The 141,743-nt window shown below is 45.4% G+C and overlaps 6 protein-coding genes across 17 annotated transcripts in view; 2 read left to right on the top strand and 4 right to left on the bottom strand.

Moving 5' to 3' along the window:
* Nucleotides 1–8,377, top strand: part of TMPRSS9 (transmembrane serine protease 9) — a 14,871-nt gene extending 6,494 nt beyond the window's left edge. Inside the window, exons 9-18 of the mRNA XM_058821126.1 lie at nucleotides 838–1,029; nucleotides 1,813–1,842; nucleotides 1,884–2,137; nucleotides 3,542–3,813; nucleotides 4,464–4,600; nucleotides 5,100–5,457; nucleotides 6,301–6,472; nucleotides 6,785–7,050; nucleotides 7,599–7,735; nucleotides 8,210–8,377. Coding sequence (XP_058677109.1) covers nucleotides 838–1,029; nucleotides 1,813–1,842; nucleotides 1,884–2,137; nucleotides 3,542–3,813; nucleotides 4,464–4,600; nucleotides 5,100–5,457; nucleotides 6,301–6,472; nucleotides 6,785–7,050; nucleotides 7,599–7,735; nucleotides 8,210–8,371 — 1,980 coding nt within the window. The 3' untranslated portion in view covers nucleotides 8,372–8,377. The remainder of the gene's footprint in view (nucleotides 1–837; nucleotides 1,030–1,812; nucleotides 1,843–1,883; nucleotides 2,138–3,541; nucleotides 3,814–4,463; nucleotides 4,601–5,099; nucleotides 5,458–6,300; nucleotides 6,473–6,784; nucleotides 7,051–7,598; nucleotides 7,736–8,209) is intronic.
* Nucleotides 8,378–9,565: 1,188 nt separating this feature from the next.
* Nucleotides 9,566–11,240, bottom strand: TIMM13 (translocase of inner mitochondrial membrane 13). 2 transcript variants are annotated; one of them, XM_058821105.1, is made up of 3 exons: nucleotides 11,065–11,240; nucleotides 10,845–10,913; nucleotides 9,566–10,769 (listed from the first exon to the last, which is right to left on the bottom strand). In XM_058821105.1, the coding sequence occupies exons 1-3, from the start codon at nucleotides 11,188–11,190 to the stop codon at nucleotides 10,671–10,673; spliced, it is 294 nt and encodes a 97-aa protein (XP_058677088.1). In that variant the 5' UTR covers nucleotides 11,191–11,240; the 3' UTR covers nucleotides 9,566–10,670. The 2 variants fall into 2 exon arrangements, with proteins under 2 accessions (XP_058677088.1, XP_058677089.1); XM_058821106.1 differs by having other exon boundaries at nucleotides 9,566–10,766.
* A 1,345-nt stretch (nucleotides 11,241–12,585) lies between these two features.
* On the bottom strand, nucleotides 12,586–48,783 carry LMNB2 (lamin B2). Of its 2 annotated transcripts, none has more exons than XM_058820928.1 (12): nucleotides 48,547–48,783; nucleotides 40,514–40,650; nucleotides 29,644–29,800; nucleotides 28,839–28,964; nucleotides 26,407–26,577; nucleotides 23,178–23,303; nucleotides 22,744–22,964; nucleotides 21,885–22,176; nucleotides 21,293–21,400; nucleotides 20,356–20,475; nucleotides 18,851–18,952; nucleotides 12,586–17,758 (listed from the first exon to the last, which is right to left on the bottom strand). In XM_058820928.1, exons 1-12 carry the CDS (start codon nucleotides 48,781–48,783, stop codon nucleotides 17,717–17,719), a joined length of 1,839 nt encoding a protein of 612 aa, XP_058676911.1. In that variant the 3' UTR covers nucleotides 12,586–17,716. The 2 variants fall into 2 exon arrangements, with proteins under 2 accessions (XP_058676911.1, XP_058676912.1); XM_058820929.1 differs by having other exon boundaries at nucleotides 18,851–18,918; nucleotides 48,547–48,767.
* Nucleotides 48,784–68,064: 19,281 nt separating this feature from the next.
* On the top strand, nucleotides 68,065–69,792 carry RPL36 (ribosomal protein L36). Its single transcript, XM_058821195.1, has 3 exons — nucleotides 68,065–68,246; nucleotides 68,973–69,107; nucleotides 69,662–69,792. The coding sequence occupies exons 1-3, from the start codon at nucleotides 68,154–68,156 to the stop codon at nucleotides 69,749–69,751; spliced, it is 318 nt and encodes a 105-aa protein (XP_058677178.1). The 5' UTR covers nucleotides 68,065–68,153; the 3' UTR covers nucleotides 69,752–69,792.
* Nucleotides 69,793–74,200: 4,408 nt separating this feature from the next.
* LONP1 (lon peptidase 1, mitochondrial) lies at nucleotides 74,201–95,736 on the bottom strand. The gene is made up of 18 exons (XM_058820942.1): nucleotides 95,492–95,736; nucleotides 93,398–93,486; nucleotides 92,875–92,994; nucleotides 91,527–91,755; nucleotides 90,946–91,007; nucleotides 90,253–90,382; nucleotides 89,700–89,783; nucleotides 87,791–88,011; nucleotides 86,399–86,537; nucleotides 85,481–85,659; nucleotides 81,985–82,072; nucleotides 80,028–80,150; nucleotides 79,181–79,297; nucleotides 78,748–78,888; nucleotides 78,497–78,662; nucleotides 77,342–77,550; nucleotides 75,916–76,080; nucleotides 74,201–74,582 (listed from the first exon to the last, which is right to left on the bottom strand). Exons 3-18 carry the CDS (start codon nucleotides 92,949–92,951, stop codon nucleotides 74,418–74,420), a joined length of 2,295 nt encoding a protein of 764 aa, XP_058676925.1. The 5' UTR covers nucleotides 92,952–92,994; nucleotides 93,398–93,486; nucleotides 95,492–95,736; the 3' UTR covers nucleotides 74,201–74,417.
* Nucleotides 95,737–97,735: 1,999 nt separating this feature from the next.
* On the bottom strand, nucleotides 97,736–136,938 carry LOC131568799 (excitatory amino acid transporter 4-like). 10 transcript variants are annotated; one of them, XM_058820889.1, is made up of 14 exons: nucleotides 136,725–136,937; nucleotides 135,509–135,552; nucleotides 126,357–126,480; nucleotides 111,692–111,949; nucleotides 110,686–110,823; nucleotides 109,681–109,885; nucleotides 108,807–108,849; nucleotides 107,938–108,278; nucleotides 105,511–105,744; nucleotides 104,288–104,482; nucleotides 103,724–103,858; nucleotides 102,220–102,323; nucleotides 100,021–100,047; nucleotides 97,736–99,350 (listed from the first exon to the last, which is right to left on the bottom strand). In XM_058820889.1, exons 4-13 carry the CDS (start codon nucleotides 111,903–111,905, stop codon nucleotides 100,043–100,045), a joined length of 1,614 nt encoding a protein of 537 aa, XP_058676872.1. In that variant the 5' UTR covers nucleotides 111,906–111,949; nucleotides 126,357–126,480; nucleotides 135,509–135,552; nucleotides 136,725–136,937; the 3' UTR covers nucleotides 97,736–99,350; nucleotides 100,021–100,042. The 10 variants fall into 10 exon arrangements, with proteins under 10 accessions (XP_058676872.1, XP_058676871.1, XP_058676875.1 ...); XM_058820888.1 differs by lacking the exon at nucleotides 100,021–100,047; XM_058820892.1 differs by lacking the exon at nucleotides 100,021–100,047 and having other exon boundaries at nucleotides 104,414–104,482.
* Nucleotides 136,939–141,743: the final 4,805 nt, after the last annotated feature.

The following is a 141,743-nucleotide window of genomic DNA, read 5'->3' as shown; positions in this document are numbered from 1 at the left end:
AAACTAAAACATACACAACAGTTTTTGGTGAACAACAGAGTGGTTTTTTAGTTTTTTCCATCCTGCAAGTGGTGAGCTGGAGACAAGCCTGCCTTTGATAGTATGGAGCGAGGAGAACTGTGATGCCAGAGGAGGACTGTGATTTCCAGGTCTGTCTCTGTAGCTTGGCAGGAACATTCAAATCAACAGAAACCAGCTAAACAAATCTGCACTTTTCTGGTGGTAGTGCTTTGTATTTCTGCACCAAATACAGCACAAACACCAGAGAAGGGGCCAAGAATTGAAGATTCAAAGTTGGGTGATGAACACGATCCATCTGGTTATTAATTACTGATCGAGAGCAATCTCATCCCCAGAAGGCATTACCAGCTTCACAGACACCACATGTCCATCAGTGATGGTCACAGGGCCCCACAAGAACCAAGAACTGAACCACTTCTGACATGAAGAAAACCTGATGCAAACATTAATGTTGTCTCCCTGGGTTGTGTATCAGGCAATGAACACCCATCATATGGTTGTGTATGGGCTGCTAGGATTAACCTTTATGAGGTTTAACAAATTATTAAAGCAGTAGAAATGCTTAATCCTAGATTTTACAGATTGTGTCCTTTGTTCTTCTGGCATATAAAGGGCACGAGGCTTCTGTGTAATAGCAGGACAGCGTGCCCACATGGAGGAACACCCAAAGGCCAGCACCCAGATGCTCCACTCATCACTAGGCTGGAGCAAATGTAAAGGGACAGAGAGACTCCAGCTGGTAGAGGGATGCTGAGGGTGGACAGGGCAAGCTCAGTGCTTCCCCAGGGAGAGCTCACCATCTGCTTTCTCTTGCAGGGTGACTCTGGTGGGCCTCTGGTTTGCCAAGAACCATCTGGCAGGTTTTTTCTGGCGGGAATTGTGAGTTGGGGTATTGGATGTGCTGAAGCCAGGCGGCCTGGGGTTTACACACGTGTTACCAAACTCAGAGACTGGATCTTGGATGCTATTTCTGCCTTCCCTACCTCCATAGCCCGTACTGTTCCTCCAGTGCACTTGAGGACTAACAGTAACGTGGTCAGTGCTGAAGAGGTCAACACCACCACTGGAGCAACCCCGACCACCTTACCAGCCCCAGCTGCCAGCAGGCCAGGGGCTGCAGCAGGACCACAAGGTACGAGCACCCACAGTGGGTGCATCGTGGCAGGCACAGTGGCTGCTGTAGGTCCAAACATCAGGTTCATTCCTCCAGTAACCTAAGCTGACGTTTTGTAGGGTGAGCCACACAACTTTGCCAAAGTGCTAAGGTACAAAGCCACTATATGGCTGCCCTAGCTGAGTCCAGAGCAACCTGGCAAAGCCACTCAGTACTTCTGCAGTTCCATGTGCTCCTTTGCTTTTGTGACTGTGTAATCTTGCTGTGTAACTGGTCTGCTCTGGCAGGCCCAGAACAGGTCACTAAGGCACAGCAGCATCTGATAGTATTTATTCTGTTGATCATTTGCTTTTGCTTGCCACCTAAGGAGCTCCCAGCAGTTCATAACTGATAGGTGTCCCTTCACAGCAGCCATGCTCCCTGAAGGGAAGGAGGGCAAGTGTCTGTAGGATGACCTGTCCACTCCAAGGAATACTCCCAGCAGCTTTGCAAGGAAATGCAAATGAAGGGTGTTTTTCTAAATCTAGAATAATATTTTATCTGTAATGGCAAGGCTAAAAGGCATGGAGCTACTGATTACTCTGCCTTCATGAAAGGCCCAGGATTCACAACTTGCTGAGAGCAAGATGCAGAACAGCATTTTGTGTGAAAGTCCAGCTGTACATGGCCACCATCAGGCACTGCCACTATCAGCCAGCAGGGCTTGGGTAGATATCTCTCACCTCAGGCCTTACCTATCCCTGCTAAGCCCTACTGGTTAGAGAGTGAAGTCTTTTCTTGCTTATCTTCTGCTAGCAATACTCACAAGTCATGCTTTGACTTTTGTTCAGAGTGTGGAGGACGACCCGGGTTCTCTAAACCCAGCAAGATTGTGGGAGGAACAGATGCTTCCAGAGGAGAGATCCCTTGGCAAGTCAGCCTGAAAGAAGACTCCAGACATTTCTGTGGAGCCACCATCATTGGGGACCGCTGGCTGCTGTCAGCAGCTCACTGCTTCAATGAGTAAGAGCCCATCCCTGTCCCTGCTCCAGCTCAGCTGCCCACCAGCACAGAGCTGCACAGCCAAATCCACAGTGTGGCACTGGGGCCAAGAAATGGAAATCGAGAACACATGTTGGACATTAATTTTTGCTATAGCTTGACATTCATAGCAAAAAGGAGTTTGTGGGGAGGTTGGAATGAGGCAGAGAAAGGTTAAAGCAGCCTGATCAGGGAGAAAGGACAACATATCTAAGAGAGGTGGAAGAAAGTGCCACAAGAGAGTTTCTTTAATAAACTTAACCTTAAAAAATTGTCTGTAATATGTGAAATAGAGACACATGGTCAGTTGGTAAAGGGAAAATGGTCAGTTCAATCCTGCATAGTTCTGTTAAACTGCAAGAACCCAAGCCTAGGTTTATAAGTAGCCTGAAGAAGTGAGTAGCAAGAAGATAATGCTTGTCAAGATTAAATTCCTGAAAGCAGAAAAGGTGGGTTATTAATTCTGAAGGATTTTAAGACAACCTCATGCAATAAACAGCTGGGCAATAAAGGAGCAAGTGAAATGCAAGGTAGGCAAGTGTGAAATGAGGTACACAGCAAAACCAATAGTGCTGAATGAAGATGAGCCTCCATCAGCTATTGCAAAACAAGAGGTCAGAAACATGTGGATATTGCCCTGACAGCAGCAGTCCTGTGGCAGAGGCAGTTAATGAGCACAGGAATGCAGTAAAAAACATGGGAGATGAGTGGGATGTTGTTGGTAATGCACAGCACACCGACTGCTCCAACATCACAGGGAGGGCAAGAGTAACACCGTGTGCTTGTGTTCACAAGGCTCAGGTATGAGCAGGGTGTGTAGCAGCATCATAACAAGCACAACAAAATAGATCAGACTAGACCTGGGAATAAAAATAACTAATGGGAAGGCAGTGTTTGATGGGACTGTACAATAATGAAGGGTACAAAGTGTTTAGGGAATGCCTTTTGACTGTCTTTTTAAGATACCAAATAATCACCAAGAGCAGGTGGAAAACAATCAAAAGGAAGCAGTTTTTCTAATAAATGTAATTAAGCTAAATATTTAAAATTCACCTAGGGTTAGAAAAACAAAACACAACATTAGAAAAATCCAAATAAAACCAAAAAATCCAGCAAGATCTACTGAATAGAGTGACACCACCTGTGTGCCAGAATACTCCTGAAATCATAAATTCCTGAAGGTGAAGAGAGGATTATTATTGTATGTTTATTTGCTCTTCAGGTAATATCCAACAGGTGCCACTGCTGGAAACAGTTCTTTTGGCCTGACTTAGTAGGGCTGCTCTGCTGCATGCTGATCATGTAAAGCTGTCTCTAATTTCAATGTCAGAATTCATGCCAGGGATAAGTGTGTGAGTATGCACATTTAGGTTTATGTATTTGCAGGACAATGCCAGAAGAGATTGAAGCCTATGTGGGAACAACATCAATAAACGGAACAGACGAGAATGCAGTGAAAGTCAACGTAACAAGAGTGATCCCACATCCCCTCTTCAACCCCATGATTCTGGACTTTGATGTAGCTGTACTTGAACTGGCAAGACCTCTTGCCTTCAACAAATACATACAGCCTGTGTGCCTCCCACTTGCCATGCAGAAGTTTCCTGTTGGCAAGAAATGCCTCATTTCTGGATGGGGTGACCTCCAGGAAGGGAATGGTAAGCAGTAATGCATTACCTGCTGGTTTGCCTTGGAGCAGTGGTACCCTGAGCAGCAAAGCCCGTGCTCAATCCACATTCCTGGGAATGTATAGGACAGGGATCAGTAACAGGGACAGTCAGGAACTGACAGAAACACAAGAATAAGCAAGAATAAAGGCACACAGAGCACTACCTTAAGGAGAGGCAGCTTGGTGGGAGCCAGGAAAAACCTGCCGGACCGCCCTCAGTAGCTCTGCTGTGCTAAACAAGTGTCAGGCCTTGCCTCAGAGCCTGCTGCAGCTCTGGCAGGATGGCATGTCAGCCATTCAGTCACAGAGGTGTTCCAGCAATGAGCATAAGCAAAGATCCCACTATAAGGAGAAAGCCTGAGAGTGGCACATGTGCTACCAAACAAGTCCAGCTGACAAGAAGCCCACAGACTCTCAGGAGCATGGGACACAAACTGTGCAGAATCCTTAGCACAGACACAAACTGCACCCTGGGGTGAGCGCCAAGCTTCAGGGCTGCAGAGAAAACAGGTTTTATAGGAGTCAATTCCCATGTGGGATTAGAGCCTGTTTTCCCAAAATATGTGTTGAGTCAGTCTAAAAGCCATTAGCTAGCTCCTTCCCTCTGCTGCACTCACTAATTCTGTGATTTTCATGCAGACACCAAGCCCGAGATCCTGCAGAAAGCATCTGTGGGCATCATAGAACAGAACACTTGCAACTTCCTCTACAACTTCTCCCTCACTGACCGAATGATCTGTGCTGGCTTCATGGAGGGGATGGTAGACTCATGCCAGGTAAAAGTGTGGGATTTCTCTACGCTGTAGATTGTTCTAGAAAGCTGGGCTAACTCTGCTTTCAGCAGATGCTTGTGAACTATTTACTGAGTTGCTGTAACGCAACTGTGTAATTCACATGTACCTGAGCACAAAACAAACCCCAGCCCACTTCTTTGGAGATTTAGGAAAGCAAATAAAGCTCCACCAAGTTGAGAATTACTTAAACCAACATCCCACCACTCTGTCTGGCCAGACAAATCCTGGATGAAGCAGGTCTCCTCCTGTGGCAGTGAGTCAGTGGCAGTTGGTGGCAGCTGTGGAGAGGTGCTGACAAGAGCCAGGTTGAGTCACTGACCCCAACTTCAATTTCTCCACACTCATGCCCTGCATACACATTGCATGACAGCAGACAGGCCCACAAGGCTGGAGGAAGGAGTTGAGGGCAGTTAAGTGCTTCTGGTGTATCCTAGGGCAGACCTGATTGGACTGAGCAGCCATTGCCTTGCTTCTTCTGCAGGGAGATTCAGGTGGGCCCTTGGCCTGTGAGGTGACTCCAGGAGTGTTTTACCTTGCTGGCATCGTGAGCTGGGGATTTGGTTGTGCCCAGGCTATGAGACCTGGTGTGTACTCCAGAATTACTAAACTCACAGACTGGATCCTGGACACCGTCTCCCAGCTGCCCAGTGGTGGCACAAGCATACCCTCCAGCTCAGCCATCCCTAGAACTTCTACCACAGCCGTTTTTATCCAGCCCAGCACAATGGCTGCAGGTCCAGCCAGCAGAACCACCCTGTGGACAAAGATGAATACAACCATGAGCAAAACTTCTACAGCTCTGACAACGACCGAGACTGCCAAGCCTACCCAAACCCCAGGTAAAACTGAGAACTGATGCATTGACATGTGGGCAGGAGGCCTCCAGCATAGAGGGTACTGAGCAGGTCATGGGTTATTGCCTTCTAGTGGTGCCTTGTACCAGCCTCACTTTCAAGTGTTCCAGCAAGGTGTGTATTGGAAAAGAAAATCCTGAATGTGATGGTGTTGTGGACTGCAGCAATGGCTTCGATGAGCACAACTGTGGTGAGTTCTCCTCTGTAGCCCGTGGCTGCTGACAGCTCTACATGACCTGGACTCCACAGTGGTACCCACCATATTAACACTGGCTGTCTTGGGCCCAGACACTGGGGTCCTAGGCTAGCCCACTATGGTCCAGATCATACTTGCTCTGCCAGACCCTAAAACAAGATACAGCTGGATGAGCTGGATCCAAATTTACTGCCAGAAAGTGCAGCCTCTTCTACTCTGCTACAGACATTAGAACCCATTTCCCAGCACACAGGCCTTTTGGCCAGTCAGTCTGGTAGCACAAGGTGGCAAGACAGGTCTGCACAACATGGCAGCCCAAAAAGTGTCTTGGCATCCCTGGGACTGCACTTTGGGCTGCATATTCCTTGCTGTTTGATAGCTGAGCCAGGCCATCCAAATACCTGCTCCTCACATACCACATCCCTGGAAGGTGTGATCTGTGATAACAAGTCTGCAAAATACACCCTGTCCATCAAGACTTGCCTCAGCTGGGTGAACTGAATTCATCACATCCTACTGTCCTGTACATGCTCCCCCAGAAGGCTGTCCCACAGCACAGGTTATGGAAGGCAGGAAGTAATTCCTTCCATTTATGGTTTTTTAAAACCATGGTGCTTCTTCCTGTGTTCCAGACTGTGGCTCAACAACAGCTCTGGCCTTTAGCAAGATCGTGGGCGGCAGCAGCGCGGCTCGAGGAGAATGGCCCTGGCAAGTCAGTCTCTGGCTCCGGCGGAAGGAGCACAAGTGTGGGGCTGTCCTTATTGCTGACCGCTGGCTGCTCTCTGCAGCTCACTGCTTTGACATGTAAGTCTGAGATAAGCTAGTTAAGTCAGCTGGCTCTTGCCTCAGTGCCATCAGTCAACCTGCCCTTGCCCTCCCTCGTGGTCCAGCACCTGGCTGGCATGCTGTGTCCCACAGGAAGCACACACCCCCTATCAGAGAAATGCCCCTAGAGGTAAGTGTGAAAAGGAATGGATGGAACGAAGCCTGAGTACACTCACTGGTTCTGGAGACAGGGGTCCTGATCTCCTAAGGTGTGGCCAGCCCCACAAGTGGAGGGATGGCCCTCCTTGTGAGGCTATGCTCCTAACAGCCAGGTTTGCTGTCTTTCTGCAGTTACAGTGACCCCAAAATGTGGGTGGCCTATCTTGGAACACCCTTCCTGAGTGTCATCGATGGCAAAATGGAGAAAATATTTCGTATCTACAAACACCCTTTTTACAACGTCTACAGCCTAGACTATGATGTGGCACTACTGGAGCTGAGCACACCTGTCACGTTCAGCAGCACCATCAGACCTATATGTCTCCCAGACAATTCTCACATCTTCCATGAAGGGGCCAGATGCTTCATCACAGGCTGGGGCTCCACAAAGGAAGGAGGTACTGGATAAAGAGGGCCCTCCCACAACCATGATGGCCAAGCTCAGTGCTTGGCCACCTACACTGCAACACTGCAAGCCCAAACATCAAAGTTCCCACACCACTGCCCCAAGCACTCCCATCCTAGGCCATAGGCTGCAGAAGATACCAAGCTGGGCAAGGCCTGGTGTCACCATCATCTCCTCCCCAGCTACCGTGCACACTACTCCTCCATTTTATAGCACCTCTTTCCTCTTGAAGCTTTCCCAAGCTTTCTACATGCCAGCCACTGTGCTCTCCACCCCCACAGCAGCTGCTCCAGCTGTGCTTCTGCAGTACAAGGACCACCCCAATACCAAATTGGACCACTCCAATTTATGTCTGGTCAGCCAAGCTGCCTGACAAATGACACACCCAAGGGACCTTCTGGAGTTTGCTCTGCTGAACCAGGTGACTCACTTTCCCAGAGCAGGTCTCTCCCTCTGGCAAACAAGTAAGATACCCCACTTCACATGCTGCTATTTCCCATGTGCTCTTCACCCAGCTAACAGCAATACTTGTCTCCTCAGGTCTCATGTCAAAGCATCTGCAAAAAGCAGCAGTGAACGTGATCGGAGACCAGGCCTGCAAAAAGTTCTACCCTGTCCAGATCAGCAGCAGGATGCTGTGTGCTGGTTTCCCACAGGGCACCGTTGACAGCTGCTCAGTGAGTGCAACAGCAACAAATGCTGTGGCTGGGACACAGCAAACTCGTGCCAAGTCCCTAGACTATATTGTCTCAGGAGGGCCCTGCCCTGCCTCCCCTAGTTCAGATGTCTGTCTGTCCATCAACTGGCTGCTGCTTTTATGCATGTCCATCATGCATACACCTCCTGCTGCTTGCCCCACCAACCTGTGACAGGTCAGGGGAATACACAGAGAGATAATGCTAGGAGACCACATGGGGCCTGTTCCATGACCCTACAGTATCTCTAAATACACTCTTCTATGTTCCAGAATCCCAGCTTCAGATTGTTCATGCAGGTACATCACTGAGCAGTTCTCCAGCCTGGAATGCAGCTCCTGGGGAAGTGGGGAACAGGACAGCAAATGCCCCTGCCCCAGAAAGAAAGAACATTTCATGGCTGGGGGAGCTGCACTGCTTGTGGCTTGATACTGGATCCTTTTCCTCTCTCTGCAGGGTGATGCAGGTGGGCCCCTGGCATGTAAAGAACCTTCAGGGAAGTGGTTTCTAGCAGGAATCACAAGCTGGGGCTATGGCTGTGCCAGGCCATTCTTCCCTGGTGTCTACACCAAAGTGACAGCTGTCCAAGGCTGGATTGTGCAGAACCTCAAGCTCTGAAACTGCATTTCACCACTCAGGGAAGGCAGTGAATGAGAGGAGTAACTGCCAGAGGATGCACTAACCCCTCAGCTACTGTACATTTTTCTGATGCTGCAAAGGGGTGAAGACACCTTGCAGGTGTTGTGTGACATGCTGGTTGTTATCAAAGCATTTGATAACTGCTTTGCATAGAAAGGTACACATTCTAAACTTTTTCTATAAATAAATGAAGCCTGTCCCATCTTAAGACCTGGCCAAATATACTGTGCATTAAAACATGAGCTTCCTAGTTGGATGGGTGCCGGAAATACCTGCCAAAAATTCATGGAGTTTGGCTGACCCCTGGCTATGAGCTGTCATCCCATGGCCAAGCCAGCAGACTTGGGACCTTCGCCCCAGCCCAAAGTTATGCGCTTGCAGAAGCTTCAGACCCCACTGACTCGATGGAGCTGTTGTGCTGTGCAGTGGCTTTTGGGAAGGGTATGATGCTGTTTCCAATAAGTGTGTGAGACTAGAGAGCTCAGTGATGACCTCCAGCTCACCATTCGATCCTAAGAGAATGCAGGACGACAACATTTGGGAGTTCAGACTGCACAGGCCCTGACCTGTACTAGAGTATAAGGAGGGGCTTTTCACACACCCCCACACACCTCATTCAGCCTTAGGTAACAGGTGATTAAACTGGCAAAGATTAAGGCATGGCCACACAGACCACTGTCTGCTTAAGCCAGGTGGGAAAAATTTAAAGTGCTGAGATAGTGGTGCAAGTACACTTGTCAGGTCCTACCAGCCAGGATAAGACACAGAGACAACTTTGTTCACAAGCAAAGAACTGCAGCAGAGCTCATGCGCTGAGTCTTGGGCAGAGCAGACTTAGACATGTCCCCATTGATTCAGCTACCAAAACTGAACAGCTTCTTGTACCTCAAACCCCTTCCTCATTTTTGGTGCTTGAAGTTCTGCATCTGGGCATAACAAGAGGTCTCCTCCATCCCAACCCAGCTGGCAGCAAGATCTACAACTTTCTGAGACAGAGCACCAGCTAGGTGGGAGACCTGGCTTCCAGGCATGGCTCAGCTCCAGACGGGTTTGGATGCATGGCTGCAACACCTGTGGGATGCTCCTATGAATGAAATGGGACTGCTGCACAGCCAGCACCACAGAATTCATACAGCCATAAAGGAAAAAGCCCCCTAAGCAAACATGTCTGAAAGCACTTTATTTTCAAGTAGTCATTCTTACAGTCTAGAAAGGAAACTCCAGTTTCAGTAAGTCCAAATACCCAAATATCTCCTCATAGTTTACCTGGTGTGAAAACACTTTAGGTTCTACCACATCCCAGTGAATGCCCTAGGAGGTACAGAGATACCATTCTGCCAGTCTGTCTCTGTGTCCAGCAAACCACGAAATCTTTTCTAAAATACAGAAGAGCTTCAAAAGAAAGGATTTAAAAAGAAAACAAACATGGGCACTGTTGATCTCTAACACTCTCTTCTTCCAGCTGTTGTATCCACTGCTGACCATGCAGCATGAACCCACCTTTTCAGGAGCAGTGTAGAAGCACAAAAATAGAGTTGTGCCCCAAAGGAGACCAACATTCCCTGTTGCAGACATGCTCCTCCCTCAAAAAAATTATGCTTAGGATATAGGCTCCAAGGTGGAACATCTGTGCCAGAGCTAAACCAGAAACTACAGAGTATTAGAGCCACACAACACACTTTATTCTACAAAGAAAAGAACCTAAGTACTTCCCAACCCTACATGCCTAGCTGTGCTCATACAACTATTTGCAAGGCTGTCCTGCTCTCCAGCACTGTGCTTGAGCTGAGTCAAAGCCTACAAGCCCAAAATAACCTCACAAAGCGCTATACAGATATAGGAGATGAAAGAGGCAAGGTGGCATGTGGACAATCTTCTGGCAGTTTTTCCACTAATGAAAAGGGACTGAGTAATGACCTTATGGATGGGTCCATGCTGGAATCCCAAGCAAGGGTACTGTGTTGCTGGCTTGGCTTGGCTCCCGTTTTCCACAGAAGGCTCCTTGCCTGTCCCAGCCCTTTCAGCAGGGATTTATCAATTGATATAATACCTTGGGCCAATCTGGACACTTGGGAAGGACAACAGCTCATGGAAAAAAAAAATCACTCTCTCCTGGAGCTGGTGCTAATAAAAGCCAATGGATGCAAAAGGTTCAGCGAGGTTTTATTGCTCTGCCATGGCAGGGGCTGGGAAGGCAGCAGGATTCACCCCTAACCACCTGGACTGGCCGCTGTCCCTTCCCCACATGGTCCCTTCTCGGCCCGGAGGCCGGCAGGCGTCACATGTTGGCTCTCTCTCGCTGCAGCCGAGAATTGTAGGCTCGCGAAACTGTGTTCCAGGAGTCCATGTACCGGTCCATGCACATGGCGATGCACTTCTGCGGGACACAGAGCCTGAGCGGCGGCCCCGAGCTAAGGGGCCGCGGGTGCCCAGTTCTCCCGCCCGTCCTCACCTGCTCGGAGTTGTCCAGGGCGCCGCCGGGCTTCCCGATGCACTTCCGAAAGCACTTGTCCGTCATCCGCTGCGGAGAGAGCCCGAGAGTGGCAGCGCGGTCCCGGGGCTCCGGCTGCAGCCGCCGCCCCTGCTGCGAGGGGAGCGGGCCGGCCGGGCCGTTCCCCGCGACCCGCACCGGGACCGAGCCAGCCCCGCCCGGCCCCGCCGCCCCTCCTGACCTGCAAGAGCTCCTGTGCGTTGGCCACGGCGATCTGCACCTTCACCTGCTCCATGATGAGCCCCGGGTCCAGCTTCCCCCCGCCGCCTCCTCCGGAGCCGAAATCGGAGCCGAAGCCGCTCTCCATTGCCAGAGTCACCGCGGCCGAGGCCCTTGCACCGCTGGAGGGAGAAATGGCGGCGCCCGGACTGCGGTTCCCGGCGGGCCCCGCGCCTCCTCCGCCTCCGCGCCGGGCGGGACCGCGCGCTCCGCCCGCCCCAGCGGAGCCGCTCCGCGCCAGGCCCAGCCCGGGGCCGCCCGTCTCGCCGCCGCTCGCGGCCCGTGGCCCCGAGCGCTGCTGTCACCGCCGGCCGCGGGGGAGGCGGCATCGAGCGACCTCCCAGGGGACTCCCCGGGGCCGAGCCGGGCCCGGCTCAGACACCGGGGTTCGAGTACCGGGGTTCAGCGCAGCCCCACGAACGAGGGCAACGGGAAGGGGCTTTAAAGCGGCATCACCAGAGACACAAACGCTGCCCAGCTGCGCCCCGCGGTGAAACACCGGCTCCGCTGAGATCCCCGCAGAGAGAAACCCCGCTTTGGGTTCTCTCTGGAATTCATCCTTCTGTTATTCGAGGCTTTCCTCTGCCTTACGTGACTCGGGTGAGAGGTCCGTGCCCTTAAAGTCAGCTTCACTACACTTCCCTCCATTAAGTAAGAATGCTGTGGGACGAAGTAGAAGCAAATGGGAGAAGACCACGCTACGGAGCTCTTTTTCATGGGAGAGATGTGATGTGCAGGTAGGAGATGGCATGAGAGGAGGGCACTGAGTACCACAGCAGAGCTGAAGCCAAAACTCTGCTCACCTTCACTAGCCTGAGCCCACAATCAGAGTATTGCAAACCACATCATCCTGTCTTCGGATCTGCCCACTTCAAACAGAAGGCGTTCCTACCACCCTGCAAGAAGCATAGCTAGTGCTAACGATGGGGCAGCCACCTAAGGTACAAGTTTAAAATGAATTTAAAAAGCAATTTTTAAATGCATTTGCCAGCCTGGCTCAGCTCCCAGCCCACTTACGAGTACGGACTTGAATGTGGGCGGGAAGCTGAGCCAGGCTGGCAAATGCATCACCTCGTGGCAATGCTCCTGTCTATCCCTAAGAATCCATCCCTGCCAGGGATCGGTTTTTGCTCTCATTCTTATTTAGCATCAAGTAGGTTAAATCAAAAAATCCCTTCAGTGCCGCGGTGATGAGAACGCAAGGGAAGGTTTATCTGCTCCAGCTCCAGCTATTCTTGCCCCTGCTTTTGTTGGTAGTGATGAGAGAGGACAGCAGCTTCCACCAGCATTCCGTCACGTTTAAGGAAAGCGGTTTGTTGACACAGCCCACGATCCCTGCAGAAACACAATTCAGCTGATCACTGTTAGCAGTGCAGACAGCAGCTCTTTGTGTCCTCTCTCCACACTTGAAGGCCTCCTTGGGTGAATCATCTCAAATAGCCCCCATTACCTGTGTGTTGGGTAATAGACAGAAGGAAACCAATAAAATGCAAAACATTTATTTGAGTGTGTTGTACAAAAAGTTTCCAGTCATAAAATGTATATTACAAATCATTGAAAAAGACAAGACATTTGGCATGCATATTCTAAAAAGAAAAAAAAAAAAACACTTTGAAATGATAAAGTCTAGGTCATGATGTAGTTTTTCTAAGTTTCAAGTGAACACTTTCATTGTTTTGTCTTTGTGTTTCTGTTAACAGCCTTTTTCATAATTCCCTATTTAAAAAACTTGAACCTTCCAAAAACTCATCCACAGCAGCTGACTGGAGGTGGTTACTGCAGTACCCTCAAGCCAGACCTGTCTAAATCAAAATTTTGTTTAAAAATTTTAAAAATAAAAATCACAATTCAAGTCACCAGGCATCACTGCTATGAAAATAAGAGATCAACTGTATTTTGTGCCCAAATGGAAAGCATTTTGGCTTAAACTTGCTCAAAATAGATTACTGCTTGTAATTTTAGTGTAATGATCTGGATATCTGAATTTATAGTAACATCTGCCCTACCAAGATGGACTTGTCACTTCGGTAATAGCTAACAATAAATCTGGAAGTTCAGTAAACAGTATCTTTTCTGGAACTCCAAGTCAATTCACTACTTGTGCTATTCTGAATGGAGGCTTTTGCATCTTTTTCACTCTAGACCTTAGCATTTCAAGAAAAGAATTAAGTTTACAAATAATAATTGCATGTAAATATAATCTTGTATAAAAAAAACAACGAACACCTTTGAATAATTTTTAACTGGTTTAAAGCTAAGCATATTGAAGGGCAAATAAAAATTCTGTTTCCCAGGCCAATATAATGAGAAAACAATCTCTCCAATATAATTTGTCCTGACATTCAGCTAAAACAGTGCTTTGAAAAATGCAATCACTACCTCACCTTCCGCTCACTGGTTCACAAGGCTTTGCTCACACAGAGTTTGGACCCAACAGTGTCAGTAAAATGCAGGATCATATATGGATATGCCTTTGTTTAGAGATAAGACTTTCAAAAGAAAATACAGAAAGAAGAGATAGAATGGTTTAACAGTGAAGACATGACAGAAGTGGCTACAAGAGATCTAGAACATACAGCATGCATGTTTGCCTGCAGCATCAAAACCTTTCTGATGCACATAAAGTAACAGATTCTACAAGGTCTGGGGTGTAGAGAGGATTTTTACAGGTCTCTTCTAACCTGCAATCTCTGTTAAGGTTGCAGTTAAAGGGCCTTTATACAGTATGAGCATAAAAAAGAAAACGGGTGTATAAAACCCAGTAAATCCCTGAACTGAACATGAAGTGTCCCATTGCTTGAGGACAGACACCACAGCGTGGTCTCCTTTCACACTGCAGTACAATTCCCACACTGCTGCTGGCTTGCACACTCAGCTGGCTTTTACATCACAGGAAGCAGATACTTATATTCTTCCTGAGACTTTTGTTTCCTGCTGCAAACACAGACTATGCAGCCAAGTGCCCATCTAATGGTAACACAGAGCTGAAGGTAAGTGAGCAACATCTCAGTGCAAATGATGGGTTCTGCCAGAGCCAAGCTGGAGCCCCATGTAGGCATAAAGAGACCTGCTGAGAAATAGAGCTGTGAAGCAACAAAGGGAACAGGAATACAGCTGTGTGGCAGCAAAGGAATCACAGGAAATATGGATGTGCAGGAACAAGGGAATCCCAGCCACTCCACTCCTTGGAGTATGTCACTGCAATGCAACAGTTAAAGGAACAAATGCAGAAGCAAGGGAGAAAAAAATGGCATGAAATGCCAGGGACTCTGAGGCCACAATTCACTCCAGAAGGTACCACATTCCCTGACAGGTCTGCAAATAGAGGGACTTGTTCTGAGACAAGCATTTTCATGTGGCATGAGCTTAGGAGGAGGCAGGATGTGCTTATTGTATTTTATATGATATTCTGTTATGAGCTACACATAGGAAAAACTACTTACTGTCTCATTCAGAGTAAGATTATATTTCTGGATTAAGAACATCCATGTTGATAGTTACGCTCAAATAACTACTCTGATAAAAGCTTCATTTCCCTCATCAGAGACACCTTAAAATAATTTTTCCTCCAGACAAGTCAAATCTATTTCTCCTTCAAGCTTTATGCCAGGTACCAGCACTGAAGTAGAACTGTTGCCCACCCTTCTAATTTCGTCAAGACTGGTTCATATACAGGATCAAAGAGAAAAATGGGGCAAGGAGACACTGGATTTTGTATGAATAAAAAACTTTAAATATCCTGAAAATGGAAAGAAATCTTGGAAAGACAGGAAAAAAAAAAAAGAAACAATGCTTTTTGCGTTGGTAAAGCCACAAAACTGCCTCCCAGTCTGACTGGAACAGCACTGTTAAGACTTAAGCTCAGCATCAAAAGCAAGAGGCTGGGATGGTGTCTGGAGAAGGCAACACAAAAAAATAGAGTACATGGAATACAGTAGTTCTTCTGTGGCTTGTAATTTACAGCCAGGAGTTATTTATCATATTTGCAGTAGCCTATTAAAAAGCACTATAGTAACAGAATTATCCACATTCAGACTTGGCTTTTCCCACAGTGTCTATCACAGGTTTATGTGACCTGTATATACCTAAGCATGCTCCCAAAGAATCAAATAAACTGTTTCCACAGTTAAAGGATACAGTTCCAATTCTAAGGACATATTCTGCAGACTGTTACTCAAGGGCACAGTGCTCATTACAAGAAATCTGCAAGCACCAGTTCTTAAGGCTACAAGAAAACATATTCCTCATACAGTAGCTGCTAGGAAAACCATGGCTCAGGTAGCAAGAGGTTTTTCTTCATTTGAGCTGCCTTTCTGAGGCCTTTCTTTACAGGAAACAAACAAACCCAAAACCACAGAAAAAATGTAAATTAACTACACATTCATTACTTTAGTATTTAAGATCACAAAATAATCTTAAATTTACAGGACAATCTTAAAGGAATAAGCAGTCTGAAAACTGGCCCATGTAAAAAAAATAAATACAGATCTTTAGGGAAAAAGCAAAAAAGCCCTCAAACGCTATGTCAGTATCTTATAGAAGCTGTGGGTCAGATAAGGGAAATGGTGTCCAGTGGTTGGAAGGTGTGTTGCAAAAATAACTCTACATTGATTGCATTCATTTGCATAACAATGAATTTAGAAATGGTAATTGTAACAGTATGTCTGAGAAACATAATTTCACTAGATATATCTTACAGAGAGAGAGAGAGACATGATTTACTACATATTTAACCTTCTACACAAGCAGAGTGGGAAAATTACATCAGAAAGATGGCCAAGCACATCAATTCAGTTATCCCATCAGCCCAAACAGCCGAATATTTATCCTGGTTTTTTGTAATAGGTCTTCTGATAATGGATTAAAACATAATTCTAAATGTCTATTAGCTTAACTTCAGCAACTCAGTTATCTCACTCAAGGAAAGAAAAGTAGCATCTTTATTTTTAAATGACAAAATAAATCCTGAAGCTTAAAGCCCCTTTTGTTCCCACCCTGCTTGCATAACAAAGCCATCAATCCGAGCCACTAAACCGACTTTCTAGGTTATATCTATCAGTCACGATACTGTTCAGAGAACATAATGTCCAAAAGCCACCGAAAACATCCAAACCTTGTCACTTGTCTGATGAGTTTTAACATTTTGAATGACAAGATCAGAGTTCAAGAGTGCAGGTAACAACAGGATTCTATGCTGAAATCAAATGGTGTCCAAATTTTTTATCCAAACTACTAAGTTTGTTTTTCAACTAGTAGTTGAAATAACATTTGCATTCTTTGGAGCAGTCAAGTATTTTTCCTCGTGCTTAAAGATTATGGGACTCAGAGTTATCTCCAGAGAAATGCAGCAGCAGAAATGGACCTAAATGGACACTATCAGGTAAAAAATGCATCCTCTTAAAATAAAAATCACCTGCTACCCATACAACGCATTTTTTATAAAAAACATTATTCTCCCTTCACTCCTTGTTAGACTTTGCCTTGAGCACTTGGATGCTGCGTTGCTTACATCCTTAACAGAGGCAGTTCCTTTGAACTGTTTAAAAGTCATTCAACTATTTCTGCTCTATTTTGCAAATATTGCTCCTTGGGATACCTGACAATGCCCCTTTGAACCTTACAGAAGTATGAACAAGCTATATCAAGCTCTGATTAAAAAGGTCAACATTTACATTGGATAACCTTTAAAATCCCCAATGTTTATCACTGCCAAAAGTATAAATATGTTTTACTTCTAAAATCTTAATCAAATATTTTTAAAGCTGAATGTGTCAAAAGGATTAAATTATAAATACCGAATATCACAATCTGTAAATGATTTAACTTGTGACAATGGCAAAATTCCCTAAAAATCAAACAGTTCAACCTCTGGGCTTGACACTTCCAACTTAGGATGGTGTGTGTATTCAGGAAGCAGAACCCACCATTCAACTTCTGAAATGATGACATGGAGCTCAGGTGTGACTGACCCAGATGTTTTACCATTAGGCTGTCAAACCTTGGAGAAAGACACAATGGCAAGGTCCTGAGTCAAAAATGCCTAAAATGAAGTTTCCCCCGTCACTGCAATTGTGGAGCAGCACTTTGAATGAATCTATGGTCTAATTTTCCTAAGCTGGGAATTGCTGAGGATACCAGGCAAAATACTAGCTTTTCTACAACTGTTGAGGAAACACTCTGTGAATCTCTCCCAGGGCCCTGTAAATGAATACACTTCATTAAACTTTTTTTTTCTGGGGGTATTATACTGATTATATATTAATTATAGATTTACCTTACACTCAAGGAGTCTCATCTCATTTTGGCTAAAATCTCTTTTCTGCTTTAGGTTTTTATGTAAGACTTTAAATTCTGTATGGGGAAAAATATTGTATTCCAATACAGTGTTTCAACAAAGAGGGAAAAATAAAGAAATCTATTAAAAATCCTGGCAATTTTGTTCAGTAAAGTTTTTTTGAAATTTTTTATAAAAATGTACCAAGGAGTAAACGTCAAAGAAATCAGGTGATGCATATAAAAATAGTTTTCAGTGGCTTTGGAAGGAAAAAATAGCAAAAATAAAAGGAAATAAATGAAGAGGGAAAAGCGTAAATAATAGTTTCTTTCTTCTTTCTTCACATCACTGAGCATCCTCTAGAGGTTGTTCTGGGATCACCCTAAAAAAAGATAGACAGAGTTGAATTCAGTTCTTACCAGCTATGCAGACTGTAAGCCTAGACTCTGGTTATCATCTCAGTTGCCAAAAGCATTTTTTAGTAGTTTAGTTACATTAAGGGAACATCACTACATAAGAGGAAGTAAAGTACATGCCCTGGTCTGCTGCCAGGACTGACGCCCTGCTCCCCTGGTTGTGGTCTCCTGCAATGGGTTGACATATTTCCAACAGTGGTACAGATGACAAATGAAAGATGTGATGTCATTAGCTCAAGACCAGCAAGTTCCTGTATTTCAAATGCTGATTTGGTTTGAGAGCAATCTCTGCTATACAGCTGCTTTTTTGGGTAAGAAAAATCAGTTGTTTTATACTACAAATACACTGCTTAATCTTTGGGACCAAAAAAGCTTTGAGAACTCACCTGCAAACCTGCACAGAATGGGTTATTTGTGAAAAGACCTACTGATGCCCATTGATCAGAAGAACAAATCCCTTAGGTTTCAAATTTAACATATTTTCTGGTATCACCTATATATCCTTCTCCTTTTTTTTGTTCTGTCAACTCCTGGTCGCTTATTTCACATTATTAAGCTGAAGGTTATCAAAACATACAGGTGGTATTATTAAGAAAAAACAAGTTTTTTTCAGGTGCAGAAGCTATATAGTGTCAGAAAATAAACCAATAAGCTGCAGCTTGCAGCAAGAGAAGCATCCCCATTCCTGGCTTTCAGTGATTATCCAGTAATATCCTGCTTCCAGCAAGAATGCCCCAGCTCTGTTGCACAGAGCAGCAGATACTGGGAGGAACACTGCCTGCTAATGCTCAAACTGTGAAGCACAGATACCCCAAGGTGGCATCAGCCACTGCCTGAGCTGTGTGAGGATGGATCCCAGCAGTAACTCCTGCCAGCACTGCTCACTTTGTCCTCTCCTGGGGCACTGCAATGCTGCAAGCAACCATCGGAAGAAAGGAAGAAAGGACCGGGAAGCTCAGAGTTGGCAAAAGTTGAAGGGGAATCCCCCCACTATATCTTATACTGGATTGATCCAACTAATGAGGCACAAGTTAAACATCTGGTCTGCATCTGATTACCTGTTGGTTGAAAAGGTCTTCCTCTCCATATTCTGCTTCGTCTTCTTCCTCTTCATTCTCTCGCACAACTACTGATTTAGTAACGCTTCTCACTGCAACTTCCTACGCAAAATGACAGATAAGGAGATGGCCAGGAAAAACTTAACTTATCTGTTAAGTTTTTGCCATATCATCAATATAATATCCTTATTAAATTTTGGAGAGTTTAAAGCAATTTGGCCTAGACTTAGCCACTAGCTATGCAAGCAAATACCAGCAATATCCTGCAAGCCACATCATTCCTATTTCTGTGCATTAAAAGGCATGGTAATGTAATTCAGCCACTTGATTTTTTTTTCATTACCCTGGGATTTAAGAGGAAGTAGACATGTTGCAGGCGATTGCAGTCACCTTTACACAAGGTCACAGCAGAAACAGGTAGGAGCTGTCTGAGATACAGTGTAATGTGAGAAACCAAACTTTCTCAGTATGATTACACAACATAAAGAATATTCCCAGTTTCTAATAAATATTCAATGTTAATTGCATATGTTGGTTTTCAGCATAGTTTTACAAGCCAGGCACTAAAGAAAATTCTAAAATCCCAGGAAGCTTCCTTTATTACTAAATTATTTTTAACACTTATAAATAGTAAGAAATTCTTCTGCCTACTTGCACCATGGAAATCACAGATGAAAATCTGTAATTGTGGAAAAAGTTGCCCTTAACATACACTCCTAAGCAGGGATACTAAAGGTAACCATAGTGAAAAGAGACATGGATTTGAAATTTTTTCAGATACTAGTTTGACCACACAGATTGAATACGGAGAGCATTAGCTTTCTATTTGTACAAATTACCCCCCTCCTACCTCATCCTGCCCACCAAATTCTTCCAGAAAACTGCCAGCAAGAAAGGCAACACAAAAACTGATATGACTGTGGTCTGTTTCCTTTTCCTACTGCTATCAGATTGCTGGGATAATGGTTATGAGTAACAGCCAAGGCACAATTCTCCCTTGCAAAAGTCATCTGCAGAGATGATTTAAAAAAAATTAACTGTGGGCAGGTGTAGGACAATGCAGAATGCTAAGGAACCTCTGACAAATGACAACTTATGATATGCTTCTAACATGGAAAGGATAGTTATCTTCCTACATTCATATTTATATTGCACCTCAAAACATCATAGGGACGATATAATGGAACTGTGAATTGGCAGAAATGCTTCTTTTCTTTGTCTCTTCTGAAAGTACATACTCAAATTCCAAACAAATTACTAGCAGGGTATTCTTCTAAAATAGGAAAAAGTGTCTATGGGCATAACCATGATGGTCACAGTTTTCAAAAATATCCCCAAAATGTCAGATATGTACATAAATAATATGTAATTATGTCAGTGTTATAAACTGTCATATTAGAGGACAACAGCGGAGATCTTACAAACAGGATTTTGTCATTGTGTCATGTCACCCCACTCTGAAATTAAGAGTTTGGGAGATAACCCAGCCCGTGGACACAGCCTACCTCTCCTTCAGAGTTGACGAGGTAAGTGCGGATATTTCCACCAGTGCCCCAGCTGCCTTGATTCTTCCACACGAGAACAGAAGGGGGGCTATGAGATACACCTGCATCTGCACCCCAGATCTAGAGAGAACGACAATCTGTCATCAGCTGTTTATCCAATTTTTTTCTTTTAAATATACATATCCCCCTAATTCTCCTACTTCTCTCTACATACTAGGCTTCTTTTCTGAATTTCAATGGCAGTTTTACCCTACTTTTAACTACACTATTACTTGTAGTAAGGTATTAAAAAAATCTAATATTGCAGTCATGAATTCTTTTCTGAACAAATTTCTCCTACCACTGTCTCAAAAACCATACTGCATGGAGCCAAGGCAAAAAGCAGCATGTAGTGCATCAACTTAAATCTTTTATACGTATCTGAACAATTGATACTTAGGTAGAAATAGCTGCAAGTGATTAAAAGATACATTTGTTTCTTCCTAAAAGAACATCTGTTGCAGACTGAAAATAAAATGCAAAATTATTGAAAAGCAGCTGTTCTACAGCTACAGCTGTCAGTTAATGCGACAATCTCCAGTCTTAACTACAGTCTGGATGAATGCTCTGAACTGTTCCCAATTCTTTAAGAGGTTGAGCAGGATCAGGGCTCTGAACCTGGGCAAAGGTGTTTGGAAACAAACAGCACTTGACTAATCCCCCAAAGTACCTTTTTCTTCAACTTTCTATGTGCCCAAAGAAATGGTCATAAATGGTCATAAATATTGAAGTACTAATATAGAAATAAATTTTTTGTTTTGCATTTTTATAACTGAAATCCTGCTCCTCTATAGTGAGACCCATGAAACCAATTCAGGCTGTACCAGACTTCAAGATTTCCAATTGCCACAGCATGAACAGAAGAATATGTTGTTGACATACTGTAAATACAACTTACTGTAACAGTCTGCCCAGCTCTGAGGACATACTTAGGAGTAAATTTGTAAGCAATTTCATCTCCATCTCCAATTTGTCTTTTCAGTCTCCAGTTACCCAAAGACTGATCCTAATGGAGAGAGTCAGAAAGTTATGCAGAGTGAACAAAACACAACAAAGAGGCATCAGAATCTAGGTCTTTGTAATTAAAAATAATGGGAACATAAATTTATTTATATGGTTGTTAGGCATTTGCATTCTACCTTGAAAGTATTTGCCTACATCCAGTCAGAGTCTAAAGTGTAAACCCCATAAGGTCGTTCAGTAAAATATTAAAAGATAACCACTTCACACAACAAAGTTCTGCTAGACAGCAGGCTGTTTCTGTGAGCAATGTCCCAGCACACATCTGGGACACAGATTGTATTCTCTTCCTGCAGCATGTTAGCCCACCATTATGTTCAACTTTTAAAAGCCCCCATTAATTCCTGCAGGACGCTGCACCCTGAGATGCTGCTCCCGCTCTCCACACGGCCGCCCCTACTCATGCTGCAAAGGGCTGTGCAGCCTAATTCAGCTCCTGCTTGTTTTCTGTGAGTTCTGCTGATGCTCACCTTCTCTGAGTTGTTCTTAAGCTGAACATACTTGCCCTCCAGGTCTATCTCTTCTATGCTGATACTTCCTGTAGCTGAAGCTTGCTGGGACATTTGAAAGCTGCTGCTGCTGCTGCTGCCACTGATGCTTCCAGTGCCGATCCCACTAGTTCCACTGCCAGAGAGCTCCTCTGCTTCAATACGTTTTCTCTTGCCTCGGGAAGAGCGAACAAGTGAAGTGCTGCTGCTGCTGCTGCTGGAGGTAGCCCGAGAGACTGTGACACGGGAGGAGGGACTTGGAGAGAGCTTCAACCTTAACACAACCAAGAAAGCATCTTAATTAACTCACCCAGAGAAATACAAAGCTACAATATCCTCAAGTAACCAGACCGTAATATGTTCCAAGGCTGACAGTATCCTCACTCTGTATGTCAAGAGGACTGCACACATGAGGAAGAGGGGGCTACCCATCCCTGAGGAATGTTCTGGCAGTATGACCATGTGACATGGAAAGCAGTGCTACTGACAGCAACAGTGATCCCTTAATCCCTCCCTCCAGTACAGCTACTACTGAACACACTATTCTTGGGCCCCATGATTTCAAACCATACAAGTACAAGCATTTAAGTAAAAAGATGATATGAAGACCAAGCACAGAATGATATATTTCACTGTACTCCAAGACCGTTACAAAAACCCAAAATAAGGACAGTGTTCAATTGAGAACAAGTGTTCCATGCAACAACATTGTGGTGTGAAGCCAATATAATTTCAGTTAAAGGTAATCTGGGCATTCCTGTTCAAGTGGTAAAAAAATAAGGGCAAGAAATGAAAATAACACTTGAGAGTCCTTAGAAAAGAAAGTGGAATCTTTACACACCTTTCCTCTTCTCCTTCCAGGAGTTTTCGGTAAGCACTGATCTCCATGTCCAGAGCTAATTTAACATCAAGCAGTTCTTGGTACTCCGTAAGCTGAAGCTGCATCTGGTCCCTCATGTCTGTCATTTCCCTCTCCTTTGCATCCAGCATGTTCCTAAACTTCTCCCGCTCGCCAGCCATCATTTCCTCCAGCTCCCGAATGCGATCTTCTGCTGCACTGGCCTAGGCACACAGAACAAGAAAAAGCCCACCTGGCATCCATGTAGGTCCACTCAAAAAGTTAAAACCCTTCTCCCTCCCTTGTTATGTTCAAATCTTTGAACATAACAAAGATTTCTCTGTGCAAAATTCAGAAAATATGAAGGGTCAGAAATGCTAATATATTCACACAAAACAGCTGTGTATTTGAGATAAAAGCCAATTTAGTCCCTTTACCTGTTTCTGAAGACCAGAAAGTTGGTAGCTGAGAGCTTCTATCCTCATGCGAGCCTCCTTCAGCTCCTCTCGAGCTGCACCAGCAGCTTTGTCATTTTGGTCAGAGGACAATTTGGCATTCTCCAGCTGGAAAGAAAGTTTTATACACCTCACTTGTGCTGAGTTACAAATCCTGAAATATCCTTTTGGTAAAAAAGTAGCAACTATTTAAATTCAGAAAATTTTAAATGGTCTAGTAAGTTTAGGATAGGAACTGTGTAACATTTAGGAATGCCCTAAGGAACGAAGGAAAACGTATTTCAGGATTTGCTTATGCTGTTAAAAAAATACTCTATTAGCCCTTCCATTATAAAAGCAACCTTAGTTTCTAAAAAACTGACCATGTGCTCTGCTTGTTTGTCCTAAGGCAAATCACACTGGGTGACAGCAAAGGCTGCCTACCTAATTTCTGTCCTGGTCCAACAGTTCCTTGCATGCCCAGAGAGTAACTCAATGAAATATTTCACGGGTATTATGTCTCTGCTGGCTATAGGCAACTCAGGGACTTCCTCAGTCAGGGACAGTATTTTACTGCTTACTATCTCTCAGTGGATTTCTCAGGCAGGAATTTGTCTCTGCTTTTTGAATTTTTGGGGCAATGAGGTTAGCTCTACATTAAAGAACAATACTTTCTGTTTCTTCTCTATCTGGACATTTTCACTGGACATTCACCATCCCTGCTCCTACTGAAAAAAAACCAATCATTCCTCATTTACCTTCCCCCATACTATTTATCCCTTTACAGACATCCACTGTATCTTTCACTTCTCTCAACGTATCTCTTTTCCAGGTGAAGTTTTACTTAAAATTTTCTCATGCATGACTTGTTTCCCACTCTAAATAGTTTCTGTCAACTCTGTAGTACCTTTGCAAGAAGCAATAAAACTACTCCCAGCACTCCAGATGACATCCTGTCCCAGAGGCAAAACAATGGGTTTGGTTTTATTCTCTTTCTGTAATAGTTGCCAATATATGATTTGGTTTGAATTTTTTGTTAAATTCACCTAGTGAACAAATTTCTAGTGGTTAATTTTAACCAAAACAGAGAGGGCAAAACCAGAACTCTTACATGGTAAATTTCATGAAAGCAGAGAGCAAGAAAAACCATCCTTTGCATGCTTTAGAGCTGGACTTCGACAATTTTGCCACACCATGGAATCCACTCAAAAACTAAACCAATCTAATTCTAAGAACAGTTACAGGCAGATGTTCTTTAGCCACACAGCACAAAGGTTTATAAAATCAATCTTCACTAGCTCTGCTGTTCGCTAGTTCTGAGCAGCACACACAGAGCCTTCTTTAGGCTACAGATTTTGAAGCAACTTCAACTACACACTCCATTACTTCTTGTAAACTTTAAAATTAAAAAATAATTGAAGTCTGACAACCATTCACTACCTTACAGTCATGCTGGCATAGTGCCAAGTACTCATATTTAGGATTTCTATTGTTTGTTATCACAGATCATAATGATCTTTCTTAGAAGCCCTTTTTAAGTATTCAAAAGTCACATTCAAATAAGATGTCCCTGAAGAGTTCTCTTGTCCAAGCTGAACACCCCAGCTCTCTCCATAAGAGGTGCTCCAGTCCTCAGGATCATTTTTGTGGCCTCCTTTGGACTTTCTCCAGCCACTCCATATCTGCCCTGTGCAAGATGTGTGCTTTTACCCAAGACCATCTCATCCTGGAGCTGCTCAGTAGCTAAACCTAGTGATTTGCTTTGACATCATATTCCTCCCCAGCTTTGGCTCTCTAACAGGGACACGTCCTTGTTCAGAAATCACAAAATTAAGTTCACAGCTAAACCCCTTTCACTCCATATTCCAACTTCATCCATAACAACCACCTTCATGCAGGGAAAAAGCAGCTTAATTTGTTCATTCCCCTGTTCAAAGCTTGTCACTTTTTCATTCTCTAAGTCTGTATATTGCATCCTTTTTATTTTTTTTTTCCTACTAAACATCTTCTATCCTGGATCTCCTTCAGACTGTGGCAAGTCAATCCAAATAGCTCCTTAAATGTTCCAGAGTTCTCTGAATAATTTCAACTCTGCCACCTGTGTTGGGGGTTTTAATTTTAATTTTGGGGTTTTAGTATCTATTATCTATATGGTTGCTGCCATAAGCAATAGTTAAATATTTGTAGATCAGTATTTCTTAAACCAAATAATCAACTCAAAGAAGTCAAAGGGAGTCTCAGCGAAGGGTGGGAGAGAACAGTGTTAGCAGTACCATCATTCTTCCAGCACAAGAGAACAAGAAGTGGCTGCAACTATTGACAAGTACTTTCAACAGCCAGAATTGCCAGGATGGGCTCTGAGCAACCTGGTCTAGTTTAAAGACGTTCCTGTTCAAGGCAGGGGGCTGGACTAGATGGCTATTAAAAGTCCCTTCTAGCCCAAACCACTCTATGATTCTGTGATTTCCAAATTACATACCATGATTTTCATCACCAAAGCTGGTCAAGAAAGGTCTGGTATCTTGCCTGAGGTTTCCCTGCCACCATAGATTTCACAGCTGCATCTAGTAATTTTCCAGTCCAGAACTACCTTAGATCATTGAAATGTTGCAAGGCTTAGACATATTTAAAAGTGTATTGGCGTGATTAAGAACACTGCAACGGCCACAGTAAGAGCAAAGTGACAATGCACCCTTAGATAAGAAGCCCCTTCCAGTGTGTCTGTATTAGCTTGCAAGCTCACTGTATCCAAGCAAAAGCCCATACTGAGACACACTCACTTCCAAGCTCTCCAATCCCCCCTCCAGCTTCTTATGCACAATGATTGCACATATTGCAAGTTTTCCCAAACCCCTCCATTTGTGAAGAAAAACTGGATCTACTGATGTAAAAAAAGAACCCTTAGAGCAAAAGACATTGTCTAATCAGAATAGTGGATGTCTAACCTAGACATCCACTATTCCCACTGTGTTTTCTGCAGAGACAACAGCCCTACATGTTTACTCACTAACTGACCTCTCTTGGCTAAAGCTATTGCTTGCTATTACCTCTGGCTATAACCCCCTGGAAATGCACCTGCACACGAGTCCCAGGGAAAGCATTTGAACATTTGGACAAAATTTCCTCAAATTACAGTTACTCATCTCCTTAAGACCAGTAGAGCTGGGAGAAGTGGCTTTTATCTCACAAACTGGGCTTCCAGTCTGACAGTGTTGTGGACAGCAGTTGTTACCTTAGCCTGATATGTCTGCTCCAGCTCCATCTTATAGAGTTTGACTTGTTCATCATGTTGATTTCGCAGATCCTCCAGAGCCTGAGTCATTTTGGATTCATACTCCTGTTGGCGGCTTGTGTCCACCTCAATCAAACGATGTTCATGTCGTTTTCTTGTTTCCCTTATTTCCTACATACACACAAAAGAAGAGGGACAAATTCCCACACTAAGGTAAACAGTACAAGCAGTTACATTCAGACAACAATTGACTACTGCAGTACTAACTATTTAGCATAATGGAGCTACAGTACTACAGGCATTTAAGCCTGGGAATTGCTGCATGCATGCAATAACAGATTCAAGTTACTGTTCTCATTTGTCAGGATGTAATATTTAAAAGTGATTCAACTTAACACCAGCTTCAAAAATAGCCATGTACTAAGTAAGGGGCTGTTTCACTGCTTTGCTACAAACCCTGTCGTTCTCAATATACATCCTGACATTACAATAGCAGTCTACAAGGAATCAGATTAAAATGAACACCACTTATATATTTTAAAAAATTCTAGAGAAAAATTGCATCTTCAAATTTCACTCTTAAGCACACGTGGGTCCCATCTACGTTCTATATACTTGATGAGCCTTTCTTATTAGATTTTGATTACAGCATTAATAAAGCAGCAATCCAAGCAATCCTGAAGACATATTTTTTTATGATTAGAGTTTGCACTAAGAAACTTGCATTTTTAGAAATGTGTGAGTTTTCTGTGCTTAAGAACACTGGTTGCAAACTAGTAGGGTAAGGCTTACTCATGCACTTATTCATGCAGAGATCTGGCCAGGTCTGAATGTGTGGTATGACAAAAACAATTTCTTCCTTCAGGGCAGGACAAACAACCAAGGAGTGGTTCTGAGTACTGGGAGGAGGCCTGAAGTTACAACAGGGCCATGAGGAACAACAGCAAGTGAAGCAAGGCTCAGTTTTGCTAGACTGGAGTCATATAAGGCTAACACATACTCAAAGCAACTTTACTAATTGTTTTGCAGAAATGCTCTGCATCTAAAATAGATCCCCAGAAACATGTCCTTCTACTAACAGCAATGTGCTCTGAAGTGATATGGAATAAGCTTTTCTTTCTTTGGTTAATTTTTACACCAAGAAAACTAGCAAGCAGCAGTCTCTCAGTAACTTCAGGCAATGACAGCTCAGAAGCCAAAGGAATTTCCTGGGGGACTACAAAGGATCAGGGGAAGGGCTGAGCTGATCCAGCAGTTCAACACCACTAGAATAAGCAGGCCTCACTTGTCACACTCCCCATCACAATGACTCAATTCTAATGGAGATTTGGACCCTTCAGTAAACCAAATAAATTCACTAATGTAAAGGAAATCAATTTATTGTAACGTAAAGCAATTTATTGCTTCATGTGTTGAACTGGTACATCCAAGAATCAAAAAGCTTCAGGGATGGCTAAAGAACATATAGCAACACATTCTTCCCAAGAAGAAAAGTTATTTTAAGATCCTACAACCAAACAAGGATCTGTCACTGCAGTCAGTGTACCAATCCAAGCACTCCAGAGCATGGAAGTGAGACAATGGTCAGTACATCTCAGGCTGATCTCCCTGGTTGGTTTCTTTGCCCTGCTCCAGCCCCTGTCCCCTGTCCTTAGCCACATAGCCCTGTCCCATCCCTTAAACCAGTCTGAGCACTCATTTGGATTCTGTGGTAAATCAACTCAGCCACTAAGCCATCAAAAATTAAACTCAACCAAGAAAACTTTAGTATGTTTCTAGTTAATCTGGCTGAAATGGTTGGGTGAACAGTGAGCCAAGCATCACACCTGGAGTAGGGGAGAAGAACAGCAGAAGCATGTGGCAACTGCTCAGCAGCCACTCACTGAATGAGCTTGCAGAACCGCCAGAGATGGAATAAACAGACATAACACTTTGCATTGGGTAGAGAGAGAAAGTCATGCTTTCCTCTCCCAAGTCCCAATATTACAAAAATTTTGGTCTTCACTAGTACTATTCACTTAACAGGCAGAAAATTACCTCTGCAATAAGCAAGGCAGCTGCATACTATTCTAGTCAATAAGAACAGGTTATAATCAGGTCCAGCAACCAAAGCTGATGTAAGTAAAGAGCAGGGCCATGCTACCAGATCCAGAGAGAGGGAAAAGGATTTTCCCTTTCCCACAGCAGTCAGCTGGCTCCAGTTCACCTGCCCATGGAACAGTACTCTTATCACCTGGCTCTCATACTGACTCCACCACTGATTTACCATGTAAAAAGGTAAAAAAATCTTCACCTATTTTATTATTCAACCCATTTATAGGAAGGATAATACTGATTTTCTTTACCTGGACTACTTAGTAGTTGCTCATAGTCAATTTGATTTAAAGCTACATTAACTTTGGACAGTGGCAAGATTACTAGATTGATAATACCTCCTCAAATACATTCTTCCTGAAGTCCAGATCCTCTTGCAAACTCTGGCACCGATTTTCCAGGTCCACACGCATGAGTGTCTCCTTCTCCAACTGCTTCTTTGCCACAGCATGACCATCTTCAGCCTAGTAAAGAATTTTAAAGATAATTTTGTCTGGATTCCTATCTTCCATCCATAAACCTTTTACAGTCTTCATCTGATGTCTTTGGAGTAGTTACTCATAATAACAAAACTAATGTCAAGCCACTGAATAAAGAAAACCAATCCACACCACCACCAGAAAGAAACACAATAAATAAAAGCCCCAGAAAAAAACCAAACAAAAACCAGTGTGTGTGTGAGTGTATTAATTGACATTTAAATCAAGCTTATATGTTTGCATACCAGCTATTTAAAATGAAGGATTAGTTCAATACATTCTGATACAGGAGCCGAGGATTATTAATTCCTCAAGCACAATATGTTGCACTTTCTTTTTCTTGCTAGCATGGTCACACTGGGTACTCCAGCACAAGTGTAAAATTATACAGGACCTTACAAAGGACATTTAATGACTCAAGATATAGAAACATCAGAAATTTTAAAACAAAAGCTTCCAACAACCAAAATGTCTAAACATTGTGTTGCTTTGGTTGTTTTACGTAGATTTCTTACAATTTAGTTTTGTATCCAAGAGGGGTAGCCAAAGATTCAGTAGTAAACAAGGTGCATCATTGATGTTCAGAATATAAACTAACTGCAAAGAAAAAAGGGAATTTATTCTACATAGCTGTGCTGAAGCAAGAGAGCATTCCCTACCATACCTTAGCAAGCTGGGCACGCAGATCAGCCACCTCTGCTTCCAGACTGCGCTTCTCATTCAGGACAGTGTTGAGTTCTGCCTCACTTCTATGGAAGAGAACTTCCAGATCCTTGATACGACCCTGAGCCACAGACAAATCTGCATCTTTCTTCTTGTAGCTGGAAAAACAAAAGTACGTTATACTTATACATGGGTGCACACACATCCTGAGCATGTCCCAGTTACAGCCACAGGTATTTTGTTACCAGACACTTTTTATCAAGACCAGCTCACCACTATACGGCTCTTGCAGTACCCTACAAATGCTGCTGATCATTGACCTGGAACACCCCCAAAATGTGCAGCTGGTACCATGTTCTGTAAATGCATGGCCCAGTAAAAAAAATGTCACGGACAGAAAAGGGAAAAACAAGAAGGCAAATCTGGCAGCTAAGAGATGGTAATACACACAAGGTGTAAACAGTACTTCTTCATCTGGCAGCTACACAGCTGATATCTTTTACTTTAGAGTACAGCCCACAAAGCAAAGTACATGCAAGCACCAAAGAGGCCTGAACATCCCCAAGGTTTTATATCTGATGTGGTGAAGCATATTCCTTATGATGTAGTCCCACAAAAAGCAGTAAAATAAAATAATCCACTATGAAAATGTGGTCACCTTGCAAGAATAAACCAGTATTTCTTCAGCAGTATTCATTATGGGCAAAGCATGTCCGAGTGCTTTAAATATCATTAATTGAGCTGTTATATCCAACTTGTAGATATGATCAAGATAATCTTTCTTCTGCTCACTAAGTAATTTTATCAGTTTTTTAATCTAACATAGTGACTTTCTGCAGCTTTTCTCAGCATGTATCATTATGTTAATAAAAAACTGATCTGTTATGTGCTATAATCCTTCCTTGTTGCTGCTTAAGCTTGCTGTTCTAGTCTCACACTACATGGGACGAAGGAACAGTTTTATTATTTTTTTCTCTTAAGTAACCACAGACAATTTTTCTCCTTTCCTTTCTTCACACTTCTAATCTATAGTTAGGTAGTTTGGACCTATGGTCCATAAGCTGCTTTAAGGGCCCACAGAAATAAGTTTGAAGAGAATTCCTACTACAGATAGGCTTTTAAAAGCTCTGTATTCAATCTGCAACTCCAAACGTGGAAAAAACCATTGTTTGCAAAGAGAAAAAAAAAAGCTGAAAACCAGTGTTCTAGATTAATACAAACCTTGCTGCCCAGCCCAGATCCTGAAGCTTGGCTCCCAAAATCCTTATCACTTGTACTGTCTTCTTGAATTTCTGATTTGCCTGAATTGGCCAGAATTACTTAATGAAAATCCTCCATTATCGGGTATTGGTGTGTCCTACACACAGTGGTTTGCCTTTGGCTTGTACAATGGTTTACCAATGGTTTACATGGTTCAGCATGATGTGCTTCTTTTTCTAAGCTGAAATCTTAATTCTGTGATGCATTCAGCTTGTGTTTTCTCTCGGCATTTCATGGTGTGGATCTTAGAATTTGTTTTCATTTAACTGTAACCAGTTTTTCTTATCATCAGTCCAATCTGTCACTCTGAATTCTGTTCTGCAACATATGTGCAGTGTCTTCACACTCAGCAGCTTGCTGGAGGCACAGACAAAACATGGCTTGTATTTAGAAGACAGTTATTTAGCAGCAGTCAGAAGGTCACAAGCACTATGTTACACATGTGCTGTAAAACACATGTGTTGTTGCTTGTGTCACAACCAAGACCTGGGAGCCTTCTGCCTGTACAGGACTCAAAGGGCAAATGCTACTTCACTCTGATCATGAACAGCAGTATGTGCACACATCCACCTGCAGAAGCCAGGCAGCAAGAGACTGCCTCCAGGGATGGGAATGAATAAAAGTGTTTGATGTACAGCTTGAACCATAGAGAATTCTTGACAGTGGTAACTTTGGCCCCCTCAAGGACACTGACAACATGGCAAGCCATTTTAATTTTTATTTTCACTTATAATTTTAGCCTGGTTGATTGCCTTCATGCAAAAATGTGACAGAGGTTTTACAAAGGTACAACTGCTTTTGGGGGTCTCTGAGATTTTAAAAAGTTCCCACCAGCAGTCAATCCACCTGGTGAGATGTGTCAATGCTTCAAGGAACACCAAGTAACTCTCCAAGTAGGGTAACTCTTGAGAGCTCTTTTTTCCCCAGAAAGAGCCAAGTTTGCTTCAGGGAAATGCTTCACTGACCACAGAATCACAGCACTGTTTGGGTTGGAAGGGACCTTAAAGCCCATCTCATTCCAACCCTGTCATGCTCCAAGCCCTGTCCAACTTGGTCTTGAACACTTCCAGGATGGGGCAGCCACAACTGCTCTGGGTAACCTGTTCCAGGCCTTCACCCCCTCACAGGGAAGAATTTGTTCCTAATATCAAATCTAAACCTACTGTCTCTCAGTCTGAAGCCATGCCCTGTTGTTCTGTCCCTACTTATAGGTAGGCAGCAGGCAGAGGAAGCCACAGCATGGCATTCACCCCTCTCAGAGCCAGGAGCTCCAGCAGGACTGCTATAACAAGCAAAATGATGGCACCTGACAGATACTGACCTTCAGACCCTGCTTGATCTGGGGAAAAGTGACACTGGTAAAGACAGGAACTGACACTTCACGAACAACAGGACAGGAGACTTTCCTTCACCACGGCATCAGAGCTCCCTCTGTTATCAATGAATGGACCTTATTCACTTCACCAGGTCTGGTTCAACAGTCTCGTGGGAGGGTGGTGTTCTACCCAAGCAGAAGTTTTGTGCACCTCACCAGTAAATTAATTATTCCCATCCATACCTCCTCCACTTATCCCCTCCCTCCAGTAGTCAAAAGTTTTGTCAAACAGCTGAAGATGAAAACACAAACACTGGAAGCCATTACATAGCATATAGGATAGAACCATACATGCTACAGAATGAGAATGGCTATTTTTACAACAATATTTTAATTCTAGATTTAAAAATATGTCCCTACACCTGATACAAACATCTTTAAACAAAAATGAAGCTGTTCCTTACATCATATAAATGGTGCTTGAACATCCTAAAGATACTTAACTTTTTATAAAATGAAATTACCTAACTGCTTTATGAACCTAATTATGAACTTGGTTCAAAAGAAAAAATTTTACATTCATGAGTTGCATCCAAGTACAAATAGTGGATACATATACGTATGGCAGATGTTGTAAAATACATAGAATGGATGGAAGGGATCACAAATCTCATCTTGTTTCACCCCTCCCATGGACAGGGACACCTTCCATTAGACCGGGTTGGCTCCAAGCCCCATCCAGCTGGCCTTGAACACTTGCACACAGCTGTGGGCAGCCACAGCTGGTTGGATATTATGCTCTTCCCCCAGAGGGTGCTGGGGCATTGAACAGGCTCCCCAGGGAATGATCACAGCCCCAAGGCTTCTGGAGCTCAATGAGAGTTTGGACAAGACTCTCAGGCACAGGGTGGGATTTTGGGGTGTCTGTGCATGGCCAGGAGTTGATTTGATGGTTTTTGTGGGGTCCATTCCAGCTCAGGATATTCCATGATTCTATGATTGAGTGCCTCACCACCCTCATATGGAAGAATTTCTTTCCAATATCCCATCTAATGCTGCCCTATGTCAGTATGAAGCCATTGATCCTTGTCCTACCACTACTGCCTTGTCCCAGTCCCTCTCCCTCTCTTTGGAGCCCCTTTAGGCATTGGGAGGGGCTCTGAGGCTTCCCTGGAGCCTTCTCTTCTTCAGGTGAACACCCCCAACTCTCCCAGACTGGCTCCAGTGCAGAGGAGCTTCAGCCCTCCAAACACCAGAACATATGGCCTCCTCTGGACTCACTCCAGCAGCTTCACATTATTCTGATGTTGGGTCCCCAGAACAGAATGCAGTACTCTGGGTGGGCTCGAGGGGGCAAATCATCTCCCTTGACCTGCTGGCCACACTTCTTTTGATGCAGTTCAGGGTTTGATCAGCTCTCAGGGCTGCAAGTGCACATTGTTAGTTCAAATTCAGTTTTTCATCCATTGATACTTGTATCTCCTCAGGGCTGCTCTTGATCCATTCTCCACCCAGCCTGTGTCTGTGAGGGGAATGACTCAACACATACGCAGAACCTTACACTTGGCCTCGATGAACTTCATAAGGTTCACACAGGCCTACTTCTCCAGCGTGTCCTCATCTCTTTAGACGGCATCCCTTCCCTTCAATGCATCAACTGCACCACACATGTTTTGGTTGGCTGCTCTTTCTTGTTAGAAGGAAGTGCTTCCTGCCCCGTGCCCCCCTCATGCCCTAGTTTCACATTCAGTTTCAGGGTACTCTGGAAGTCTTACTTCCAGAGATGATGAGCTGGTGGCTCCTGAGATAATAGGAGCCAAAAGGGAAATACAGTGAAATACTGCCAAGAAATTAAGGGGCATTCATCTAAGAAGATGATACAGCCAACAATCCAGCTGTTTCTCTATACCAATGCATGCAGGGTGGGCAATTAATAAGAGGAGCTGGAAGTCACTGTGCTGCAGGGAAGCTGTGACCTAGTTGCTGGTGAAACTTGGTGGAATGAATCTCATGACTGGACTTCAACTATCAACAGATACAAGCTGTCAAGAATGGATATGTGAGGAAGGAGAGGTGGAGGGGTTACTCTTCCCAAGAAGTGGATTGAATGTGAAGGGCTGTCTCTAAAAAATAGCCATAAGCATTTTGAAAGCCTATGGGAAAGAATCAGAGACCAAGGGAACAATGGGAACCCTTGTGGTTGGCATCTACTCCTAGCTGACTGATCAACTGGAGCCTTTTTGCTCCAGCTGCAGGAGGCATTGCACTCACAGACTCAGCCTGCTCTGAGACCTCAACCATCCCAGCATCTGCTGGAAAAGCAGCAGGGTGAGCTGTAGGCAATCGAGGAGGCTGTTGGAGAGGACTGAGGATATCCTGTCAAGCCAGGTAATAAATGGCTCTACCAGATGAGATGAGATACTGGACCTGGCGGTCATCAACACAAATGAGCCAATCAGTGATGTCAGACAGGAGGCAGCCTGGGTTGCAGTGATCATGCAGTCCAGGAGTCTGCAGTCCTGAGAGACATGGGTCAAGTGAAGAGAAATGAAGAATGAGTTTTAGGTAAACAAACTGCCTACTGTTCAAGGAGTTGGTCAATAGCACCCGCTGGGAAACTGCCCTCAGGGACAAGGGAGAAAAACTTTTAGGAAATTTTCTACATCACAAGAGCTCTTGATCCTCAGGACTGGAAGGCAAGAGACCAGCAAGAATGAGTTGAGACCAGCAGGTGAAACTAAAAGGCAAGAAGATAATGAAGAGGCAATATTAGTACAGGTTGGTATCCTGGCAAGAGTATGGAGACATTGCCTGGTTGTGAAGGGATAGGGTCAGTAAGGCCAAGGTGCAGCTGAAGTTGAACTTGGCAAGGGACACCAAGAACAACGAGATCTTTTGCAGGTATGTTAGGCAGAAAAGGAAGGTCAAAGCAAGTGTATTTCTTCAATGAACAAGCCTGGCGAAGTGGTTCAGATGAGAAGAAGGTTGATGTACTCAACAACTATTTTGCCTCAGCCTTCAATGGCAACCTCTCCAGTAGATGGACCACAAAACAGGAACTGGGAAGGCAAAATAGCTCACACTATAAGAAAAGGTTAGGTCTGTGACCACCTGAGGAACCTGAGTCCGTGGGACCTGACAAGATGCACCCCAGAGTCCCGAGGAATTGGCTGAAGTAGCTGCCAAGCCACTCCCCATGACATTTGAAAACTCACGGCAGTGAGATGAAGGCCCAGGTAAAAGGGAAACATTGCACCCATTTTTCAAAAGGATGGGAAGGAGGACTTCAGGAGTTACTGACCTGCCAGCCACACCTCCGTACCTGGGAACATCACGGAACAGATCCTCCGAAAAGCTCTTCAAAGGCATACAGAGCACAGGGAAATGATCCAAGACATCCAGTACAGCTTCTCCAAGTTCTGCTTGACCAACCTAGTGGCCTTCCCTTGCCCACTGATGGAGTCACTTAACTGTGAAAGGGCTATGAATATTGTCTGTCTGCACAATATTTTGTAAGGCCTTTGATAAAGTCCTCCCACAAAATCCTTCTCTGATTGCACAGGTAAAATTTGACAAAGGCATCAATGAAGAAGAGTAGCGGGCATATGCATAAACATAAAGAATTTGAAAATTCAGAGCTAATTTGGCTTTTGTAAAGGAAGGCAAGGAGCATAAGCAGGGGTAAAAACCCTGCACAGAAGGGCTCTGAGAGGGCCTTATTTCACCTCTGCCTAAAGAGGCCACAGCAAATATAGTTACCACAAAATATTTCTGAGTTCTGTAGCACTCCTGCCACTCACTGGGGTCTTGGGAGACATCTGATGTAAAATACTACCTGGAACTTACCCTTCTTCACATATCAGCAGCTCAGAAGCACTCAAAATACAAATGTGTTTGAGAAATTATTAATAAATAAAATACAGAACAAGACATAGAACACTGTTATGGTACAATAACATCTTGAATACTGGCTGAAGATCCAATTCTGCAGCTTTCCTTCCCAAGAGGATACACTAAAACAGTAAAAATGACAGAGATGATAAAACATTGATTGAAAGCACAAAGCAGCTTCAGGAGTAGAAGCAATTAAGCAGTAAGATGTTTCCACTTGAAAAAAAAGAGATCATTAAAGAGAAAATCATAGGAGATATGAAGAAGAATACCAAAAAAAGGGATAAATGAACAAATGAAAGGCAGATTGAACAACATGTTTATACAATACATAGATAAACTCAGAATCCCTTTGCTATGTCTAAGAACTCCACAAACAGCTGGTCTCAGAATACTGGTCACACTATGAAATGCAAATCCATGATGGCTATTACACAGAATCCAGCTGGACATCACAAAGTCCCTCAGCTGAAGGGAACTGTTGAAGACTGGAAGAGTATTCCCGAGAGCTGTTGCTATGCATGTTACATTCTTCTCTTCTCTAGACAAATGGCTTTTAACAGAGATCAATTAACAGGCTAAGCAGACCTTTGGTCCAATCAACACAAACTGTGAGGGCTGAAGAGACAGCCAAAGAGGGGCTGGCTGCCCTGCCCTGGAGGGCCAACCCCCAGCCACTGACTTGGGGCGAGTAAATCACCTCAGAGGCCACTGCAGCTCTATGTTAATCGCTTGCTGCTCATTGGTCCTCCCCTCATGCTCCACCCCTGAGCCCACATCCCATTGGTTACTGGCTTTGTCCCGCCCCTCACCTTCCCTACATCAATGCCTGGTTTTGCCCAGCTCAGAGCGCTTCTGTTCCCGCTTCCCTTTGCGGAGGCCTCTGCCTTTAATAGCGGCCACTGCTCTGTGGAACTCCATACAGAGCCCCAGTCTCTTTCTCCACATCACCTGAGAGAAGAAGCCAGAGCTGATTATCACTGGGAGAAGGACGTGCCTGTGCCCCTGAGCCGTCCTCAGGACGCTCTTCAGGGAGGTCACAGCACCCTCAGCACCACCCTGCCACAACAAATGACTCTAGAAAAAGCCTTGGAATTCTTCTTGTTGACTTAGTAGGGAAAATTATATCCAATTATCTCAAACACTAAAAATCCCCCAGAAAATATTACAACACTGGTAACACAGTAAGAGAGAAAAATCTAAAATAAACAAATATGTGCCCCAGAATGCAAACCCTGGGAGTTGAATTGGCACTCATATGGAACCCTGGTGTAGTGTTATCTGTCAGTATTTGAACAAGATACAGAAAGACATAAGCAGAAGCGCTTCCTCTTATGTCCATTACATTGACAGAGAAACCTTGTTCTTTCCTAGACCACAGGCTCTGTCCCAAATCCTTGTGCCCTATCCAAGACTCTTGATGTAGGTTGGTCAGCTGCTTCACAAGTTGAAATTGTGCAAGTAAATAGCTCCAGGGAGGAACTAAACACAGGGTAAGCCTCAGGCACCTTTGGGCACAAACTAGGCCCGGTGTTACCACACTAGACCTGATGTTATACCCTTTGGCTTCCCTGGAGTATCTTCAGCGCCTTCAGGACTTTCCATGCTCACAAACTCAGTCTTTGGGAGGAAAAAAAGAAATGGGGAATCTGCTAATAAACCAGGAGGTTGACTGTGATCCTATATTGCGAGGGAAGTCTATTATCTCCTGTCCCAGCAACCCAATGTATTCCAAGCAAACAAAAGAATGGCAGTGTTTGGGATTGCTCCTGGCCAGACTGTGCTGGCATTCTTAAATTTCTTCTCTGTTATGAGCTTGAAAGAGAGGGAGAGGCAATAATAGTGAATATAAACTTATGCAATAACCTACTCCTCCACTACACAGTTCTCAAAGCAAGTTTGGTGTGAGATGTGGTAATCACATATTCTCTGAACAGAAAGAGACTTACTTCTCTCCCAGGATTTTCCTGAGAAGCTATGAGAAAGCTCAGAGAAAACAATTCTTATCTTAATCTCTGCACCTGTTGTTGTGCACATGTAGAATGTGTTATGGAGATTGTTTACCAAAAGGTAGTTTCCTAATTGGACTCTGGTGATGGTGTTTTGATTCATTGACCAATTGGATCCACATGTGTATCGGACTGTCTGGCATGGACAAAGGGTTTTTTATACAGTGTAGTGTAGTGTAGTGTAGTATAGAACAGCTTAATAAAGCATTTGATCACCCTTCTGCAATCATGGAGTCAATGCTCATTACTCCCCGTGCAGGGCCCGCTGCTACAATACTGAGAGAAGCAGCATCTGACTGTCAGCATAGACACCATCTGACTGTCAGCTTCAGTAATGAGCTAGATGCCAAGTGAACACCGCAAATCAGACAAGAAATTGAAAGTTTCACTTACAAGAGTCATATTTAAAATCTGGCCACATCACAAGCTAGACACCCCACAAACACTCCAAGAACATTACAAACATCTCAATGGACTGGAAGGAATTAAGTAGAAGAAACTGAAACTGAGGAATTTGACTCTACTGCTATGAACTGTAAACACAGAGAGAAACCCAGAAAACCAGGTATTTTTTCCTCATCTATTGCAGAAGACAAGCAAACAAAAAGCTGAAGTTAGTTTGGTCACTGAAGTGACTGGTAAGGGGCAACTCAGTTGTCCAGACAATGGTTGAGGGGGGTGATCCAAGGGAAAACACTATCTCCATCACTTTACATGCACAATTTCCCACCACAAAGTATTTTGTACAGTCTCTTATGGCTATCAAAAGTCTAAAGAACAGGAATCAACTGGATTCTCATTATCTGCCAAGTGAAGATACTTCTTACAAGGAGACCTTAATCAAAACAGAGAAATATTAGAGGTGAACCAAATTCCCAGTTACTACTGTTGCTCTCTTATGGAGCTTCCTTTAAAAGCCAAGCAAGAAGAGTACTTGCTATCACAAGATGAGAGAGACAACCTTAAAGTCCATGTGCCATGCACATGCCAACCGCCATGCAAAATACACTATCCAAAATAAATGCCAAGACTGCTGGCCTGAGGCTTTGAAGAGAATATACAGTTCCAACAGCAACACCCCAGTAGGGCTGGGTGGGATTCACCTCACTGCACTTTAGGGGTTTTACTGCTGACCTAGTTACCAGAGGAGTTTTTCATGGTTAACAAAAGCTGAGCTAACCAAGTCCACAAATACCAGCACACAGCTTGCCTGACCACATGCAGGCCTATGCTATTGGCTGTACTTCAACAGACTTTACACCAACTCAAATGCAGATGCTTACACTATCACTACTTCATGTTTGGACAGATGTTTTAGGGCAAATTCCAAAAATATCTCCAATGGCTGATATTAAAAAAGGGCCCAGCAGAGAAAATGAGAAAATGAGTATCCAGTGATATAGCAAATTTTACAGAGAAAATGTGAAATACTTTATCATAAATTAACTAGATAGCCAGAAAAAAAAAAAAAAAAAAGACGGGAGGGAAACATTTAAGTCCTTTTATAACTACTTAGTTGCAAATGAAGAGATGAGAGACTTACAGTAGGCCTTAGTGGTACTGCCACATTAAAACCTATTTTATGGCTGACAACATTGATAAACAGGTGATGTACATAATGACCTGCTCAGGAAAAATCTGTCATTCCCAAATCTTATATATTAAAACAGGTAGCAAAATTCAATTAGAGGCAAAAATTTATTTTCCACTACATATATTAAATTTTAAATGAAGTTTCTACTGCTAAACAGTATTTGATTACAAATAATTCCCATGGGAATTGAAATAATAAATTCTACATGGTTTCAGGAACTAGCTTGTTATGCCAATTCTCTGTGATACAAACTGAATGGCAGTTTAAAATTATTTCAGGGGTACAAGGTCTTCTCCTGGCACATTTACATTGTAGCTTCATGTCTTTTCAAGGCAACACTGCTTCCATATTCCCAAACTGCTCAGGGCCAACCCCTTCCCTTTTCTTCCATTTCTCCTATCACTAATACAGTGAGCCAGACAATAAAAATCATTAATGAACCCTCCTTGAATAGATCAATTTTAATCTAGATCTCTTTCTCAATCCAGTTTACCAAGCAGTTGCACACATGCACATTCACATCAGGGGAGGCAGGACAGGACAAAGCAGGCACAGCCATTTGCTTGAGTCTCACATCACATAACATTCATCTAATATTTACAAATACACTTGTGTATACACTGCTGGAATTATGTGCTCTGACCAGCTACACCAACAAGCTGAAGGATTTTCTCTCTGACAAACCTGTATCTTCTCATGGATCTGCTTCCAGGAGGTGTTTTAAGAAGCATCATTGGTATAATTTCCACAGCAAATATTGCCCATTCTAATTGAAAGAAAAGAAATGTAACACCCTCCTCACCTTTTATTGAACTCCTCGAGTTCTGCTCTCAGTTTTCCTATTTCAATTTGTAATCTAGCCCTCTCCTTGGCAGTTTCATCCAGAACTCTTCGAGCATCAGCCAGTTCAGACTCATAGAGACTCTTGATTCCACTCACCTAAGGGGAAAAAAAAGTATTTGGGTGTGTAAAGTATTTGTGTGTTGTAACATCACAACAACTATCAAAGAACCGAAACACAGGACCAGGTTACACACAAGTTTCTTTGAAAAAGGGTGTATGATATGATTTCTGCCATTTAAGAACATTCTATACTGAACATTTTCAATTAACAAGCAACACAAAGATTTCATTTTTATTACCAATGCAACAAAACATACTATGTTTGAAATGTCCAAACCTTCCCAAGAGATAAACTGAACAAGATCAGTGCACCTTACAATCTTAACTTCAATTATTTGCCCTTATTCCCAATACTGCTGCCTTGGGAGATTTTTTTTTAAACACTTGAAGATATTTTGTAGAATACAAGCCCAAGGACCCATTTTGACTCTGCTGTTCTTCCACTACAAAGTGTCTGAAACCACATGAACTACAGAAATGTCAACTGTTCAGAAATGAGCTTCCACTCTTGTTCTCTATCTTAGAGGATAAAGAACTACAGACTGCTTCGTGTCCCAAAATAACCTATCATATAATCAGTAATACAGACTGCATGAGGCACCTTGAAGTCTGCTATGCCTTTATATTTTTTATAACACAAGATTATTTGAAAGTTATATCAGACAGCTAAAATGTACGGACCATGTAAGATTGCTACTTTTGCTTCTGTGAAAGGATGCCAGAACAACTTTCACAGAATCAGAGAATATGCTGAGTTAGACCTGCAAGAGCATTGAGAGTCCAACTCCCAGCCCTGCACAGGGCACCCCAACAATCCTACACTGTGCCTGAGAGCGTTACCCAAATGCTCCCTGAGCTCTGGCAAGCTTGGTGCTCTGAGCACTTCCCCTGGGAGCCTGTCCAGTGCCCAACCACCTCCTGGGAAAACACCTTCTGACATCCAAGCTAAACCTCCCCTGACTCAGCTCCATGCTGCTTCCTCAGGCTCTCTCATTGGCCATGAGAGTGTACAGACCGGTACCTGCCTCTCATGAGGAGGCTGAAGACTGCATTGAGGTCTCCCCTCAGTCTCCTCCAGGCTGAACAAACAGAGTGCCCTCAGCAGCTCCTCATACACCTTCCCGTCTAGACCCTTCCCCATCCTTGTGGCCCTTCTTTGGACACTCCTCTACTAGCTCAATGTCTTTTTTATACTGTGGTGCCCAAAACTGCCCCCAGAACTCAAGGTGAGGCTGCTCCAGAGCAGAGCAGAGAGACACAATCCCCTCCCTCACTCAGCTGGCCTGATGCCCCTAAGGACACGGTTGGCCCTCCTGGCTCCAGGGCACTGCTGACTCAGATCCAACCTGCCATCAGCCAGAACCCCCAGGTCCCTTCCTGTAGCCTCTCCCCAGCCTCTCATTCCCCAGTCCATCCACAAGCCATGGCTGCCCCATCCTAGGGGCAGCATCTAGCACTTGTCCTTGTTAAGCTTCACATAGGTGAGTTCCTATCTCTCTGGTTGGTCAGCATTTCTCTGGAGGGGCTCTCTGCCCTTGCAGGTGTTGACAGCTCCTCCCAATTTAATGCCATTGGCAAACTTTCTTAGAATCCCTCTGAGTCCTGCATCCAAGGATCATTGATGAAGATGTTGATGGGCTGAGGTTGGAGACCCATGGCACTCCACTTGTGACCAATGTCAGCCTGATGTCCCTCCCTCACTATAACCCATTGTGCCCAGCTTGTGAGCCAGTTCCTCACCCAGAGCGTGACAGGGTTATCCAGCTTTATGCTGGACATTTAGTCAGGTGGATCCTGAAAGACAAGCTTGCCTGTCTCTCTGAAGCAGTTGTGAATCCTGAAAGACAGTTCCATGGTCAAAGAATCAAAGAATGAGTTGGGTTGGAAAAGACCTTAAAGCCCATCTCATTCCACCCCCTGCAATGTGCAGGGTCACCTTCCACTATCCCTGGTTGTTCCAAGCCTCAATCTGGCCTGAACACTTCCAAGGATGGGGCAGCCACAGCTTCTCTGAACAGAGCAGAGGTGCAGAATCCCCCCTCCCCTGCTGCCCACACCAGGGGCTTAGCCCATCACAGAGGTGGCTTCTAGCAGCTAGTGCCAATGGTTAGAGCAGGTTCAGCCCCTCACCGACCAACACCCCCAAGTCCTTTTTCCCAGAGGAACTCTCAAATCATTCTTCACCCAGCCTAAATTTGCACCTGGGATTTGTTGATTCGTTGTAGAATCCAAAACCCTGTTGCCAACAGCAGTTGTGTAATCCATGGTTGATCTGCAGGATCTGCTTGGCTATCTTCAAGCCTTTCACTCTCCCCACACCACCTGTGCTCTGATGCCAATGTCTTTCCATTCCTCCCTAGGAATGGAAAATGTGACCCCTTCTTCCCAAATTATCATAACTTTGAAATTATGGGACTTTCAGGCAAAGGTATGAGAAAATGAGTAAAGTTCTTTAGTAGTACGTTTATGTATAACAAGGCAAACAAACAACAGCAGCAGCAACAACAAACAGAACCACAGACCCAGTCCCGGCCCCAAGCACAGCCCCAGCCCCACACGGCAATGGTGGGTGAGAGAGAAGGGGATTTCTTTGCAAACCCTCAGTGGGCAGCCGGTCTCAGCGCCACTTGGGAAGCTGAATGGCCTGGAGCAGGAACTACGGAGCAGCAAGCTGGAACAGCAGCAGTAGGCACACCCAGAGTGGCAAACAGTGTAGCAAAAACCCAGGAGCTGTGCCAGGGAAGGCAGGGGTCAGGCAGACCCCGGAGACACCCCCTCAGAGGGGCTCAGGGTTCCAGGTGAGGTCGGGTGTTGGAAAGGTCACAGTTCAATGGCCACTCTAACAAGCAAAGGCTCACCCTTGGTAGTAGAAGCTGTGCAGGACAGAACTTCTCAGCGGCAGCGAATTCTCCCTGCAGTAGCAGCAGCCCAACTGCCTGCCTTCCAACCCCGAGAGGGAGTGAGAAGCTGAGCACAGTCCCTGAGCCCCCAGCCAAAATCTCACAGGGTCTCTGAACTTCTCAAGAGAAAGCCCCCCACCACAGGGGCTGCAGCCACCTGCACCCCCTCCCCACATCCTTTCTCGAGTATCTATAGTTCCAGTCTCTTAGGCAACAAATGGGAGAAAAATTCCATAAGAGAAAGAAAAGGGAAAACAACAACAAAACGAACAAACAAACAAAATAAAATCCCCAAAAAAGCCAAACCAAAAATAACCCCAAACAAAACCCATCCCTAACCTCCAACGATCACCCAGAGCCATGTTGTTGTGTTTGATACTTTTCAGGTCCCTCTTGCCACTAGCACTGGTCCCTTTATTGAAGAGCAGAAGGGATGAAACTCATTTGGCCCTGTGAGCTTCAGCAGTCTCTCTACAATGTCCAGAATACAAGCCCTGGGAAGCAGCAACAAACCTTTCCAGATGACAGGTTAGGCCAGCAAATGGGTCCCTCAACTGTGAAAATGGAAACCCCATCTGAAAGCAACAGAAAAACCCTAAAATGTTCAGCACAAAACAAAAGGACATGCTGCAGCCCAATCCACTTCATGTCCATGTGCCCAAGCATAAATCTTCCTGCACAGAGGCCAACCTAGACACCCTTATTGCACTACAAATGTGCTTCCACTTTTTTACCTTCTCTTTTGCTGGCAAAAGAGCCTGTGAGTTTGTAATTGGGCAACACAGGGAACAAGGAAATAGAAAAAGAAAACAGAGATGTTTCCATAGCAGACTGAAAGACACAGCTGCTGGATGCTCTCACCTACCTGCGCTGGGAACATCCAAAGCTCACTAGGCAGTGGGTCAAGGGCAGATACACTGACACAGACCCTCCCAAAGCAACCCCACTTGAGAAAAGCTGCAAGGTGTCACTCAGTGAAGACTTGAAACACATCAAGAAGGCACTGAACCAACATGCTAGGCAAGAAACATGTTCCAGCCAACCACAAGTGACTCCAGACAAATCTGCTGAGGAAACGTTAATCTCATAAGAATACATTAACATGCAAAGCACAAGTGTATTCCCACCAAGTGTGGCTCAGCACGTTCTAATTTAGCCAGTTATAGACTGACAAAGGACTGCCAGTCAGCTCTGGTTCAGGGCCACCAAAAATATCAGTCAAGTTCTCAAGAACAATGAAGATGTGTGTTATGACACCTCCCAGATGACACCTACAGTGCCAGAAAATCATTTAACCCAATATTTTAGAGGATGCAACTTGAGTGACCCAACATCCACAGCAGCATCTAAGTATGTATTTTGCAGGTGACAACTAGGCAACACCAGACCTTCATATCCTGGTCAGGACAGTAGCTCTGGCCACCACACATGGTGCACACAAAGGGCATGGTAGCTCCAACACTGGCAGGTAAGAGGAAAGCATGTGAGATTGCAGCCACCTGCACTCACACCCACAGAGATGGGAAGACAGAGTGAAAAGGGAACCCCACAGATCCTCTTTTTGTTACAAGGGCAATTGCTGTCAGTAGCTGAGGCTCCCGAGGACCTTATTTTTCTAATTCTCCTTTGAGGGGATGAGCACAGTGGGGTGTCCTCAGAACCTCAGAACAGCGCAGTAATCCCTTTTGTCCCCATCAAAACATCTGTTCCAGAAGGCTACAACCACAAGCACTACAGAAGAGGGCAGAGTCAGTAAAACAGAACTGAGGAGTGCTCTAGGACTGTTCTCTTAGCTCTTCCACTATGTCCCCTCCCAGCCTCACAAATCAGATTATTGCAACAATGACCCCAACACAGTGAGAATAGCATCAGTCATGTACTAAGGATGTAGAAAAACAAGGGGATGAGCTCCATTTCTCTTCTGTCACAGGCTAACTTACACAAGGGCAGTGATGGAGGAAAGCAAACAGAGAATGAATGAGGACAGTTAGAGGTTCCCTCAGACACATCTGCAAACTTTTTTTTGCATCTCTCTGAGGGCTTACAGTATACACTTTTTATTTGTCTAGGTGCCTACTGCATACAAGTAAAGCAGCACTGGACAGGGTTAGGAAAAAGGCTATAATTAATAAAGAACTAAAGATTAATCAACTGCAAAGCTCCTTTTCTCTGCTGTTAAGAGATGGCAGCCCTGTGTTCATAAAGAAGAACAGGAATTATATTGTTCTAAGACCATGCTGGGACTGCCACACAAACAGCTGCTTTCTGCAATCTTGTTCAAATTGGTAGTTGAAACAACGAGGAAAAAGAACATCCTGACCAGCTGATGATTAAAGAATCTCTGGCAGAACAATAACTACACTCCTTGCCTGATCAGCATCAGTAGAACTTCTCTCATCCAGAAGACACCACCCTAAACCAGAACTCTGAGCACAGAGCAAAACTGTTCCCAGACATGCAGGGCTGGGGCAGGGGGCATCAGGAACCCATTACTCAGGACATGCCATGTCAGTAAATAACAGTCTCTGCCAGCTCAGGTATGGTCCCTGAGGGATACCTGAGTGACAAGCAAAGAACAAACATCTCTCTCATGATAACCATGGTTCCGTATACTGCTTGCTAAAGCTGTCCTTAGCTTTGAGAAATCCACCTTTGATCATGGACTCCATCATCTGCTCTCTAGGCAAAAGTCTCAGGTAGTAACCAACAGCCCATTGCTGAGCAGTGCTTCTGTCTGCTTCCCACAATGTGCACGATGCCACCTACCACAGTGGCAGGTGACATCTTCTGCCAGAACCAAAGAAAAGCCAAAAATAACAGAATATCCAATTAGCTTTTATAAACAGTAAATAAGATCAGACTCAAATTTACACACAGTTGAGGATAACAAATGGGAATGTGCATTTTGAACACTGTGGAAAAAGAAAATAGTCTCCTATAAGCATGCAGAGCTTAGATGCTTACATATATAAAGATTTAATAATGCAGAGAGAACAGTATGCAAATTTCACTGGACTATGTTTAACTGTGCTTCTACACAGAAGTTAGAGCTACTTTGGGGTTTGTTTGGGGGGGAGGCTGTGGGATTTGGAGGGTTTATTTTTAATTAATATCTTATTTCACACTAAGCCTTATTATTTTATGAAAGCAAATTCCAACAGTTAATAATTGTTGGAATTTGCTGAATTGCCAGCAGAAAATCCAATTTACTAGGTAGGTCCCAAAAGTGAAAGGACTCTCCCATTCCAGTAAATAGGAAATCTGACAACTATGTGAAGGCTTACTGCTTCCACAGTCCTAAACCAATGTCCACTGCCCAGCACTAAAACAATAAAACTACAAAGTTTCCTTCTATGGACATATGTAAAGAATAAATAAACCTTCCTAAAGGGATGAGGAAAGTATTTAACAAAGGTGGTCCAGAGACAAGCCAAAGCATCAGTGCCAAAGAAGAGCTTGATAAATCCTGAAGAAGTTTGTTATGTCTGAGGATTAAGACCTTTTTGAAGTCTGGATGAAAAACACAGAGGTAGAAAGCTCAAAGTAACCAAAAGGTTCCTATTCTCAAGTTTATTTTCTGATTACTGCATCAGAATACTTTTCAGAATTGCTCACACACTACACTGTTACAAACTGGTTTAAACTCATGTTAAAAGTCTAATGAAATTATATCAACGTTGTCTGCTTGTCCTCTTACTCTTGCACATGCCTACCATCACCAGATTTACATTCTCACTCTTGCATTTCAAAGGGATACTCCTTCTAGCCTCCAGCGATCTATAGCTTAGAAGCTTCCTAAATTAGATGTGTTTATTTTGTTTATAGCATGATTTCACACGGTAAGTTATGCTTCATGCTTAGAAATAGCTAGCGATTTTGAAAGCATGGAAGTTACAATATATCATTAAGCGATACAAAGGGACTCTAAAGGTACTTCTGATTTGGGCATACATGCACTGATTGCATCCCCAAATAAGACATTATAACATCTGCTCTACTTAAACTAAATTAAATCAAATCCTCCTCCCAACACCCCGAGCATCATCAAATCAGCATTTCAAGGGGTGAAAAGGGGAAAAAGACCAAAAAAAAATTAAAAGCTACACAGTGGCACAGCGATCCATCACATCCCAGAAGTTACAGTCCAGGCAGTTTATTGATAGACTTTCCACAGCACCTTAACATCATCTCAGCGGCGGGACACCGCACCTTGCTAAGGGGGTCTGGGCTTGCCCAGGACGGGACTGCCCCCAGTGCCACCGACTACATCCTTCCGCCACAGGAGGAGGAGAGTACCGCGGAAAGCAGCCGCCACAGAATAGGGGAAAGCTAAACTTGGGGAAAAAAATCATGCAGTTTTGCCTCCAAAATTCGAGGAAACAAATCAGAGTCGCTTACACGGACTTGATTCCGAGTATTTACGGAGTCTGTAAAAGATTTCCTACGGTCAGAGGCAAAGCCAGCCCAAACCTTTTCAAATCTCCCACCCCACTGCATCAGCCGTCAAGACAGAGGCCGTAGGGGACACCCAACGAGCCGGTACCAGAGCACGCGTGTGCTGTGGGCGCGGGGCACGGAGGGCTCGAACCGCCCGCGACCCCGGCCGAGCCCCGCCCGTGGCCAAGGGACCCGCAGCGGCTTCGCGCTGGGGCCCGGCCGGCGCGGGAACCGCCACTCCCGCCTGCAGCGCCGTGTCCACCCCGCTCCGCTCCCGCCACCTCCCCGTGCCGAATCCCGGCCTCAGACGCCTTCAGTGTGTCGCCAGTAGCCCCTCAGCGCGACACCGCGGCCAGAGAGCCCCCGGCCGCCCCGAGGGGTCGCGCGGGTAGGTGCTGGGTCTTCACGGCCCCCCGCTCCCCGCGCGGCGGACGGGCATGGCGCGGCCGCCACACGGAGCCGCCACAGCGCACCGCGCGCCGCGCAGGGAACGGGCGGGAGCCGGCCGGGCGAGTGCCGGGCCGCGGACCCGCCCCGGGACGGAGGCGCGGGGCGCCACGGGAGCAGTCGCTGCTCGCCCCCAACTCGGCCGTACCTCTCGGGTGGTGACCTCCTCCTTCTCCGATATCTTTAGCAGCAGACGGTCGTTCTCCAGCTCCAGTGCCCGCACACGGTCAATGTAAACGGCCAGGCGGTCATTGAGCTGCCGCAGTTCCTCCTTCTCCTGCAGCCGGGAGATGCGGGTCGGCGACAACGGGGTCCCGCCGGGAGTGCTGCGGCTCGGAGTGCCTGACATGGCGCTGGGCTGGCAGGCGGGCGGGCAGCGACTCATTCAATCCCGCCGCACCGGGGGAGGGAGCGCTAAGATGGCGGGCGGGCGGCCCCTTGCGCCGCGGCGCCGCCTGGGACATGCAGTCCCCGCGCCAAGATGGCCGCGGGCTGCTGGCGCGCCTGCCATTTCGCGCCCGATGGGGGCTCGCGGGTGCCGCTCGGGCTGCGCGTCAAGGACAGAACCGGGCTGGGGCTGGTTCTGAAGCGAAGAGGTTTTGGTGGCGACTGCGGAAGAGACCGGACCCACCAACAGGACTGACCTTCACCCGCTCCTGGCGGAGCAGCAGCCCGGATCCCGCGCGGGGCTCAGGCCTGTGGGCTGAGGGGTTCTGTGAAAGGGCGTGTTTGTGTGTTTTCACTGTAATTCCCTAAAATATCGTCCACAGCCGCCTGTGCGCTCTGAGATGTTGCCCTTGTTTGCTGTCGGCTCTGCACAGGCCAGGGTCCAGCTCTGTGCTGAAATGGAGAAAACATGGATTGGACATCCCCAAGGTTAATATTTTTCTAATGCCTAAAGAGATGTTTTTTGGCTACGTAGTCAAACTTTGTAAAAACTAGAATTCACTGAGTTTTCTGTTCCTGAATATTTGGAGCAGTATTTTCCCCAAAAACCTCAAATTCTGTCAATTCTTGCACATTAACGAGTATTAATTAGATTACCATTCCCAAAAGCTGTTCCTGGTCTTGTGCCTTTCAGCTGAGGGAGCTGAAGGGAGGGCTGAGAAAAAGGAGAAGCTGAAAAAACAGACTGAAAAGTCTGTCATCTGTATGAAGAGCCAAGAGAAAAAGTAGCAGGAGCATTATGCAGAGGTGGGAGTATAGGTCTGGATAGAGAAACTGGAAAGACAGCAAGAAAATACAGCATACAATGTGAAAACTTACGGACCCAGTGTGAGAAAGTAGGTAGTAGTTATTTGGTCTCAAAATAGAACTAAAACGATCTTAATGTGAAATCCTAGTATCAAGTACACCTCAAACTGGAAAACCTTGGAATAAACCCAGGAATTCTGGATGCTTAATATCCACGTGGGCAAATAGCTGTAAGGCTCTCTAGCAATCACAGGTTTTCACATGAATGTGCTTGCCTCAAAATGTCCACCTGGTACAAAACTACTTGTCCTGGCTGTGTGAGACAGCAGAGTGTCTGTCCCACCTGCTCGGGCTTCTCCTCTGCCGGGACAGCGCTGAGTGTCCCGTCACCTCCGCCTCCTACCGAGAATTTCCTCGGCAGTCTGTGGAGCTGTGGGTATCAGTGGGTTTCCCGGAGGGTGTTTATGAGTGACAGCTAAAATGGAACCAAGAACACTCCCCGTGCACTTTCTGGAAGGCACAGCCCTCTACATGAGGGTCACTGCCGGCAGGGCGCTGCCAGTGAGATCTGATGATATGATGGGCGACTAGGTGGAATTCAGTTTTCTGCCCGAATCGGGGAAGGAAGCAGCGAGCAGAGACTACAACTCCCAGGGTGCTGTGCTCGCTGCTCTCAGGGCGGTCGGACCCGGCCCCATCCGCCTCCTGCGCTTTGTTCCGGCCGCGCTCGGGAGTTGCAGCAGAGAACCGCGCGTGGTTTGAATTTTGGCGCCTGTCTGCAAACTGCAACCGAACTGCTGCTGGACCGGCTCCAGCCCCAGCCCCGAGCCCTGCTCCTGCCCCACGTAGTCCGTGTCGTCCCTAACAGCACTGGCTTCCCCCGAGCAAACCAAAAAAAGACCCCTGAGCATCAAGCAGTGCGCTTAAAATGAACTTTTTCTCTCTTTAACATTCAGTATCCAACACTTGCAAATTTGTGAAAGACCAGCTATAAACTCTGTTTGTGTTAAGACAGGAAAAAATATTTTAAGAATCATGAAAGCCACTATATAAGCATTTTTTGGTAAGCTCACTTCTATTTTTATTTGATGTGATCATCTGTGCATCTTTCATATTTTAGAAATTCTTTTAAGCTTTTTGCCTAATTTTGATTGATAATGTAAACGAGATGTACATTCCCTTTGTTCATGAAGTTGAGAAAATGGCTTAAAAAACTTTATTTCAAGAGTTTGTGTGCTGTAGGTTTTTTTTTTTTTGTTTTCTTTTTTTTGGGGGGGGGGTCTTTTGTTGTTGGTTGGTTGGCTTTTTTGTGTTTTTTTGGTTTTGGGTTGGGGGGTTTTGTGCGGGGTTTTTTTTGTTTGTTTTGTTCCCTTTTTTGGTTTTGGGTTTTTTTCTGTTTGGTTTAGTTTTTTTTCCTTCTAGTGTTACTGGGTTTTTTCATAGTGTTGGTATCAACTGTATTGAAGTAAAGTTTTTTATCAAAATATACTTCCTGAAATATGCATCGATAATTATACCTGATATTTTCTACATATTTTAGAAAGTCCCTTTCTTTAGCAGTAACCTGGACACTTGCACAATTTCATCCCTGACACCAATCTCCACTTGTTAACAGAATATGTATGTTCACTTTTCCTATCTCTTCTAAAATTAAGAGAATGGTTTGGGGGTGAGATGGGGAGAGGAGGCATCAAGGAAAAAAGGGAAGTGGAAAAGCTGAGTGCCTGCTCACCAGCTGTGATTTCCAGGGACTGCAACACAAGTTTCAGTTGTGGTTTTGGCATCTGCTTAAATACTGGTCCTGTTGGATCCCTCCTATGACAGGGATTTAGAATTGAACCACGCTCAATATGTTGACTCGTCTCTTAATATTTAGCAATTAATTTTTCATTAGAGACTTTGACAGGTCTTTGCTACCCAAAACAATTTTACAATAAACTCCTTCTGTTTTGAGCAGGTAGAATGGATTTGTTATCCCAAGACAAAATAATTTAGTGTTTGACAAAGGGATGGTATAAGGATGTGTCAGCCTCACCTGGCTAGGAAAATAATTTAAAAAAAATAAAAAGAAAAAAAAAAGAAAGAAAAAAGAGTACACTGCAGCTCCTGCCTTGCCCACTCTCCCAGGCTTTCCCTTTGTGGAAAGTGGAGCAGAGGAGGAAGCTGCTGCAGATACAGATCCCACCCTGATGTAAAGTGAGGAACTTGGAAGAGCCCTGGGTTCAGTACTGAAGTTCTAGCTCAAAGACACTTGCAACATTTCTGACTGTCTGCATAGGATAGAAATAAACTTTCGGGATGTCAGACACAGAGAGTAGAGATTGGCTCTGTTTAGGTTTGGAGTATTTCTTCCACCAGAAAAATGAAGGAATTGCTTCTAGTACGTAATAAAGACAAAGGGAAACCTTGTGTACCCTTTGATGCAGGGCACCTTCTCATTCGTTGACCAGTTTCCTGTACATTTGGGTGTAACAAATTTTCTGATGCTATCTGGGATTTCATAATGACTCTGACATTTTCATAAATCTGAAGACACAGGATTTCCAATGCTATTACTTAACTGCTTTTGTTTCTCAGCAGTTGCTGCTATGTTCTCCCATTTTTCATTTTACCCTCTTTTATTTGTATGTCTTGAATAGGATTATTTCTAGCTTTCCTGTAGTCACCTAACTCCCCCTGTGCCTCTTGTTCTTCACCTTGCTCAAAAAGCCAGATAAAGTTTCATTGATTGTCTCAAATATTGTCATTAATTTCAGGAAGGAGACAGGATTGAACATATATCACATAACATTTTCCTATCAAATTCAATCTGGCGTCAGTATTAGTGCTCAAAAACTTGCTAGCAATGAGTCCAAGTCTGGAAGAAGTACTCATATCTCACCACAGAGTTCTGCTCCTGAATTTCATCTTTCATTGAATAAAATATTTTCCAGCAGTGTCAGGACAGAAAGCACTAAAGCAAGTAGAGAAATGAATGGTATACCATGAGTCATGGATGAAACCTTCCTCATGCACTATGAGGAAGTTTGCTGAGATGTAGAAAAGAGCAAAGAGGAACATGGCACACAATTGAGGGCTTAAAGCCAACAGCAGACTGACTGTAGGACAAGGGCTTTTTTCAAGACAAGACATTACGCTGTAACATGTCAAGGGTGTGGTTTTTCTGAATCCAGCATGTACTGTTTGACAGGAGTTTTGAAAAATAATATTATTTTGCTACAGCATTTACCTCCTTACTGAGGTACAATTCAAGCTGTATCATGCTGGGGGAAGTGCCAACCAAGTCTGGACAGACAGAATTCTGGTCTGTGCTTGGAATTGTTCCCTCTTTTGTGTAAGGAAGGTGAGTAACTTCCAAGTGTGGCCCTTCAGATACATACTGGAACCAGACCCTGTTCTCATGTGATCAGAAAGAAATGAGAATTTAATTCAAAAAACACTACACATTTCCCAACATTTCAACAGAAAAGGGGCAAAAGAAGATGCTGAGAGGTCAGTGCTCAGGCTTCCCAACTTTCCACAATTCCACTTTGTCATTTTTCTACAAAGTGATCAAAGTGATTTGTTTATAATAGCATGTTGTAGGTTAGAGTTTTTATTTGGTTTTTCTTTTCGGGAATTCCCTCCCTGCTTTTTTTTTTTTTTTTTTTTTTTTTTTTTTTTTTTTTTTTTTTTTTTTTTTTTTTTTTCTAAGAAACAATAACGATCAGGTACTTAAGGGCAACAGAAATTGCCAAGCTCAGGGGAGAGAAGGGTATCTGGCTGCACTTCTCTTATCTGAGTTTCTCTCGGAGGGGCAGAGATACTGCGGTAATTGGGCTGGTAAAAGAAAGGGCCGGGGAAGCTGCAAGCTCGCTTGCTCTCTCGGCTGAGGAGCGTTGGAGCTGCTGCCTCCGGCGGGAAGGCGCTGCCCCTGCGGGAGCCCAGCCCGGTCCTGCTTCTTCTTCTTCTGCCGTGGAATGAGGCTTTTGCTCGTGACCGCAGCCACTGAACTGGGACCTTATTAACCCCTGCCTAACCGAACAAAGGACCCTCCCCATCTACTCGGGTGCCTCAGGGGACACCCCGGGATCCCCGAGTCCCCTCCCGCTCCGAGGGAGCCTCTCCCGGCGGCGCTCGGGAGCCGAGCGGCCCCTGCCCAGCCCCGCCGCTTCTCTGCCACTGCTCCGGGTTTTTCACTGCCCTGTAACTCAGCAGCCCCGCCTGCCGGGCCTCCCCTCGGCTCCCGCTACAGCTGCGGAGTTTCTGTTCCATTTCGTTTGCTACCCCGGAGTCCGCTCGGCCCTGCGGTTCCGGCCACCGCTCCGCGGCTCTGCTGCAGCCCCTTCCCGCCACGCAGCCCGCCCGCCATTGCCGTGTGGAGAGGCGGCCGGGCCGGCGCCACAGCGCCCCCTGCAGCCGCGGGGGAATCATCGCACCCGCCCCGCCCGGCCGGGAGCCACCGGCGCCCCTGCCGGCTGTGCCCGGAACTGCGGCAAAGGGGAAAGCGCCGAGAGAGGCGGGGCCGGGGCCGAGGCTGGGGCTGAGCCTGGGGCCGGGGCTGGGGCCGGGGCTGGGGCTGAGCCTGGGGCTGTGCCTGGGGCCGGGGCTGTGCCTGGGGCTGTGCCTGGGGCCGGGGCTGTGCCTGGGGCCGGGGCTGTGCCTGGGGCCGGGGCTGGGGCTGAGCCTGGGGCTGTGCCTGGGGCTGTGCCTGGGGCCGGGGCTGGGGCTGTGCCTGGGGCTGTGCCTGGGGCCGTGCCTGGGGCCGGGGCTGTGCCTGGGGCCGGGGCTGGGGCTGTGCCTGGGGCTGGGGCCGGGGCTGTGCCTGGGGCCGGGGCCGGGGCTGTGCCTGGGGCTGTGCCTGGGGCCGGGGCCGGGGCTGTGCCTGGGGCTGTGCCTGGGGCCGGGGCTGGGGCTGGGGCCGGGGCTGGGGCTGGGGCCGGGGCTGTGCCTGGGGCTGGGGCCGGGGCCGGGGCTGGGGCTGGGGCCGGGGCCGGGGCCGGGGCTGGGGCTGGGGCCGGGGCTGGGGCTGGGGCTGTGCCTGGGCTGGGACTGGGTCTCCCCAGGATTCAATAATTCTTCCAAACGTATAGGAAAACAGATTTCTTGGCAGCTGAATACCATGAAAGCACCACTGAAAACAGATGAGCTGTCCAGGTAGAAAAATGCCACTGCTTCCTTCCAGATTGTGTCAGCCTTTGGAGCCAGACCATGGACATGCCTTGTGCAGAGCAGCTGCTGTTAAAAGAGATAAAAAGTAACATTATTCTAAAATGAAGGAAGGGTTTATTCACATCACTTTTAATGAAATATTGGGCCAATAATCTCTAACAATGTGAGTTTTGTTATTCACAGCAGAGCTGGATTTTATTCTCGTTAGACTTCCAATAATCCAACTGTTAGGGTAGCCCCAATTCTCAGCAACCTGTGGAGTTCAGGTTCCCTCATTTCCTGTGCCAGCCCGTCATCATTTAGCCACTCGACAGTTTGGAGAGGACAGTGAAGGAGGGTGGGGGCTGGCTCTGAATGCAGTTCCTCTGAGTTCAAAAAGCTTGCATTATCAGCCAGGAGCAATCCCAGCTCTGCTCCAAGAATCCCTTAAATCATTGGCGTGCCAGTGGAGCTATGGGAGGGAAGCATGCAATGCTCACACTCCTGAATTGTTATTATATAAAGCCTGGCACTCATCTGCTAAAGAAAACAAACCCAGCATTTTTTTCAAGACAACCATTTGGTGCTTAATTTTCATATTCTCAGCCCAACTGCAGCTGGCTAGGTGCCCACCACTGTAGAGTTATTTACATATTTTCCTCCAGCAGCTGCAGTTACCTGTTCTGTTCCTCATATCTTGCCAACTTTTGTCATGGTCTGACTGGAGAGAAATATTTCAGTCTTATGCTGACAAACAAACAAACCAGCTCCCACCAGAGTTCAGTTTTTAGTGTAGAAAGGTCAAAGTAGAAATCTTTGATTCCACTTTGAAAGAGAATTATCTCCTTATCCCATCATGCACTGTAACATGCTACATGTATTTGGGAGTGCTGATTACTTAAGCCAGAGGTTCTGTGAAAGGTAAAGTTTGCAGAGTAAAACACACGTGAGAAGGAAGAAGACAGGCCTAGGGAGATAATTAGGTTTGTGCATGGAATCAGTCTCTCTTGGATATATTAATGCATGATTAATCAAGGAGATGAAAGGAATGCTTTCTGCAACTCCAAAGTGTGCTCCACCCAAGATCTCAAAGTATTTTACAAAGGATAATTCATTAAGCTTTAAAATGATCTTGCAACAAAACTAAGATGACCATGAAGATTTTTCAGTTAATGTCTGTATGTTTAGAGTTTCATGGAGTAGCTCTTTGAACCTGGCTTTCATGTCACAGAGTAATAGAATCACAGATTGATTTAGGTTTGGACTGGAAGGGACCTTAAAGCTCATTTTGTTCCATCTGCTTGCCATGGCCAGGGACATCTTTTACCTTCCACAGGCTGCTCCAAGCCCTGTCCAGCCTGGCCTGGGACACTTCCAGGGATGGGGCAGCCACAGCTGCTCTGGACAATCTGTACTAGGGGCTCACCACCCTCACAGGGAAGAATTTCTTCTCAATATCCCATCTAACCCTGCCCTCTGGCAGTGGAAAGCCATTCCCCTTTGTCCATGCCCTTGTCCAAAGTTCCTCTCTGTCTCTCTTGGGCCCTTTTAGAGGCTGTCAATACATCTGTCTCATGGGAAAATATTTTTCCCATCTACAGCTGGGAACAACAGTGAAGGGCTGGAGCACTGCCTCACTTAACACTTGTGTTGGAGCTGCATGTCCCTAAAGAACAGCCCCAGCTTACCATGAACCTACAGCAGGAAGCCATTTGCTGTCTTGAGTTTGGTACAGTCAGAAGAGACTGTGCCCTACCCCACTCTCCTGCAGCCTGTGCTCTGTACTGAATTTTGAAGGCTAGCAGCATCACATCACTTCTTTCTTTACCATGAGAATGCACGTAGGTGGGCAGGTGCAAGAATCAGATGTTTTGAGCAGCCATGAGAGATCTGCTTGGATGGAGTTAAATGGGCAGAAGCTACAGCAAATGAGGAAAAGCTTTTATTTGATGGTGATATTTCCAGGCTTCCTCTGCACTGTTAAACCCCAGTTCTGAGTGTGAGAATAGCATAGATTTGTGGAATTTAGTTTGTTTTATACTGTCTGGAGAAATTTTGAATGTACAAAAAAGATCAGCTTCAGCATGGCCCTATGTAGTGTAGTGTGACAGGCTGGCATGCAGAAAATTGTGCCCTGGAAAGATCAGGGCCATTGCTCGGGGGCTGGGTGGATGTCCTCACTCGGTGGATAATCTGCCCAAGTGCAGGAAATTAAGTCTGGGCCTGTTCTGACTGAACCTCTGAGCTTCTTCAAGTGCAAAAGGTATAACCCCACGGAATCCAGAAAAACAACTGCTGTGTTCAAAGTGTTGGGCTTCCCAAACTGTTGAGAACTAACAAGTGGCATGGATTCACTGACATGTGGCAGGGAGACCAGGCCAGTTCTCCTTCAATATACCAGGAAATATTGCCCCAGTTTCACAGGCGTGTGTCCACATCTATCTCTCCCAGCAGTGTGGACAGATCTGTGATACTCCCATCATAAATGATCATCCATTTCTGGGGATTTACTCACACCATTAACAGAGATGATCCCCAGACCAGTGCACGTGTGTGCAACCCCATGACACCTGTGGCCACATCCTTAAGGACTGCTTGAGGTCTAGCACCAATTTGGCAATTATCTTGGAGAACAGTCTACCTGACAACACCTGTCTGACATGTGAGACTCAGCTTTAAACATGAAATTAATCTGGTATTTGCTGGGTAATAAGGAAGCAGTTGATAAACCATGATGCAGCTGTTGCTTGGGTTTGCATTTTTATAACATGTTTGGAGTGGGAAGCCAGGGAATGCTAGAAAACTGCAGACACTTAAATGGTCTGAGAATGGAGAAAGGCAGAGAGATCAGTTTGAGGCTACATGGCCAGTGAGGCCATTGACAGTTTATACTGACAATTTAACTTAAAAAGCAATAAAGAGTTAAGTCAGTGATGCATGGTGGACATCGTGTAGATGAGCCTCCACTTGCAGGAGTCATAGTGCAAATGGCTAGAAGTGTGCATCTTCTCATCTGTGCCAGTATTGATCTGACCAGGCCTGGAGAAGCAGAAGCTCGGATCTGCTCAAGCCTGGCAAGTTTGCATCTTGCAGAACATAAATCACTATTTTCCCTCTCTACCCCTGCTAAGCAAATACGTTTGGATATCCCTGGCTGTTCTGGTTCAGTGGCCATCCCAACTTGTGGCAAGGTCTGGAGGGCTGGCCTGAGGCCACTGGGGAGAATACCCTCACCCTACATCTGGCAAGGAGCCGGGCGTCCTTCCACTGCAGTGCCTGAGCACCTTCCAGTGAAGTGCCTAGAGGTGCTCAGCCACATCAGGATATATTTGGCTTCATAACTAGGACACCCAGAAGGAGAAAATTCTGTGTGAAGAATCCATACTTCTGTGGGCCACCCATGGGCACTGGGACTACTGAGCCCTTTACTTTTGCTCTGTTGTTACACAAATCTCTTGAATTTCATTTACTTTTTCATCTACTTTTCTCCTTCTCACCCTGCACTTTTCTCCTTCTGTGTCAATGACACCCTGGCCACACCAGCCAATTCATGACCAATTTTCCTTTTAGTTCTTGTAAAAAATACCTTCTAATGTAAAAGAAATAGCAACATTTGCTTTCTACAGGACTCTGCTGTTGGGATATATATACAAGGAAGGACCAACACCTTATTGGAAGATGGATACCCCATTACTCTTATCTCCTCAGGAAACAGTCTTGCCAGGTTGTCCCTGCAGTCTTTGGCATATTGGTGAGTCTTTGTCTGAATGAACTCACTCTAGGAAGGACCTCCCCTTTGCAGTTCACCTATCTTCCTCAACCTTTGCTGCTTTTCTGACTTCCCTTGGCTTCAGTACCTCAGTGACCAGTGGCTGCTGCCTGCCCTGCAGAATGTCACAGGTATGCCCCAGACACTGCAGATGCTCCTAGTCTGCAAGGATAAAGTGTGGGCATCCATCCATGTTAACAAGGAGCAAGAAATATTAGAATTCTAAGCTTTTGTTAACCATGTTGTGTCATGAGCTCAGTCACGAAAAACTGCTTTGTAGCTGCCTGGTGTCATATGGTACAAGCAAATAGCACAGCTGAGAGCCAGCACACACACAGCTGCTCCTCTGGAATGGTGTCACTGACTGGAGAATGAAGAGGAACTCTTCTTGCCTCCACCGTGGCCACTCAAGGCCCTCTTGGGGTGGGTAAGAGATGTACCATTTCTCAGTGGGACTCAGCCGGGGCAGGCAGTGTCCAAAACAGCTTCTCCTACAAGAAGCACCTGGGGCTGCTCAGGTAAATGAGCCCAGGTCACCACGAGGCTGCAGGAAAACTTGTGCCAAAATGGTGGAGGATCCTTCACACAGGCACTCTGCCTCTGCAGATATGCCTCCTGCCTCTGCAGGACCTATGTGAGCCCACCTGCGCAGGGCACAGCAGTTTGCAGCAATTGTCCCCTTCACTGCCTGTGAGTGCTGCCCATGTCTCTTGTCCATGCTGCAGGCTGAGCATCTCAGCCCATCTTCCCCTCCAACCTCCCCTTCACAGTCACATTCCCCAAAGGCTTGTGCTGGCAACCCCTTCTCCTGTGCCCTGTTCCTGCACAACAAAGAGCTGCGTGCTGGGCCTGGAGGACTGCTCCTGCCTGGGCCCAGAGCACCATGCCCGGGCGTCATGGTTTGACACTGGCCAAATGCCAGGCACCCACAAGAGTTGTTCACTTACCCTCTCCTGCTACAGTTGGGCAAAGGAGAGGGAAAAAAATTTATGAAGGGCTCATGAGTTGAGACAAAAACTAGGAGAAAAACCCTCTAAGGGCAAAACAGGTTTAAATTTAAAGGTACAAATTAAATTTATTATTAACAGAGTCAGAGGAGGATAATGAGAAGTAAAGCAAGCACTTAAACCACCTTTTTTCCCCCAGACCCTCCCTCCTACCCACCAAGAGCACAGGGAAACAGGGTGTGGGGGTTTTGGTCTGTTCATCATTCAAGATCTTCTGTTTGTTCAGGGAGAGGAGTCTTTTTTCTGCTATGCCATGGGGTCCCTCCCACGGGCAAACAGTCATCTCAAAACTGTTGTGGTGTGGGTCACTCATCCAAGAGGTGCAGTCCCCTAAGGATAGGCTGCTCTAGTTTGGAATCAAGGGCTCTCTCTGTCTCTGTCTCTGGAAGCTGGGGCCCCTGTCTCTCTGGTCTCCCACTGGATCATGGCTTTCTCTGGCATCTACCCACTCCGGTGTGAGCACTTTTCCCATGAGCTACAAGCGGCTCTCTTCACCCCCGGTGGACTTCATGCATTACAAGTAGACAGTTTGTTTCAACCACAGTCCTCAGTACAGCTTGCATCTTGGCTCTGACACTTGGAGCACTTCTTCCCCCTCTTTCTTTACCACTGATCTTGGTGCCGCCATGTTGTTTTCCCTCACGAGTCCTCACTTCCTCCTCTTCTCTGACTAGAAGAAGAGCTACTGCTTGTAGGAACCACTGCCAACAAATCCCACGAGTTCAAAGATTCCTGCAGGATCCTGCAGCGCTGAGAAGTTGATCTCGCCCAGGTTCCACGTTGGGAATCACTCGTCACGCTTCTGCTGCCAGCCACGCGGCTCTGCCCCATTGCACAGGCAGTGGTGGCTGCCGTGGCGCTGGCGCCATTCAATGCCTCTCCACGTGCACCGGGAAGGGGGAGCCGCTGCTGCCCCTGCCCTTCTGCCCATGGCACAGTGGCTAGGAGTGGCCAGGTGGGCAAGGCTCACCGCGGGCTGCACCGAGATGGCAGCAGCTACTGCAGTGCATTGCTACATGTTACACCAGCGATGGCCCCAGTGGCAGTGCTTCACTATCCCTGAAAAAAGCTGTGTGTGCGCTGTGTTGATTTTCTTCTTAAATACGTCATCACAGAGGTGTTACCAACATCAGTAATTGGGCCATCAGCACGTCCATCTTCAGAGCCATCAGAGATTGTCTCTGTCAGACATGGTGGAAGCTTCTAGCAACCTGTTACAGAAGCTACCCCTGTTGTTCCTCTCCCCAACCCCCCACCCTTTGCTACCAAAAACCAGGCTGTGCCAAACCAATGTACTGGGTCAGGGAGAGACATGGGTGGGGGCCAAGAACATACCAAGCTAAAAATGAGGACCAGCTTCAAACATTTGTCTGAAGTCTGAGGTCCTCACAGGCTCCACTGAGATGCCAGTTTGTGCTCTTGCCTCTCTCTGGAAGCTCTTTATGGCTGGACAGCCCAGGACCCCACTGGTACAGAGTGACAATCGGGCAGAGTTCATCCAGCCTCCCAGTGCTGCCCAAAGGGGCAATGTCCCGTGGCTTCTCCAGCCACACCATCCAGCCTGCTCCCCCTTGACTTTCAGCTGGCCCAGCAAGGGACTGAGGTATAGCCTCATCCCCACAGAAGCCATTCCTAGCTACCTGGCATCTGGCCATTGCAAAGCATTGGCCACCTTGTAAAAGGCAGCAGGAATACAAATGGAACTTGCATTTGTCCAAAGTGACTACTTCTAAGGGAAATCTGTGGGTCTGTAAATGGTGTTTCCCATCTGATAAGGGTGAAGCAAGACCAGCAAGGAGGAAAGGTCAGTTTCACACAGTCACACTGCACCATACCCAGGGGAGAAGCAGGGTAATACTCTCTGTACCAGTGGCTGTAGGAGAAACCTCTTTTGTGTGGGTCCCCTAGAGAAGGCAGGGCATTGCCTTCTCAATGACAACAATAAATGTAGTTTATCCAAGGATATACTTTTAATTTGGAAGTGATTAGCAACTTGTAAGACCAAAACTAAGGCATCAATAATTGCAGAAATGGCTACAAAATCAGGGAATTCCATCGCATGGCAGCAGAGGTGAGGCTGTTAAATCAGTGTTGTAAGGCTCAGTGCAGCCCCAGAAGGGTTAAATCCTTTCATTCACAAGACAAGAGCAGCCTGCCTGAACTGGCAGCTGCAGTCCTCTGCTCAGGCCAAGCAAGCAGTTGGACTGGCCAAGTGGTCAGAAACCATAATTCAGCAGAGGCTCCAAGGCAAAGGCAAGGGTTGTTTTCCGGGTTTTCCTAGAGCAGCTGGATTTGGGAACAGTTGCTGCCTGTGGCAACATGAATGACAGCTTTAGCAGTGTGCATGTGCTGTAAAAGAAGACCTTGCACAAAACAGAACATCAGAAATATAGGGACCTATAATACCCTGTTCATGGGTGTTGTATGTGGTGACCAGGGAGCTGCTGCAGGGGCAGCTGCCTTTCTCCTCCTCACAGGAGGGCACTTGCATGGCTCCTCTGTGTGTGCCTGTGTCCATGCACATGTGCTGCTCCAGAAGGCAGACAATGGCTTGAGCAGAGCTGCTGGTGCCTTTGCATGTGGGGTGATGTAGGAGAAGGATTTAGCCCGCTGATTCTTCTGGGTTTGGTGGCAGAGGCTGTTGGTTTCTGATCTGGCTGCAAAGTCTTGCAAGTTACCAAATACTTCTGGGGAAGACTGTCTAGACCTCAGTTTACTTATGAACAGGACCATTTTCTTTAAAGTCAGGTTCAAACTCTTTCACCTGGAAGACGCCAGGACCACTGCAAAAACTGTCCTGTGGTGTGATGTGATGTGATAGGATGTGATGTGCAGGGCAGTGTTTTGTTTAAAAATGTGCTTGAATCTAACTAATAAACCGCCACCAAAGACAGCAGTCAAAGTCCCTGCCTCAAAGCAGGGCTTTAAACCTCTGAGAGAGCCAGTGAGGAACACAGTAGCTGTGCAGCACAAGGCAGCCAGAGGCAATGATGCTGCAGCAATCATTGTGCGGGAGAGAGACAGTGTGGCATTCACATTTTCTGAAAAATCTCTTCACCCAGGATTTTTCTCCTGGGAAGCTGAGAAGCCTCCAAGAAAAAGGAAAACAATTTTATCTCATTTGCTTCTCCTCTGTTTTGCTCACATGTGGGATGTGTTTGGAGATTGTTTACCCAAAGGTGATTGTTCCATTGGATTCTGCTATGGGTTGTTCTGACTCTTTGGCCAAGCTGTGTCAGGACTCTGGAGAGAGTCACAAGTTTTCATTATTATCTTTTTAGCATTCTGTAAGTATCCAAGTATCCTTTTCTGTATTCTTTAGTATAGTTTAGTATAGATTAGTATAGTATAATATAATATAATATAATATAATATAATATAATAATAAATTAGCCTTCTGAAAACATGGAGTCAGATTCATCATTCCTTCGTCTGAGGGCAACACAAATTCAGTAAGACAGCATCCAAAGGCAGCATGATCATTCCAGTGGGAGAGGGCTGTTTTTATTAAAAGAGGTAGCAGTGAGGACTCTGTGGTGACCTTTACTTGCCTACAAAGGAGTTTAAGCAAGGAGCCTTGTGGATGTGACAGCCTAGTCAGAGAGCGAGAAAACTAGATAAGTTTTCCCAGAATTGTCTTGAGAGACTTTAGGGAGTTGAAGATAAACAATGATAGATTATTATTATTATAAACAACCTGCAGATGCTGTTTTCCTACTCTCTGTTTTCTTGTTTTTCTCAAAGATTGTTTATAAGAAAGGTTTCTTGTTAATTAGCCAGTCAGGTGAAATGTATTGATCGATTGACCAACCAGGTCTATCTGTATCAGAACAATGTCTAAAAAAAGAGGATCTGAAGTAAAGATGGGGTGCTATGCAAACCAGCCTTCTGATGATTCTGTGTCATTTCTTAATAGGGACAAAATCTCAGTTTGGCTCTGATTGCTCCCTGGTTCTATTACACACCAGAGACTCCTCCACCTCTGTCATCTCACCAACACAGGCTGAACAGTCCCTTTTCCAGCTCTCTCCTGCCCAAAACAGGACAATGAAAGAGCACAGTGGAGCATTAGTAGCAATTACCATCAAGCGCCCAAGCAGGACCATGTCCTGGTTTAGGCCAAATTTGGGAGAAAACCTCCAAAGGGGCCCCTCCAGAAAGCAAACCCACACGGCCCCTCCCCCCAGCCGGGTTGGGAAGGATTCCTTGGAGACAAGTGGAAAGAACCTGTTCATTGAACAGGCACAGCACCCCCAGCACACAGAACCTGTTCATTGAACAGGCACAGCACCCCCAGCACACAGAACCTGTTCATTTAACAGGCACACCACCCCCAGCACACAAAAGGAACAATACCAGGTGACACCACTCTTTCACCACTCTGAAAAGGATAACAAATTCAGAAAGTCTCTCTTGGGGGTGATCGCTCTGAGTCCCTCCAGTGCTGGGGCAGCTGCTGCAGCCACAGGGTGCAAACTCTCGCTGTTCCCAGGTCCCAGCCCGGAGCAGGTTCAAGTAGGTCCACAAAAGGGAAAGGAGAAACAGTCCAGGGAAAATTTGGACTGCTTAGCTCAACTAATGAGCAGAAGCAAAAGCAAGAGCAAAGCGAAAAGCAAAGCAAAAAGCAAAAGCAGCACCATGTACTGCCCTGTCTCTGTGTTCCGCCAGCCATGGGGGAGCGGCTGAGAGCAAAACCAAAACAAAACATTCGCTCTTCAGAGCCAGTCTTGAAGGCACAGAACATGATATCCAGCATAAACAGAGCACATGGATGGGGATACAAGCATCATAACATCGCCCTAGGACAGGACATCACAGCACTGCGTGCCTATAAGAGAGGCCTTGCTCATTATCGTCACAGGTTTTGTGTCTTACAGCCACAGCCACTTATTAGCTCGTAAAGAGCAATATCATTTCTGTTGTCCCCACATCCTCTTTTCAAAGCCATATTCTGTTGTGCATGGGAATAATTCCATCCCTGACTGAGAGGGCCACAGTTTATGTGTGATGAACCCCATGCAGAGATTTCTGATGGCTGCTATTGTGAGTAATTATTTCCTGGAAGACAGAGAGGCTTCACCACTTGGGGAAATACTGTGGGGAAAAACATGTGAAGCACAGGGCAGAACCACACAGCCCTGAGCCTTGCAGAACTGTTCCCTCCAATCCTGAGATCAAGAGAGAGAAGAACTGAATCCATCCCCTCACACCCCAGCCAAAATCTCATGATATCTCTGCTCTTCCAAAAGAAAGCCCCCTCAGCTACAAGAGTGCAGCTGCACCTTTCACAGAATTCAGAATTCACAGAATTACCAGGTTGGAAGAGACCTTAAAGTTCATCAAGTCCAACCCAGCCCCAACACCTCAACTAAACCATGGCACCGAGTGCCACATCCAGTCCTCTTTTATACACATCCAGGTATGGTCACCCCACCACCTCCCTGGGCAGGCCATTCCAGAACTTTATCACTCTTTCTGTAAAACACTTTTTCCTAATATCAAACCTAAATTTCCCTTGGCGCACCTGGAGACTGTGTCCTCTGGTTCCATCAGTTGCTGCCTGGTGAAAGAGACCAACCCCCACCTGACTATAACCACCTTTCAGGAAGCTGTAGAGAGTGATAAGGTCACCTCTGAGTCTCCTTTTCTCCAGGCTAAGCAACTCCAGCTCCCTCAGTCGTTTCTCACAGGGCTTGTGTTCCAAGCCCCTCACCAGCCTTGTTGCCCTTCTCTGGATGCACTAAAGAATTTCAACGTTCTTCCTAAACTGAGGGGCCCAGCACTGGACACAGCACTCAAGGTTTGGCCTCACCAGTGCTGAGTACAGGGGAAGAATGACCTCCCTGGTTCTGCTGGCCACACCATTCCTGATACTGGCCAGGAGCCATTGGCCTTCTTGGCCACCAGGGCACACTGCTGACTTTCTCCCCACCTTGGCATCTTCTTTCCTCTCTTAACTATCAGTCCTTATTTTCTCTTAGCAACAGATGGGAGAAAAATCCCTGAGAGAAAAAGAACAATCCTAACCTTCAATAGGCTCTCTCTTCATAAACTTGGGGCTGCCAGGGGAGGGTAAGGTGCTGCACTTTTCCTTCTTTCCTTGGTCTTCAGTGAGGTCAAGAGGAACTCTGGCTTTTCTAGTTCTGCTCCTAATGTCCTTGCAATGCCAGTGTATGTCTCTTGGGTACTTTTGATGCTGCTTCCACCCCCCACATTCCTAATTTTTGTCTTTAAATGTGATCCAGAATTTTCCACTCAGTCTGTCTGGCCTCCTGTTGTACTTGCTGAACATTGGGATGGATCACTCTTAAACTTGTTCTCCATTGGTTAATCAGAAATTCAGGTGGCTGTTTTACATCTACCTCAGCCCAATTTTACTTCTCCAGGCTTAAAAAGGCTAATTCCTTCCACTGCTCCTCATGCTCCAGGCTTCAGACGTCTTCATGGTTTTCCTCTGAACTTATTCCACTTAATCCAAGTTTTTCTTGCTGTGCAAGGCCTGAACACAGCATCACTGGTGTGATCTAATGAGTGCCAGGTAAAGGGAACACTCCCTTCCTGGCCCCTGCCAGCTGCATCTGTCCGTGCAGGCCAGGACATCACTGCAGCAGCCAGGGCACACTGCAGATGTTCATCCTATTTATGGTCCACTGAGCCCTCCCTGTCCATCTCAACAGAGCCAATCCATCCCAGCTTTGGATTCAGCTCAAATCCCAAGGCTTCCTCTACCTTTTTTCTGTCCCTCTGTCCTTGGGCTCATCTGATGGGCAACACTTTACCTAAAGGTAATACCTTTAGGAAAGCAATAAGACAAAGAGTGAAGAGATGTAATGCAGAATCCAAAGAAAGATCTAGTAGAGAATGCAAACCATTTGCAAACACTGAGATGTGGAAGAAGGCATTTAGCAATGTTGGAATGGGGCAAAAGCTTCTGGAAACTGAAACCCTGGATTTTCTATTAGGAACTTGGTGAAGGCAACAATAGGAGGCAAGAACCCTTTCTTAGGAAAAAGGTAGGATTTGAGGGGTGTCCAGTGCAGCATAGAAAGATCAAATTATGAGAAACCCACTGGTAGTCTGGGAACTATAGATCCATGTTTCTGCATGAATGGAAAAGATGTCCTGAGAGGAAGGTAGCAATAGTCAGGGTGTGAGAGGGAAGAGCCCCATGCAGATGATGCTGGTGGGCTGGTGCTCACAGACCAGGCAGAGGAAGCAGCCAGTGCCACTGCCTCCTCTTCCAGGCAAATGTTTATTTTAGGGCCACCTGTATTTGATGAGGTCACAGACCCAGAGCGGGTGAGGGCCCTTCTTCAGCACATTCAGAGGTGAGTGAGCAGCCATCCTAAGGCAGCTCCATGCGCATCGGCAGGGGCAGGAAAGGTAACAGGAGAGGTGACACCTCCTCCAGCCCAGGGCTGCAACAGCTCCTCCTGTGAGGAACCCAGAGCTCGTGGATGGGGAGACCTTTAGCTCTCCTGTGTGATAGTTCTCAGTAGCAAAGATGATCTCAAACTCATGTTGATTTTAGAGGTGCAGATTGACAACAAAACTGGCATTCGTAACTTTTCTTTGTTGACCTTCAGAAACATTAGGAAGTATTTCAGAAAGGCAGCTCCTTCTGCCTGTGTAGGACAGTCTACCCTGCAGACGCCTGTCCATACGCTGCCCTCCTGAGGAGAAAGGCATCGGAGTCAGACCTGTCCCACCATCTAAGCCATGACCATTCCTGCTGGAGTCCGTGCCGTGAGGGGCTGACAGAGTCCGGCAGCTCCGACTGCCTGAGCCGGGACCGCTGCCCTGGGATCAAAGGAACCAGTCGTGCAAAGACGAGCTCTACAGCAGGATGCAAAGTTCCATCATTTGTTTCAAAATCCAATATATTCAATTTCAAGCCAATATTTTCCATTTCAACAAATTAAATTGTCTTTGAAAGCAGAAAACAGTTGAGTTGCACATGTTCACCTCAGCTTTCTTTCAGAAGTAAGAAAATCCAGTATATTTTATTCCAACAAAATCGTTTAATCTATTCCTTTAGGTTTGTCTCTCAAACGTTATCAAATCCTGTCCAAGTGATACCAAAGTTATAATTTATGGGAAAAAAAATCTGTAAGTGCGGGGCTGCGTGGCTCTGTACGGTGGGCACCCAAAGCCCCCCGGCCGCAGCTGAGGGGAACCAGCAGTTCTGTCGGACCACCCACCGCGGGGTGACCCTGCTCTCATCCCCGCTGTCCCCTCACAGCCACAGTGACCCCACCGCGGGGTGACCCTGCTCTCATCCCCGCTGTCCCCTCACAGCCACAGTGACCCCACCGCGGGGTGACCCTGCTCTCATCCCCGCTGTCCCCTCACAGCCACAGTGACCCCACCGCGGGGTGACCCTGCTCTCATCCCCGCTGTCCCCTCACAGCCACAGTGACCCCGCCGCTGGCGATCCCCAGCCCCTCACAGCTGTGACACCAGTCGCGAGCCAAGGCGCGCCCTTTCCCTCGTAATTCTCCCCGCGCGCCCTCGGCCCCGCCCATCCCCGGAAATGCCCACGTCCCGTTGTCCCGCGCGCGCTCGTTCCTTCCGGTGCGGCGCCATCATCGCGGTGCGGGTCCGGCCTTGTGGGTCTGTGTCCATCCGTGTCCATCGGGCCCGGGCGCCGTAGCCATGGCCATCCGCTACCCTATGGCCGTGGGCCTTAACAAGGGCTACAAAGTGACGAAGAACGTGTCCAAGCCCCGACAGTGTCGCCGCCGTGGGGTGAGTATGAGACTCGGCTGGCGCGGTGCCCTGGGCCTGCCTCTCCCCCTGTGGGGGCCGAACGAGGCCGCTGCTCCCGGTGTGTTCATGTGTCCGGCGCGGAGCCGCCCATCGCCTCCGGCCCCGTCCGCGGGGCTGCGGCCTGCGCTTTCGCTGCGGAACACGGAGCGGCTCAGGACTCCCGCGCTGCCCGTGACTGCGGGACCAGGCGAGCCGGTGGGCTCGCCCGGGCAGGGCTGCGGGGAAATGTGAAACTGTGTGCCTTCTAGAGTCTCTGCTATTTTGCTTCTCTTGGTAACAACAGGCAATCTTCCACAAAACTGCTCCGAATTTCCCTACTAGGAGCTGTCTAGGTTTGATGCGTGTTACGGGACACGATGCTATGCATCTGGGCCCCTTATTCATTCTTACTAAATGCTCTGTGTAGCTGAGCTATCTCCCGTGTGTTGCAGTGCAAATCCTGCTTAGCTCATGGACCTGCTTTTTCCAAAAATGCGGGTTTATGCCAGTGTGCGACACGGCCGGACCTGAGCCTGAAGACAGACTGGCACACGTAGCCAAGCTCAAATGCTCCACAGGATTTGTCAGGGATGACGTTTTCTTGGGACACGGCAACAGCATGGGCTGGTGTTGAAGCCTAGCTGAGAGTATTCCACAGCCCCCTGCAGTCCCCTCTGCATAGTGCCTTGTAACCCGCTGACCAAGGTCCTCCCTCCCTTCCCACAGCGCCTGACCAAACACACCAAGTTTGTGCGAGACATGATCAGGGAAGTCTGTGGCTTTGCGCCTTATGAGCGACGTGCAATGGAATTGCTTAAAGTGTCCAAGGACAAACGTGCTCTGAAGTTCATCAAGAAGCGGGTGAGTCAGTCAGCTAACATGGATGGCACAAACTAGTGTATGTCAGTTTTCTGCCCTCTCCTAGGACCGTTTGGCTTTTTAATTAATTACTTTTTTTTGTTTGTTAGTTTTGAAAGTAACTGGTGTAATATGATGAAGTGGAGAGAATGTTCTTGGGCTGGGCGGGAGACCAGGAGATGTATGCAAAGGTACTTTGCTAAAAAGGCCCTGAGCTCAAGGATTAAGGATTGTCATGCTATTTTTCCATGGTTTGCATGTCTGCTGTGGGGAGAATGAGAGCAGCACTGATAGTGGTTGGGTGCCATTAACCAGGAGACTAAATAGGGTTCCTTGAGTTGTAATGATTATGAGAGCTGAAAGCAGCCCCTTTCATGTCCAAATAACTGTTGAGGTACTACTGAGACATAATGGCAAACTCCTGGCTGGAGGTCGAGTCCATCTTTCCAGGACTTTACTGTCCTGCCTGGTTTTGAGGTGTAACAGCAGGACACCTGCAGCATTCCCAGTCTGTCCAGTCTGCACTGGGTAAAGACAGCTCTGCTCTCTCCCTGCAGGTCGGCACTCACATTCGGGCCAAGAGGAAGCGGGAGGAACTCAGTAATGTCCTGGCAGCCATGAGGAAAGCTGCTGCAAAGAAGGATTGAGTTGCACAGGTTTCAACACAATAAAGTCCTTTCTCCCAAAACCAGGGTAGTGAGTGTTCTTGGTACATATACTTGAGTAGGTGCTGCTGGGGGATCCTGACAAGGTCCAGAACTTCAGCCATCAAGAATTTGGGTCAGTGGTTTATTGTACCTGCAGGTGGAGCTGCTGATACCGGTGCTGCTGTGATTTACCCTAGAGGGGAATCCTGTATGACTATGTGCAGTCTCAGGACTGGAAATCTCTGGAATAATGCCTTCTGCCTCCTAGTCTGTCTTCAGACCTAGATGGTGGTAGGAGGGAAGTGGGCAAAAATGGCTGTTGAAAATAGTAACTAACTACTTTGCATTTCTTCCGCAGGGCACATCAGCCCATTCCTTATGCAGCTTACCCTGCTCCTGTGTTTCCCCTTGTAGCCTCTATTCAGGCCTGTGTTTTGCAGTGTGGTAGCAAGAAGTCAAGACACCTGGAGTCTGTGGGATCTCAGCACCTCAGGACGGAGGTGCAGAGAGGCCGAGACCACCCTTGGGGGGCTCGGGAATCCTGGAATGTTGCCAGAAGTGTCTGGTGGCAGGATTTTGATCCTACACAGGAGATGAGACCTGTATGAGGATAGGAGGAATTCACTGGGTGAATGGTGAAGGGATAAGTTAGTTAGAGTGTAAAACACAGGGTTTAGGATTTTGGTACAGGGGGGTCTAAAGAAGTAAGATGGAGGAATTGGGGCGTGTCCTGTCCTTCTTCTTCTTCTTCTTGGCCTCCATCTTCTGTGGTGGTGGTGGCACTTTGGGATTGGTCATTATTAAAAGTGCACCGGTTAATAAGAGTAGAAGGTATTGGGGAGAAATAGTAAATATTGTATACGCAACTTTGAGTATAAAGATAAGTGACCGCCCAGGGGGCTTCGGGAGTGTGCCCATGGCTGACTTGCTGTGCAGACCTCTGTCGGGCTGAAAGAAAATCTTTTAGATAAACAATTAATAAACACCGAGACCGAGACAAGATCAGAAGTCTCTCCTCGTTCTTTGAAGCGTCGGCTCTCCAAGGCCATCCCTGGACATAAATCAGCCAGAAGAACGCCAGGAAAACCCTACAAGTGGCGTTCGCTGCGTGGGCACCCCCCACCAACCCTTTCGGGGGGGGATCAGCCCTGAAGAGCTGAAGAGCTGAAGAGCTGAAGAGCCGAGAGGGCAGCTCCTGAGGAGAGAAGCCTGAGAAAAAAAAAAAAAAAAAAAAAAAAGGAAAAGAAGAAAGAAGAAAAGAAAAGAAAAGAAAAAAAAAAAAAAAAAAAACAGCCAGAAGAGTCTGCAAAAAAACAGCAGTCACTGAGAATTCCATCTCTCAGCTTCTGCCGAAGGCAGTTCGCAGAGCAGCCCGGATCGGAACCAGAAGGCGCCTCTGGATTCCTTCTCCTGTGACCTGCTGGACAGAGACGGGAGCCTTCGGACAGCTCTGACGACAGATTCGGTGAGAAGGTCAAAAAATAAGAACATAATTGCACACTCTCCCAAAAAACAACGGGAAATTTTGTCCGCCTTACAAGGCGTGGCTCAAACATATACAGAAAGGATCTCAAAAGAAAGAATTAAAACAGCTGTTGTTGTGGGCAAGGCTTAATTACCCACTGGCCGAAACATGCCTGCTATTCGAAGTGGGGTTTTGGCAGGAAATTAATAGGCACTTATATTTTTTAGCAACAAAGAAGGACGAGACAGCGTTAAAGCTGCTCTCGTCGGCAAGATTGATGCCAGAAAGGCATCATCTCGGCACAGTCGAAAAGACTGGGAGAGCAACGAAAAGTTGCCGGCACCCTCAGAAGGAGGGTGGGGAGCAAAGCTCCAGGAGAAAAAAAAAAAAAAAAGAAAAAATTTTAATTAGTTCTGGCCTCAAGAAGCCAGGGGAAAGGGCTCTCGAGAAAAGAGAGCAGGAAATAATATTAAAGCCCCCGGTCCCAAAACCCAGAAACCCCAAGAAGCTCCTAAAGCGTCCTAAAACTCCGGAGAATACAAGGGAGTCAGGATCGGAGGAGGGGGTGCAGGGGGGAGAGAAGGGATCGGGGGGGGAGGCGTTTCCCGCGGGGGGCACGGCGCGGCAGCGGCGGAGCCGGCGGGGAGCGCGGGTGAAGAGATAAAGGGAGACATGAGTGCAGACGCGGCTTTTGTCAGCGCGGCGCCGGGGGGTGGCGGCCGCTCCGGCCGGCCGGCAGAGTAACCCGGGAGCAAAGTCGGCTCGAATTGCGGGGCGGGCCCGGGTGCCGGCGGGGGGCGGGCTGTACACACCGGCGGGAGGAGCCAGGGACACAACGTCAGAGGGAGAGGAGACAGAGTCGGGACAGACCGAGGGGAGGAGATTCGGAGGTGGAACGAGGGGGAGAGAGTGACGTCTCGGGCGAGGAGGGGCCGTGCTCGGGATCCTATGTCCCAGCGGCTCCACACCCTCCTCAGACTTGATGCCTCTGGTATAACCCTCGGAGTCCCAGTCCCTTCCCTTCAAGGGAGACGTTCTGGTGTTCAAGCTCCATTTTCAGCTGAATTAAAAGCCAAGCAGACACGGTCTCAAATGAGATCACGAACACGGCAGTCGACAGGACAGGGGCGGTAGAGCTCAGGCTGTCATCCGAGCTGGGGAGGCCGGTGACAGCGCCACCTAGTGGGGGGCAAGGCTTTCGCTTGTATCTCCACAGATCGAGACGTGGGTGACGGCACGACACGTGAAACCATTTCGAGTGCGAGAACATGAAAATGCGGATCCCAGAACAAAGATCCAAGAGAAAAAAAAAGAGACGAGTACTCAAACAGGGGTCGAGACTCAGATTGCCAAGACAACTCAAAAGAGAAATAAGAAGAAACTAAGGACTTTGGGGGGATTCTCTGTTAAGGTCCTGAATGAAAAGCAAAACAATGATGTCACACAGAAGTGAAGCCATGAGTTTCATGATGCTTATGTGCATCATTCTTTCATTCATTGCAATAAGCAATGGGGGTAATTTACCTATTAATCAGCCAAAGCAAAATGTATGGTAGAATTCTTTGACATCTCTCCCATTTGGAGAGGAATTTTAAGAGTAGGATTTTATGTTTTAATAATTCTCCTATTCCTCATACTTGTCATCCCATGCATATTTGCATGTTTAAAACACGCTATGAATCGGATAGTAAAAGAGATCTTCCTGGTGCAAACAGAAGGGGGAGATGTGGGATCTCAGCACCTCAGGACGGAGGTGCAGAGAGGCCGAGACCACCCTTGGGGGGCTCGGGAATCCTGGAATGTTGCCAGAAGTGTCTGGTGGCAGGATTTTGATCCTACACAGGAGATGAGACCTGTATGAGGATAGGAGGAATTCACTGGGTGAATGGTGAAGGGATAAGTTAGTTAGAGTGTAAAACACAGGGTTTAGGATTTTGGTACAGGGGGGTCTAAAGAAGTAAGATGGAGGAATTGGGGCGTGTCCTGTCCTTCTTCTTCTTCTTCTTGGCCTCCATCTTCTGTGGTGGTGGTGGCACTTTGGGATTGGTCATTATTAAAAGTGCACCGGTTAATAAGAGTAGAAGGTATTGGGGAGAAATAGTAAATATTGTATACGCAACTTTGAGTATAAAGATAAGTGACCGCCCAGGGGGCTTCGGGAGTGTGCCCATGGCTGACTTGCTGTGCAGACCTCTGTCGGGCTGAAAGAAAATCTTTTAGATAAACAATTAATAAACACCGAGACCGAGACAAGATCAGAAGTCTCTCCTCGTTCTTTGAAGCGTCGGCTCTCCAAGGCCATCCCTGGGCCTTTCCAGGCCACCTAAACAGCAACAGCCTGAAAACCCGACAGGAGTCAGCAAGAGCTCCCTGGACTTCAGTAGCTGGATTCTTTATTGTCCCCTAAGGGCTCTCTTGCTGAGATAACAAGAGCTGTTCTTGGTTCAGAACACCTTTTTCTTTTTCTTAAGAGTTCATTGTATGATGAAGTATTCAATTTCTCCAGCCCCCAAGCCTGTGTTTACTAATGTATAACAGTCAAGATATTTAATTCCTTTTCTCACTCCCTGAATATGATACAGCTGTTGCAGAGGGGCACAGGCCCTCGGTGGTGCAGCACAGTGCTGCTGACTGGTGATGCTGAGCATGTTGCTGGTCTGCCCTCTTTAGCCTGGAGTTCTTTCTGGTGGTATTGACCTGGTGACTGAACCTAGAGAACCATGTCCCTTTACCAGCTGACTGTACTAGCTGTGCTGAACTATCTTAGGATTTCAGTGTCCTTTCAGCCCAGCCCAGGCTTTTAAATAGAGACAGGTTGTGAGAGCTAACTTGCCTTCTACCACATCAGGAATAACCGCTGTACATCAGCCTAGCTCTGGGTGTACTGTTCAGCCCTTTCCCACAAGTCATACAGAAATTTACAGTGAAATAGCTGAAACATCTTCAATGAGAAAAGAGCAGACTATGGTCTTATAATATGCCCGTTCCTTTGGCAAAATTGGAAATCCTTTATTGTGGATCATAATTCAGTATTAAAGACTGAGAAATACTTTATTCTAGCAGAGCCATAATTCATTTTGGCAGCTGCGCAGCAGCAATAGCTTCATGTCCCACTTCAGGATTGCCCCATGTCACCCATCTCTAGGTGGGGGCCGAGTGCTTGGGGACAGAACACCTTCCAGCCATCAAGGGTACCGCATGTCATCCTCCAGTGAGATCCCGCCGTGAAAATGCTATATCAAATACCTCTGTGTAGTGCTCCACAAAATGCACTTCCAGTCCTTCTGTAATGAATCCAGCGAGGTCATAATAATCCTTTTTGTTCTCTGATGGCAGAATGATGCAGGTAACACCTGCCCTCTTTGCCTGTGGGGAGAAAAAGTTGGTCTGTTGAGTCCTAGGAATCCTTCCATGTACCAGAAACACCCATCCCCATTTCTGAAAGCAAGAGCAGTTATTCTGGAGCATGATCCAGCTTTACTCTCTTCTATGGAGAGCACCAAGGGCATTTGTGACAGGTATCACCAGGGTGAAGCATGTTCTAGATCCCCCCCTCAAGCCTCAAAACATAGTCTCCAGTGCCATCTCAGCTGCAGGGACAGATCAGGAGGGGAGGCATTTTAGCTGGACTATGTCAGCAGCTCGGGGGATTGTTCAGAACATTCATACTATTTCACAGAGTTCTAAGTATCTGTTCCAGCTTGGGTGACGATAAAGCCTTGGATGAAAGCTAAGTTAGAAGCAGCTTGTCAAACCAACCTACCCCATCAATACCCTTAGTAAAATTCTACAGAACCTTTTCATAGAGACACCTTCCCTGGAAGGAGCACAGAAAGTAGAGCTGCTCCTCCCAGAACAGGTTTGTACCCATTGCTTTAGGGGTGATCCTGTGTTCAGGCCTGTGGCCACTCACACTCCTGCAAGTGCAGCCACTCAGTGCTGTAGCACAGGTTAGTCCTGTACTGACTATTACAAACAACTACTCATTTTTAAGTCATACAAGGAAAAGAAATCACACTGTACAAAGCTGTAGCCCAAATATATCTGGTGACAGAACACTGATGTGAAGCCCCAGCTCAATGGAGGAAGACCTAATAACACTCTTGACTGAAAAAAGTGTGGTGCAAGGCTTACGTAGGCCAGAATTCTGCAGGTGAAAAGTAGGGAGAGAGCCTGAACGCTTGGAAAGAAATTCTGAAAACAAAACAGATTAAACCAAAACTACAAATACTAAATCTAAGCTCCTCTTATCTAAGACATCTGTATAAAATTTCAAACAAATTCACACTGGAATTAGGGAACAGAGCCTTGATTTTAAGAATGTTACTTAGAGATGCTGTCAAAGCTCCACTGGATGCCCTCCTGAAACAAGCAATTCAGCACAGCACGGACTGTACTAGTCTGGTAGAGCAGACAGCTCTGACAGCCAGTTAAAGCTGTCAGTCACCTTCAATTCTGCCAGTGTAGGTGGAATTGAGCTAGGCTAACATACATGCCTTGGCACAAAGCCTGGGGTCCCATCCTTTTCCTCACAACCAGGGACACAACCAAGATCCCACACTTTTCCAACCTGTGTATGGAATGAAATCTGCCTCTTCCAGTTCAAGGAGCAATCCCTCCCTGGCTGTCCCTGTCCCCACGGAGTCCAACCCAGGGCTCTGCTGTGGACAATGCACAGAGATGAGAGAAGAGCTCTTACTGCAATAGTCTTCTCCTTGATTCCACCAACAGGAAGAATTTTTCCAGTCAATGACACTTCTCCAGTCATGGCTACATTCTGCCTCACTGGGCAATTCATGGCCAGGGACAGCAAAGCTGTTACTATGGTACATCCTGCGCTTGGTCCATCCTTCGGGGTTGCTCCCTGTTTAAAAAAAAACAAAGCACAACTCCCCTGCTCAGTCAAGAAGCAGCAGAGTCAGACATACTCTTGTCCTTGTTTTAACGTTGTCAAATTTCATGAAGCCTCATAAAGTTTTTTGCGTGTGTGTGTGATGGAATCCTGCTATTTGAATTGGCTGATATATTAACAACTGTGACATTCCTCACCTTATTCATGAGAAATAATCCACAAATGAGTTCACAAATGTGGTTTCTGGCCTGATGCCACCACCATACTCACGGAGCTCAGGTCTTTGAGTAAGCAACATCAGTGGAAAAAAGAGCACAAACAATTTGAAGCTCTTTGTTAGACCCAAGTCTAACATCACACGGGGAGAGTGTCAAGAGTAACAAACTAGTGGAGGACAACATCAAAAATCATTCAAGGCAGAAAAGATCAGTATATAAAGCCCCACAAAATCCAGGCCTGAACTAGTAACAGTCTGGATTTATCTGAGATCAAACCTCTTTGTAGTAAGAACAGAAGAAATCAATGTTTGAGAGGGAGTAGAGACAGAGATCATGTCTGCTGTTTTCTCATCTTTCGGGGAATGAATTCACAGACAACAATGTGTACCTGGACAAACCCAGAGCAAGCTGCAACTAAGATATTGCACACAGAGCACTCATTAATCCAGAAGTAAAGCTGGGGCACAATCACAGCTCAAAATCTGTCTTCAGTAAAGCACCTGCCCAAAGCTTGTTACACAGCATGTGAGCCATTGAGCACTGTGGGCGTTTATTTTCAGCCCCAAATACTGGACAAAGCAACCAGTGCCATTACACGTACTAGAAGCACGTCACGGAGATCAGGAATAGTATTTCCAAATATGTGTAAATTACTTGAAGCCTTTAAGAAGGCCTGGTAACACAGAGACCTAAACTTTGATGTCTTTGTAACTTCATCCAAGCATTTATCCCAATCACTTATCTCTATGTTATGTCATGGTTTCCCCACCTGCACAACAGGGCCAACAGCTGTAACAAAAGCTAAGGTTTCTTTAGAAAATTATCCAAGCCCCTGTATTCTTGCCACATGCTTGCTGTAGAAAGGAATGGAAACATGGCTCATAAGAAGACCTGCACAGGAGCCTGAAGAAAATGTCTTCATTCCTTGGTTTTACTGCTAGAAGAGGGCATTCTGCACAACATATGGACAAATGAAGCACCTTCCAGCTTTACATCTAAGGGAGCAAACCAGTCGGGGTTGCTGTACATGCTCTGTGAACTCTGCATCAGTTTACCTCTGGCACATGCAAGTGGATATGAGAAGATATAAGAAAATCATTCTTGGGCTCCTTCTGCATCAGAAAGGCTCTTGCAAATGTGTATGCAATTTTGGCACTCTCTTTCATTACATCTCCCAGTTGCCCTGTTACTTCAAGTGACCCATCCTTGTTTTCCTTGTCTTTGGGTCGCCTCAGGGATGTTTCAATAAACAGAGTGGAACCTCCTAAAAAAAGAAAAACAACATCTGAAAAAAGTTGAAGGCAAATTAAACTAGAAGGTTTTGGTGATGGAGAAGCTATGTCAGGCATTTGGAACTGTTGCTCTCTGATGAGACACTAGCCCTTGAGTAAAGAGCAGCTGAAACCTGTTCCTTAAATACCTTCAAGAAGGCCAGCTAGAAATCTCAACAGTCTCCATTCATTGCTTTTTTGGACTTCACCTTCTAGGAACACAGATGCAATCCCTACTTAATGGAAAAAACCAAGTTCTTATAATGGTTTCATGTTTTTTGTTTCCTCTAGAGAGTAAGCTGAGTTCACAGAACACTTTTAGCCACTTCAGTTCTTCAGTTCTCCAGTGCCGCGTATCTATTTACCTTCTTCACCATACTGATAATTTCCCTCTTAACTACTTGAATTCTACCCAAGGTCAATTTGAGTATGAAGAGGTCATTTCCTTTGCTGTGTGCTGTATTTCCATCCTGTAGAGCACATAAGCCCACAGGTTACTAGGGGAGTAATCCAATGAATGGTAGTAGCCAACTGCCCCACTCCACAGAGCGCTGGAACACCTACACGTGCCCTCAACACCAGAGGTCAAGTCAGTGTTTCACATCACTGACGAGACACGGCGTTCTTCAGCTGTGCTATGTCCTATGTCTCACAGTGGCACCTCCTGCTGCTGATGTTCCTAATGTACATCATTTGTACGGGGTATGGAGCTTGAAGAGAAAACATGCTGGCCCTAAGCTAAGATGAGCCTGGGTAAGGGCAAAAGAAAGGCTCCTTTCTTTAAGGAAGCAGTATTCAGGACTCAAAGGCCAAAGGCAATTCCTTTTACTGATGCCTGTAGAATAACATCACTGGACTCAGTTCTGTTTGACTATTACATTCAACTTTTGAAAATTACACAGAAATGTAGGCATTAACCCAAAATTAATATTGTCTCACCCATAGCTGTCCAGGCCAGACCCATCACCACTCCTGGGGGAGTGGTTTCATACATGCGATCCACAGTGAAGATGGGCTTTCCTACAAAATCCTGCAGGTTTTCAGGTGTTACTTGGACCATCTTTGCTTCTCCACTCACAATTTTATAGGCAGATTTCCTCAATACCTGGGCGAGACAGTAATTTATCTCTGTAAAAAAAGCTGAGAAGGCTGATGCACAGTGGTAACAGTTACACATAACTTCCCCTCACCTTTTCTACTTGTTTCTGCAGATTCCTCACCCCACTCTCTCTGCAGTACTGCTTGATGAGAACAGTCAGGACATCTGATGTGATTTGAGCTTTGTTTTCATCCAAGCCACAGAGAACTCGTGCTTGAGGGACCAAGTATCTCTGAAAGAAATAATCCCCCACATCCTTCTCTTAGTATCTGTGACAAAAGGCTAGTGGTTCCAATTCACTCAACTTTCTGCTGTTAGCTCAATGCTGCTTTCTGGGGTCCACAGCCTATGGCACACTAGAGTTACTTTAACTATGTGTTCAAATCAAAGGAACTCTGTCCAAAATACAGAGTTATGTGCCTAATTTTTCTGGACATAGTAGGATGTAAATATGTAAGTCTTAATCTGCCAAAAAAAATCTACCAGATACAATTCACATAAAGCACAACAGTGATTTCCCTTACCTCTGCAATTGCAAGTTTCTCTTCTGCTACATATCCTGACACATTGATCACTTCCATTCTATCCCGCAGTGGCTCTGGAATGGTTTCTGTTACATTGGCAGTACAAATAAAAAGTACCTGGAAGCATTAAAAGATCCTGTTAAGAACTTTCATTAACCAGTTGCTTTACCTCAAGTACTAGTTCCTAAGTTCTGCGTTTCTCTGAAGAGAAGAGCAAGATCACCCTATCTGTGGAATTAGTTTTTAATCAAAGTCTGGATTTTAGAATTATGTACTAGCATGTTCCATACCCCCAAAATAAATGTTTAGAAATACACAATGCACAAACTGGGAAATTGGAATGGTTTGATAGGGACCAGAAAATGGGAGATCTAGATCTCACTCAGAAGTTCTTTCTACCTTCTAGGAAATTAGCTCAGAATGACCCAATTATCTATACCTATTCCTAATAAGTCAATTCTGTAATTTATGTCAGCTGCACAAAATGTGCAACAGTATGCAAAGATGACCAATTTCAAAAGTTTCACAGCATTAGGCCACCTCCCTTGACAGCAGCTCTGCCAATCATCATGTAAAGGAAAACTTTTGCCTTTTCTAGTGGAAACCACACATCTGTTTGTCCCTGGCTTTACAGGGAGTTAGGGCTACAGGACATATGTGGGTGATAATGTTCTTTCATGTACAGACACTTCAGTTAAAACCAACTCCTACAGAGACAGCTGTGTACCATTTATGTTCCATCTGATTTTCCAATGGAATATCAGCATCTTTTCATGGACAGGAAATCTGTGCATTGAAACACATTCAGACATTCTGGCTCTACAATCTCTGCAGAAAAGAGAAATACCTTTGACAAATCCACAGGAACATCAAGATAATGATCCAAGAAGTTAGAGTTCTGTTCTGGATCCAATAGTTCTAGAAGGGCTGAGGATGGATCCCCTTGATAGCCTCTTCCTATTTTATCTACCTGTGGGAGAAAAGAATTTAATACTCTAAGAAGCCTCCTACAATGATAAATTCTCAAGCAAGACTTTTTTCAAGGCTCCATCTGAAAATGTTCATGAGTGTTCATTAACATCCAATACCAGTCTACCACTTTTCTGTGAACTCATCCAAGTCCCCACTATCTTCCTGTGTGAGCACATGACACGCCTGAGAAGACACAGGACTTTTGAATGTTGCAGAAAATCACTCTGAAGTCTCAGGCAATGTGCATACAATAAAAAGCACTACTACTAGTGGGCTACTACTTGTTAAACTGAGATAAGCTATAGGCACAGACCAGAACACATATTCCACAGTGAGAGGACTAGAGTGCTAGCTTACACCACTTCCCTAATATGCAAGTGCAGACACACTCCTTACTCTGCCCAAGGTGCAAAAAGCCTGCACACAGCTATTCAAGCAGAGCCACATTAGTGACTTGGGCTGTTGTCAGTCATAAGTTGATTGAGGCTCATGGGGACTTGCCAAAGTCATTTTGAACAACCCCACAGCTCAAGTAGGGCCACTACAGCCAGCTGCCAGGGCCATGGCCAAGGTCATCGGCTCTTCTAGCACTGTGAACTTTCCTTCTGAGGATACAAACAGGGCTGCTGCTTCTTTTCCCTTACGAGTAGCATTAACTGGATGGCCTTACTGAAATTCACTGCTACAGCCAAGGCAGGGCTTCTGGCCAACACCAGTCAAGTATCATAACCTACAGGTTCCATTACCTTTCAAATCACGATGCTCATTGGTTAGATCATGCTGCAACAGATGACAGTTTATTGGTCCCACATACCATTCCTCCCAAGAACCTGCTTATTGCAGAAACAGGTGATCCCCCAGCCAGGGAATAATGTGCTCGGACTTCATGATTCAGGAGGCTGAACAAATGCTTTATTAAGCTATACTATATTACACTAATGCTATATACTAAATTATATACTAAAGAGATACTATACTAAAGGATACTATACTGAAAAGATTCTACAGAAAAACCTGTGACTGTCTGGAGATTGTCTGGAGACAGCTTTGACCCAATTGGCCAATCAATCCAAACAATCACCAGCAGAATCCAATTAACAAACGCCTTTTAGTAAACAATCTTCATAACACATTCCACATGTGCCAAACCACAGGCGCAGCAAGGTAGAGATAAGAATTGTTATCTCTTCTTCTCTGAACTTCTCCCTGCCTTTCCCAGGAAAAATCCTGGGACAGAGTTGTGCTCTCTGTGAAGAGACCTGAGGCTACATCTGCTGTTGGTCCTTCCCAGGTATGGCACACAAGAAGGCCATACCTTGACTCTATTCTGATCACCTGCTATTATATCCTGTATTTATTTGCTTTTTGACAAAGCATTAGGCTGGTACCCTGACTCATTTATTCTCAAATCAGACCACAAATTGTTTGTAAGCATCTTATTCCTTGGAGTCCTACTTTAGACCTACTGAGAGTGACTCTTGCTAATAATCACACAGGCAACAGTGGATTTGCGCACAGTGATGTGCTCACACCTATGAAGGAAACACAAGAACTACGGAAACTCTGAATATCCAGCCAGGTCCATTACGATCCAAACAGCTATAATTTAATCAGAAGGACACAACTAGAATTTTAAAGCTGGAGTCTGCTATAAGGAGAGAAAACAAAGCATCTAAGGTACCAGTGTCACCCAGAGAACTTAAAAGCCCAGCCTCATATGAACAGAAAGAACCTGGGATTTTTAAGAGTTACTGCTTCACCTTTTCTCTGGGGATCACAAATTGATACAAGTCTTTAAGAGCAAAACTTAGAAGAAAGACCAAATACTTCACCTCGTCAATCAGTATAAGCGGATTCTCTGTCTTGGTCTTCTTCAGACACTGGATGATTTTTCCTGGCATTGCTCCAACATATGTCCTCCTGTTTTACCAGAGATTGTATTTAGGGAACCACTGAAAACCACAGCATATATCAGAGCATACATCACACAGCTGACAGAACAAGTATATCCTGTTGGGAAACAAGTCTTTATTTCTTCAACATCTCCAAAAGCATTCTCCATCACCATATTAAGCATCAAGACCCACCTAATCTGTTTCTAGTAAAGAACTGACATGAATTTTGGCAAAACACTCCTGGACTACAGTTTTTATCTTTAGTTTAAACCACTCCTTAATTAGAGAAAAGCAAAGAGGTTAGGCTGAGAATAGAGATGTTTGATTTTTCATAGGTTTTGGGAAAGAAATGTTAAAGGAAGTAACATTTTGCTTCCTCGCTTGATAGGGACAAAAAGACCAGTGTAAATCAAAAGATACTAAAGGAACAAATTGCTAATAGCAAAATAAAACCTTCCTGCTAGAGATTGTTTCTGGTATCCAGAAACAAGCAGAAGCAAAGAGGGTAACAACAGAGTGAAGGTCAAGAGGCACAGAACAGAGAACTGAAAAACATAGAAAATATTTTTCTCTGCTTCTGGGTAAGACAGAGCCCTGCAGGTTCAATTTACTCTGCAGAGTGGCCATTCTTACTGGTTTGAAAACACCCCTGATTTTATGTTCAGTTGCAGACCCTCTACTCTGGTGAGGCCACACCTGGAGTGTTGTGCTCAGTTCTGGACTTAGGAGTTCAAGAAAGACAAGGAACTGCTGGGGAGAGTCCAGTGGAGTGCTGTGAAGGTGATCAGGGGACTGGAGCATCTCTCATGGGAAAGGCTGAGGGAGCTGGGACTGTTTAGCCTTCAGATGACCGAAAGGGGATCTTATCAAGGTGTAAAAATATCTGAAGGGTGAGTGTCCAGAGGACAGGACCAGACTCTTGCCAGTCGTGCCCAGTGACAGGACACAGGCTAATGGGCACAAACTGAAACACAGGACATTCCGCCTGAATACGAGGGGAAACATCTGTACATTGAGGGGGGCAGAGCCCTGGAACAGGCTGCTCAGAGAGGCTGTGGGATCTGTATCTCTGGAGACATTTGAAACTTGTCTGGACACAATCCTGTGTAACCTGCTGTAGCTGAACCTGATTTACACAGAATTACCAGGTTGGAAGAGACCTTAAAGTTCATCAAGTCCAACCCAGCCCCAACACCTCAACTAAACCATGGCACTGAGTGCCACATCCAGTCCTCTTTTATACACATCCAGGTATGGTCACCCCACCACCTCCCTGGGCAGGCCATTCCAGAACTTTATCACTCTTTCTGTAAAACACTTTTTCCTAATATCAAACCTAAATTTCCCTTGGCGCACCTGGAGACTGTGTCCTCTGGTTCCATCAGTTGCTGCCTGGTGAAAGAGACCAACCCCCACCTGACTATAACCACCTTTCAGGAAGCTGTAGAGAGTGATAAGGTCACCTCTGAGTCTCCTTTTCTCCAGGCTAAGCAACCCCAGCTCCCTCAGTCGTTTCTCACAGGGCTTGTGTTCCAAGCCCCTCACCAGCCTTGTTGCCCTTCTCTGGATGCACTAAAGAATTTCAACGTTCTTCCTAAACTGAGGGGCCCAGCACTGGACACAGCACTCAAGGTTTGGCCTCACCAGTGCTGAGTACAGGGGAAGAATGACCTCCCTGGTTCTGCTGGCCACACCATTCCTGATACTGGCCAGGAGCCATTGGCCTTCTTGGCCACCAGGGCACACTGCTGGCTCATGTTCAGTTGGCTGTCAACCAGTACCCCCAGGTCCCTTTCTGCCTGGGCACTATCCAGCCCCTCTGTCCCCAGCCTATAATGTTGCAGGGAGTTATTGTGGCCAAAATGCAGAACTTGGCACTTGGACGTATTAAACATCATCTCACTGGACTCCGCCCATCCCTCCAACTGTTCCAGGTCTCCCTGCAGAGACCTCCTACCTTCTAACAGATGGACACACCTTCCCAGCTTAGTGTCATCTGCAGATTTACTAATGAAAGCCTCAATCCCCTCATCCATCTGGTCAATAAAAATATTGAACAGAACTGGCCCTCCCAAGGAACCCTGAGGGACAGCACTGGTGCCTGGCTGCCAGCAGGATGCAGCTCCATTCACCATCACTCCCTGGGACAGCCATGCAGCCAGTTCTGAGCCCAGCACAGAGTGATCCTGTCCCAGCCCTGGGCTGCAGCTTTTGCAGGAGTCTGCTGTGGGAGACAGGGCCAAAGGCCTTGCTGGAGCCCAGATACACAACATCCACAGCCTTTCCAAACAACATCCATAGCTTTTCCTGCATCCATCAGGTGGGTTACTTAGTCATAAAAGGAGATCAGGTTGGTCAAACATGACCTACCCCTCCTAAACCCCTGCTGACTGGCTCTGATACCCTGGCCACCGTGTAAGTGCTGTGTGATGACACTCAATATAAACTGTTCTATTATCTTACTGAATACTGAGGTCAAACTGACTGGCCTATAATTACCAGGATCCTCCTTCCCACCCTTGTTGTACATGGGCATCACATTAGGCAGCTTCCAGTCATCTGGAACCTCCCCAGTGAGCCAGGACTGCTGGTAAATGATGGAGAGTGCCTTTGCAAGCTCATCTGCCAGCTTCTCATCACCATGGGGTGGATCCCATCTGGTCCCATAGATCTATGAACATCCAAGCAGCTCAGCAGTTCTCTGACAGCCTCCTCCTGGATAACAGGGGGCCCATTCTGCTCCCTGACACCATCTACCTACCCAGGAGGACAGCTGTCCTGAAGACAAGCCATATTTCCACTGAAGACTGAGGCAAAGAAGGTGTTAAGCACTTCTGCCTTCACCCCTGCTTTAGCAGGAGAATGGTCTAGACGATCTCCAGAGGTCACTTTCAATCCCAACCATTCAAGGATTTTTTGTATGTGGAAGGAATATAAACCTATGGAAGGGTCAGATCTACCCATTTTTTATTAACTTCTTGTTTTCTCCATGAATCTACCAATTTTTCATTCACTTCTTGTTATCCCCATGAATATTCTTGTTTCCAGGTTTTCCTCATGCATCATCTCCATCCTGATTATTTGGAAAGCAAGTCTCAATCACATCTGAACACACATGTGAATGACCCTGTTTGTCACCATTCTCTACTTCTGACATCTACAGAAACTCCAATGGTTCTGGGTAGCTCACTCAGCTTGTCAAAACTGAGAATACACAAGAAACAGGGAGCAACTGCACTTAAAAGCACAAATATAATTATCTTCCAAACTCCACCCTTTGTTATCTTTTTCACCTCCTTCTGTATCTCAACTCCTGTCAGCAAGGGTTGGCAGAACAGAGATGAGAATTACATACATTGTCCAACTTCAGTTAGATTCCTATTTACTTTAGTAAAAAACTGCTGGATAGAGATATTTCTCAAGTTACACTGACCTGTGTCCTTTTATTTCTGCAACATCAGTCATCCCTCCAACACTGAAGCGGAAGTACTCTCTGTTTAGGGCTCTGGCAATGGAGCGAGCAATACTGGTTTTGCCGACTCCGGGGGGACCATAAAAACACAAAATCTTCCCCTGGGTGGATCCTCGCAGCTGGCTCACTGCAATAAATTCCTGTAGAACAGATAAAGCACCAGCAGTGAACAGAAGGGAACATCAGCAACACCAAAACACATTTGTTTATCAGGTCAAGCAGTGATTACAAAATGAAACTGGTTCTCAAAGGACTTGGGGGAAGGCAAGGGGAGAGGCTAAGTCAGGATACTGATGCATCTGTTTTGCCTCTGGTTATTTATATGCTTGGTTGTCCCCTACCAAGGTTCTGTGCTCTGTATCAATCTCACCAGAAGAAGCAGTCTCTCTCACTGCCTTGGAGTGAGAAGACAGAATTTAAGTTCCTCTCCCAGCTTCTCTTGTTCTCACCTGAGTCTCTCAAGCTACATGTGAGCATTTCCTACTGTACCACTTCCATGCGCTAAGTTAAGCTTGTCTTATTTCACACTTCTGTGACAGACAACCCTCAAGTGACACCAAACAGTTGAGGAATCAAAAGACCACAGTTCAAAACTGAAACCTCAACTGATTATACACTTACAGTGAAAAAATAACTGTACAAGTTATTTCTTGCCCAGCATTTAGTGCAAACCAGAATACTGCAGTTTGAAATGAGAATGCCACCTTCACTGCCACAAGTAATTAAGGACTGATAACCAGAACACTTGGGTCTTTTATGCAACTTTCTGTTTGATGCATGAATTAACACCAATTAAATGGCAACTGCAATCTAAAACACATCCAAAATGCTTGATGTTAAGCAATGTGAAATGGGACACAGTGCCTACTCCTGCCTTACCAGAATTCGCTTCTTGACGTCATCCATTCCATAGTGATCCTCCTCCAGAACTGCTCGGGCTCTAGCCAGCTCCAGGTTCTCCTCACTACACTTACCCCATGGGATGGATGTCAGCCAGTCCAAATAGTTCCGTGTAACACTGACAGAAACACACAAATGAGAGTGATTGACCAGCTCATGTCTTCCTCCAACACCTTCCAAAACAACCTCATCCAGAACAAGTGGGATATAAACTACTCATGGAAAAGAGCCATCACTATTTGGGCTGTCACTGCTAACCTTTTTCACAGTCTTTAACTTCCTCCCACAAAAAAAAAACAACCAAAAAACAAAGCTTTTTTTCACAGCTTTTGCTTTTCTGAAATAAAGAATCTCCAACACCACAGAGAGAGATTTAAGATGAGGAAAATGATGCCAGTATGGAAGTTAACAGTAGAGATAATCAGCATAAACAAACTGAACACAGCACTCTGCTACGACAACCACTACTCACTGTTCTAAAACTACATACTTTGATCAGGAATTCAAGTCTACAGGAAGGTCTGCACAATGCAGTAACTATCAAATTGTGCACAGTCATGGACACAGGGAAGCACAGCCGGGCTGTCTGAGCTCAGGATCCACCTGAGGACAACTGCCATGCCACCAGAGCTTTGGCTTTTTTCTCCCAAGTACTTGCTTTGCAAATTTGCAACCACTGTTACAACTCTGAAGGAAAGGGAAAGGTACTAATGCTGCCCGTGAAGCCGAGTATGTCTTTTCTATGATGGCCAAGATGCTGCTCATCCAAAGGCATGCCTGCCCTTAAACACAGTCTTTTACTCTGTAAAAGATACTTTTAAAAGCAGAGACCCAGAACATTAAGAGAGCTGATGAGTACACCAACTGCTGTATAATATAGCACACCCTGACTCAACAGACGAGAAATGTTCACTTCAACCTCAGTTTCTGACAATTCCCATCACAGAACACATATTACAAACTATTCATTCACTCCTGAGCAATTCCAACCCTGCCCCAATACTTCAGGGACCATCTCAGGTAGCCAATGACACGTATCAGCTTCTCTCACATCTACTGAAGACACCAAAGTACAAGAAAGAAGAGCCAAAACAGGGCAAAAAAAGAATCACTGCACACTTCATGAAGAACTAACTGCACATTTTGTATCTCTAGCATCAGACTGCAAGAGAAGACAGAAGACCTAAAATGATCAAAAGAGGTAGACTACATAAGTAAACACAGACAATTTGGAGAAAAAATACTATCATGCAATGACATGCTACAGGGAACAGAGGGGTGGGGAGGGACTAAGGTAAGTGCTTAACAGAACTGCACTGATGTTTCACTCTCCCAACGAACCCTGACAGCATGACATGGCCAGGCACTCACTTGAATTCTGAGGAGTGATTATCCAACAAGCCCAACTTGTTCAACTCTTCATCAATCACATCCATGACATGTTTTGGCACTACCAGCTCCTTTAGTCGCTCACGGAATTTCTCTTCTATAGCATCCTTGTCCTCCTTTTCCAGACCCAGTTCCTTCTTAATGATCTTTAACTGCTCTTGAAGAAGATACTTGCGATGTGTTTGCTTGATCTTCTCCTCAACCTAGACAAAGCAACAAATACAGTAACTAATGTGTTCCTGGTACAGCCCATATAACCTCAAACTCTTCCAAATACTTCCCAGTTATGACATTGCCAGCAATTGAAAATACTACTTGGAACTCATCTGCAGTGTATTCTAACACAAGAAGTGACTTAATAACATACTCCAGCACCCTCCATATCTTGGTGGCCTTCACTGGCCCTGATTTAGTGCTTCAATGTTCTGTTTGTGTTGGGGAGACCAAAAGCTGGGCAGAGTAATCCAGATGTGATCACCTTAGTACCAAACAGAGAGTGCTAACCACTACTCTCCACCTGCTGCCTAACGGGGCAACTGAAGCCCAGTAGGCAGTTGGCCTTCCTCTACTAATTCTACTAATTCATGGTCAGCTTCCCCCACATCAGGGCTCCAAAATCCTTTCCTGTATAGCTATTTTCTACCCTGATTATTCCAGGCCTGGTCTGGAACTATGAATTTCTCTTGGCAGAACTTAAGTAGGTTTGTACTGACTCCCCGAGGGGATACCACTAGTAGCTGGCTGAAGTTACCACGTTGATCACAACCATTTCTGCTCATTAGTCTAGCCAATTTTTTTCACCAACCTCATACTACATACTTCCAGTCTGTAACATCCCAATTCAGTCAGACTACTATTACAGTTGACCTCAGCAAAGGCCATGCAAATGTCAAGATATACAACAATCATTGCTAGAATCCTAGAATCATTTAGGTAGGAAAAGACCTCTGAGATCATTGAGTCCAACGATTAACCTAGCACTGCCAAGCACACCATTAAACCATGTTTCCTTTCTGTGTTCTGGGCCTTCTCATAAGAGAAGACAATTAGGCAGTTTGCTTTTGGGAAATCTGGCCATTCCAAATCATGTCCTTCTTCATGTGCCTGTCGGGGGCTTATTGGAGAATTTTCCCCATAATCTTCCCATGGGTTGGGGGCAGGCTAACATGCCTACAGTCTCCCTGATTCTCCTTCTTGGAGATGGGAATGGCATTTACCTTTTTCTGTTTCCCAGAAACCTCTTCCATGACCACAGTGCTTTAATGATGAGTGAAAAAACAAAATAATGACATTGATAAGCCCTCTCAGCATCCTTGGATGTATATCTGGTCCCGCAGACTGCAACTGCTCAATTCACTTAAGAAGTCTCCAAACATTCCAATCCCAGTCCAAAGGCATTTTGCACTTAACATGAATTCTAAAAGCCCCAGTTACTGGGAGTTAACAAACAAAACATGACTCAATATTCTCAGATATTTGCACTTCACATACTTCATTACCATTTAGATGCAGTTATTGTATTCTGATTTACTCTTACAACAGACAGAAACTATTGCAGTTCACAAGAGTTAGCAGAAGGTAATTTGAAATAACATTGTGCAATTTACATTAGTACACGCTACATACAGTATTGGGCTGTACATTGTTGCACTGATGCTTGGTAAACTGCAGACCTCTAGATTTATCTGCTTGCATGAAATTACAACTCAGACACAATTTAACAGCAGATGCTGTAGCCTCATGTCTTGTTACTTCTACCATGTGCATGAAACAAGAACAGAAGACCTTAAATCTAAATAATGCACCCTTTAGAGCACATACACATACTGAGCATCACAGTGGTGGACACAATATAAATACACACAAGGTATTTGTTACTCCTGAAACTTACCTCTCTTCCAAGACGCTGCTGAAGTTTGCTCAGCTCATACTCCTTTTTCAGAAGGGAAAGAGCTTTATAAAGCCGTTTGGGAATCTGCAGAAGATAGACACAGAATGAGTTCTGAGATGCGATACCCTTGTTAAGTAACACACACACACATATATATGTGTGTGTATATATATATATACACACACACACTCTCACACACATATATACATACTTTCTCTGTCCTAGAGAGAAAGGCAGAATAAAAAACTCCAACAACAGGTTGTCTGGGGGAGCTTTACAGCAGTTGCAGGTATGGAAACATCAACATGTAGGAACTCCACAGCATGCAAAGAAAATTATTTGCTGCCAAAGATGCACAGCACTCTGATTTACCCACAGTAAATCAGTACTAATGACCTACTAAATCCTTCAACAGGAATCTAGTCACTGATATTAACACATCATCAAAAGTAGCACTGAAGTCTCTTCTGTACTGAGGCTGGTAAAGAAAAGGTGACATCCAACAGATGTACTGATTCCATTCACATTGCTTGAGTTAAAAACTTCATCTTACACTGGTTTCTTCCAAGATGTCTTGAAGCTCATGTGACTCAGCCCCTGTTAGGGCTGCACCCATGTCACTCAGATAGATAGGGTTATCTACCACACGCTGTCCAGCCTGCATCATCTGAAGTACAGACTCTCTGAAAACAAAAAGTAAAGAACCCCAAAATGTGTGTAAATTTACATTCAAAAGGGAATATCCTAATTTACTTGTTATGACAGTGCAATAAAATGAAACATAGCTCAGTTTCATAGCAAACTATTTTTGAAATTTGACTGTATCAATACTCAGTAACAAACAGATAAATCACTTGGTTAGAGGAATGATGACCAATATATAAAACTAAGTATCTGAAATGCTCTCCAAACAGTTATGTAGGATTTTTTTGGGCCAGGATTCCAAAACTTTGATCCTGCTTGTAAGACATGGATCAGATCATGATGCTTATTGCAGTGGGTTTCACTTAGATCCAGATCTTTAGGACTTAATCACTCTATGTCGTTTCTAAATTGGACATCAGGTTTTCAAAACTTTGATTCCAACAACAGACAGAGTTTACATTCCAAACCAAAAGTCTATGTAACAATTCAGCAATTATCTCTACTTCATTATAACAGAAAGGCAAGTGGTATAGAAAATGTCAGCATCTTTCAGTCTGAGAACATGCTATTGCCAAAGCAGGGCAGCATGGGAAGGACATACCTGTACAAGGGGTTCAAGGCAATGATGTCCCGGATTGTTTTAACAATTTCTGCAGTAAGTGCCTATAAACACAACAAAATCTAATCACAAAAGAATGGAAAAGGATAGGGAAGATCTTAGCACAAATATATAGTCCAGCCACTCACTGCAGTGGTGGGCTGTGATGGTTCTTGGTACTGGGGCAATTCCTGCTCTCAGGAAAGGCAACGAGGCCTAGAAACTGGCTTTCTGCATGCACAGAACTCCACTGGCTCTTGGCCAGAAGATACAATCAGGCTGAACACCCAAGCCACCTCTGAGGAAACACTCAGTTTGATGGAGGTCATCACACAGATTTAAGCACAGACCAGCCTCTTCAGTCAGCAACATTTTGAAGTCAACAGTTTTAAGGAACTGAGCTGTTATAATGAAAATTCTTTACTTTCATATAATCCCCTTGTGCAGTGACTGTGAGAAGAAGGGAGTATGTGCTAGTTTCTGCAGGTGTCATTAGAGCCTGATTTTAGAACTTCTCCTTTTAAGCAAGAAGTGTAGGTGCAATTCTACAGGACAAGTCCAAGCTTGTAAACTAATTCGCTTACTTTAACCTCTTCTGTGATCTGAAAATCTTCATGAACCACATTCTCTACTTCTACCATGAGAACTTCCTTTGAAGAAGCAGCTACAGGATCTAGAACCAGCTCCACAGCTTGGTCCTTTGCTCCAGTCTCCTCTTCAGGCTCCTTCTTAGATCGCTTCTGTTTCCTTCTAATTTTTTGTTTGTTCTCAGGTTCCTCAGGCTCAACCTCTAGTTGCTTGTTTATACGAATCCTGAAAGCCAAAAGAAACCAGCAACAATCTATTTCCCTATTACATGTGATTTCAGCTCTTCAGCATGAAAAGGACAAAGACTAAGTTGTATCTTGAGCAAGCTAAAATTTAGAAAGGACACACATTTGCAAGACACCATGTTTCATTATTTTGGCTTTTAGAGAGGAGTTTCCTTTTCTGTGTGTTTCCCTATAAATGCTCCTCAAATCTGGTACCTAGTGTGGTTCCTATGGACATGACTGACCAGTGCTCCATGTCTCAATCAAATATAAAGACCAATCCCCAAGTTATACCTTAGGAATACCAAACCCGTCAGAGTTATAGGGAAATATTTCTATTCCAAGTAACCCCAAACCAGTAGCTCATTTCCAAAATGCATTTAAATATGGCTGTGCTTTGATAATGCAGCAAGAGGTCTAAGATTTCATTTGAAAAGGAATTGACTTGTGAATTCACATAAATTTAGCTCTGACAGGACTGCTCATTCTTTGCTGTCCAGAACAAATGCAAGTGAAGAAAAGTGAGGAGATGGAAAAAACCCCATGCTTCAAAGCAAAACTCACCCTGGATCTGTCTCTTCTGCCATATTTCTGTCCTTGTATTTTTCCTTCTAATGGAAATCACTTATTTGATGCTTTTAAAAATACAATTTATTAACTTTGTTAAAAATATCTAGCATAAATGGCTAAAACTAGATTTTCAGCAATAATCATATTTTCTTCATTTCAGTTCTGGGGCAAAATTATGTCTGGGGCAAGACATAATTAAAATTCTGGACCCCCCTCCACTCCTTCTTTTTTAAAGCAAAAATACTGGCTTGAATTAATTCCAGAGATTTTTTTTCACCATTACCATTAAGCCTCCAGCTTAATGAATGTTTGCTTGCATCGTATCACAGTTGATATGACAATGACATGCACTGTCTCTTTTGTTTTGCAGCTAACCTGTCACAGTTGTGACAGTAGATGGAACATCCTGGCACTCTCAGGATATGGCATGGTAACAAAGCAAAAACTTGCCATACACAAGTTGTGTAGAAAAAATGCATGTATGTGGTGAAACTGATGTCTCTGTTTATACAGCAGTCTGGTGAGATGCAGTGAAGTAAAAGTAACCAACCTTCGGTGTCCCATGACTATCATACGCAACTTGTCTCCAAGATCCTGCATTTCATGAATCTGGACAAAAGTTCCCATTTGGTATATTTCATTCAGATCCTCCACCACATCAGATTCGTTGCTATTGAGCAAAAAAAAATTGGAGTAGATATTCAGAAACTTGAGATAGCAGGTCAGATTAAAAAAGAAAAAAACAATCACTGGTTGCAGAACTTTAAACTGGACTTAGGGGCAAAGACACTTAATCCCCATTGCTATCACCATGTAACCCCTTTCCAAATCACCCAAGTATCTGGACAGCTCATCTCCTTCCCAAACAACACCCTTTCTAAACCAAGACTGCAGCTCCCAGCAGTGCTGCTGGTGGCAACAAAGACCTTCATAGGATGAGGATGGTCCAAGATCAGCCACAATTTCTGCAATGCTATCCAAAGCAGGGCATTTAGGATGACAGTTTTTAGTGTAAATGCAACCTGGACAGCTTATTTCTGTGTTTTTTAAAAAGATCAAGAGAAACAACTTACTTGTCATCCTTTTTAAGAAAAACACCAGCATAAGGCTGGGCAAGACGAACTTTCCTCCTCAGCAGTTCAACCAGCTTCTTATTTTTCACCTAGGACAACAGGTATGCAATCAGAGGTGGATTTTCTGGTATCTTTGCACTCCTAGGGTTGTAAGGCCAGGCACGATGACATCCTACAACTAAATTATGAAGCTGGAGCTTGTATGGTTCTACTCTTGTCTCCATTAGAGCACAGTGATATAGAGGTGCGAATAAAGGTACAGAAACATGAAATTTAAGTATTTTGAACAACTCACTTCCCAGTCAAGGTAAGACAAGCTCAAAGGCTGGGGAAGGAACTAGACCTAATCTGTACAACTCTTACAAGCAAGAAACCCGAGTTACTTGAACAGTATCTTATAAATTTCTTTTGCTATCACTGTTCTCTTCCCCTCCCATACCTGCACATCCTAGCTCCCTGCTCCTGATGGGGAGCTAGTTCACCCTTCCCTATCAGTGGCCTGAATTCTGCCCAAAAACCCTAGTTAAAATCCTCTTCTCCAAAGCCTTCTCTGCTCAATTCCTCTCCTACACCCACAAATCCGAGTTCCTGCCTTGAGTTTCAGCCAGTATTTCTTCCTAATTTACCTTCTTCCTCCCCTCTGATCTCTAGATGCCACACACTTGTCCCTGGCAGATCTCCCAGCACCACTGGAACTGTAATCACAACAGGCTGAATCCTCAGCGACCAAGAAAATAACTCATTGTGAATTCTGCTGTTGCATGGAGTCACCCTGCTCTTCAAAGTGATGGACATAAGGTGCATTGCTCAACGCTTTGCTAACAACCAGCATGGTTCTGACAGAACAGCACGAGTAATACCACCACTGCTGGCCTATTATTATCTCAGCTATTCTAATTTTGCACAATGTTTAGAAAAATATGCTCACCAATGTCAGAGACATTAACAGAAGAAAATTAGTAATTCCATAGGCACCTGTAGAGACTCAACCTTGTCAGGAAAATTGCAGCACAATGAACTCACAGGATAAGAGAAAACATTTAACAATTCTGTGAGACATTGTTGACCCAAGCATTGAAATTGATGACTTCTGTACATAAGTCTGGTATGACTACACACTCTTAATAATATATAATCTTCTCCTTTCCCTAACACATCTATAAAGACACTAGAAGCTGCACATATTACATTTGGATATGCAGAAAAATATATAGTAGATATAACATTATGCTAAATAATACTACAGGAACAAGAAAATATTGATTTATTTCATACTACATTTACATCAAAATCAGACTAGCAACATACCAGAGAGGCACAAAAATAAAAGTACTTGCTCCAGATTGGGTTTCATTTAAGAAGGAAAAAGTATTTCTGGCCTGTAAGCTCAAGTCACACATCAGTGATGTAATTCATAACTCTTAAAGTCTTTATGGGGTGCAGAGGGAAAAGATCAGACTCTGAAATGGTGTTTACCATCCCCATCACTCAACACCTCTCCCACCGCAGCTGTACTGCTCTACACCGAATTCCTGCTTTTTCCTTGCAGCTTACAGCTTGCTGCCTTCACCAACATGGGTCTCGGTGCTCTGACACCAACCTACGGCGCCGAAACAAGGACACGTTTGCTTAACCTTCAGCAGAGAACACAAAAATGACAGCGAACTTCGAGAGATAATGTGCGAATCGCCGACCTTCGCTGTTAGAAGCAGAGCTGCTGACGCAATAACTGTGAAACTTCAACTGGCGCAAAAGAAACCGTTATCCCGACAGGACTCGGCTACAGAGCCCGAGCCAAAGGCCGAGCAGCGGCTGCCCGTGGAGGTCACGCACGAGGCTGCCTCGCTCTGCAGCTCAAGGAACCTGCCAAGGCAAAGACAGCGGCCCGGAGATGCGGCGCCGCCAGCGGCGGGCTCGGTCGGTGACCCCCGCACGGTCTGGGGTAACACCACGCCGGGACCCCCGCCCGAGGCCGCAAGGCTGGGCTGAGCCGCCTCCGGCCCCTCTGCGAGCCAGCCCAGAGCACCTACAGCCCTGGCGGTCCGCGGCCCCTCCCAGAGCCCCTCTCCCACCGAGGGCTCGGCGGCAGCTCACCTCGATGATCTTGATGAAGCGCGGGAATACGGGGTTGCGCGTCACGGCGATGAGCGGGACGTTGGGGAAATGCTCCGGGACGAGCAGCGGCGTCAACGCCGTTATGACCGGCCCGGCCCCGCCGCTGTCCGCCCCGCCACCGCCACCGCCACCGCCACCGCCGCCGTCCTCGCCGCCGCCTTCCAGCGCGTCTCCCCCCGACAGACCGCCAGGGCTGCGCTGGTGCCAGCGCGGGCCGGCGCTGAAGGCGGCGTGGGGCGGCGGCGCGGAGCCCAGCGGGGCCGGGACGGCGGCGGCGGGGGCCCAGAGGCGGCGCCGCGTGGGCCCCAGGGCGGGCCCGGTGACCGCAGGCCGCCAGCGCCCGCACAGCCGCCACCAGCGCGCGGCCGCCATGCTGCCGGCGCGCGCGCCTCACTTCCGCTCTCCCGGCAGCGCCCGCCCCGCCCGCGCGGGCTCGCGTGGCGGCGCGCACGTCTGAGCCCGCCCGTGAGCGCGTGTCCGGGCCTCGGTCCGGGCCCGGCCGGGCGGGTACCAGAGCGAGGGACGCGGCCGGCGTGACCGTGTCTTGGCCGCTGCCAAGCCTTCCCTTTCCTCCTCGGTTCCCTGCAGTCGGCTGCCCAGACAGCTGCCGAATATCTCCAAGAATAGCGACTCCGTAATTTCTCTAATGACCCTGTGCCACTGCTCCGGCAGCTTCTGTGTAAAAAAGTCTTTCCTGATATTCCGAGGGAGCCTCCCGTGTTTCGTTTTGTGCCTATTGCCTCTTGTCCTGTCACCAGGCACTACTGAGAAGAGCCTGGCTCTGTTTCACACCTCCCCTAGGTAGGTATTGCTCTACATTTATGAAACCCCCGAGCTTTCCTTCAGCAGGCTGCAGTGCCAGGTGCCCCAGCCTTTCCTGATGGGAGATGCCCAGTCCCTCCATCATGTCTGCAGTTCTCCGGACTCTTCATGGTGTGTCCATGGGCACTCATAGTGGGGAGCCCACAGCTGGACACAGCTCGCCAGCCGTGGCCTCCGCACTGCTCAGGGAAGGCTCCTGTCCCTGAACCTCACCAGGCCAGGACAGGCAGGGGCACAGCAGTGGCTCGGGTTCAACTCGGGCACTGGCCTTAGGTCCTTCTCTGCAGAGCTGCTCTTCAGCAGTTTGGCCCTCGTGTGTCCCGGTGCCTGAGGTTATTCCTCCCCAGCTGTGGGACATTGCATTTTTTTTCACTGAACTTCATGATATTCCTGTCAGCCCATATTTCCATCCTGTTGAAAGATTAAATTAAATTTAAAGATTCAAAGGAGCCTTGAGACTTGTCTCAGTGGTATTTGGTGAAAAGACAATAGTCAATGGGCACACATTGAAAGACAAGAAATTCTATTTAAACAAATAAAAGCATTTTTACAATGGGAGTGATTGAGTGCTGGAACAATGTGTGGAACGTGCATCCTTGGGGATGTTCAAAGTCCAATCAGACAAAGTTCTGAGCAGCCTGAACAAGTTGCTTCTGCTCTTGAGCAGAGGGGTTTGCACTGGACATCTTCAGAGACCCCTCAGCCAAGCTGCTGCTACCACACAGGAGTCTGAATGGCTGGGGGGCAGGAGGGGTGGGCTAGATTGCAGATGTACCCCAAGAGGACTATTAGGCCTTAATGGCCCTGAGCAACCTCCCTTGGGACCTGCACCTCAGACCTGCTCATAACTTGCTGTTGTCTTATGGTCTGACTTCTGAGTCTGTGCTGTTGCCTTTCTTGGGTGCTGTGGGACTGAGGATGCCCTTTCCCCAGCATCCCTGTTATTCAGCTTGATTCCTGTCCCTTAGGGAACAGAAAACAAGAACAAGGGATATCAAGAGCAGAACAAACAGCTTTCACTTTCTGCAGATGCTATGCCATTAATGCAACATTTTAGCAAGTAATGTAAAACCATTATTGTTTAAGCCTCTGAGATGGAAGTATGTGTCTATGTGCTGTTTGGTGCAGATGAAGCAAACCTCATGTAGCTTTGTCAGTTTATGGACATATGCTAAAGATGGCATCAAAGAAGAAGCTTTAGGGAAAGTCCTTGTCAAAATCTGAGATTGGTATTTGACCCATGAGGTAGGCACATGGAGATAAGAAAGTATAATACATCATGCGAAAAGTCATGTCTCTGACTTTGGAAGGTCACAGTACTGAGGAAAAAATAGGGCAAAAAAAAGGAAAAGTATTGTGGAAAAAATTCCCTTTATTTTTCAAATATGGAAACTAGCTGTATTAAGACTGAAAATAACAGCATGAAGAAAAAGCTCTCAGGAATTAACAGAGTCAAATTGCACGAATGCCATGAACGCACTGTACAGTACTGATTTCCAGTTCTTCTTTGGGCAGAGCAGAAATACATACAATTTCAGGTCAGTTTTTGTGGGCAGTTCTTCTTACTCCTGGAGCAATGTGCAACATACATAAAGTGACATGTGGCCTAACTGAAAATCCATATTCTTCCTGGATTTTCTCTCTTCAAATTAGTATTGAAGAGGTATGTCCTTATCCAAGAGCTACTTGTGAATTTTAGCATTGAGATAGCTCTCTGTTTCATCCCATCTGTAACCATTAGGAAGAGATCTGTTTGCAAATAGGAGAAACTTAGAAAGTTTCTGCAAGTAGAAGCAGCAGGACTGTAGTAAAGAGTGTATAAGCTCACAAATATCTGGAAATTTTAAAAGACAGTGGATAAAATTATAAAAAACTTCTCAATTATCCAGTTTTGAAGGCTGAGTTAGTACAAGGTCAGCACTGGATTTGGAAGAAGTACAAATACTTTAGTATTCTTGACTGAGCTCTGAAAGCTCGGCCTTTGCCAAGACTGATGCAGTGCAAATGGGGGTCTTTGGATTTGTACAGACAAGGACACAGTGGAGAGTTTTTTCTATACATTGAGAAGTTCTCGTTTCATCACCAGAAGGTACAAGTCTAAATTGGCATGCATTGAGCTCCTTTCTGGGAAATCTGGCTTTGAAAGACTTGTTTTTGGAATGAAGTAGAACAGCCTCAGGGTTTTTTTTTAAGTTTGGGGTTAAATGAGTAAATCCAGGTGTGCACCAAAATGAAATACGCAGCTTTACACATAGTGAGACTCTAATATTGGCTTTCCTTCTTGGATAAGTAACAAAAAATTGGATTCTATGTATACATATGCTTGCACACGCAGACCTCTTTCATATATATTTATTAATATATATGTAAGTATATGCAAATTTCTGACAATATTTTGATGTTCAGGTACTGTGAACACATAATTCCAATCATAATCTGGTTACAGCATGGGTAAACACTAGAGCTAAGAGCTATAAACTGAATTCTGAAATTCCCAAAGGAATACTGGTTTGCATTGTTGGAAAATGAGGCATCTACTTGTTTTTGCTCTGCTAATCTTGTGTGGAAAGCAGGAAATCACAAATGACAAGGCTTGGTGCATACTGCTTTGTGGGAACATCTGTGAACATGTGGATGCAATGTGGTATGGAGAGTCCCTTTTGTGATATGTGTACATGTCTGCTAACAGGAACTGAAAACAGGTTAGACTCCTGCTGAGTTTTATTAAAGTATCATTAGAATTGTTTCAGGTAGCTTTTAGAAATGATTGGGTTGGAAAAACCCTTTGTGATATCTCTAAGCCAGAAAGCACGTGCATATATTATAAAGCCAGAAGGGACCCTTATGACCATCTAGTCTGTGTAACCCAAGCCATAGGACTTCCCAGAATTCAATCCCATTTGAGCTAGAATCCAATCCAACAATCTTCTGATTCATCCTTCAGTTTGCCCTTTTTATACAGGAAGTCACTTCAAGATTAGAATTCAATGTTTTCTTGAAAAGTTGGACAAGTAGTCTGAAAAAAAAAAAAAAGAAAACCAATAAGCAGTTCAATATGGACAACTTGAAATTACTATACTTTAGTAGTAATAATCAACTGCACAAACACAAGCTGGGAAATTGCTTGATAGGCAGCAGTCCTGTTTAATATGATGTGGGAATTTTCATATATTACCAGTGGACTAGGGTCAATGCTATCATGCTATTGTTAAAAAATAAAGCACTTCATTGGGTTTTATAAGCAGGTCTGTTCTTTATGAAGGTTTAGACTCGTCAGCTGAGCAGTGTTATTGATAAGCTAGTGCTGTCTTAGCTCACTATAGATACAAGCTGATGCAGTGTGTCTGAAAACTCTTTGATTAAGATCCAGTCCTCAGATAGAGCCATCTCATCAAAGTAAGAGTCTAACCTTGCTAAGAGTTAGGATAAGATGAACAGACTTGAGTTTGCTGTATGTATGCATCAGGGGCAGTTATCCTGATCAGCCGATGCATAGCCTGCTAACAACCATGGTAATATGAGTCCAAGGTCTAAATCTTAATGTACAGGAAATATTCTTTCCTCAGTGCTCAGTAATAATAAATCTTTAGTTGGATTGTTGTGTCAAATTTTAGTCATTCCACTTCAAGAAAGATGTGGAACAGCAAGGAGAATGTCCAGAGGAGAGGAACATGAATGATTATTACCTGTGATACATACAGGATCTGTTTAGTCTAGAAAGGAGAAGAGCAGACATTATAAAAGTATTCAAACAAGATTTTAAAAAGTGCTACAAAGAGAAGGATAATCATTTGTTATCCAGCTCAGTTGCCTCCTGCTAGAGTAGATGTCAAAATAAGCTACCTGCCTTCCACAGTCAGCAAACAACTTGCTGCTTTACAGTGTGGAGCTAGCCACTGCTAAACAGAGCTACAACACACTTCTAGTTACCCTGTTCTGCTACCAGTCTTACATGAAAGAGATGCATTTGTGCATTTATCTCCAAATAATCGCCCAGTCCATAAAAATAGAATACTCTGCCTGCAGGATGTGGAATGTAGCAGCACCAGTATATAACCCTGCAGTTTCTGAACAACTAAAAAGAGCCTCATGATCTGGCATTGAACATCTCAAGAAATGTGTTTGAGGAAGCTTTGTTAGGGCTGGTGATGGCAGCATGGGCAGGTGTGCAGTTGTGATTGGCAAACTTGACTCGGGCAATGCCTCTGAGGTCTTCCTTCCACAATGTGCACCTCTGAGTGTATGGTTATGGCTAGGTATGTAAAACATCAATGTGTAAAGCCAAGGTAGAGAAGTGTAAGTGACATAGTGGGTTGGGAATAATGAGCAGATCTCAAGTTTAAATAGTACCTCGATGGGTCAGGAGGCTGCTCACTGCTATTCCTGCTCTTAGCCATTGTTAAAAGCAGGACAGCTATAATGCAGCAGCCCCAACACTGTGGATCCTTAACATCTTCCTGGTTAAGTTACAGACATTCATTTTTCTGGATGTTCATGGACCTGGATGTTATGGAACAAGTCCTAGTGGTCCTCTTCACTGGTGTGAGAGATACCAGCTGTATTCCTGGCCATGGCAGGGAAGGGGGAGAGAGCATGGATGAAGCAGGTCCCTACTTATATCTTTAGACTCTGAGATGTTATGGATGTAATTTGGGCTTATGTCCAAGTGTGTTAAACAGAAGCTGAATTCCATTTGGTAGGAATCGAAAAATATATCCTGAATTTTTAAGTCTGGGATCTGGCAAACCTGTGCAAGTGCTAAGTGATTTGTCTCTGCCTATAAAAGATAAGGATCTGTAGAAAGATAGAGGTGTTTGAAAGCACATTCCAAAGCAATGTGACCGAGGAGAAGTCACTTCTGAAAATAGGCAGAGATGACCACAGGAATCATTTCCTTAGGAATCCTGTGATAAGGAGTGAAACTGTTTTCTGAGCAAGTTTTGCATAGAAGGGAGTCATTCCTGGCATGGATGTATCACCCAGCTGCTCAGATGGGCAAATTGTTCTTAAACTTTGTGTTTCTCCTCCTAGTTTCAGTAGGATGAGAAGAGCTTGCTAAAGAGAATTTAAGTTAACTGGGTTTTGGCAGAACTTGGTAGAGGAGAGAGCTGTTTCAAGACTGAATAATGGATATAATAAATTTTGTAACTGTTTGCTTCTTTCACAATCCTTTAGGATCTTCCACTAATGAGAAGCCTATTGATCCCTATTGGTGCTACTAGCCAGCCATTCCAGCTGTATGATCCCACATTCCTTTAGGAAGTGGGTGACTCTAGTATCTGCAACTAAACAGGTTGCCAGTGGAGTTCTCAGGAAGCCTCAAGTGCATAATCTGTGCAAACACCAGGACTGTGAGCAAGGAGGTAAATGCTAAAAGCTTATTTGGGTGAAGGTACTAACCAGTTGAAGACTTTGCAGCTGTATCTTGCAGGACAGAATTACAGCAACATTTTGGTGCCAGTCCACAGATGGTGGTGTTCCCAACTCACCTGGCTACCTAGTTCAGAAATAAAGGAGCTCCTAGTCCAGCTCCTTCACTAGGTCTTCCATACTCAGGTCTAACTATTGGGCCTCATAAGAATGACTAAATCAGGCTTTCTTTGCACTTTAATTTTCTCCTTTTTAATGCCAGTCAGAAATAAGAGAGCAACATGATTAAGGAAGACTGCATGTGGCAGAGGCGATAGAAAAGTGAGCGTCTTGCACAATGGATCTTTCTCTGTCCTCCACTCTGGATTTCTGTTTCATTAGTGCTTTTTACAGCATTAATCTGCACTCTGCTGCCCGATTTCACAGTGCTGTCTCCCTCCTGGAGTGCCTGTGGGTGTCATTCTGTGGGCAAACCAGGTGGGAGAGCTGTTCTTTCTCCTGTGTCCCAGAATTACCAAGTTCGCAGTCTTGCGCATCCAGCTCATGCCGGGAGAGATGCTCCACAATGCCAGCCCCCAGAGAATCCCCCAGGACATTTGTAGTCGTTCTAAGGCGGTCCCTGAAAAATCAGAGTGAAAAACAAAATAGAGTTCATAGTAGCAGCTAAGGGGATGAAGATTATTTCAAGAAACATCTTCAGTGAAAATTTTTCTAAGTCATTCTAATAATGGATACTTCAACACTGATAGGAAAATTACTCCTAGAGAGCCTTCTTTGATTGACATCCCTGAGCTCAAGCCTCACATTCATTTCCATTTTATTGCATTCCCAACTTATTACTGGACAGTTTTGGATTCGACACAAATTAAGATGAAGGTTGCTGTGTTTGTACATGGACTCTGTCCTTTCCAAAAGCCTTGCTGCAGACTCAGAAGGCCTCAACACATCTGTTTAACTTAAGTTGCATTTTGTTTTACAAAAAGTGCTGAAATTCTGGTGCAATCCTATGACAGCACTGCTGTGGACACAGATTCCCTCAGCATGGACAGCATGGGGTAAGACAAGGCACCAGATTCTTTGTGCAAAACAGCACATCTAAAAGACCCTTTGCAATGAGATATTCTCCACAACCACAACAGTATGTCAGAGCTGCTGAAGCTGTCACCAGTTCAGCGTCCCATCAGATCCTTCAGTAGTAACAGTGGAGACTGATTGAAATAATCTACTCTGAGTAAGCACAAGAAGTAACCTGGCTTATTAGGAGGCAGGGCTCTTCCCAGCCAAGTCTGTTCTTATGCACAATCCACAGGAGAAGTGAAGGTGTTCCGCAAAACTGTTTCCAACTGGTCAGCCATGGCTGGGAGCAGAGTTTGCCTGCTTTGGCTACAAACCAACAATACAAGATACAGAAGAAAAAGGAGAACACTGACACTATCCATCTGTCAGGATTTTGGTATTTGAGAAGACAGAGAGGTGGGACTGTGCACAAATGCATTCTTCAATATGGTTCCTAAGAGCACTCCTACAAAATCACTTGTCCCAAGTGATTTTATTTAAAAGGGAAAGAAAACAAATGAAGCAACGTGGCTGACCAGCTGCACCCATGTAAACACTCTTCAGCTTTGTACAGCCCAGTCTCATCCCTCTCTCAATGTTTGGTAACCCAGAACTATCATTCTGTAGTGTGGATTTGCTTATTACTGGCACAGCTTTTCCCTATGACTCTGCAAATAATTTCTGGATGCATTTTAAATAAAACAAATGGAGGACATTCTATTTGGTCACCAGGCTGATCAGCAAGTGACCTCTGATGCCTTGAGTCACTGAAGCATATGGCAAAGACTCCAGCATGGGCAGAGAGGGCTACTGTGCAAAGGTCTCAGGGACACAGGTGTGTTTTAACCTTAATGGTTCAAGTTAGTGAGCGTGTTTTTAGCAGAGACATCGGGAATACAGATGATGTCTGTAATCACTGGCAGGAATGCACAGATGTGCATGCCTGCTGGGCAAGGAACTTACAGAAACCAGTCCACAGCGATGATCAGTGTAATGTCTTCAGTAGGCAGCCCCACTGATGTCAGCACTATAACCATTGTCACCAGTCCTGCCTGGGGAATACCTGCGGCTCCGATGCTGGCTGCTGTGGCAGTGATGCTGGAGAGAATGGGAAAGCAGAGCTATCAGCAAAGGGAAGAAAAGAGCTGGTTGCCTTTGCAGAAATGTCAGGAATTAGCTCAAACTCATCATTGTCTTGGCAGCCTTTCTGCTCTGGTCACCAAGAAGCATAGTCACACATGGGACATCAACATAATGCCAGGCTGCCCCTGCCAGACACACCCTCATAAAAGTCTGCACACCACAGCTTTTCCTAAAACCTGGACATGTGAGAAGGGCTCAAGTAGATCCTCAAAGACATGGTGTCCACATGTGCTTTGACACCTGGATCTGTAGTACAACCCTTCTTTCCCATACTTTTTTTTTTCTTATTGTCTCTTCTGAGCAAAAGAAGAATGTGATCACACCTCAGATAAGCCAACAAAACTGAAACCCTTTCTGTAGTCCCAAAACTCTTTCAAAAGTCACCTTATTGTGATGATTTGCCCAAAGTCAAGTTCATAGTTGTTGACTTGTGCAATGAAGATGGCTGCAAGGGCCTCGTACAGAGCAGTGCCGTCCATGTTAATTGTGGCTCCCACAGGCAGCACAAACCTTGTGATGCGCCTGTCCACACCATTGTTTTCTTCCAGGCACCTGAAGGTTATGGGCAGAGTCGCTGAGCTGAAAGGAATTTACAAAACCACATGAATTGCATGTATGCCAACTTTGGAAGAAGGATTGAGCCTCTGCCTGGTTTATGACTTTACCTGCCTGCTTTTTCACCCTGCCATGTGAGCCAGAGGCCTGAAGCTGCTAGAAGAAAGAACAGTCTAAGCAAGGCTTCCTCAGATATGATGCATGCTGCAGTTACACATTTTGACATGGCTTTTCTCAGGGTGTTGGGACAGGGGCTGTATAACCCTGAGGCTGATGATGCTGGTATAACACCAAAAAAGGAGGATTCAGGGTACATAGGGCAGAGTGTCAAGACCAGAACTCCTTTTTCTGCTGTTAAAAATACTTGAGCCCTTTCTCATCCCTCTCAGTCCATAAGACAAGAATGATACATGTTTGAGAATATATCTTGCAGAGAAAGCAAAGAACTATTTCTGAAAGAGAACATGAACAGGAAAAATGCTGTGTGTTTTAGTATGAGAATGTATGTGGAAGAGCCTGCTATGTGCTTGCCAGGACACCAATATAACAGGAAACATAGCACTTAGTGAAATAAGTTACCTTATTGGCTGTGCAACATGGCAGTGTGAGTCACTGAACATAGTGGTGTTGATGCCTTTGCCCAGGTCTCTATGAAGTTAATGACAGCTGCATACAGTCTGTGTGCCTGAGAGAGACAGGCATGAAAATATCTGCAAGTACATGTGTGTGAGAGGTATGTGCATGTGGAATAGTACTGTGATTCGGCAGGATATTTGTCCTGAACTCAGTATTTCAGTGGTAAGTAAATTCACCCTCCTGGTCAGGAGGAATATGGCCATTCACTGATGGTCAGAGCTGGTCATATGAGTAGGGCTCCTGAGCAGGGCAAGTGGGAACCTTCCCATTCCCAAATGAGTTTGGCTGGTTCACAGCAAAAAGCTGCAAGTGCTAGAAATTGTGAGACCACAGTGCTGCATTGAGAGCAATGGAATGCTGAGATGTAGTATCTACATAGTATCAGCCCAGACCCCACTCCTAGATAGCCATCATACCTGGAGGAGGTGCCCAGGGCTGTGATGAGAGCCTGCAGGAGCCCTGCAATGAACACCCAGGGGTTTCGGTGAGTGACAATGAAGTAGAGCAGAGGCAGGATGCAAAGGGCATGAATGAGGAGTCCAACGATGACAGTGAGTGTGTACATCCCCAGCTGGCCTCCCATCACTGCTAGGTCATCCATCTCCAGGATTTTGCCCGCAATTAAAAACATGATCCCAACTGGAGCATACCTGTGACAGAAACACAAGGTCGATGGTCAGGACTGGCTCCCACACTTTCACACCAGATTTAACACATGCTCTCTGGATAAATCCCCAATAAGCCAGCATACCATAAGTGCTCACTGAGCCTAATCACTGGATTACACTGCTGGTTTCTTATCTAGAAACCTGGAGAGAGCTGGGACTTGTTTATCCCATGGTCAAAAATCAGCTCTTGGTGCATGCCTGGAGACCTCAGCACTCTGTTTGGCACACAGCATGGGCAGTGGTGGTTTCCTCCTCCTTTTGGGTTTTCTACATTTCTACAACACTCTTTCTAGAATTGATAAGGAAGATTATGTAGAGAAACCTTCAGAGTCCCTTCCTCTCCTAACAGAGCTTGAGCTGACGGTATTTTTTTTTTCCTGAGAGGCACAGGAAAGTACAGGAGAAACAGGGAATCAGGGAGTAAAAGCAAGAGTATCCTATAGGCTCTGGGATATCAGCCTTGCTATCTTCAGATGCTCACATTTAGGGAATATGAACATGTAGGGATTCCAGATCTGGTGTAACAAGGACTGGACACACCAACACCTGTAAAAACAGCCATGGCTCATATAAAACCCCATTTTGAGGTATCCTGCTATCTTTTCCATTCCTCGTGTCTTTTTCCCCCCGTCCATAACAACGCAGCTGACAAGCAGCACTGAGATTCCACAGAAAATACATAAGTCAGATATGGAGAGAATCATGGGCACTAATATAATAATCAGACCAAGGAAAATTCCAGCTTCATGGCCACATCTCTCAGGGCTGGGACTCTGCAGCTCAAGAGCTCACATGCATTTCATGCACAAGGCTCAGAGTTCCACATGCCAAACTGCAGCTTAGCCCGGGACGTTTGGAAAAGTTTCAGGAAAGGATTTAATAAATATTTCATTTCCTCTGATGTTCCTGTTAGAACACATCTTGGCTGCAGCCAGTGATCAGATCTCCCCAGGAAAAACAAGCTCCTGGGAGATGGTCTGCAGAGTGTGGCTAGTGGAAGGCATGCACGGGCAGTGTCCCAGGTGTAATCAGTATTCTATACATAAACACCCTGCCTTCCTTCATCTAAAGGGAGGTTTAAGGAGGGGTGTCGAAAGTCTCTGGAGTAGTATGCATGTCTATTTGTTCCACTGTGCTCATGCTCTCGCTTCTGTGCCCCCAGGCAAGTCTTACCTGTTCTTAGGAAAGCAAAGCCCCAAATTCTGGTTCAGACATGGAGTAAAGGGTCCCGGGGGCGTGGGGCTTCCCAACATCTCCTATGAGCTCTGGGATATTCTTCCCCTTTATGCCTTTTTCTGTAAGGCCTGTCCTGCTGTGCTCAGGACTTTGCTTTGAGATACAAGACTGTGACTTATAAGACTTAGAAGACTTCCAAGGAAAGGAAGCTGGAGTGATCTAAAATGGAGAAGGTGTCAGGCTGACAGTTTTCTTCCCTGTCAGACATTTGCACGTATTCTGCCAAAGCTGCATCTGTCCAATTTTGCAGTACCTGACAAAAGTTTGAGCCCCAACTGGGTAAAAAGCTTAAAATAACAATACTTGGTAAAATGCTGTCTTCTAGAGTCTTGTCTCAGCAATGCCTTGTTTGTCTGCACCATGTGTCATAGGCAGCCTTACACAGAAAGCAATGAGCAGCTGAGCTCCAGAGGAGTCATGATCTGGGAAGGATCTGAAAGGAAGTAACTTTGAGCTGATCCTCTCAACCCAGCTCAGCTCTCAGAGCTATTGCATTACTGCATACAGCTGCTACCCTGAAAGCAGGAAAGGGGCAAAGGGTTACTGTGATTCATAGCTAAGTCAAACTCCTGGAACACAGCTGGAAGGAAAGCTTCTGGTGAGAAGCAGAAGCTTCTCCTACTCCTCTTGGTAAGGCTAAGAGATCTTCCACTCCAGATCTCTGGTCTTCCAAGGATGTTTCCAGAGGCCTCAAGAAAAGCAAGTCCTGGTATACCTGATCTTTCTAAGGTATAAACAAAAAAAAAACAAACCAGGAAATGAAATGTGAACAAATATCCCATCCAGACTTTTCCCTCCAGCCTGATGGAGCCAAAGTAGAGCTGTGCCCATCTGCTTTTCCTGTCTTGTGCATGAAATCCTTAAAGCTACCCCACTTCTCATCATGTCAATAGAAACTGCACCTGCAGACCTCCTGCTCCAACCGGCCGTGCTCCTCACCAGATGATAATGGCCACCAGCCTCATGATGGCTTCGTTGAGGCAGTTAAAGAACTCCCGCAGGGCCCGTCCCTTCTGCTTCATGCTGCCGATCATCAAACCGAAGCACATGGAGAAAACTACCAGCCCCAGCGCGTTCACCCCATTGGCTGAGCCTGGGATGGGAATGACTTCTTCAAAGGTCAGCACCTCGGAGATGGTTCCCAGGGCATGAGTGACATTCTCCATGATGCTGGTGAAATTCTCAGGCACAGGGATCTGAGTGGTTACCACACCTGCTGTGGCATTGCTGCTGTGGAGGATGGTTCTGGTGAAGACTCTGGTGCTGTATTGAGTCTTGTACTGAAAAGACACAGATTATCAAATGCACTCACAGGCTCCAGTTCAGATGATCAGGACACATGCTGGGCTCTTATATGCTTTGCCTGTTCTCAAGGTCCCCAGTTTAGTGCTTTCACCAGAAAGGTCAGAAAGTTCATAGAGCAGAAGGTCAGAAGAGACCATTAGAGCATCTCATGTCGCTAGGACTGAGATATTCTGGCTTCTCTGATAACCTTTTGTGCCACTTCTAAGGGCACTAGCACTGCAGAAGAGATAGATTCTTGGAGAATCTATTCCATATCACTGCCAGCCCAAGCTTGCAACCCGAGATCATGCAAACCCTTCCTGCCTCTGTGGGATGGGAGGGAGGTTGAAGCCCCCATGTACAGACAGTTTGAAAAGCTTGCATGGGGGATGCTATAATACAGACTAGCGTTTGCAGTGCCTCCTGCAGCAGTCAGACCTGGGGAATAAAGTGCTATTCCATCCCTCAGAGAAGTAGATAGGACCATGGTCCAGGGTACAAGGTGCAAAGATGAGATTTCATACCTGTTTGAAGCAGGCTTCTACCAGGTTGGGTGGGAACATATTCCTACAGTAGATAAAACAAAGAAAGAGTTATTGTCTTGTTGACCTAGGAAGAAAACATGGGCTTCCTGGCCAACTTCTGTGTCCTGCAGCAATGTCTGAGGTCACAACTTTCACAATGTCCACTTAAGCCCTTTTGGTCTGACTGACAGAAGAAGGGAATATGCTGATCTTGCAACTTGTCAGACTTCCACTACATGCTTTCAGACTCCAGAAGGTTATTCAGGTATGTGGAAAGAGATGACACACATACTGCCCTGGGATATAGGTACATTGTAAAACCATCATCAAAGCAAACCGAACCTTGAAACAATACCATACTACAATGATTAATACACTGCCTTGCTCTCAGCTTCACCTCTACAGCTGTCATGTGAGCTCTCTGTTATCCACCTCAAAAACCACTTGACATGGTACAGCTTTGCAATTCACTGAGTAAGGTCACAGCAAGGGAAGAAAAGGCAATGTCTTGGGAACCGCTTCCTTGATTTCCTTTGTCATTAAAGATGGATATTTGGAGTAGCCTTTGCCAGGTGAATTTCTGAAACCTAGGTAGCCCACTGATGGTTTTAATTTCTTGTTTTGTGGAGCACACCATGACCTCTTACATTAATATCTCTGGAGAAGGGCTGGATTCCAGGCCATGTACTCAGTCTCAGAGTGGCAAAGCCAGTTAGCTAGACTAAACTAGAAATACTAGGCTTGCCAAGACTCAGCCTTTAACCTCTTTCCCTAAGACTGTATGCTTAAAGCTGTGATACTTCAAAAGGATGCTCCATGGAGGAATGTAATCTCACTGATATAGTCTCAACATGAGACCATCTTGTTTACCTACCTCACCAAGTCCATGAAGGCATCTGTAGTCTGCACCTGCTCAATTCTGCCTTCTCTGTGAAGTTTGTCCTTAGATCCTTTTCCTGGGTGTATGATGATCACCATGAAGATGCCAATGAAGACAGCTATGATTGTGGTCACCATGTAGTAGATGATAGCCCGCATCCCCATCTTCCCTGAGACTCTGCTGTCCAGTGAGGCCATTCCTGGGATGTCACACAGAAAGACTATGTGAGGAAGCCTATCATCTTAGAGAGAAAAGGAAAGCTTGAGGAAGATTCAAAGGGTGCAAGGCTTGTGCATGATTTGGACAGGGAGCCAAGGTCTCTAGGAAGCACAGCCTACAAGGAACAGAATTTGGAGTTCCAGGGTAACGTTGATATGGAAGAATGTGGCTTGTGATCATGAAGAAGCATAGCACTGGTGGATCTTAGTCTGCATTTGAGAATGTAGCAATTTTCTTTTAAAGCTCTCAGAAGGGAAATTACCCCGTCCTAGTACATTGGGCCTTTCAATCCCTAATGGTGGGAGGTTTCAGCAGGTGGAACACCTTGCAATCCCTACTGCTGTCGGAAAACTTGTCTGTCATGTCTTACTTGAGGATCTGGGTGAAACAAGCCCTCCAGCCAGTGATCAAATTCAATCCTTTTGGACTAACAAAAATTAACCTTCTCTAGGTTGGAGAAAACCTGAAATTTACTTGGGCAACAAACGTGGAGCCATTTGAGGTTATGTAGGATTAAATCCTTGTTAGTGCTGGGCATTGGAATCACTGCATTGTGTTCTCCCCAGTCTTCTGAGAAACCACAAGTTCTTCTGCTTCTCTGCACTACTACTGAGCCAGCAGGGGTCTCAGTGTGGATCATGTTCCCTATGGCTGTGGATTCAGGCTCGTCATTACTAGCCAAGCTAATCCAAGCACCTCCAGCTGGGTCATGAAGAGGTACCCCAACAACAGCTTTGCTGACCACTGTCTTGGCTGAAAGCAGCAGAAAGTACTTCTCACCTGTAATCAAGCTAGAGACAATGAGAGGAAGAACCAGCATCTGGAGCATACGCATCAGCAGCTCGCCAGGGAAGGAGAAGTACTTGATCTGGCGATAGGTCAGCTGGTAGGGCCGGAGGGAGAAGGCCAGGATAATTCCTGTGGATCAGCAAGGGATCAGAATGGAAGTGGCACAGTGTGACCCAGTGGTCTGTCCCTCAGTCCTACAATGTGTTTTTTCTCTTCTCATTTACTCTCAGTTGTTCTTCTTTACAAACGAACAAATGGTCATCTTCTAAAAGGCTATCGTCCAGTTTTTATTATATGCTCTCTCTCTCTCTCTGACGTATTTATATGCAGAGGAGTCTTGTGCGAAACCACAGGTCTCCTTGTTCCCTATTGGTCTTCCTCTATTGCTCTTCTGGAGTCTGTTCCCAGGAAGCTCATTAATACAAAATGCTGTGATGAGAGAGATGATCTCACAGACTAAAATAAGTGTGACTACATAGTTCAGATTGTTTGTCTACCCACCTCTTAAAGCTGAGTTCAGCCAGTTAGAGTCATGTAGCCTGGATCAAAAGCTAGGGACAACCTGCTATCTGTTAAGCAGATTTGGTTTGCATTGTATCACAGCCATTTGCAGCATTTCTGGTCCTGTCAGGCTACAGTTTTGGGACAAATCTGAAAAGCCCTCGTGCCTACAGCTGCACTCACAAGATACCTCTGAATAAACCTGGATGATTTGTACAAGGATTGGTTGAGTTGGACCATCAAACTCTTTCTATCATAGAGTGTTTCTATACTGCGCTAGAAAGGATCAACAAGGACTCCCTCCCACATACCCACTCTCTGTTGGGTCCCTTGCTCTTGCACAAAAGTACTCATTATGTGGGCAGCACTTTGAGCTGCCAGCTCATCAGCTTCAACTCCTCAGTCAAATCGCTGTGATAAAATAAAAATCTTCGTAAATAAACAGACATTTCCCCATATTTATAAATGGTGCCTGGTGTTGCCACCAGCTCCATACCTAGTAGGACCGCAGCAATGGTGAAGAGGACGAAGGCGTTTCTCCTGAAGAAGCTTTTAGCACTCTCAGCAGTGATGTTGTGCATCCGCTTCTTGGCCCGCGCCGCCCGCTTGTGCACAGCCTGCTGGAACCGCTGCACCCGGCTGTCGGCGTGGAGCCGCTTGGCTGCATCCTCGTTGAGGAACAGGCTGTTGACGTGGCTCTGCTCGCTCATGGTCAGCACAGCTCCTTAGTCCTCCAGGCACAGCTCTGCCTAGGCTGAGCAGGGAGAAGTACAGGCAGGAAAGCATAAGCTTGCCTTCGTCTTTAGGTCATTTCCCTGGGGCCTGCTTGCAAAGGTTTATTTAAAGCTGATTAATGACCTCCTCTGACCATCTGCAAGGAGCAGCCCTTGGTGAAGGGCATGTAAAGGGCTGCCAGGGTCTTGTCACTACTGCTTTGGTGCCTCTAGAGAAGCTCTGGCCCCTATAGCACCCAAGCTGGACTGAGGAGTGTTTTATGTTGGCCCAGGCAGCCAGAATGGGCTCCCCAGCCAGCCAGGCTTGTTCAAAGTTTGACCACTTTGGAATGGAATTAATTTTTATCACCTGGCAACAAACTCTCCTCACATACACCACTCTTCCAAAGAAAACCAAGCAGCAAACAACATTTCTGATGGACCTCCAAGGTGGACAAGTCCCTACCACAACAACCTTCCCCATGACAGCAATTGGTGCTGGCTGTTTCTGCAGAAAGGAACATTATCCCCTTGCTTTACATGAAGTCTGAGGATAAGACTTTATTTACTGACTTTCCTTTGAAACACAACAGGACTTTAAAGTAGTATCTCTTGTCAAACTCCACTAATGGGATGAACCTGATGTTCTGTCTTGATAAATACTAAGACTGAAATCAAACCTACTCCAAAGAGATAAATAAATAACGAATTCTGTTCCGTTGCCAATTGGCTGACAGGCCTGGACAGTCTACTGTACTTTATCTGTTTAGTTTTTACTGTTATTTCTATATTCCTCAGAACAGAAGAACAAGGAGGCTGCACAGGCAAATCAGTCCCCTCTAGGGTGCTAGAAGGCACCAGCCACCCAAACAGTTCACATAGTGAGGAAGATTATTGCTGGACTATGCAGGTGCCATTTTCCTTCTGTCACTGTGCCTTGACAGATGGAAGGTCTGAAAATTATTCCCAGGAATTTGCAAAGGTAATACAAACCTAAATGAAACCAAAGAAGAACAAAGTCACCTTATCACATCAGCAAGTGCTGGAAAACCTTTGGTGTTGCAAGTCAAATAAGAGCTAGTCCATTTGTAATCCTAAATTTAAATCAAAGAAACCCTTAAAATTGAGACTATGTTCTCCATAAATTACACACCTAGTATCTTCCACTTGGACCCAGATAAATGCCTATAGTGAACTGAAGACATTGCCTTAAAGAGGAGCGTCTTTGTGGTACAAGACTGCAAGGTCGTGCACAGAAGGTGGAGATCAACCTCCATTCTGAGACAAGGTTTGTTTGCATAGATGCTAATGCCTTCATGAGGTTCAGAACAGCAGACACATCTGAGGTGGCCCAGCCAAGTCACTCTAAGCCCCCCCAAGGCTAAGCTGCACAAAGGCCACTGGCAAAGAGGATGTGTATTTGCTGCAGGAACCTAGCAGTGCTGCTGTGGTCACCCCAGCTTTTAGGTCAGCAAACAGCATTCCATGGATTTTGATCCACTTGTTCCAGCTTGACCAAGCATTCCATTCCTTACTATTACCATTACCTTACCATTGCCCCACTTTTATCTGTTGGAGACAATACACACCAGACTGTGTGAAAAGTTTGCCTATCTTCCTTCCTTTCACTGCCAGTCCTGTTTTTCACAGCTACACCTGAGAAAAAGAAATGGCAATATTCATTCAGTTCATTGAGATTGTGCCACCTGAACCTGACAGTAGGTTTAGAAACTATGAATTCAATCCCCTTGTGTCCCACAATAAACTTGTATCATTTATAGCCTTTCAGATATAGAGTTCAACAAATGATCCAGGACAGGTGACACTGGAACACACCTAGGTGGGTTTAAATGTCTCCAGAGGGAGACTCCATGACCTGCTTGGGCAGCTGTTCCAGTCATCTCCCACTTTCAATGTCAGGAAGTGCTACCTCATGCTGACATGGAACTTTTTGTGTCGCAGACATTTCTCCACAGAAATCCTTTCTTTCGGATTTCTGTGTCTTCGGGAGGCCAGAGGCCTCCGAAGACAAGGTAAACAATTATTATCAGCTGCTGGGGAATGCAACAGGGGCACCTATTTTGATTGGTGATTGGTTCATGTTTTATGTTTATAATTAAGGGCCAATCACCAGTGCAAGCCAGGGGACTGAGTCCTTGGCCACAGCTTTGTTGTGGATTCTTTTCTATCTCTTCCTAGCTAGCCTAGCTGCTCTGCAAACCTCTCTCCTTATTCTTTCTAGTATAACTATAATGTATTATAGCTTATATTAATAAATCAAGCCTTCTGATTCAAGAAACAAGATTCACCGTCTCTCTCTCACCAGCTGCGCCCATTCAGGCGCGGTAATACTTTTTGTGGTTTCGTTTGAGGCCATTACTCCTTGTTCTCTTGCTTGGGCATTAGGACTTCCTAACATCCAGTCTGATCATTCCCTGGCACGACTTTGGACCTTCCCAGTTGTGCTGCCCCAGGATCTCAGAGAGAACAAGTCCAGCACCTCCCTCTCCACATTCCCTCCTGAGGAAGCTGCAGAAAGCAATGCATCCCAGCCTCTGTTTCTCTGAAGGAGACAAGCTCACTCAACTGCTCCTTGTAGTCCAGTTCTTCACCAGAAAGTTCACCCTACATTCCCTTCCCCTGGACATGTTTGAGGACCTTCACAGGTGCCTCTCTGCTCTTCAGCTGCTCCTCTCCCAGTTTAGACTTGTACTCGGTGTTACTCCCTCCCAGCTGCAAAAAATAGCACTTGGACTACTTCCATTTCATGCCTGAGATAGCCCAATGGTCCAATTCATCAAAATTCTCCTTTGAGGCCTCTTGTTCCTCAAGAAAGTCAATGGCACCTCCCTGTTTGATTTTGTCAGCAAGCTTGCTAATGGGACATTCAATTCCTGCATCTGGATCATGGATAAAAATACTGAACAATACTGGTCCCAGTGTTAAGCCCCAAGGACACCACCAGTGACCACTCACCAGCCAGACACAGCCCCATTCATTACAACCATTCAAGCCCTGCTGTCCAGCCGGCTCTTTACACTCAAACCATCAATTTGCCCCTCCCACATCTGGACAACTGTCCAGAAGGATGCTGTGAGGGACAGTATCAAAAGCTGCACTAAAGCCAGGAAAACTGCATGCACCACTTTCCCTTTATCAACTTGGGGTGTGACCTCATCCTAGAAGGAAATCAAACTGGTCAGAGAGGACTTTTTCTCTGTAAATCCATGTTGAAGGTTGCATTATTCTTCAAATACTTTTCAGTAGTATTCAGTAGGACCTTCTCCATAATCTTTCTAGCAACTGAGGTTAGACTCATCGGTCTTTGTGTAGTTCTTTGTGTCTTCCCTTACACCTTTCTGGTAGATTAGAATAACACTGGCTTGCTTCTCAGTCAGCAGGGATGCCATGTGGCTTCTACAGTAGAGCAACCGAGGCAATCACTTCCAAAAGAAGAACCACCAGAGAAACTTTTGAGGCCCAGACACTCTTCTTCTTACTACCAAACGACTCACTCTTCATCAAATGACCCAGCACACATTGGTAATGTGAAGTACTACCTTACTTTGACATGGAAAACTCCAAACAGTTTAGTGAAGTCAAAAGACACATTGATTACTCTAAAATCACCCACTTCAGACTTTCTACACACAAACCAAACTTTTCCTTTGCTGTGGTGACCTGAGAGAAGACCCATGTTGAGTAGGGAAAAGTGGGCTCCTCCTCCTGCAAACTTTGCCTTTCTTAGAGTTGGACCATACCACAGCAATGGCACAATTTTCTGTACAGGGAAGGTGGGAGCAGAACCCACAGATATAAAAGGACTCACACGATTTTTTCTCCAGATGTCTCCCCATCTGGAAAATGTATTTTTGTCCAAACAAAATGAAATTTCTATTTTGATAGGAGAAAGTACAGGATTAATCATTAGATCCCATGTTGAACCATGTGTTCAGCTGCCTTTTAGAGCAAAAGTTATTGCACCGAAGGAACTCATTAGCAGATCTTGCTCCTTTGTTGTCCCCACCCTCTTGCTGTCTTGCTCCCTTTCTCTATTTGCATATTTTGCAACAGAGCAGCCCCCTCCACAGCACATTCTCGCTGTGATGCTGGTCTGAAATTTTGTAAATGTTCTATTGCATGAGCAGGAAGTTCTCAGACTCTTGCAGTAAAGTCACAAAAATTCTCTTGTCCATGGCTTGGATCTTCCTTCTTGTGAGGAAGAAGGTGGCTTTGCTCTCTCAGTGAAGGTTGTTCTATCAGTGACTGCATCACCAGTCTCCACTCTGCCAGAAACACCAAGATATTTGACAGAGTATTTTTGGTGGTAACGACAAGGTTTGAGCAGGGAGCACAAGATATTTTGCAAGAAGAATCAGTGTTGCAAAACTAGTACCTAGTTCCTGACACTGAGGTTTCACATAAACAGAGGAATTTTGGCTATTTTAGAGGTATCAGTCTGATGTTGGTGAAAGTAAAAAATGGGAAGGAAGGCTTCTTCACTACATTTTGTCCTGCTCTTTGCAGATTTTTCTGTGTTTATCTCCCCATCTACCCAAGGAGATTTCCAACATGGGAGGAGAAGTGCAATAGAGCTTAAGCACTTATAAAAAGCTAAAAACAGGGAAGCTCTGAATCAACTGAGATGCATCTGTTCCGCGTTGTACTGAACATTGAAGAACATCTGTCCTCTTTATCTTTTGTCTCTGTTAAAGTAGCCAACATCAAAAAAGCCGACATCAAAAAAGCATTCAGTGTGCAGCATCTTCCTGTGAGCATGTTTTAAAGATAGAAGGTATTAAAATTCTGGTTGAAGGGAGATTAGAGATAGCCATGGCACACTCACAGTGCTGGAGAGCCAAATGTGGAAGCATCAGGGCAGATTTGCATCCCCTTCTCACAAATTGCATAATTTTGGTCCCACAAAGTTCCACATTCAAAATCTGAGAGTAAAATATTGTACACAGCAGACAAACTTCTTGAAATAGTATCTTGAATGTAATCTTTGACAACAGGCTCTGTAAAGACACACAGCCTCCCACATTTTGACCATGCCCCTCTCCCAGAGAAAAGGCCAGCTTGTTTAAAAGAAGAACTAGGGAAGCAGGAGAAGTAAAAAGCAATGTTCAAATGCATCTAGTTGAAGGAAAATCCGCATCAGTAAGGATATGGCTTCAGTGTCAGATCAGTCAGGGTTTTTAAAAACTTTTGTAAAGGCTCATGCATGAAAGGTTTTTAAAGCAATGGATATGAAAGGGAATGAAAGGGGAGATCCCCTTTTCATCATCACTTTTGGTGACAGGATGCCAACAGATTTCAGTTGAGATTTCCAAAAAGAAAGTGTGCAGAGGGCTGAGCTGTCCATCTGATCACAAGTGACAGGAAGAATGATCTGCTCTATGCATAAATGAAAAGCAGTAAACACAGAAAGAAAAACTCTCAATTACAGTTTCTTTGTGAGTTGACTCACAAAGAAACTGGAAAGACCCAGAAAAGCACAGACTGACAGAAGAAAGTAATAGGAATTATTTGGGAGACATTAGGGGACAAAGAAGAAAATAGTTCATCCCTGAGAGGATGAGTGGTAGCTGGGATGGAGTTAATTTTCCTCCTAATAGTTGGTACAGTGCTGTGTTTGAAATTTAGAGTGAGAATAATCTCAGACTTTGTCTTCTGATAAAGGGAAAATGCCAAGACATGAATCTCACTTGTGGGAATGATACAGCTTTTACATTGCAACATTAAATGCTTGAAACTTGTATTTAGAAACCCATATACACATCTTAAATATTATTACATCACAACAACAGAAGAAAAAATAAATTATTTGGACAAATTTCAAGTTGCTTGCTGAAGAAATTTTGCATTTAACTCAGATTCTAGGAAAGTTGCTGTGCAAGTCTTCAATTACTTACTTTCTTTGTTGTGCAGGCTCAGCTTCGGAAAAAACCCAGCTTGATTGTTATAAAGCTGTCATCACTGAAATGTTTCTGCATTCAGTTATTAAAACATCAAGAGGCAGGCTATAAGTATTTATAAATTTTTCTTCATGTGCTGCAAAGTTTTGCACTGTCTGTATTAAGAGAGTTTGCATCCATGGGAGCTCACAAGCAAGCTCCTCCTGAGCCGTGCATGCTTCAGGCTATCCGCAGAGATGGAGGGCAGACTTTCCTCAGAAATGCACTGGTCATGAATCCAGCCTGTCCCCTGGGCAGTCTCTGTGTTCCACGGTGCTGGGGGAGCCCTGCAGAGCCCCGTGGGTGCGGTGCCTGCACTGGGCACTATCAGCACAGAGCAGAGCCCAGTGCTGGGGCAGTAGGGCTGCATCTGCAGGAAAGATCTGGGCAGAGCTGGAGGAGATAGTTTGCATCTAGACAGCATGTAGATCTGCAGAGGGCACAGTTCCACATGGAAAACATCTCTCAAGAGGTCAGGGCAGTGGGGCTGGCCAGAGGAGGTCAGTTCTGTGGAGCAGTGATACATTGAGTTTTGCCAGGGAGAATAGACAGTTCTGCTGCCTGCAGAGAAGCTGTTTGACTGTTTGGAACCAAAGGGGATTATTCTCTGTTTTTCACGTGAGTTTCTCATGCTTTAGTACCATTTCATGGCAAGAAGAAAAACTACATGTAGGGAAATAAAAATAAATCTACTTCACGCCGGTATGCAACTCTGCCCTCATTCCAGAGACATGCAACAGCTCAGAGGCCACAAAGAAGCATGTGCTCTGAGCATGGGGGTGGGCTGCAGAGATCTCTGGCCTAGCTTTGTCCAGGTAATGGTTAGAGACAGGCCGTGGTGGATGAAGAAATATATCTGACTACTTTAAATGGTCCAGACAAAACTCAACATCAAACCCCTAATAACAGTTTCTTAAGGCCTGCACGTGGTACATCACCCCTGGGACCACAGAACTCCCAGGACATCCCAGGTGGGACCAGCACTAAAGTCCAGAAACTCTGCTGTGCTTGTGCCAGCAGGTTGAGAGAGGTGATCCCTCCCCTCTGACTCAGCACTGGTCAGGCCACAGCTGGCGTGCTGTGTCCAGGTCTGGGTTTCCCAGTATGGATATAGGGAAGAGAGTCTACTGAAGGACTGCAAAGGTGATGGAGGGACTGGGGCATCTCCCATGAGGAAAGACTGGGAGATCTGGGACTGCTCAGCCTGAAGGAGAGAAAGCTTGGGGTAGGTCTTATCAATGTATACCTGCAGGGAGGGTGTGAAGAATTCAGTGCCAGACCTTTCTCAGTGTTGCACAGTGACCATGAGAGGTGGCAGACATGAATTGAAGTACCAGGAAATTCTCCTTAAGAATAAAGAGTCTCTTTGCTACTGCAAGACAGACTGAACACTGAGGCAGGTTGCCCAAAGGGGCTAGCAGGGTGTTCTCCATTCTTGGAGGTATTCAAAAGCTGTCTGTACACAGTCCTGAGCAACCAACTGTGTCTGACTCTGTTTTGGGCAGAGGGATTGCACTAGATGATGTTTAGGGGTCCCTGCCAACCTCAGCAATGCTGTGACCTTCCTTCTGCTGATGTGCTGTGAGACAAAGCTTTATGAGACTTCAGACAACACTGACACATCCTGTCCATGGCAGTGTCCTGGAGGTGATTTACATTTATAATTAGCACAGAGACATGGTTGGTTCTCCACCCTCCTCTCAACCTCTGACCCCTGCACAGTACATCTGTACCGCACTGAAAGTCAAACAAGAAAATGCTGCTTCACTGAAACAGCCAAATGCCACTTGTGGTTGCTGGACAGATTGTGACGACTCAGGGGTGACACAGCAGAAGGGGAGCAATCAATCAAGTGGATCCACTGTGAGACACTCCTCTTGGAAAGGGGAAGGTCCTGACCACTGGCAGGACATGGCATTACAGGGCATTCTTGCCATGGTATGTGGGATTGGAAAAAATAACAAAAATTTCAGATGAAAACTGTGTCTGCCTTCTTGCCCTGTGCTCCACTATCTCATGAGGCAGAACACAGCTGCCATCTCATGCCTGCTTCCCCTGCCCTCACATGGACATGCTGACACAGCTTTCTGATTACTAATGTGTCCAAGAGATATCAGCTGATGATCAAATAACCTGCCCCAAGAGAGGCAAAAATCTGCATGTTGTGCACAGCAGAGGAGAGCTCCACTTTTCAGAGGGTTCAGGCACTCGGCTGGGATGGGCCCAGCTGTCATTATTCAGAAAAAATGGATGGGAAACAATTACTAAAATGCAGCTGCTTTACACATTGCTCCACTATTGCTAATGTCTGTGTAGAAGAACACAAAAAGGGGTTAATCTAATTAGCCAGTTTTACTCCTGGGACTGGCAGAAGTCAGCCAAAATAGAAATGCCCATTGCAAACCCTCTCCCAGGTTTACCAGCCTCCAGGGGCTGGTGGAAGAGAGGCAATATAATCCCAAGACAGCAGTGTTTGGTACAGTGTGTACCATCACATCCTGCCAGGGACATGGCACACGGCACTCGGTCAAGCCATGCTGCTGAAAGGATGACACTGGAAAAGCATGTCAGGTGTCCCCCTCAATGACAGCTGCCCCAGGCTCCCTCCTCCCACTGCTAAGGCAACCCCATTTTAGTTTTCATTGCTGAAAGCCAGACTGAATGTGAAACAACCAGCACTTGGAGTCCACTGTTTCTCAGAGTCCAAGGAAACTCTGCTTTATGTTCAACATCAAAACCAGCAGAATTTTCAGTGAGGGAAGTCTTTGCAGGTGGCAGCAAGGAAGCACCCAAAGTGGGAGAAGAAGGAGAAATCTCTGCAGAAGGAGAGGTGTTGGAAAGAGTTATGCAGAGTTAGGCAGATATGGAAGGGCAAGGCAAGGGGTTACTGAAAAATCTGTGCCAGTCTTTCCGAGGTGGACTTCTGGTGCTGGGTCACCAAGGGAGAGGAGTTAAATAGCCCATCCTCACATGGTGGGAGGGGGAGCTCAGTGCTTATGAGGAAGGGGCATATCACTCTGCTCAGTGGTCTGAAAGTTGCTGTTGGCAGCTCTCAAGTTCTACTGGCTTTTAAGCAGACCATGGGCACTCCAGAGTGGGAAGCTACAGTCCCCCTACTGCCAGCTGAGTAAAAAGAGGTTCTTTGTGGGGATTCTCTTTGCAAAGATGGCAAAGGAGGGGCAGATGTCCCCACTCCCACCTGACATCCCCTCATCGATAGCTCAGTGCCTGTGATCAGGAGCATTAAATCCAGCTATTGTGCTATTGCCTGGGCTTTTTTTTTCAGTCCTGAGGACCAGGATCTTTATCCTCACAGGGTTCATAGACTCCCCTTGGCTGCAGGCATCCTCACCCCTCATGCTATTAGATCCTTTGCAGCCTGGCCCATTGCTTGCCCTTGGGAAGGGAAAGCTGAAAGCAGTGCAACCAAAGAGCCTATGTTGAAAATTTCCATTCACAAGCCCAACTCAGCCATCTTTGCATTGCTAAAGCAGTCTCTGGAAGGGCTTTCTGCTCAGTAGGGCATTTCTCTTTCTTGATGCCTGTCAGCAAGCTACCTCCCAGACAACTCCTACCACAACAATGGACCCAGGAAGAGAACAGATCTGTTCAGGGCCCAGCCACTGGCCCATCTCTGTGAGAGAGCACCAGCTAAAGGGAGAGGAGTCTACAATAGGCAGGAATTTCAGCCCAGTTGAGCTCTACAGTGACAGTGATCACCAGTGGAGCAGTGGGTTTGGGACCTAAGTACAATACTGGAGGGACAATTGCCACTCTCCACAATGCTCCCTACTCATGCCAAGGTCCTGTGATAAGGTTGTCTCGCTCAAGCTTCCCACCAGGCATATAACCCCAAGCCAAGACACAGAGTCCCATTTTTAGAGCACCCCCCACTGGGCAGCTCCCTGTCCTAAAGCAGATGAGAGCTATCCCTGCCACTGTCATGCAGATGCCTGAGGAAATCTCCTTCCCTGCTTCAGCCCCTGGTACTGGCATCACTCTTATTCATGCATTCAGATTCACTGATAAAACCACTCACCTGGAACCAGTGCAGGTTGCCAAGCACAGAGGGAAGCAAGTAGTTTTCGTCTTGGGGGATTATTCTGCGTTGTTTTGTTCTTTAATTCTTTCAAAGGCAGGAAGCAGGATTTTCTCCCTTGCAAAGTACAGTGTTAGCAGAGACCTCTGAGCAATACCTCCTGAGAGAGGAAAGGAAGACTGTATATGCTCAGGATACATGGCAGAAAGGGGTGGGGGAGTGGCATGTAGGAGGAGACAGAAAAAATCTTTGATGATTGCACCAGACCAGAGCACAGAAAGCACCTGTCATCAGGAGGTTTCATAGAGCCCTTATTGGGTTTCACAGTACCAGTGGGTATGCACTTTCTTCTGCCTCCTCACACAAGCTTCAAGGAGAGCTAGCAATAACAGAGAGCAAGGCAGCTGTTAAATGAAAATCAAATCTCATCCCCATTCCATTCCTGCCCTTACAAGGGTTCCTTCCACAAGGGAGGCTGCATGCATCCAGCAGCAACAGCTGAGTATTGGACAGGCAGGTCCTTCACTGGTCCAGTCTGTGTGTACAGGACCTCTGAGTCCAGACACTCCTGTGGTTTGTCCAGACCAGCCTTAGGGGGATAGACGTGTCTGTGCCTCAGCCAAACTGCTGCAGCTTCTCTTCAATGTATTAGGCACATCTTATGGAGGAATCAGTTCACTGAGCATGCTAAGGAAATACAATAGCTGTAGAGTCTGTCAGGGAAACAGACTCTGCTTCCAAGGAAGCAGGCAAAACTTCCACTGCTCACTGGCTTCTTAAATATTGATTCCTGATGCAGTCTCTTAGATAAAAGTCCCACATTTCAAAATTTTGATCAACGCGCTACGTCAAAACCACAAGTCACGTTACAGGTGTGAACACCACAGAGCCCACTCTGGCCTCTGAATGTGGCAGAGTGAAAAATTATATGCAAAAATCAAGCCACAGCAATAAAGTTACAACAGCACCTCTGTTTCTAGTCCTACCAGATACATGATTCACCATGGACATAGTTGTTTAATGAAAGTAGCCTTCTCCTTAATTCAGGTGGCCCCAGTGTAGGGGTTTTGCTGTGTGCTCTGGCTTTGGCATACCAAAGCTGATATGTTGTGTCTGCAGCTGGAGCTTGCCACAGAGTTTGAACTCATCTAGTCAGGCATAGGTCAAAGGCAAAGCATCATGTTCACTTTATAGATGATGCTGGAAATTAAATCCCCCCAAATCTGTGTCCTCATCAGCTGTAGGAAGAGGAGAACTGGACCTCTTCAGCCCAGGTTAGACAGCAACTCCCAGCACCAAATGGCTTTTTCAGACATTGATCATAGAATTGTTTAGGTTTGAAAAGAACTTTAAAATCATTGAGTGCAACCATAAATCAGGATGGTGATTAGATGGGACTTTGCTCAATGAGCCATTTGGAGTCATGACTGTGTCTGTCATTCTCCCTTGTTTAAACTTGCTCCAGACACAAGGCATCGCTGCATTAAGAGACAAGAACACACTCTCTGAACCCAATAAATTGCTTGGTCTTCACACGATTCCATGGCTAATGACTCTAATCTTCTTATTGAAAGTTCAAGAACATCTCAGGTCATGCAAGTGTCAGCTGGGGACTGTAAATTCAAGTACTGTGCCCTGCAAGGTTTCAGTCATCTTTCCAGAAAAACACATATTGGAATGGGCTGCCGAAGAAAATATTTTTATTCCCAAATTAATGCTTCTAGTTTTGGAGAATAGGTGTGTTCTGCCTGTACCACGTACCAAAACCCTGCAGAGATGTGGCTGAGAGGCAGTCCAGACGCAGACGTACAGGGAGACTGATTGTAGTGGCCCAACCTGGTACATGGTTGATTTTCTTTGCTTCTTCTGATGGTTCACACTGGTCATTGCTGAGGCAGTCCCAGAGAAAGGGCATCTCCTATTCTTCATGCCCCTGCTTCTCACATAGCTTGCCCAGAAGCTGCTCTGGCAGAAGCTGCTCCTGACAGCACTGTTGGAACTGCTGGGGGCTGATGACCTGTAGCAAAGCACTCCTACGTGGGACTAGTGCATTTCTGGTGCTATCCAGAGTGGCACAGCAGCTGCACACTTGGCCACCCCTCAAATGCTGTTCTGTTGCCTGATTCCACCTCAGGCAGCAGTGTTTAGCTAACAGTGAATGGTTGTCCTTTCCACCTCCTATGCCTGAAGTCCAGCTTGGCTCCTAGAATCTCTCTTAATTCCTGCCTTGGTTTTTAATCTCCTGGTTAGCACCCATAGGCCTTTTAAAGCCATACTTGCAGTGACAAGTGCCTTAAACCTTCTCTTTTGGTAACTTTTTCCATATTTTGACTTGTACCTGTGGCAATTTCCAGGCAACTTAAAGTTATTAAATAGGACACAGAGCAGCAGCCTGAAGCTATGGAGGAGGTGAAGAGCTCTACTCCCTCAGGACGGAGCTGCCTGAGGCAGTCTTTCCAGGGTAGAGCAATCCTTGGGTACAAACTCCATGGTCAGCTAACTCTCCCAAGTCTCTCCTCATTCTAGGAGTGCCAGGCCCACTTGATCATCCACATCAGAGGCCACATTATGCTCTAAGTTTTCAACAATGGGTAAAAAGGAAACTCACAACATCACCTTGTGAGAGGCAATGACAAAAGACATGGCAACTGCACCTCCTGTCATGGAGTCACCTTCCAGAGGGTGTTCTGATGCTATCCTTGCACAGCTGCTTGAAGATAAAGGAGGGGCTTGATGGGAAACAGCTTTCCAAAATCAGCCCCCTGGAAATTTCCTCCACTGAGCAACTTTCAGAATTATTTCAGCTAATTCCACAAGTAGACAAAATGTATTACATAGGGACAGGGCTGTTTTGCACCCTTTCCATCCTTAGATACATCCTCGGTCTGTATTGATGCCCTTTTCTCTAGTCCTAGAAACAGAAGCCAGACACAGGATGATAAAAAAGGGGCATGTTTATATAAGGAACCTTAGGTCCACAATCCATTAGGTGAAAAATGCTGAAGATGCTTGCCCCAAGTAACACATGTACCATTTTTATAGATTCTGCAAATTAATATATCTGACAAGACCCTCTCCCAATTAGAAGTACACTCCATAAAGTAATGCTCCCTAGCTCTAGCACCATCTAAATCCTCCTCCCTCAGATAAGAACCAAGCCTTGTTTATAAGAATATGTCTCAAAGAGCTGGTTTCAACCTTGGTTTCTAAGGAGAACCAAGACAGCATAAAGGTACTGGAATTTGTTTTGTCTTTCTGCCTAGGAAAATATTGAAACTAAGTTACAATAATAGACTACAAAGCTACAAATATATGTATAAAGAATACAGAAAATATATAAAAGAAAGAAAGGTATAAATCCAGACAGCATCAGTATCTCTGCCCAAATTGGAAAGACCCAGATCCTAAATGAGTGAAGTTCTGGGCAAATAACTCTTGAGACAAATTTTGACAAAGGGCTTGTGTGTCTAAAGGACAGGTTTGCAGGTCCAGCAGAACAAGTCCTTTATCACCTCTACTTTTTAAGAAAGACTAATTTCTATTGGATCTTTAAAAAACAAAACACCTATAAATGGGCTAAGAGTTGACTCATAATGTAATAAGGTAAATCTCCCATGTCAGTCTCTGTTGGAATGCAGTTAGAGTGTCCAGTTTGGACACACAACCTGGAGGAGGCATTGAGGCTGTGGGGCTAGGACACAAAACACAAGCAGATGGTTGCATCCACTGTCCCATGACTTTCCTGGCTTCCAGCAAGCACTTTGCATATCAGTTTTTTGAAAGCACTTGATTTTTCTGAACTGCTGGAAAAAAACATTCAGGACCATGATGTAATGAATGGCAGGTAACTGTCACAGCCCTGTCAACTGAACATGTGGTGACTGGGAGGATGGATATGGACCATCCCTACCTAGACCTGTCCTAGGACATGGATACTTTCTGCTGGAGTGTAAAAAGCCACTGGGATATTCCTTGCTGCTAATTGTTGTGAGGAAAGATGTGATTTCTTTTTGTGTTAAGCAATCCTACAGCCCTCCCCTCCCTGGATTTTGCAATTCTATAGTCTTGTTCTCCTTGTTACAGTAACCTTAATTTGGGGGTTGGTATTAATTCTTTCTCCTGCATTGCTCACTGGCCCTGGGAACGGAGTCCAATTATGCAGCTGTGACCTTCATTACAAGTTAGCAGACTTTCTGCAAATGAACTTCCTTCATGTTTCACAGAGCTACTCAAATAATGGAATTTCCTTCCTATGGGAAATACCAATCTCTCAACATCTATTTTTGCCCTATTTTTAAACAAAAAGTCAAAATTTCAACTCTTACCATACATGAAGCTTATGAAAATTCATAAATGTAAATAAATATTTTGGTTTGGATCAGACTGATGTAAATCTACTCCTACCTGAGCTGCAGTTTTTCTTCATGTGAGTGCCTCTCATAATTTTTTTACCTCATTTTTTATAGACTTCAAGGTCTCATGATGCTCTGCAGTGTCCCCATGTATCCAAGCTGCTATGGTGAATTTTCCTGCACGCAGCCTGGAAGGAGGAGCAAGGGCCAAGGAGAACAGGGCCCTAAAAGAGAAAGAGCATGTGATGTTGTTCTCACTGACAGCACTTGCCAAGACATTTGGTTAGAATTTCTGATGGGACAACAAAACAAAGACAGTGAAGCTAAAAAATTGTGTATCCAGTGACAAAAATTATTACCCCCAAATTTTGCCTGGGTAGGTTCAGCTGATGAGTGAGACAAAGTTTTGTGAATTGCTGAAGTTTCTGTCATTCTAAAGTCATTTTCTTCTTGACTCTACTGAGAGTACGTGTGACTGAGGCATTTTAGCTATTTTGAATCCCAGCTCATGCTCCCTGCTTCTTCCAGGTACACTGGGAAACTGGGAACTTGTGTGGCACACTCCTAGGAGTTCTGCATTGGGAGTTTGTGTGATTTGTTATGTACTTTTTTTTTTTAGCAATCCCTTTAAATCACTATACAGACACAGCCATTGCAAACTGCAGATTCTTATAGTGGTTACTCTGATACCTGACTTTTCACCATTTTTTTCAAACAGTTTGAGAAACTGAACTGCCACTGCCACTGTGAAATAAACCCCCTGCTCCCATCCTGAGAGGTTCCCTGGTGGAAACACACCTGATTTGCATAGCATGAAAAGAGGGGTGAGGAGTCATTTTGATTTTCTTCCATGCCCTAATCTACCTCTGACTCTTCCTCCCAGCCACGTGCTTGTCTGCTGCACTACAAACTAGCAGTTGTTCTCCCTGAGCTACTTGAGACTTGATTCAGGTTTGATGTCACAAACAAGTTCTTTCTTAAAACCTTTTTATTATCACTTGCCTTATTGTATTTGTACATTTATTTTACTGTATTATTCTACTGTATTGTGTTTTTCCCATGACTTGGGAATGCAGCTTTCTTCCACTGCTTATGCTGCACAGAGACAATTCCAATGCCAATGTGGTACTGTCTTTTCCTTTCTTCCTTTCCATGATCAGGCTGCATCTCTCCTTCCTTCCCACCTCTGCTCTGCCTCTTGCAGCCTGTGGTTGGCTGTGCTTTCCACTACACAACTGGCCTCCCTGGCACTCAGACTCCCAGGTTTAGCAGCTCTCTCCACTGCACTGTTGCAGTTTCTGTGCAGAGTGGAGTTTCAGTGAAGATGCCAACAGTCATCAGCTGCCTGGCTGAATATCAGCACAAGATTTATGTTCTTTGTCACAGCAGCTGGAAAATCACTGTGTTTCAGCAACATACCAGAGGTGCCTTCTCTGTGTGTTTTTGGCATTTTTAACTATTACATAACTATTTATACCTATATGAGATTCTTCTTTATTACTCTAGTAAGTTTTCTTGCACCACTTATAAGTTTGGACAGCTGAATTCTACATGTGCCCAATTGCTCGGGCTGCTCTAAAGACTCTCTTTAGAGAGTGCAATGCAAGTGAATTCATAGTGGGTAGAAGCATTTATCAGGGCCCATCTTTGTACACCCTCTGAAGCACTATGAAATACACTCTGCCAGAATGACAGGCAGCATGACTCCCATGGATTGCCCTTACAAATACATTATTTCTTCTTGAAACTCAGGCAAAATCTTCCAATAAGAGAATTTCCTGCTGTGGAGAAGAATGGACTTCAATACAGCACAAGCTGGATGTGCCTTGCCACAGAGGCAGAACAAAGCAGTGTACATACGAAGACTGTCCCTTTCTCCAGACCATTATTTCCAAAAACTGCTATCTGCTCAGGAAGAGGCATTTCAGACCAGCATGTTACGTGAATACCCACAATAGAGTGATATGAATGCCATCTGACCTTACCCCTTCATCTCCTGCCTTGTCTGATCTAACTCCATTCCTTCTGAGTCACGCTTTCAAATAGTGAGGATCAAACCTTAGGTGTTTTTTTTCCATGGTCTCCATGATATCGTTCAGTTTGAAAAAGCCCTCTGAGATCATCAAGCTCAGCCATTCCCTCAGCATTGCCAAGCCCACTACTAACCCATGCCCCCGAGTGCCACATTCACACAGCTGTTAAATCCCTGCAGGGATGGAGACTCCACCACTGCCCTGGGTAGCTGTGACACAGCTGGACATCCCTTTCAGTGAAGAATTTTTTCCAGTCTAAACCTCACCTGATGCAGCTTGATGCCATTTGCTACTGTCCTGTCCCTTGTTCCCCATGAAGAGAGCCCAACCCCTACCCGGCTCCACTTTCCAGTGAGGGTGATGTAGACAGTGGTAAGGTCACCCTGAGCCTCCTTTTCTCCGGGCTGAGCCCCCCCAGCTCCCTCAGCTGCTCCTTATCAGCCTTGTGCTCCAGACCCTTCCCCAGCTCTGTTCCCTTCTCTGGACATGCTCCAGCCCTTCAGTGACTTCTTGGAGTGAAGGGCCAAAAATTGAAGCCAGGACTTGGTGTGGGGCCTCACCAGTGCCTAACACAGAGGGACAGTCACTGCCCTGGTCCTGCAGCCACACTGGCTGGTACAGGCCAGGTGCCATTGGCCTTCTTGGCCACCTGGGCACACCTGGGCTCAAGTTCAGCCACTGTTGACCAGCATCCCCGGTCCTTCTCCACCAGGCAGCTTTCCAGCCACTCTACCCCAAACCTGGATTGTCCCATGGGGTTCTTGTGACCCAAGGGCAGGGCCCGGCCCTTTGCCTTGTTGGCCTTGGCTCATTGATCCAGCCTGTCAAATTGCCTCTGCAGAGCATTCCTGCCCTCCAGCAAATCAACATCCCACCCAGCTTGGTGTCATCTGTGAAATGACTGAGGGTGTCCTTGATCCCCTTGTCCAGATCATTGATGAAAACTTTAAACAGGACTGAGCCTAAAACTAAGCCCTGGAGAACACCACTGGTTCCAGCTGGATGTGACTCCATTCTCCAGCACTCTCTTGGTTCAGATGTCCAGACAGCTTTTACCCATAAAGAGCACACCTGTCCAGGCCATGAGCGGACAGTTTCTCCAGAGTACAGTGGGAAACAGTGTCAAAAGCTTTATTAAGGTTGAGGTGTACAACATGCACAGCTTTTCCCCCATCCATTAAACAGTCACCTTGTCATAGAAGGAGGTCAAGCAGGACCTGCCTTTCATAAACCCACACTGGCTGAGCCTGATACCCTGGTTGTCCTACACATGCCATGTGACAGCTTAAGATGATCTACTTCATTACACTGACTGGCCTGTAGTTCACTGGATCCTTCTCCCAATCCTTATATGTGTGCCTCACATTTGCTGACTTCCAGTGACTTAGGACCTCTCTGGCTGATTGGGAACTGCTGGTAAAACATGTGGCTTGGTGAGCTCTTTCGCCACCTCCTGCTGTACTCTTGGACTTGTGCTGGTCTACGTGGCATAGCAGGTTACAGGCTTACAGGCCATTCACTCTTGGATTTCAGGGTCTTCATTCTGCTCCCCATCTCTGTTTTCTAGTTCAGGCTACCCTCAGGACAACTGTTCTTGCTATTAAAGACTGAGGCAAAGAAGGCATTAAGTACTTCAGCTTCTTCCTCATCCTTTGTAGCGATGCTTCTCACCACATCCAATAAGGGATGGAGATTCTCCTTGGCCTTCCTATTGCTGATGGATCTATAGAAACACTTTTTGTTATTTTTTACAGCATGGGACAGATAAATTTCTAGCTGGGCTTTGGCCCTTCTAACTTTCTCCCTGCCTAACCTCCCAACATCCTCATAAGTCCTCCTGAGTTCCCTGTCCCTTTTTCCAGAGGTGATAAATGCTCTTTTCCTCCCTAAGTTCCAGCCAAATTTCTCTGTTCAGCCAGGCCAGTCTCCTCCTCACCAGCTTGTCTTTCAGCACATTGGGACAGCCTGTTCTTGTGCCTTGAAGATTTCCTTCTTGAAAAGTGTCCAGCCTTCCTGGACCCCTCTGCCCCTCAAGACTGCTTCCCAAGGGGCTCTCAATCAGTCTCCTAAACAGACCCAAGTCTGCTCTCCAGAAGTCCAGGGTGGCAGTCCTGCTGTCCTCCTTCCTTATTTCTCCAATATCAAAACCTCTGTCACTTCATCATCGCTGTGTCCGGATGGCCTCAGCTGTCACGTCCCCCCCAGTCCATCCCTGCTCACAAACACCAAGTCCAGCAGGGCGGCTTCCCCGTTGTCTCACTTTCCAGCTGTGTCAGGCAGTTCTCTCCCGTGCACTCCAGGAACCTCATAGACTCTTTTCTCTCCACTGTGTTGTATTTCCAGCAGACATCTGGTTAAGCTGAAGTCCCACACAAGAACAAGGACCAGTGATTGTGGGGATTTTTCCAGCTGCTTATAGAAGGTTTTGTCTGCCTCTTCCTCCTGGTTGGTCAGTCTGTGACAGTAATTGACATTCCCCCTTAACCATAAACATAAGCATTCAACCTTATCATTGAGATGCCTTTATCAGCCCAAAATGCACAGCAGAATGCACACTGAAATGCACATGTGATATAGGGCTATGACACTTTTATAAGTTTAGCATAGTAGGATAGTTGACAAGAATCCCCAATAAGAAGTTAATTCCCCCCTTGGTTTAGCCTCCTACTGAAGCCTCTCCTCTTGGTTCTAGGCCCACATTGTTTAAGTCTACATACATAGGAAAGAAGAAGAATGGCCTTGGTTCACTGAAGTAAGATTAGAATAGGATTCCAGGAATGTATCTGTTTTAACAGAGTACTGGAAAAGTACTGAAGTAAACTATGAAACTATATAACTATATAATAAAACAATAGTCTACAAAGCTATAAATATATTAAATATATATAAAAAGCAAAAGTCCTGTGGCATCAATTGCCATCATTAATCTTGAGGCAGTCAAACCACTCCCTCACACACAGCTTTACCACAACAGTTCCTCTTTCTTGCCTGTCCCTTCTGAGAAGTCTACAGCCACCCATTGCAGCACTCCAGTCATGTGAGTTATCCCACCATGCCTCTGTAATGGCAACTATGCCATAGTTTTTCAGCTGCACCATAGCTTCCAGCTCCTCCTGTTTGTTGTCCACACTGTGGGTACTGGTGTAGGTGCACGTCAGTTGGCCTATTGATCCCACCATCTTTCTGGAGGGAGAAGCCCTAATTCCTGTGTGACCATTCTCAGATGATTCCATGGTTTCTAACCCATCAATAACCCTTGCTTCTTTGCTGCCACTTCAATCTCCATCTCTTCCCCAAGCATGGAGATTACAGTCTGAAGGATCTCACTAGCACACCATCTCTCTGACATCGGCACAGTGCACCTAGACTTATCTCTAGTGAGCTTGGGTTATTCACCTTTGTAGTTTTCCTCACTTTGTCTTTTCATTGCTCTGTTCCCTCCTCAGCAGCACTTTCCTGCTGCTCTTCCCTAACTCCCCAGACTCCCTGCCACCACAGGTGGGTGATGATGAGGTAACAAAGAATGGTTAGGGAGAAGGGAATCCCACCCAAGAATAGGAGTTGGGTTCTTAAGAAGCAAAGATTATTGTGTTGGACGCAATCACTCTGGAACAGTTTCTGGCTTGAGTGATATTAGAAGGTCCCTGGCAACCCAAGAATCTTCAGTAGAGAGTGCTGTTATCCCATAGGACAACCATGGTAGTAGGAAGGCCAAAACTGGAAGAACAGCTGTGTTGAGAGGAGCTATGTTTAGGTTACACTATATTGTTTGACGTAGCCAAGCAATTAAAAAAAAAAAAAAACAAACAATCACTGGCAGTAGCAGCAACACTCTTATGAACAGTAGTGGACACAATTATGATTTGCTCTGAGCATGGTTTATTCCTGTGGCTAAGACTCTGCAATAGAGCACCTTTCATATACACCTTGTTCCATGCCAATAGACTGAAATGTCTGAACTAGCAATTAATTATTTCAGGGGAATAACTTGCATGATTTTGCAACAACAGCATGTCGCTTTCATTTGGGCATCCTCTATTGATAAGTTGTACAAACCAGAGGACGTCACAAAGCCTTTCTGTTGCTTTAAGTAGCTTGGTCTGATACTGCTATGGGGTGTCTGCCTCCTCTGAGCTGGGAAAACAGGATGGAAAGGCTGCTCTGCTGCTCTGATAATATATTTGTCCAGATTTAACTTGGATTTAACATTCTCCATATTGTATTACCATTGGCATTGTGCTCTTCTCCAACAGCACACAATGCTGTGTATTTGTATATGTATTACAAGGACAAAAGGGACCATGTGTGATCATCTAATCTGACCTCCTTTTTCAGGACAGGAATAGCCCTGTTTTAATTAATTTTCTTTTAAGTAGAATATACTATTTTAAAGAAATTTTAGAACCTGCATTACTGTCTTCTGGTGGTCATGAATTCACCACAGTTTCAGGCAAATTATATAAGCCTGGGTCTACCTGACCCTGGAAATGATGCATAATCACTATGAAGAAGCAGTCAGCTGCTGCTGTGGAGGAGTTGAACGGAAGCTACTAATGCTTATGGTAATGCTGACATTGACACACCAAGAGGCTGAAGCTTAATCACCACGGACAGGCAAACACTCATGCATACAGCACCTGCAGGCAGAGTTAGACACGATGCAAATGAGGTCTGTGGTATGAAAGTCTTAATCAAGGTGGATGATCCTGCAGCAGTCACTGGGACAGCAGCACCTCCAAGTTTTTTCCGGATGCTCCCTCAAATCACCACTTCCCTCAGCATGGATTCACATGGTTCCTCTTCCTCTCCTTCCAAGTGAGATCTTAAACTACAGACTGAAGCATTATGTTGACTTCTGGGGTTTGATTTTGCAATTTGATTTCCATTCAATAACAGGGAGCCTACCCTGTTATTGAATGGCTTTCTGGAAGGAGAAGAATTAAAATCCAGAATTAAAATCTTCCTTCCCTCCCTGGGTACAGGAAAAATAAATTATGCAAGATCAACTTCTTAAAATTTTGCTGTACCTTAGAAAATCTACAGAAAGGGCTGCAGCTCTTTATGTGATGGCTGGCCCCATTGTTATAAGCTCAAATTTTTTTTCCCCATGTCTTTTTCTGGTGTCAATACGGGAAATACCTCGCTCATCTAAATGGATGGTTGTATCTTCCACTTGCAACACAGTGTCTGATTGTAATTTGTCATTTAAGTGATACCACCTAAGGTATCAGAGACTAAGACTTCAGAGAATGCAGACAACTCTAGAGGAAATCTACCCCATTTGCTTTCCTTCACTGAATCGCAGAATCCCCTAAAACCATCTGCTTTCAACCATTCCTCATGGACTGTATTTCATTCTCTCAAGTTTTGTCTAGAAAAACCAGACTCTAACTTCCTCTTCTTCAGACACTTTATTTCACTCCATTAATGACACTCTTCTGCCATGTTTCTTAGGCTCCTAATTTTGACAAAACGTGTTCACCTTGGGGTAGAACCTTGCCATAAGACCCCAAGGGGAGAACTCAAAGGTTTCCTGATCCAGCAGGAATCTCCAAATCTTTCCCATTGTGGAAGGCTGTATCTCCTGGAAGCTGTATCAGAAAGATACAGGATCTCCTCTTTCAGACTGCAGGTGACTTTATGTGCATCTCCTTGCCAAACTGCTTTTGTCGTCAAATGGTATCTTATACCAGAGGCATATGTAGCTATCTGCCTATCTTTGTATCTTGTCCTGTCAGCAAGATTTCTGATAAATCACTCTTATATATTAATATATTAACATATTAATGCAGTCTGAAGTCAATAAAGCAGCTTTCAAATTAACAGTTGCACAGGCTCAGCTTTATAAGATTTGCCACTTCTGCTACATCTTTGAAGTCTTACAGGGGGAATCATGGCCACCTCTTCAAACAGTTCTCCAGGGCTGGTGTCTCAGGGATTGGTTTGCTCCCTTTGGTGCTATAGAAGGATTTGTTGAGCACACTTCATCCACTGAAACTGCACAGATCTGGTGCCTGGATCTCCCTGGCCCATGCAGGCAGCACGCACAGAGAGTACGGGGCTGCGATTCGGAAGGGCTCCATAGATGGGAAGGGTGCTCCAAGCTGGCTGTCCTGTGCCAGCACACAGCACAGACATGTACAGGCAGTCACAGCATATGGGATCACTCCTGCCTCCAACCAAGCATCCTTTCCAAATTCCCACATAGGGAGTTTTCTCCCCATCCCCTCTCACGGGTCATAAAGCATATGTGTCATGAGGTGGCCCTGGATGCCTGTAGGTGTTAGGCTGAGCTCAGGCAGGCATGTGGGTCTCAAGTCCTTACTCAGAAAAGCTTGGAGTGGTGCTGTGCTGGCTGCAAGCTGTCAACACAGGCAACACAAGCTATCTCTCAGCTCATTACAGAAACTGAGCCGAAGGGAAGGCACGTTCCCAGCTTATCAGGCCACCTCCTCTGTGAGCTCTCTGATCTACTTTTCCAGTGATTGTTCCTGACCTAGGAGAAGCCCCTGAGAAATCTCATCATTCATAGCCTGCAGCTAAATGGGCATCTGCAAGCATCGATGGTGGGGAGACGGCAGGATGGCATGCAAAGTCTGATTAACCAGATGGAAAATTCCACTCCTCTTCATCACAGCATACCAGGCTGAAGAACTTGGGAAGCAAACCAGCAGTGTGTTTATCTGCTTGCCAGGCTGCTGCTCTGCTTTGGTCCCATGAATTGTGTACATTTGCCAGGATACCTGCACTATCTGCTCAGCCCTCTTTTAGCACAGTGATAAGAAGTGCCTCTGGAACAGCATCTTGCACACTTTGCTCTGCTTTGAAATATTTTTTAAGCATTGCTGACGGTCAATGCAGAGCAACATGAAGGGTGAGGCTCCAGCATGGGGACCAACAGAACAGACCTCTCCTTTAGCTCTGGGCATGCTGAGCACAAGAAACCTGTTCCCTGATGCTTGCACTCCTTGCACCTCTGCTAAGCGATCAGCTCTGGACATCTCCTCATCCCAGGTTAACTCAAACCCTGTAAAATTGGTTAAACCGACAGACTTACAGGCTCTTCTTACTTGAAGATATGAATGACAAAGTGACTAATAAATGCCAGCCTTTCAAGAATTCAGGAATCCCAGCTGATGGTCTGAAAACCTTTGTGCCCTCTCCTTTGACTTATTTGCCCCTCTTTCCGGTGGTTTTCCACACTCAAACACACTCTTACCTCTCTGATCTGCAGTTGTGCTCACAGCAGGCTCGTTTAGTTCCCTGTGAAGAGGTGAGAAAAGCGTGCGAGTGTCTGGGCAGAAATGCCTTGTGCTACAATGTCACTCAGGTCACCAGCATACAGCTAGTGCTAACCAATGGGAATGAACCCCATGGGAATTACGCAGCTTTAAATCCTGGCAACTATGCTACACACTGTGAATGTGCTATTGCTGGTTCCCTTGCAACGCTGTGCAATTAAATGATACAAAACCAGCAAATAAAGTATCCATTATTAATATATAATATTATTTAGACTGTTCCCTCTAACACTCCTATACAATGGAGCGTCTCACTTGCTGATGGCCACAAGGCACCGCTGCCTCTGATCACAACAGGGAAGAGAAAATGCAGAGCAAGTGCCTCCACGAACGATCCCGATCCCGGCGAGGTGCGGGCAGGCCACTCGTCCACCTCGGAGCGGAAACATGCTTGGGCACTGCCAAAGAGGGGAACGAGCCTCAGGAAAGACGTGTTCTCTGAGGGATCTTGTTTAGGTACGCAGAAACAAGGTTATTTAGTAAGGCTTCAATTCCATTATATGCTTCCCTTGGATGAAGTTTTATATGAATATGCGTTTCATCCACATGTTTAAAACACTGTTTCAAAAACCACTTGATGGGAAGGTCTGTTAGCACTTTCCGAGTAAAATAATTTGAAATGTGGTGTCAGAAAAGAGAATGAAATTTAAAGAAGTTGTGCTTGCTCAGTCTAACCAACCAGGCATCGAGCACAAAAAAATTACATACTGGGTTCTGGTTAAAATATATATTTTGCACAGCTGTCAGAGAATATGTAAAAGATTGATAGAAAGCAGCGGCATAACCAATATATTGCCTTAGGCACTTCAGCTCCTTTACAGTCCGAAAGCAAGCTGCTTTTTGAATGTCAGAAGTGTATGAACGTCTGTTCACAAAACCTGGATTCACGTAAAATCTGAAAGGACAAATTATATTAGTGATACCACTTCCCCTCTTCCTGTGATAGTGGGAAATGCACTAGATCTCTGAAAACCAAAAATAAAAAAGAGTATTTTTGATCCTTTCAAGTCCCCTAACGTCTTTAATGATTCCCTGGATCGGGAATCCTGCCCACATTTGGGATCTCCTGTATGATTAACAAAGTCTTCATGCAAAATTGAGCAGGGTATTACCTTTACAGGGTGCTCACCATACCTTCAAATTGTAGACCTGGAGTAAAGCTTGTGCAGGGCTCGGGGGAAGGGGGGATTTCAGACTCTTTCAGGAACCAAGCTCTGAATCAGGTCGAATCACAGGTTCTGCCCACTTCCAACTGCAGGGTAACGCCGGGCACCTAGCTTTTGAAGATGGAAAGAAAGCCTTTGGAGAGGAGGGGTTAGCCACAAGCATCATATCCACAGCTCGTTCCTTATTCCTTCTTTGTGCCCGTGACTTCCGCCGGCCCCAGCGAGCGAGCGAGGCCTGTTCCCCGCCCAGCCCGGGGCCGCTGCCCAGGCCCGGGGGACGGCGTGAGGGCCGGCTGCGGACAGCGGGGTCCGGGTTAGGCCCCGGCGCCCTGTGGAGAGCGGCACGGCTGGAGCAGGCGCTCGTAGGGCTCGGGGAAGTGCCGGGCACATGCTGGGCTGCAGCGGCAGGACACAAACACAAGCCAGGAGGCCTTGATAGGGCAAATGTGTGCTAATGTCTTTTCAAACAATTCCATGGATTGACATATTCGAAATGGGTCTTAATTCTCCCCTAACTTCAAGCAGCAGGTTTGTTATGGAGCCCAGACAGCCCAACTCCTGCAACAGACAAGTGGGGGACTCAGCACAAGCCTGAACTTAGGAACTTTGGGGTAAAATGACACTTTGAAGGGGGAATATGCAATAGGCAGTTCGGGAAGGCTCTACCTTCCTAGTACTTCAGACAATGAGGAAAGAAAGAGGGCAACATGCAACCGGGAGTTTGGGATAAAAAGAGAGGCTGCACCCTCCAAAATATCAAGAAAGACCCCATGGGGATATGTCCCAGTGGACTCTCTCCTTTTTTGATTTTAATAAACTTGCAGGACTCCTGTGAAAAATGCGTATTTTATGATTGGCTTTTCGCAAATATTGAAATGAATATTGTATGTGCTGTGTTATAAAGTTATGCTGTATTAATTTTATTAAGTAGTGTGTTAAATATAGATTTGGGTTATAACAAAATGTTAAAATAGAAACTATGCTATGTAAGATATTTTTTTAAAGAAAGGACTCACAGGGAGATAGCAGCCACAGGACACCTAAATCTTTCAGAGAAAGAGAATTTATTGCTCTTTTATCAGGAGAAATGAACTTCTTCCCTCCTTGCTCAGCCATGATGACTCTGGTTAGAATTAAGAGGAAGAAGCTGATGATGACCAGGCAGAATCCTGTGTTTGAATGGAATTTATGTATCATATATGAGATGTATGAATATGCAACAGGTTATTGTTTTTAAGGGTTAATCCTCTGTTAACGTGGGCCCTTTTCTGGGCTTATGCTGCCCAGAAAAAGGTACCTGGACTGTCCATAGCTCTTGTTTCTATTGTCTTATATTGTCCTAATCCAAATTGTCCAAATTATTATTACTCTAATTACATTATTATTTTTACAACCATTTATTACTATTAAACTTTTAAAATTTTAAAAATGAGTGATTGGCATTTTTAACACTCCTCTGTCTCTTTTATGGACACTGGCTTTTCATAGCGAGATTTTACACACAATTTCTTCTCTGCCAATTTGGAGGAACCAATTTCCACAGACTTGACTGTGGGTGAAAGCCAATGAAACAATCTGCCATGTTACTCTGCACTTTTCATAGCCTGCCTTCACTATTATAGCCATATCATCTGCAGCCTTCCTACCTCCATCAGGATCACAGCAAGGAAGAAATGGCTACATAGGCTCAATTCAGCAGTTTTGTATTTCTAATTATTTTAGGCCCATGAGGTACAAGGCAGTCAGCAATGCTGCTTTGCAAAGAAGAACAATACCTGAGGAAGGTTCACCACTGCCCTGCATCTTAGATGCCTAATTTTCCACTTGCAACATTTCCTTTCTGGCTCTAGAAATAAACAAGTATCAATAGCATGGGCCAGTTGTCATAGACACATTTGTTGTGGCTCTCATCTGCTGGAAGCTGATGGATCTCATCAGCAGAATGGCAAGAATAATCAGAATAATCTTTGTAGAAAATGCTCACTTATTCTGCTTTGAAACATGAAAAGTTTGACTGCGGGATACTGATACTGGATTTGTACAATGTTGCTGTGAAAGTCTGAATAAGGTTGTTTGGCAAAGCTGAGGAAGGAGGATGACAGTACATTTTGAGTGTGTTTACATCAAACTTTAAAGGTCCTGAAAGCTTTTTTTTTTAAATTAAAAATGAGCAGCAAAAGTGTTCCCTTTAGGTTTTGTTTACATCAAAATTCATGTTTTCATATTTCAGGAAACTTTTTGTTGTACAGAGACAGTTGCCTCCTCTGCATAAATCTCACATCTGAAAGTTCCTGTTGTCCCCCCTAGCACTTTCTCATTTCAGTTTGCACATGAGCACTTAGCTTGGAAAAAGGGTAACTCACCTTCTGAGATGGCACCCAGCAAACATGATGCAGAAGGAAACAGATCACTGATCACATCCAGCATGGGAAGTGACACCCCATCCATGTGTGGCAATGGGAGCAAGGAGTGTGGCTGCTATGGGCACAGATATGCAAAGCATGTAACAATTTGGGTATTTGTGATATTCACTGAACTGCAGAGATCAAGGTATTTTTGCTGGAGAATTAGTCATTATGGTTACAAACACTCTCCCCACTCTTAGTCCCAGACAGGAATGCAAAAAGCTGTGCTGTCTAACCCTGCAGCTCCTCCCCTAGGGAAGTCTATTCCATCTTTCAGAGCCTTTTGGAAGCTTCAGTGGAGCTAAGGGGCTTTTGGTGCTGAGGGGGTTCCATGCAATGACCCCTCTGCTTACACTGGCAGACCCCTCTTCAAGGGCAAGTTGCAGAGGACTGTCCAGTTCAGCTCCCTGTAATGTGCTGTTTTCTGGCAGAGGTGGCAAATGTAGAATTGTTGGTTTCTTAAGTTTCCAGTACAGGAGTACAGGGTATAAATTGGCCAGGAATACTTGGTGCCATCTACTCTGAGTGGTGCAAGATGCCTGCATTATTCCAGGTGGTATGTTGCTGCTAGGCCTCTGCTTGGCCCCAGAGTAAAGTTTTAGAGGCAGGGAGCTGGAGCTGGTCCCAATCTGTCAGTGAGGCCGGTGTTGTTGCTTGTCTATATCACTGCAGGATTTTCATTACTGACCATATTTCTTTCCTGTACAGCTCTGACATGCTGATATCCCATTGCATCTCTTGCACAGTGCCTACTGTGTAATCTTCCTGAAGATAAGATGTGCTGGTGTAAGTGGTAGCAAGAGCAGTGTCAAGGTAGCCTTCTGAAAAGTTATCTGGGCTCTCTGCACTAGCCTTCTCAAGTGGCCATAAAGAAAATTGATTTGAGAAATTAGGGCAGGTATGCTGCCATCCTGGTACCTTGGGATCATCCCCCACACCCTGACCTCAGCATTTCCAGCACCCTGACCCTTCATGCTTCCTGCTGTGAGAGCATGTGTGTAGCCTGTCCACTTCAGCTGAGCAGAAAGCTGCTGTGTCCATGCCTATTGCCCCCAGAGGCTAAGCCCGCCATGGTGTTAACCAAGGAAGAGTGTCTTTGAATTCATACTGGAAAAGTAAAAACACATGGGAAGCCTGTGATGAATTGCAGCTGCTCAGGGAGGGTCCTCAGAGGGGTCAGGGTTGCTCTAGTTCATGGCTAGCATAGGTCTAGTGCCCTTGTTGACAAAGGTGTAGTGAGTGCCCTGCTCAGCATGGCCAGAGGAAGAAACACTGTTCCTGAGATGGAGCCATAACTGAATGAGCAGATCCCCATTCAAGTCAGATGGCTTCATTTGTGTGCTTCATGCTCTGCTTGCTTCAGATGTTTCTCTGACATCTCAAGTCTAAAAAGATGCCATTTAGAATACAAGATGGAATTCAATACTCAGTGATTTCCCAAGAAAATATTCTAAGTAATCACAAACTTGTGGCAAAAGTCACACTGGATAACCCAAACTAGCAAGAGCCTTTGGGACAGGCACTGATCATGATGCGCATGACAACCATCCCCCCAAACTTTTATTTCCTCCTTAATATGCACCACAGTTTTAAATGTCCAGAGTCTGCAATTCCAATTTTCCAAATTGTAGTTGATGATATTTTTTAAGTACTAGATTGAAGCTAAGACAGGCCTCAACTGCTTTTGTTATGTTCCAGGATGCTGAAGGATCTTTAAAAACATAATAAAGGTAAAGATTGAAGAGACCCAAGGTATTGATTGTTTGAAGGTGTTATCAGCAAGCCTGTCTGTTTAATAATTTCCCTGTAAGTCATTCTTCTGCTGCACAACCTGCAGAGACTTGACCCATGCACAACCTTGCCTCAGACTCCATTGGCCATTGGACTTCCTACCTCTCCAAAGTTGCTAAACCTCTCAGTGAAGGTTGGGGGACCACAGCCCTCCCTCCCACCATCAGCAAGAGCAGGTCTGTGACCACCTGATGGAACTAAATAGGCACAAATCTATGGAGCCTGATTAGATGCATCCTAAGATCCTGAGGGCTGATGTAGTTGCCAAGCCATTCTCCATCCTATTTGAAAATGGTAGTCAGGTGAAGTCCCAGTGATTGGAAAAAGGAAAACATCAATCCTATTTTTTAAAAGGTGTCATGTTTTTAAGTCCAACTGGAAATTCAGCCTTATACAGCCTTACAACCTCCTTTCACCCCTCCCATAAGAGAGAAACAAAAGTCAGAGACAGCAATTTACTGGAAACAGTAATGTGATGAGAACATGAACAATAACAGCAACAATTTTAATAACAAAAGTATACAAAAAGAGGGTGATTTACATTTAAAAAAGTGCTCAGGGACCAACCAACCAACCCAGCAGGTGCTGCATGGTTCTGAGACAATGAGGAAAATGGCCCCTGGGCCTACCACCTTTTGACCCCTTCTTTCTCAAAAATTAGAATCCCCCACTTCACCCCACCTCCCCTGACAGAATGACAACCTGGTCACACCCACACAGCTCCAGGCTCTGCCTCCTCATAGCTACTGCAAGAACATTAACTCTGTCTTGACCCATGGAACTATGTACCA

Source organism: Ammospiza caudacuta, chromosome 28 (assembly GCF_027887145.1).
Source record: "Ammospiza caudacuta isolate bAmmCau1 chromosome 28, bAmmCau1.pri, whole genome shotgun sequence".
Classification (NCBI taxonomy): domain Eukaryota; kingdom Metazoa; phylum Chordata; class Aves; order Passeriformes; family Passerellidae; genus Ammospiza; species Ammospiza caudacuta.
This window is presented reverse-complemented; position numbering and strand designations above follow the sequence as displayed.

Bases quoted from the DNA above. Each gene is read 5' to 3' on its own strand.
- TIMM13 (XM_058821105.1), bottom strand. From the start codon at position 11,190: ATGGAGAGCGGCTTCGGCTCCGATTTCGGCTCCGGAGGAGGCGGCGGG. The intron at 10,914-11,064 runs GTCAGGAGGGGC...CTCTCTCCGCAG, and splicing joins ACGCACAGGAGCTCTTGCAG to CGGATGACGGACAAGTGCTT. The intron at 10,770-10,844 runs GTGAGGACGGGC...TGTGTCCCGCAG, and splicing joins CCCTGGACAACTCCGAGCAG to AAGTGCATCGCCATGTGCAT.
- LONP1 (XM_058820942.1), bottom strand. From the start codon at position 92,951: ATGGGAACTTTTGTCCAGATTCATGAAATGCAGGATCTTGGAGACAAG. The intron at 90,383-90,945 runs GTATGTCCTTCC...TTTTGTTTTCAG, and splicing joins GCCTTGAACCCCTTGTACAG to AGAGTCTGTACTTCAGATGA. The intron at 80,151-81,984 runs GTGAAGTATTTG...TTTCTCCCACAG, and splicing joins CGCTTATACTGATTGACGAG to GTAGATAAAATAGGAAGAGG.
- LOC131568799 (XM_058820884.1), bottom strand. From the start codon at position 111,905: ATGAGCGAGCAGAGCCACGTCAACAGCCTGTTCCTCAACGAGGATGCA. The intron at 108,850-109,680 runs GTAGGTAAACAA...TATCTACTGTAG, and splicing joins GCCTTCATGGACTTGGTGAG to GAATATGTTCCCACCCAACC. The intron at 105,745-107,937 runs GTGAGGAGCACG...TTTCTGTCACAG, and splicing joins CTGGTGGCCATTATCATCTG to GTATGCTCCAGTTGGGATCA.
- RPL36 (XM_058821195.1), top strand. From the start codon at position 68,154: ATGGCCATCCGCTACCCTATGGCCGTGGGCCTTAACAAGGGCTACAAA. The intron at 68,247-68,972 runs GTGAGTATGAGA...CCCTTCCCACAG, and splicing joins GACAGTGTCGCCGCCGTGGG to CGCCTGACCAAACACACCAA. The intron at 69,108-69,661 runs GTGAGTCAGTCA...CTCTCCCTGCAG, and splicing joins TGAAGTTCATCAAGAAGCGG to GTCGGCACTCACATTCGGGC.
- LMNB2 (XM_058820928.1), bottom strand. From the start codon at position 48,783: ATGAGTCGCTGCCCGCCCGCCTGCCAGCCCAGCGCCATGTCAGGCACT. The intron at 26,578-28,838 runs GTATTATCAATC...GTGTGTATGTAG, and splicing joins GGAAGAATGTATTTGAGGAG to GAAATAAGGGAAACAAGAAA. The intron at 17,759-18,850 runs GTAATCAGATGC...ATCTTTTTTTAG, and splicing joins AAGACCTTTTCAACCAACAG to GGTGATCCCAGAACAACCTC.